The sequence below is a fragment of the Ascidiella aspersa genome, chromosome 9 (genome assembly GCF_963924565.1).
Source record: "Ascidiella aspersa chromosome 9, kaAscAspe10.2, whole genome shotgun sequence".
Classification (NCBI taxonomy): Eukaryota; Metazoa; Chordata; class Ascidiacea; order Phlebobranchia; family Ascidiidae; genus Ascidiella; species Ascidiella aspersa.
The window spans coordinates 4,428,415-4,570,641 of record NC_139455.1 but is presented as its reverse complement, the minus strand read 5'-3'; the positions used below and the strand labels follow the sequence as shown (position 1 = coordinate 4,570,641).

At 36.6% G+C, this 142,227-nt stretch overlaps 7 protein-coding genes and 1 long non-coding RNA gene across 9 annotated transcripts; 6 read left to right on the top strand and 2 right to left on the bottom strand.

Annotated features, from left to right (window-relative positions):
* Positions 1–42,212: 42,212 nt before the first annotated feature.
* LOC146131980 (zinc finger Y-chromosomal protein-like) lies at positions 42,213–60,877 on the bottom strand. Its single transcript, XM_083396750.1, has 15 exons — positions 60,683–60,877; positions 60,031–60,228; positions 59,122–59,173; positions 58,817–58,982; positions 58,078–58,195; positions 57,593–57,672; positions 55,940–56,084; positions 54,671–54,876; positions 53,582–53,693; positions 53,099–53,209; positions 51,980–52,174; positions 45,325–45,470; positions 44,653–44,789; positions 43,189–43,298; positions 42,213–42,447 (listed from the first exon to the last, which is right to left on the bottom strand). Exons 1-15 carry the CDS (start codon positions 60,821–60,823, stop codon positions 42,322–42,324), a joined length of 2,043 nt encoding a protein of 680 aa, XP_083252876.1. The 5' UTR covers positions 60,824–60,877; the 3' UTR covers positions 42,213–42,321.
* On the top strand, positions 46,356–49,048 carry LOC146131981 (zinc finger protein 711-like). The gene has a single exon (XM_083396751.1). The coding sequence runs from the start codon at positions 46,517–46,519 to the stop codon at positions 47,561–47,563; it is 1,047 nt and encodes a 348-aa protein (XP_083252877.1). The 5' UTR covers positions 46,356–46,516; the 3' UTR covers positions 47,564–49,048.
* Positions 60,878–61,185: 308 nt separating the features above from the next.
* On the top strand, positions 61,186–63,373 carry LOC146131979 (leukocyte cysteine proteinase inhibitor 1-like). Its single transcript, XM_083397404.1, has 3 exons — positions 61,186–61,347; positions 62,092–62,199; positions 62,657–63,373. The coding sequence occupies exons 1-3, from the start codon at positions 61,219–61,221 to the stop codon at positions 62,783–62,785; spliced, it is 366 nt and encodes a 121-aa protein (XP_083253530.1). The 5' UTR covers positions 61,186–61,218; the 3' UTR covers positions 62,786–63,373.
* A 7,113-nt stretch (positions 63,374–70,486) lies between these two features.
* Positions 70,487–72,127, top strand: LOC146131978 (uncharacterized). 2 transcript variants are annotated; one of them, XR_014501687.1, is made up of 4 exons: positions 70,487–70,609; positions 70,716–70,783; positions 71,055–71,141; positions 72,071–72,127. It is a non-coding gene; the product is annotated as an uncharacterized LOC146131978 (long non-coding RNA). The 2 variants fall into 2 exon arrangements; XR_014501688.1 differs by having other exon boundaries at positions 70,716–70,791.
* Positions 72,128–78,151: 6,024 nt separating this feature from the next.
* Positions 78,152–114,186, top strand: LOC146131977 (uncharacterized). Its single transcript, XM_083396973.1, has 29 exons — positions 78,152–78,458; positions 81,728–81,842; positions 82,650–82,756; positions 83,419–83,534; positions 84,338–84,394; positions 84,482–84,510; positions 84,953–84,983; positions 85,781–85,864; positions 86,252–86,337; positions 87,359–87,484; positions 88,806–88,908; positions 89,465–89,562; positions 90,330–90,432; positions 90,815–91,002; positions 91,939–92,069; positions 93,198–93,372; positions 93,899–94,164; positions 94,628–94,796; positions 95,309–95,383; positions 96,361–96,555; positions 97,435–97,536; positions 101,569–101,685; positions 102,595–102,697; positions 103,057–103,119; positions 103,589–103,655; positions 104,072–104,298; positions 105,260–105,375; positions 106,221–106,349; positions 112,547–114,186. Exons 1-29 carry the CDS (start codon positions 78,349–78,351, stop codon positions 112,556–112,558), a joined length of 3,300 nt encoding a protein of 1,099 aa, XP_083253099.1. The 5' UTR covers positions 78,152–78,348; the 3' UTR covers positions 112,559–114,186.
* A 4,727-nt stretch (positions 114,187–118,913) lies between these two features.
* On the top strand, positions 118,914–130,700 carry LOC146131976 (uncharacterized). The gene is made up of 7 exons (XM_083396993.1): positions 118,914–119,451; positions 119,874–120,228; positions 123,440–123,595; positions 124,710–124,986; positions 125,614–125,748; positions 127,210–127,372; positions 127,966–130,700. The coding sequence occupies exons 2-7, from the start codon at positions 119,931–119,933 to the stop codon at positions 128,527–128,529; spliced, it is 1,593 nt and encodes a 530-aa protein (XP_083253119.1). The 5' UTR covers positions 118,914–119,451; positions 119,874–119,930; the 3' UTR covers positions 128,530–130,700.
* Positions 130,701–131,025: 325 nt separating this feature from the next.
* On the bottom strand, positions 131,026–133,166 carry LOC146131975 (uncharacterized). Its single transcript, XM_083397483.1, has 4 exons — positions 132,931–133,166; positions 132,609–132,756; positions 132,223–132,407; positions 131,026–131,317 (listed from the first exon to the last, which is right to left on the bottom strand). Exons 1-4 carry the CDS (start codon positions 133,032–133,034, stop codon positions 131,113–131,115), a joined length of 642 nt encoding a protein of 213 aa, XP_083253609.1. The 5' UTR covers positions 133,035–133,166; the 3' UTR covers positions 131,026–131,112.
* Positions 133,167–136,358: 3,192 nt separating this feature from the next.
* On the top strand, positions 136,359–141,840 carry LOC146131974 (lysosomal alpha-glucosidase-like). Its single transcript, XM_083396992.1, has 7 exons — positions 136,359–136,526; positions 136,998–137,151; positions 137,297–137,620; positions 138,353–138,614; positions 139,111–139,301; positions 139,911–140,073; positions 140,275–141,840. The coding sequence occupies exons 1-7, from the start codon at positions 136,426–136,428 to the stop codon at positions 141,717–141,719; spliced, it is 2,640 nt and encodes an 879-aa protein (XP_083253118.1). The 5' UTR covers positions 136,359–136,425; the 3' UTR covers positions 141,720–141,840.
* The last annotated feature ends 387 nt before the right edge of the window (positions 141,841–142,227 follow it).

Genomic DNA, 142,227 nt, shown 5'->3' with positions numbered 1-142,227 from the left:
ACAACGAAGCTGTGTGACGGAAGAAAAAAACAACAACACTAATGGGGCAAGTTGATATACAATGGCAAAAAAGGAGCGTGGCAAAACAAGTCCCTACTGGCGCGCAAACTTTTCCAACCACCAAGCATCACTGAGCTTTTCTTCCTTTGTGTGTCTGTCCTGCTCGAATAATAACTAGACAGGCGCCTATTAGAGCGCAAATCGGGCACCATGCGCTTCAATTGCCTACGCCCCGCTAAGTCTGGCCTGCGGTAGCTTCGAAAACATGCCAAAGCGCGGCGTTTGAATGACGGCGACAATGTAAGTGTCTACCTAATTCCCGCGCAAACACCGCTTTGGCCGGTCAATTGTGCGGTCTCTATTCACGCATTGTAGGCAGCGGCTATACCAGCAGACAAGCCCACAATAGCCTAGCTGGCGAAACTTTCAAAGGCCAGCATATACAAGCTCAAATACAGGTCCCTCCGTCAAATTTTGCCGCTGCTTGGCCGCTACAAGCACACAGGACGCAGCCAGCATTGACTGGCAACGCTTCCAGGACATGTGAAAACGTGACGTTGCGTCGCCAGTTCATTTAGATTTCAAGTAGTTGCTAATATCATGGGTAAGCGTCGCTAAACAAAGTGGGGATTTTCTGTACGTTACTACGTCGTCATAGTAGACTGAAAAAACTGTCTAAATCACGACTAGCAGCAATTCTACCTCCTGGCCTACCGCCTACCGCCCTGCCGAACAGCGAAGATTAATGACTTGACAAATAACCACCGAAAAAGTTTTAACTGCCTATGTTGAAATCGATTTTTCGCAGACGTGTTCTGTTTACAGCAATTTCAAAGAGTAGACAAAGTTCAACTGCGGTTCTAACCTACGCAATAGGGATGTCTAATATTTGTTTTTCCCATAGCGAAACCCAGCCGTGGATGCAAGAGGGGTTCACTTGGCTAAGCCCTCTCTTTAAGCTACGTTTTTGCCTATTGTAAGTCAGTAAATGCAAAAAATCCTTGCAGTACGCTCGAATCTAAAATAGCATTTCTATAAGTATGTCTTGGCCAAGTTCAATAAAATCGTTTTAAACCAAAGACGTCATGCTGTACTCATCGCACTATCGAAAATGAAAGTTTTTGCAAGTTAAATGGTATGAAGGCGTTTTTTTCGCTTTTCGCGAATCTATAACATCTTTGTAATGCAGCTTTTCTATAAAAAGTAACACTTCACGAACCTGAAATTTTAACAAAATAAACAAACTGTGTGGTGCTCTTAAAATTCTTTATTTAATACGTCACGTTTCGTAACTTTGTGACGTCATAACTAAAAGAATTTATCCCCCTTAACCCTAACAAAAATATTGGATCCGCGCCTATATTTACATCAATAAGTACACAGCCGTCCGATCGGATCTCAAAATGGCGGTATGTAACTAAAGGCATGCAGGCAAAAACGTGCAAAATAAACGTTATTGCGTGAAGAGGCATCGTTCTAAACGTAAAAAATCTCCCCTAAATAAAATACAAGTTTTCGGCGAACTTCTTCTGCGTTAAAAGCTTATATGCCCTTTTTGCACGTCACAAACGATGCAAAACGCTTTAGTTTAAGTGATCAGAAAAATGTACAGGGTCCTTACGGAATTTGCTATTTGCTAAGCGTAGGTTTAGCGTAAAAATGCTGCGCCCTTGAAGATACAAGATATACAAAAAAAACTCACCGAAATTTTATGAACGCCGATGAATTTACAAAAATTCGTAAATTTACTTTGCTGTTCTGTAGACAAATTGGTACCTCAGGTGGCGAAAAAAGGGTAAAAAGTTAAGAATAATAATCGAAATATATCTTAATATTGTTGCTATTCCTAACATTGACGAAATATTGGAACGAAATAACGATCGAGTTTTGTAACTGCACTTATCATTTCTATCGTAACCTAACCGATGGTAAACTGTGTGACCGAAAACTATCAGTGTTTCGCGTCAAGTTAGCGGTCACATGACTGTACCTAAAATACGATAGTTAAAGCGATAAAATACTAAATTTTGCGCTTCGAAACACTACACATATGTGTTAACGTAGAACAGCCGGTTTAAATTTGCTATTTTGGTATTGAGCCCTAAAATACTTATAGATTTTGGAAGACATGATTTTTTTTCTAAATAATACGCTTCGACAATTTTACTTTTATCTGTACAGTACTGACTCAAATTTTGCGTCACAAAAATTCGGCCTGGAAACATTAAAAGCGAAAACTCGGACAGCCAAAAATGCGGTAGGCAAGCTAAATATTTGACCTTAAGAGTAAAAGCAAAATTACGTATAACGTTTGGAAATGTTTAAAAAACCCCGTCGCAAAATTACGTCAAAATGGACGTCATAGAGCAAGTGCACTAATATTACTTAGTATCGGACAAAGTGCATGGAATAAAAAAGATCAATCATTTCTCTACATTTACAATTTGCGACTCATTTTGTGACGGAGATTAGCGCGGCATTCGTACAAAACGTACAGCATGATAGCTCGGCAAGCACACCGCTCCAAACATTTTAACCGACTTTTCTCTTTTTTTTTCAAGCCTGCATTTTTGTAGATGGCCGCAAATTTCACCAAACCAAAGCTGTACATGTATATGAACTGACAAAACACAAACTAAAATGTAGTAGGAACATCAAAACCCCTAGAAGTACTATTTTGAACGTTTCAAATATAGCTTTGTTTATTTTTAAAACGTTCAAAATGCTACATACTTCTGTATGGGCTTTGATACATCCATCAACCATCATGCAACAGACTAAAATAACAGTGTTTTTTAGGAATTTTGACGAAATCTATCGATAGTGCGGAAAAATGTCCAGAAGAAGGTGTTGTGCGACAACCCCCGAAAAAATAAAAAATGACAACAGATTACGATTGGTTTTCGGTTATGACAAACAAAAAAAACGACTGCATTTCGACTAACAACAAACGCGGAACAAAATAAACAAAACGTCACTCAAAATACACCCTTAACTGACTAACACGATCATTTAATTTTGAGCACAACGCCAGATAACTATCCCCTCTTAACTGACTGACACGGGTCTATATAGTATCGCCTTTTTCCCTCTGTGGCTTTTTACTTATCGACGGAAGTCTTTTTCACTTAGGCGACCAAAATAAAACAGTCCTTTTAGAAAACAAGGCCATTGATCCGGCAGAAATAACCTCTGCAAGCCGCTCTAAATAGATTCGCCAAAAACCAAATACAGTCCTTAAGGGTAATCACGTTTAGGCGCCGCGCAAGTTAAAATTACATCGCCGCGACAAAATCAGGAGAAGGTATATTCCCGGGTTGTAATCCCGGAGGGACCTCTTGCTGGAACAGCAGATTCGGCCATAACACACGGCCGCTTCGCGTTCGGCCGGCCCGCTTTGTTGGGCCGCGTTTTGGGGCCATTTTTTTTCGCGTAGAAAGTAGCGAAACGAATAGGCTGCGATATCTTTTCTGAAATTAGCACAAGAATTGACAAAGGCATAAAAAAGGGTCAAAAATGTGCAGAAAATTAGAAAAAAAATTCAAAAAAGGCCTAGAAACAGGGCCAAATATTAGCCTAGCCCTGTGGGAGCTTCGTTGACCCTATAGTCTATAAATAAACACACACATCACCGTTATGGATGCGCATAATTTGGGATGAGTTATAAGATTACTGCAAGGGTGCCGCGCGGCAAAAATCGATTGGCCTTATTGGCAATAAGACTGCGAACGGGATATTCTCCTCTGATGTTGATTTTCTTGCCAATGCAATGTGCATTTCACCTTAAATCCTGCGGTTGTTTTTCATTTCGGGCTGGAGAGCAAATTCTACTGATCCTGGGAGGAACTTTCGGAATTGTAGTTCGCTCTAATTATGGGTTAACCTTGTCTTGGACTGTTTGTCAGAATATTCCTGGTATCTCACTGCCAAGTTAAGTGGCTCTTAACCTTTGAAAACTGGCCGAACTCCAAAGTATTATTAAAGATGTCTGACTCAAAAATTTCCAAATGATTTTTCTGACTTAAAAGTAAAAAAAATAAGTTAACATATAATAATAAAAAATATATTTCATTTATTTCTGTTTTAATGCGACTTCTGTCGTTGTTGACTGATCGTGAGGATCAGGGCTTTAAAGATATGAGTCCAAATTAAAAGTATACCAACTAAGAACTCATACAGGGACTTAATTTGCTATTTTTAAAAAGGCTTGGCTGGATTAAGTCATTCCAAAATGACATGTTAACAATACTGCCATTTAGGCAAAAAAGCATATATATTTCGGTAAACTTACGTCATTCTAATTCTAATCTAATTTTAAAAAGCTAAAACGAATATAGTTGTCCAAGTCTGCATTTTGGTTCAGTTACTTGTTTATGGCATAATTCGTGCATTCTTAAATCTTTCCGCTGTGCCTAACTTAACAATTGACATGAACAATAGGGTGTATCTTTATAGAATCGAAAACCATCGGTGGCAGGTTTTAGCCAGTCGATCACTGCTCCGCTGACGCGCATATTAACAAGTAAAACTCATAGTTAAAAACATGAGTAAAAACAGGATCAGACGTTTTTGTTTTAAACAAAAACGAAAAAAAAAAAAAAAAAATGTTTTTACTCATGTTTTTAACTATGAGTTTTACTTGTTAATTGACATGAAAGAACGCATCTTAAACACAACACCATTATTACTTTACGAGTTTTAGCTTTCTCAGTAAAAAGCATAAACTTAAGTGCCAAAAGTCAAATTGCTTTAAACCATGTATTCAAACAGCTGTCAGCTTAAAACCAAAGCATAAAAAATACCACACTTCTAAAGGTCGCGTCTACCCGTACGTTCGTGCTCCGCCTTATTCAAGTGGCTGTTAACCTTTTTGGTGTTCCTGAAAATAATTCAATCGATTTAATTAACCCATTTTAAATTATAAAGTTGCGCACTGCAATTAATTAATAATTAAAAAACGCCGGAATGACCTAGTAATTTGCGCTTGAAACAAATCATACAATTTTTGGCATTTAGCTTTCTGCGTTATAAGTAGCATTATATACCATTGTCAAAATTAAATTCAAATTGTCAAATTATTAAGTTGGGCGTTAGTACACACAGGTTAACAATCAATGGGTTATGCTAAACAGCAGCGGGCGTTTTCTAAAAACAAAAATGACTACTCGAGTACTCGATGATGGGTTAAAACCACATGTGGCCCACAACATCATTACCTGTGTGCTGTGGCCAACGAAATATTTTCTAATTTTCATTATTACTAAAATATATCTATTCATTATTACTAAAATATATCTATTGCTCATTCAATAAAGATTTCGTCAAGTATTTTGTAGCACCTTTATTAAGAAAATCTAGCCTGAATTGCTAGTTTACCTAAGTATTCTGCTGTTAGTGATCAGGAATTAGAAATTACGCTTATCTTGCAAGGGTCAAGGTGATTTTCAATATCGCATATTCAGTGCATCATCTTGAACTTTAAACAACAAAGACAAAATAATCAGCACGAAAGTACATATATCCTACTGTTTGAGCAACCCTCAAAACCCAAATACTTCTTGTGATCTTACTCGCATGTAAGTCCATTTAAAAACGATAACAGATGTAAGACGTAATAAGAATATCAAAGCCCATACAGAAGTAGGTATCATTTTGGACGTTTCGAATAACTCTTTATTCATTTTCAACATGATACCTATACTTCTGTATGGGCTTTGATATTCTTACAACCTCCAACCATTATGCTCCAAAGATAACAGATGTCTTAACCAAAAAATAAATTTGGCTCACCCTTTATGGCAAATGCATTAAGTAAGTTGAAAGAACCCCTCAAAAGCTACGTAAACAACATTCTGGCTCCAAAACAATCTTGGACCACCCCTGGACTAACTACGCTAAGCAGGTCGGTAGCTTTGCAGACGAAACAACAGAGTCGGAGTGCAATGGCCAAACAGCAGCGCGCACCCGGGTGGCAATTACACACTGAACATCTCCGTCCAACATGTCACTTTCGAGAGCTGTCTCTTGGCGCCAATTACGCACGACACCATCCCTCTTGAAGCCTATACTGACAAAGGCCACCTCGGAGAGTGTCGGGCTCGATTTTTTAGCCATGGAGGCCTTTCTTTGGCCCTATTTCGGCCAGTTGAATGGCCACTTTTAAAAGGCCGTTTTTGACCATGCATTTAAATCCATTTCCATTTTTTGCGAAGTTAAAGTCCAGCTAAACTAAAAGATCTTTTTGTTTTGTTTAGTAAAAAAAAAGGCTTCGAAATGCCTTTTTAGTTATGCTTTAGCGTTTTGATTCACTCTTTGGCCAGTTTGCTTGGCAACTCCACAACGTAATAAAAAAATCGACCGCTTTTAGTTCTGTAACTTTTGCTGTTTCTTCCAAAGCTAGTTTATATTTAAACTTCTGTAGCCTATATACAACACTATTTTTTTAAATACAGTATTCGTGTTTTTACCCCAATTTTTGCTTGACTACCTCACAAAGGCCTTAACTTTGTCATCCACATTTTGCGCTTTTTTAACATTCTTGCTAGAATCCAAGTCCGACTGGACTGCAGTCAAACAGTCAAGCTTTTGCGTCCTTTTGGCACCTAGCATGGCCATCTAAAACGCTGCAGACTTTGTCCATTTTTATCCCGTGTCGTTTACGTGCCCTTTTTTGTTCGGCCAAATTAAAGGGCTCGGAAAAAGAGAGCCGGCCTTAGTAGAACGGCCGTGGTACCGGGCCCAAATCCACTTGAACTACGCGATCGAGCACATCCCAGCTCGCATAGTTAAGCTATCACAACAACGCGAGTTCCACGAATCAATCTAAAGAACGCAATGTTGTCTGGATAGTTTTATCAAGCACTATACTACGGGAATTGTATTCCCCATTCTACACCCTAAAAACAGATTTATAAGTGACTCAGGTTACTTACGATAGGCCCTGATAATAATAATAAATTAATTAACATATATAGGGGTAGTACGAATTTTTTCAACCTGAACAAGCAAATCGTATATATTAGCAAGATCTTTATAAAACACGAAGACAAAAAATACCGGCAAAATTTACATGAAAAATTTATAAAAAACATGATATTTGTTTATAATCGCTTAATTATAAAATGGCCTTTTTAATTGTGTGATAAAACTGAAGAATCGCGCTGTTTTAAACACACGCACGCACGCACGCACGCACACACGCACACACGCACACACGCACACACACACACACAAACACGCACACACACGCACACACGCACACACGCACACACGCACACACACACACACACAAACACCCCTATACCCAGGGGTGCTCGCAGAAAATTTTCCAGGGGGGGCAATCAGGGGCGTAACCAGAAAATCAAAAAGGGGGGTCCTGAATTTTCAACTTAGGGAATTCCCCTATTTTTCGTCTGACGTTTATGAATAATGACGTCATAAAACAGTGACAGCATGACGTTTTAGAATGGTGATTGCAAAACGTGATAAAGAAACTAATCAGAAACAGCCAAATACGCCAGTAAAAGCGACCACGTGCGTCGTCGACAATCCTGTCAGGCGCCAGCTGTGAAATCACGGTGTGCAATCGTTAACATTAAGCAAAAAAACAAACCAAGACCGTGAAATATGTGTGATTAATTGTGGTAGATTCACACATAATTCGACTATCAGCAGCTCAGGTTTCAAGTTCCATGAACGGAACGAGCGCTTAATTACAAGCACGTCTTTCACCACCTGCAATACTAAAACTAAGATTGTTTTTTGCGGGTGTTATTATGCCACGATTAGCGCAACATCTGCGCCAAGCTGTGTGCAAAGTCAGCTAAATTACAAGCTGCGGTTGAGGGGAAATAAGTTGTGTCCATTACACACTTAGCACGTGGTCTTAGAGTACAGTATGCTAAAAGAGCATAATTTTGCGTTAAACATCATTACTTAAAAAATGGAGACTTTGAAACGCGCACGACAGTCACCATTATACCTCCTTTTAAGAATCTGCTTCCGAGTTAAATGTCGATGTTACACCAACATCGGATATTAGCGCAGAGAGCGAACAGCGAGGAACTTACTGCCTATAACTCGACGTTTTTTAGCAACAAAAAAGAGAAGAAGGTTTGACTTAGCGTTGTCAATTGTCGAATACACACTTGCTAATTAGTCAACCTAAAGTAACGAAAGAGAAAAACTTCCAGCGTTTACGGTCAAACCAACAAAAGACGAAAAACGGCGTTTTGCACTCGATTTGGTTTCGCATTAGATTAAGATGCGTGACCCAATTACGCCGCTTCGAACAGTTTGTTAAACCATGACAAAAACGAACAAAAAACGATAATATCACTCACAAAAAGGGGGTAAGAACTCCCGCCCACCTGGATACGCCAATGGGGGCAATGGATAATGGATAATATTTTAAACCTTCATAAGTTATACATATTAAACTTATAAATAATATTAATAATCGCATTTTGAAATTCCAGGGGGGCAGGTGCTCCCCCTTGCCCCCCTGCGGGCGCCCATGCCTACACCCATACACACAAACACATTCGAACAACATCAGGCTACTTGCCGCAAAAACACTTGAACCTTGTTTGTCTGCGGTTTATGACCGTTGGTTTTGCTAAAAAATAACACAATTGAAAAAACGTGTTTATCAGCGAATCTATTGATTCCCATTGCCGAGTTCAAATACGCCTTCGGTTGAACTCTAACACTAGACGCACTAAACGAAAAACAACAATTTCTTAACCAAACGTGCAAATACACCAGATGACACCACCGCCATCACTAAGCGGTCTACCTTGAAAGCGAAAACATGCCTTAGCGCCGCAAACGAAAGGAATTCGCACAAACCGTGAATGTTGGATCCAATTAGACCGTCGCTCTTTTTCTTAATGCGGGATCCAATTACTCTTTACTTTAGCAGCTGGGTTCACTTACGAGCTGGCTTTGTATGCAATAAGAAGGTGTGGTTTAGAACAAAAACCGACGCCGAAAACTGGGTTTCAAACGGCTGAAGTTTTCCGCAACCGTCACGCATTGTTTTGGATTTAATTTCATGCGTTGGTAACTCGGTATGAGCCTTCATGTTTCACCAGTTTAAACTCTAAGCTTTGAAACACGATACGGCTAAATCGTATTTACCTGTCCGCTACTAGAACTTGAAACTTTTTCAACTGGAAACCTTTATAAGTGAAAAAAAAACTTTTTACAAAAGTTTATCACTTTCGAGGTTATAATAAACCCAACTTAATCAAATAAATCGAAGTGAACTTTTTGATAATGAATCTCAAAGCCTGAAAGGTCGAGTAAATCGACTTCATCTTAAAAAAGACGTTTCAAAACGTACTTCTATCATCATCAGTTAATGTGACTGAATAACTGATGCTACCCGGTGATGCGAGTGCATATGGAAACGTCTTTATCAAAATGATGTCGATTTACGACCTTTTTGGCTTTAAGACTCATTTATTATCACGCTAAATTTCAGACCCGTGCATAGTACACCAATGAACTGTTTTTAAAAATCAAAATGAAACAAACCGAACTTATCTATGCGTCAATATAAATCGAAACATTTGCTTAACTAAACTGATGCCGGAAAAAAACACACCCGTGCTAAAAAAAAACGTGCACATTTCCTACACGTACAGTTCCGCACTCCCACTATCAAAACAAGATCGTTTCAATCGGGCAACAGTTAAATTTAGCGAACCACATCTTACAAGCCATCTTGTTTTTTTACTAACGCAACGGTATCTCTCGGTCAAAAGAAATTTCCGCATCGCCATGTTGACCAGCTCACATGACCCTTAATGCATTGTTTTAACAAGTCATTTTGAAATGACTTAAGTCCAAGTCAAGTCTTTTTAAAAAATAACAAGTCAAGTCCCAGTCCAAGTCATCATTTGCCCAAGTCAAGCTACAGTCAAGTCATTATGACAGCAAGTCATTATGACAGCAAGTCATTAAGACAGCAAGTCAATTTCAAGTCATTTCATTGACATAAAAATAAATTGTTAAACTATTAAAGTATAGGTAAACTCGTCCGATTATAAGCAACAATTTAACTAAAAAAATCACACAAACGCAAAATACAGGAAATCAAATTGTTTAATGTGCAAAACTTGAGATAAATTTTAACGAAACAAAATTTATTTAATCCCAAGTTATTTGACAAAATGACTTCAGTCCAAGTCAAGTCATTTGTCCAAAAGATTTAAGCAAGTCAATTCATTTAAAAAAAGTGACTTAAGTGCACAAAAGTCAAGTCAATCACTCAAGTTATTATATATATATATATATGTTACCGCCTCAAAACCCGAGCTCCGTTTTACCGTGTTGTCTGGCTACTTCAAAAGATTCGCAGCTGACTGTGCTATCTAAACGGCCGGGGAGGGAAAAAATGACAGTAGCGTGGCTGAAAAGGGAGACTGTAACGTCTTGCTAAAGAGCCTCGCGCTTAAACTAGCAATGTGGTGAAAAACGCCTTTAAAATCACGTCAAAAGGGGAGGGCCACGGGGTTTTTGGAAGTGGTTGCGACAGATTGAAACCGTTATGCACATTTAACGTAAAACAATTGGATTTGATGCTTTTCGAAAAATTATGAAAAGAGCAATGCACATTTTTAGGGTATGTTTCCGCTATTTTGTAGTATACGGTAAATTTTTAACCTGTGATTTACACATATATATATATGTTGTACACGGGCAGCTTTTTCGTTTTATGCATAGAAAAATACTAAGCTATGTAAGTGTGGTGTATCCGCTGTCGCAAGACATTGTATTTTATGCAAAAACAGAATCAAACTAAAATTTGAAGGTGACACTTGGCATGAATAGCTACCATTTCTTTTAAACTCACGTATGTGATTTTCCGCTCAAGAAAGTTTCATCATCACGTTTTTTTTTCGAAGCCAGGCAGTAACGCATTGGCAGTTACAAAACAGCATCCGTCCAAAATCGAACAAAAAAGTTAAAAATAACACCGTAGTAAATGGTCCAGAGAGAACGGCAAGCGACCCTTGCCCAAACAAATGGCGGTCGAGGGAAATGCACCGACGTTTAAAGCCAGCTAGAACAACAAACAGCGCGCGTATAGCGCAGGTCACCGATGCAGGGCACGACTATCGCCTTATTCGACCGCAGACCGCACAGGAAATAACCCTGAGAGGTTTTACAGGGTTGTAAGTCCCTTTGACCGCCGGTACAAAAACATCAGGGGGCTAATTGGACCAGAATGCCCCTTTTGCTTCTAAATATTCCCCCTATTTAGCATAAATATACTTTTTGTAAATTTGTCCATGATTTAATGAAATAAGTAGTTTTAAAAACAAAATACAACAAAATTCCCTGTATTAATGATTATTAATGTCCCTTTATGTGTCATAATGGTATCATCTAAATCAGGGGTGAAAAACCATGAAAACAAAACAACATTTTCTTTAAACGCATGATTTTTTTTAGAGACGACTTCACAAAGTTGCGTCACTACAGGAAATCTAAAAAGTGACCATCGAAAACCTGAGTTTAACGTCCGATATAGTGCACAAACATGAAACTAAATCTTAGTTCAAATACTTTTAAAGAAATAAAGGGATGGCCTTTTGAAAAAGGGCCTTGAAAAACATTTTTACCATAATGTCCTTTCGGTTCGATCTTTCTTTCACCACTGACCTAACGCTGCTTCATTCTTATAAAACACTCGCTCATTAGCATCGACAACCCGTATTTCTGCGTCTGCATATATGCTCTTTATATAGGACAGTGGTTCTTAAACCTTTTTTAAACGCCGACTAACTTAAATTCATTTTCAAAAATTGACATCATAAAAGAAGTAGACTATTAAGACAACCTGCTGTTTTCGTTTTCGGTCGAACAATGAAGTCGCCGAATATTTTTTGTTCAATTAACTAATTTCTTTGAGAAACTCGTTTCATTTTTTAAACTATTTCCTAAGATTTTATTTAGGATTTTATAGACCCTTTAAAAAAAGCCCACGCCAATGAGTCAACGGACCCCAATATAAAAACCACTGCCTTAGGCTATTTCCAGGCTCAATCTATATACCAGAAGTGTCCTTGCCTATATTAAATGGCCCCAGACTTCCTTAAGAACACTGTGTACACGCGGGGCAATTGGCTATAGCCGAGAGCCCAAATCCCATTTTGTCGATAAAATTAGCGCACTAATGCGAGCGCATATCCTGGCAAAACGCAAATGGGTTTTTCCGATGTTTATAAAAGCCGACTGCCTTTCTTTTATAGGCGCGTTAAAACAGAGCGCCGGTGATTTCTGTTAGGACGCGCTCAGGCATCGCTTCGACTTCAGAGGGATTAAATTACAGAAATATCGAGCGGTCCTATGATGCCTGACCGTACAGAGAAGACGAAAGGGCAGTATGCATTACTGGTTTAAATGCAATAGGTTTAATTTTTGTTTAATTTTTTACCCAGTTTTCAAACTGCTTTTGCGCAAAAAAAACAAGCGGTTTGTTCTGTGAAAACTGGAAAAGGCGTTGATTTTATGTAAACCATGTTCCACTATGATAAGCTAATTCGGCGATTACATCATTTTAATTTCTTCTTGATGTTCCATTTCTGACGTCATACCACAACAAAATATATGACGTCACGATTTAGATCAGTTGTTCCTAACTTGCGGCTGCATTTTCCAAAATATCAACAAAAATATGTGGGAGTAGTTTTCCAATGATATAAGATGCTATCTGTCAACGTTAAATAACAAAAAAGCATTGTTAACAACAAGTTAACAACCCTTCTTTTAATTCCAAAAAATGAAGTTCTTTTGAATGGCGTATTTATTTAGTATACGACAGATTTCTATTATAATTTTTTTTATTTGAAATCCATTAAATATAATCTCATGGGCCACGACACTAAAAAGGTTACGCGCCGATAGTGTTTCGAGTCCTGCGAAAGTATTTTCGGCAAAGTACATCGAAACAACTCAAAATTTTCCGTTAAAAAATAGATGTAATTCGAATCACGTTACACGAAGATCGCATATCGTACAACAGGTCGCAAAACATACGTGCGATGATTTCACGGGCTATAACGGGCATAGGTGGCGTGGGCCGAAGTGGTAGGCTTGTGACTATAAAAAACGCTGTACTCCTTCTATATAAGAGATCCGTGGGTGATTGTTTTGTCACAAGGCAGGAACAACGTCACGCCGCTCGCGCCCCCGAATATTGTGACGTCATATTCGGTGGAAATCTGGCCCCAAGGCTAGCGTTGATTTGGTGTAGGCAATAAACAACGCCGTGCGGTGACTTAAGTAGCGTCCTTTTCTTAAACCGATAAAATTTTGCTTTTCGGTAAACCAAAACAAATAAGGCAGCACGAAATTGTGTGTGTGCTATTGTTCTCAACAAAGCGGCTGTGATTTTATAGGCTGGGTAAAAAATAAGTTATCTATAGGCTGGGTGAAATTTATATAGGCTGGGCAAATAATATTTTTGTTCCTAAAAATATTATTATGCAACACAATTTCGTGCTGCCTTATACGTTTTGGTTTACCTTCCTTCAACAGTTAGCCATTTTCTTTTGAATGATTGTATGTCGATCCAAAAATCGTTTTAAAATAATTTCCTTGCTTTTCTAGCCTAAGAAATATCGCAAACCTAGTCTACTACTGCCGGTCAAAAGCTACGGCTAAACCTCTTTTATATGAACCAAATCAGGTCACACGAAATGCAAGTGTACCCCGAAAAAGCTAAAACTCTAAAATTCGGACAGCGTTTGTGCCAAAAGCGGCTTTTCGTAGCAGCAATTTATGCAAACTATCTTAAATATAGCGGCCGCTCGATTTGACAACCACCATGAGACCTGGTCTTAAATCAAATCGACAAGGACGCGATACAAAGGCATAATGCGTTGTTACGTAACAGGCTACGGCTAGAAAAACGCACGAGTTGGTCTGTCTAACTGCGGCACACCGCATTGCCATTAGGGCCGGCATTACGGACGGGATCCTGCGAGCGAAGTCGATGCAAAACAGAAAAAAGCACCTGCAATATCTGGAGAAAATTTCGCTCGTTTGTGAACTGAGCTTCAACAGGTCACCCCGTAGCAAGGGTTCTTGGACGTTTTATAACGCGCCCCCATAAAAAAATTGAATTGGTATAAAGATGTATCTTACGGTCGGCATAAAAATCTTTAAAAATAGCGTCATAAAGTTCGATACTTCCTATTTTATTCTGATATTTCTTTTTTTCTATAAAAACCCTTGATCGACCCAGGTTGGCTTCGTGGTTTCACATATCGGGTCTTCAATAGATCTTGAAAGTACATCGGTCGCGACCAAAAAAATGCCGACCACGGGTATATAAGTAATGCAAGTCAGACCTCTGTATACTTTCAAAAATCGCCGAAAAAACGAAACAAAACTTCAAAGCTTCAGGACCTCTATCAGCGGTTTCTCTTGAAAAAAAAAAAAAAAAAAAAAACTTGAAAAAACTTGAAAAAACAAAAAAATACAAAGCTTAGGGACCTCTGTCAGTGGTTTCTCAATGGTTCGCTAAACTTGAAAAAAAAACGAAAAAAACGTAAAACTTCAGGACCCCTTTCAGCGGTTTCTCGAAGGTTCACTAAACTTAAAAAAACGAAAAAAAATACAAAGCTTAGGGACCTCTGTCAGTGGTTTCTCACAGGTTCGCTAAAATTAAAAAAAAACGTAAAACTTCAGGACCTCTTTCAGCGGTTTCTCGAAGGTTCGCTGTAGCTCTGCAAACACCTACATGCGGCACATACGCTTTCCGCATACTGCACACGGTCGTCTGCCTCGCAAGTCCGGAATTATTTTCCTGCATGCCGCTGTCAGGACGATCGATCGTTGGAAATGAAATTAACCTTTGCGGAGAAATATCGACTTTCGTGTTTGCTTTTTACTCTGACAGCTAATATACAAATATGTAAATATATATCTGGGCGAGGGGATGCGAGTTTAAATGGCTTTTTGAACTCGTTTTGCGTTAAAGACACTTTTAAAGCTGAACACTAGGCTATACAGAGAATTCTATAGGTTTCATAGAAAGATGTGTTTTTTTTTTTGCGATTTGTTTTATTTACTGTGTATCTGATTTATGCCATTATTTTTTTTGGTTTAAAAATACCTTTTCAAATATTGGAATATATGCAAAGTTTGTTGTTGCATTATTTGCCACTTCTTTTACATTAGACGGTCCATGATGTGGCAAATTACAAGGAAATTATGCCGCGGTTTAAATTTGCTAGTTTAACGACCAGAAAGAAATCATATTTTACGACAAAGAACTCATTTCAAAGACCTGCGGTTTTCAGGTTGTAAAACAATCACTTTTGTCTGCCGGCAAATATTGAAACACCGGAAATAAAACGATCCCCAAAATTGCAAATTCCAGCCGTTATTTGCCACACAAAGCAAATTCTAACTTGATAGTTAAATTTATAAGTTAACAACTGCAGCTAACCTAACACTAAAACATATTCGAGACTAACAACCTGAAAAATGAACTTTAGACATTGTGTGTCGTATTTATGTCATTATTTTAGCTGAGAATCCTTTCTGCTTTAAAAATAACTTTACAAATATTCGATTAAATAACCTTTATAAATATGCAAATAAATACAAAGTTTGGTCTTGCATTCTTTGCCACTTGCATTACATTAGACTTTCAATGTGGCAAATTAAAAGGACATTGAGCCACGGTTCAAATTTGCTAGATTAACGACAGAAAAAATAATATTTTAGACGGAAAATTCATTTGAAAGATGTCTGCAGTTCTCAAGTTATAAAAAAATCACTTCGTCTGAAGGCAAATGTTTAAATGCCCGAAACAAAACGATCCCAAACAAATTGCAAAATTCAGCCTTTATTTGCCACACAAAGACGACAAAAAAATTATACTTCACGACACAAGACTCATTTGAAAGATCTTCAGTCTGAAAGTCAAATGCTCAAATACCCGAAATAAATTACGGCCGTCCATAAGAGATGCATAGTAACGAACAACAAGATTTTGTCGTGCAAACCTTCGGTAAAACATGACGGCGAAAATAAAAAAAATCTTTGTCCCCCAAAACAGCCAGATGCCACCTTTCAACTGTATGCCAACCACGGCGCTTTTGTGAGTGGAGAAAAACAACCTAGTTAATAAGGGCACCGGGATAAAAATCCAATAATCCAGGTCGGCACAGTGCTATCACGAAGCAAAAGCAGCGAAAACATTTTCACAAAAGCCAAAATAAATGAGCAAACTTAAATCGACGTGTTCTGACAAGTGACAAGCATTAATGATCCCTAGAACATAGTTTTTTAACAGTCCAAATTAACGCAGTATATGGTATTGCTCGATCTCTTAAAAAAAATAGGAAGTTGAGTTGTGAATTGGTTCTTTGCCAACGTTCAGTTTTGTGTTTGTTTATGTCTTTTTTTTAACCTTTTTTAGTTTAATTTACTTTGGAGCATAATGGTTGGAGGTTGTAGTAACACATAAGAATATCAAAGCCCATACAGAAGTATAGGTATCATACCTACTTCTGTATGGGCTTTGGACTTGGTATTCTTATTAAGTTTCATTTACCTTTACCACAAGGTTTTCGATTCGACCCTAATTAAACTATTAAAATATGCCGCAAAGGCGTGGTATATGTTGTAATTTCAGGGATGTAATTAGTAATTCTTAGCAACGGCGTAAAATAGGGAGTAGCAAAATTTCCCTGAAGTTTAAACGCTTTTCTGTAAAACAAATAAGGTTATTAATCCCTCGCCATACCGTGTAGTGAGATTTGAACAATAAAATCCTGCGGAACAACCTCTTATAAAAAAAACACGTCTCAATAAAAATAGCAAAACAAGTGCGGCTTCGCAACAACAAAAAGAGAGTAAATGGCAAAAAACAGAACTCCCGTCCCAAATCGTTCGGCGAAATTTTGCTGACAAGGGGCCTCAGCCCATTTACCCGTTCGACCAAAAGTGGCGGCATTGTATCCCTATACAGTAGTTACGTAACGCGGTGTCGATATCAAATCTCAAGAGTTTCGTCGTAACAGTGACCTAGTTTATGCTCGGCCGAGTCCCGACTGGCCGTGTACCTAATTTTGGGGTCGCCGGCTAGACGGCTACGCTCTGTTAGCGATCGTTTAAGGAGGCGGAACTAAACGCACACTGAAGGGTTTACGAAGGAAATGACAACACTTATGTATAGAAATGGGTATAGGAATGTCCGATATATCGGTTTAGAGCCGATACCCCAGTGATAGTATCGGTAGTTCTCCGATACTACTGTATTATCGGTAAAAATCCGATACCAATTGATTGAGAAATTCTAGGCATTATTTGCCATTCAAAGCAGCGATTTCTTCCTCAATAGCTGAATTTATCAAAAATAGAAGGTTAACAACTGCAGACTAACGCTAAATCAAATTGTGGACTAGCAACCTGAAAAATATTACCTTTAAACATTCCAAATTATTTATTTTACTCGTTTTTTTGTTGTTATCAATACAAAAACAAGATGTTAGGTTTTAAAAGGCGCCTGCACTAATTTGTTAATAGAAACCTTTGACTTGCTCACGTAACGAAACATAACTTTAAAATAACACTTATTCATAAATCACGGACAGGATATGCGCACATTGGTGAAAATGCTACATGATACTATAAACAACAAGTTATAAAAATGAGTGGTTGAACCACCTTAAACAAATAGCTTCGACATCATTTTTTTGGCAGTATCAACAACACCAGCACAATTTCTTTAAAAAGCTGTACAAATCTTTGTTGCGACGCAATGATGCAATAAGGGTGCAAGTTCGTTTTGTGTGCTGCGTAAAATGCAAGCTCTTGAAAAATATGGCTGTGCACGGCTGCTGGAAATATAGTCACCTTAAACATTTAAAACCGCCGATGCTTCTTAATAAAGTTACTAAAATAAATTTTTATCAAATATCTAAGAAGTATAAAAACGTCGGATTTTTTTTGCAAATGTTTTTTCTATTTCTTACAAAATGATTTTTTTTGTATTTCTGTTGTTGTGATTTTTCTATTTTTTACAGAAAAACAAGTTTCGTAAACAAATCAATAAATAACGCTATATACGGTAACGGAATACCCGCGACGAGTAATTGTAAGCCTTACTCGACTGAGTCCACTCCAGGAACAGATTTTTATCCCTGTTATATATTTCCATCACACGCCGTGCTAAAACTCATTGCTACCACACTGAAATACTATTTAAACACCTCTGACACTACAAGCCGAACTTTCAAACGCTTAACACAGAGTTTCTCATCCCTCAGAAATAATAAATAGATTGCGGCACTCCTACAAGATTTTTTGATATATGTAATTCACTAGAATGTCGCAATAAACGGAACTTGAACCACACACATCAACTCTACTCAACGCAGGAAGTTATAATTGGATTTATTCCACTTTGGTAATTACAAAAAATTTGTAAGAGTAGAGCAAAAATCAGAAAATCAGATTCTCAAAGATCTCTCGACACCCTTGAGCATTAGACATGGCGCCGCGGCACCCCGGTTGAGAACCACTGGCTTTACACAACCAATACTGACAAATAGGCAAGCAGCCTCATCGACCGTGTGTCGTTCGTATGGCCTCGTGTCACTTCGTCATCAACTTTATCGATCAGAAACCCCGTTAATCAATAATAGACAGGGCTCTTTTACTTCAAGTCCAAATATAGGGCGGGAGAAAAGCAGCTAAAAGTTAAAACTTGGCCTTGACAGCGGTCAATAGTTTTGAAGTGTTGGTAGTGAGCTACGCATTTGTGACTAATAGCTTTCCAACAGTTCAACGTTTTTTTTCCTGTCTCCAATTTCGCTTTTTGTCATGTCGTTCGAGTTTGGTTTCATGTTACTGCCACTGTTCAAAATTATAAGTTATACGCTATAGGGTTGGGTATTGTGCACCTTGAGTTTCTAGCTATGATAACGTAATATATAGGGTTTCATTATTTTCACTTTTTGCTTAACTGAAGTCTAACTTAAGTCTATACACTTTAAGAAATGCGAAACTTAACTGAGATAACACCAATTTGCAGGCTTCTAGCTTTTTTAAAACAAAAACAAAACAGACTCTGAATTACTTTACCATCTCAATATCTAACCTGCTTAAATTCGCTAAAACACAAGGTCCTCAAAAAAACTTAAACCACCTTCATCATTTGGCAAAACAATAATAGGCGTACATTAGAAAACGCCTGAAAAACAACATAGTCGCCCTGTAACAAAAAATAAAGTTCTTCCATCATACGAAGCTGTCTTGTACGTTACCAAAACTCCTGACAACAAAAAACAGCCAAGAAACTGACTCAAAAGCGAAAAACAAGCCTACGAATGCATTTTGCAGTCAACAAGTCTGCTCTGAGGTAGCCTTCGAGTCAATAATACACCTTGACTTCGGTCCCCAGCCAAACCGTGGACCTGCACTCTCGCGACTAAATCAGCCGCCTTCTCATTAACACGTCAAGGCCTTTGACCAAACGTATCGATCTTTCGTGCGACCTGACAAGTCTTGGCAAAACATCGCTGCCACAGTCGAAACTAACAACCCAGTCAGGTCGAAAAGACTTCAAGATCGATGCATTGTGACGTAACAAGGTGCTGCCTGCTCGCTCGGTCGACTGCAATTTTCCCGCTCGATCCGACCAAGCGAAAACAGTCAGTCAGTACTCAGTATAGCAACGCAAGGCTGCCGTCGTTTGCTTTACAAATTACGGTAGCAATTTGGTGATTTTCTGTAGTGCGGACGACGCGGCGCGGTATAGGTTACGATTGCCCTTTTTAGCGCTGGTCTAGAATCCTACCAACAATTATTAAATCAAAGCACAATATTTCGGTTAGGATGCAGGTTAGCGTTTAGGTGTGGGTTGGTCAAGTATTATTATTATTTAATATTAATATGCTTGACACACCCAAACACTTACCCGCACCCTAACCCAATTATTTTCCAAATAACGTCCTTTGTGGTAGGATTCTAGACCAGCGTCCACCTTTTTTGCTAGGTAAATCTAAATTGATAAAAGTTTTATGATTTGTTGATATCTGTGTCAGCACTGAAGATGGCACAAGCGCTTGTTCTGATGAATGTCAGCTTCTAAAATTTACCAGGTCGAAATTGACAGGTCTGTCGTGTTCTAATTTGAATTTCAAAGCAGAGAGAACTTTTGTCAAAGTAGTGAAAACTTAATGCTTGAAGGGCTTACCAAATTTGCTCTAAAGAGAAGAAAGGTCGTGAGTAGAATCTAATTTAACCTGCAAATTCCAATATTCTTTTATTACGCATAACATTATGAGATTGTTTTTTTGACGCGAAATGAGGTTTATTGATCCAAAAGAAACGAGGCAATGTTTTGAAAACAATGGCTTGATTGGGTTTTAATGACCAGAGTGTAATTGGACTCAGCTCGGATATAATTTAGATTAAAACCTTGCTTGGTTTTTAAAGAATCTTTTCAAAAAGAAATCTGCTTTATTGTGTGGTATACAGTAGTGTAAAGCTGTTTGCTGCAAAAAATGGGTCAAAAAGAGAAAAAATTAAATTAGAAGAGGCCACGGAAACTAACGTTGAAAAAAAAAACACACGTAGAAACAAAATACATCTTACAAACCTTCCAATATAAACTTTAAAAATTAAAGACACAAGAGATCTGATAAGAATATCAAGGCCCATACAGCTTTGAACATTAAGAGTTATTCGAAACGTTCAAAATTAAGTTTCGAATAACTCTCAACAAAAATAATACCTACTTCTGTATGGGCTTTGATATTTTTATTACGTCTTACCACAAACTCTAACCATTATGCCACAAAGAGACTTACCTTGTTGAAGTGTTTGCTTGAGAAGCTTAAGGGTCGCGGGCGACATCGTGCGGTTATTGGAGTCGTTGAATATTGCGGCAGTATTATTTCCGCCACTTCTGCACAGGCGGTGCTGCTGGCAGTCTGACATTTCAAATTAAACGAACTTATTGGCAACCAGGTTTATAACACTAAAAAGAACACAAGATAATACAAGAAATTATAATTTATGGCTCATATTATTCTAAATCGGTTTGACTTTTTCGAAATATTTTACCGAAGCGATTTTATTAATTTTATTTAAATACAAATTATTTGCTAAACCATTTTTGCAAATATTGCATTCAAAATATTTTACGAAAACGGATAGTAGGTTTGACAGGCCGATCAGTTAATTAAAATCACTCTGTACTGACAAATTTTAACATACTATTGACCCTAATCATTGGGGCAATTTTTGGTTGTGCATTATCACATAACATCAATCTACTTATTTTGTGTAAGAGCATCACTGTCATTGTCATCTGATACTGAAAAAACCTAAATATTCCCATAGTTCAACATAGGTCTACTCGTTTTTAAATGTTGACGTTTCCCGAACGACCAATGCCATCTCTACAAATGTTATTTTTGGTTATCTTTGAACTAAAAAAATAAAGTTTACACCTTTTTGTTGAAATTAGTAAAATTTGCTAGTTTTATGAATAAAAAATTAATTTCTTAGTTTAATCAATGCACTTTGTTTGTACGTGGCAGGTGGCAGTTAACAATTATTCACTAAAACAAAACATACAGCAGTCTACATGGGTGCCACGTAATCCATATTTGACTACTCGTTGTGGCAACATATTCTACCTTTATCAACAAAAATATTTTCAACTGGCGTAAAATATTTTTCTTTTGACTGCCCACAACAACCTGCAAACTAAAGTGGTGATACTTTGCAAATAAACGTTTCTATAGTGCTCTTTTTCGCAGCCTCGTCATCGGTTTATCATTTTGCTCTCCAGTAGTTACTCCCAGGCGCCCCCGCTTCTATAGTCCTAGCAGTTATTGATTCGACAACGCTAAAAACCACGAACCGTCGTCAATGTTAAAATTGTCAAAAAGTTTGTCAGTTTGGCTGGTTATTGCATTGATCGCAGCCATGTTTCCACTTATAAACATCATTTTTCTACGAGCAACAGGCGGGTTATTTTAGTAGAATTAGCGATCGTTAAAGCGTTGGTATTCGACTGAAGTTTGGATTTTAACATTTTCCAATGGAAATGGTTTTTGCAATTACTACCGACATGAAAATGGCGTCGTGCATTCTAAATCTACTTTTAGCCTTAAAGGCCAAAGGTTTATATATTGAAAGAAAACAGATAATGAAAGCATACAAACAGATGACTCGCTAGGCGAAACATCAACATATTAGGTTTAAAAAGACAAATAATACTAAACATATTTTTCTATCAAGCCTTAGTTCACGAGCTTTTTAACTTTTGGGAGCACATTTTTGATTTTTCAACTGAAGATAAAGGGTCATCATTTTTAGAGTGTTGAAACAGTGACAATCACAAAGTGTACCAGTATTCTAACAACCGTGTTTCGCATTAAATCTTATAATGGATTTGATCAAAATGATAAAGCAATTTTCTTATTCCCCTCTTTGATTAAGTTTGGCAGAAAAAGGCAAGTTATTTTGCAATGACCGCCTTGCTGTCAAATCGATAAGAAAATTATTACTTTTAGAACGGCAGATTTAATTGGGAACCTTCTAATAGTGAATATACTGTTGCTGCCGTTGTATCAATTGTAAAATTGTTCTTTCGGCAAATATTTCTTGTTATTAAACGTCCCGGCGTTTCGATAACCTACGCCCAATTGCAATATCATTGCCTTGATGAAGCTTTCCTGTATATAGGTTATCGGAACGTCGGTACATTTAGAAAAAAAAAAATTGCCAGAAGAACAATTTTACAATTAAACATTATGGTTTTAGATAAAATAATAAAAACAATTTGACAGTAAATATAAATACCTATATATCTTATAGTAGCATTAATCATGGAAAAACAAAACGATTCCAATAAATAATCGTTGCAAACAATAAAGATATAAACCCGATATTAGTTTATACGAGGCTTTAGTACAGTCAGATTAAATTGCGTACAAACAAACAAGCTAACACTTCAAAGAATCAACCTGCCAGTTTAATTGAACAGTTGACGACTGCATTAGCTGCATTAGCAGTGCTTCTTAAACTTTTTTAGTTTTGTTCACTCCTAGCATCTATCTCCAGATTTCATTCACCCTTGTCTCATGATATGATAAAACTATCTCGTCTATATATAACAGCGCGAAATGATTTAGGTTGTTATCATCCATTTCTGACGGTTCACCCTTATTCACCCTTTTTGGTTGGTTCACCCTTGCAAAAAATGTATTCACCCAGGAGTGAATCATTCACCTGATTAAGAAACACTGCAATAGCAAACTGCCGCAAATGAGCGCTGCTTTGTAAGTGTACGCTACGGAGCTGCCACGCCTTTGCTGTTGTGATTTCTCTCGAGAACGACTGACTTTCGTCTGGCCGGGAGCCCGACACTTTTCCTGCCAAATTTTGCTTCTTCAAAGCCTTATAACGCCTCGTGGCTTTTCACGATGCTTTATCGCTACTAATAAAGCAAAAAGGGTGTAAAATAACGCTTTTACTTTTAGGCGCTCTACAAGGAAGGCACTTTTCCCTCGGGCAAACATTTACGTAGCCAAAAACAACTCAATACAAGTATACTTGAGGCATATTCTTTTATCGTCCAAGTGCTTTTATAGCAACCGTTATCTAACTGAAACTGGATCCTTTGCTGGTGGTTGCGACTATAGGGAATGACCGATAATATCGGATCGTAGCCTATACCCGATGCCAAGTGGTAATATCGGTACTCGTCCGATACTAGGATGGTATCGGTGCCCATCCTATGCGGTGCCCATCCTAAATTAACTTTAGCCATGGTTTGCAATACAAGCGGTGATTAAAACTTATCGAAATTTATCGAAAATTATAGTAGGTTAACAACTGGGGTCTTTACCCTTAAGCAAAATTTTGGCCTACTAACCTGGAAAAAGGCCTTAAAATGTTTCAATTTCGACTATTTGCTTGTTGAAGCATAACAATGACGTAATTTGTCATCGAATTGGATCGCGATACTTTCTGTCAAAAATATCGGGTATCCGCAGCGGAATAAAATATCAAGTATCGGACATTCCTATTTGCGACCTCTGGGTTTAGAAACACTTCTATCCGCCCCTTGTCGCGTTCTGTATACGTGCAGTATTGCACGATACGCATCGTCATGCATTAAACACAATACTATACCTCAAGGCTGGCCAGCGAGCATAGCACGGGTTTAGACCACCAAGGGAATTACGGGCTTAAGGCCGAAGCAAATGATCAATTAAACGCTGCATACCGACTTCAAAGAGGGCTGGTTTATGCAATTAACCGCCTTTGCCACCCTGACATTTCCTTTGTTCTCGTATAGTAAGTCGCTCCCAACTTAAATTTTGTTGGAATAAAAAGATGTTATTTTGAATAGTATAATACTTTTTTTAAGGACGTTCGACTGCTCAAGTTATTGTAGAGGACTCAATATTGTAGCGGTGGTGTACTTTTCATTTGTTTAATGATTGCGATTAGGGACAGTTTTATTTTTAGGTTTAAGCTACAAGCATCATGAAAAAAGTTGGCAAAGCAAACTGCTCAAATGTGTGGTGGTGAAAAATGCAAAGATTTTCAGTACTAATTTTAGAATGATGTATAAGTGAGCCAAATACAATTTTACTGCGCAAATTGTCTAGTGTGGCTGCGTAATTGCGCACTTTAGAAGAAACGCTGGAGACATGCCACGATTGCCATGGTTTTGTAATGTCCTGGTGTCAATGTATAAAATGGGCTAAATCCAACAAAACATCCATGGGCAGCACTTACTTAAGTCCAATAGGCTTTGTAACTTAACACAATAGACTTTTGTAACTTAACACGGAAAACATGGGTGCTGCAGTGCTGCACCCATCACTGTTATTGCACTGGTTTCAAATAATTAACCATTGGGGCACAATCACAGTTTTACTATTACCATTTTTACGCGCTTAGTCGAAACACATTTTTTTACTTTAAGCAAAAATAAAACAGTGTTCTTTGTTCGCAAAGGCCCTCTGCTTAACTGAATGGCCTTAGCGCAGTGCTTCCCAACCAGTTGGTCGCGAAGCTATTATAAGTAGGTCGCGAAGCGTTTCTAAATGTTATAGATTTCTATTAGATCGGGAAATTATTGCATTATCATTAAGTAACATTTATACAACAATCACAAATAACAGCAAAATAATCTAGCAAAGCTAGCAATTCAGGTCAGACACATTAACCAGATCTTAAAAAGATATATATATATTTCGCCAACTAAGGCATCGTCAGTATATCTTAATTCGAATGAAGCATTCATTATTCACATATTCAGTGCAACAATCACAAATAAGTAATAATTAGATGTGTTCTGTCGCAGTAACTATTTCAGTACGTACGCCAGTAGTAAAGATGCAGGTTTTTTGTAACTTTATTTGTTTGGTCATATTTTATTGTGGGTTGCACAATAAAACTTGCATTAAAAGTGAGTCGCAAACTAATGAAGATTGGGAAGCACTGCCTTAGCGAAAATGTTGATAAATACTAGGTTGCCGCGTGCAAGTTGTAACGTCGCCGCAGGTTAGGGGAAATCCCGCGAGCCGTTCAATTTCGGCGCAGCTAATTGAACTTCGAAACGACGACATTAATTGGATTAGTATAAATTTTCCCTGCGCTGCTACATCGTGGCACGGGTTTCTTGCTGCCCGTGGTAAAAGTAGAAGGTTGTTGAACAACACTAAAGCCTACACAAAATAAGGCAAGTGACATTGTTGGTGACAATTTGAAAAATAAAAACCAAAATGTAAAAGCTATAGTGAAAAATGATAACGTTGCATCATTTATTAATTTTTGGTATATATTTTGCTCAAAAATGTAAATATTTTTTATACTAAATTATAAGGCAGTTGGAACACTATACACGGATCTGTTCATAAGTTTAATGGTGAAAATAACGGCCGAAATAGACGTAAAAAGCGACATGGTTTATTGTTGAAACGTTTACGGCAAACAAGGCAGTTGGTTTTAGCAATATATGAAGGCAAAACCTATATTTTCAAATATAAGTTTTAAATCAACTATTGATTTTTGTAACCTGCAAACTTCAATCATTCAGCCATCAGGAATAAAGTTCAGCAGATAGCCAATTCCTACAGGACTAGATCCAAGCTACGAGCACCCATTTTAGCAAATGAGTCACATAACAGAGTTGCTGACATTTGCCGTGTTCAAATGGTGATTAAAATTCGAGCCTTTTTATATATATAGGTAAAATTAGTTGATTGCAACTTAAAAGTGCTTTTAGGACAGGGTCCGATGCCAATTGGGTTTAAAATGCTCATAACAGTCATAACTAACGATATATATCAGGGGCGGGAACCTATGGCTCGTAAGCGATATATGGATCTTTTTGTGACGCCATATGGCTTTTTTTCGTAAATAATCTTACAGATAAATCTAAGCTATCATTTCTTAGCATGATTTGAGAAAAAATTCACGCGGCCACAGCGCTTTGCTAACTAAATTTTCCTTTTTTAACACACAATATAGAAGCATTGGAGCATAACGGTTGTTAGTTGTAGTAAGACGTAATAAGAATATCAAAGCCCATACAGAAGTAGGTATCATCTTGAACGTTTCGAATAACTCTTTATTTATTTTCAACAATATACATTTCAAACAATATAATATAGAAGCACTTTTATCATCGATTCGTGCGAAACCTATTTTTATTTGTCGGGACTGTTATCCCGTTTGATGGAATCTCTTTATATCCAAAAGGCCTTGCTCTTTCCACGGGGCTCCGCAATGGAAGTTGTGCAAACTTGGCTAATTAATTTTTTAGTGCTTAGTGTGTGCTGTCTTTTAAATGATAACAAAATAAAGGGCTCGGTTCAATTTGCCATTTTCCAACCTAACTATATAAAAAAAGTGTTATATGGCTCTCATTAAAATACAACCAAGAATATTAGGCTTTTATGGCTCTCTTAGCTAACAAGGTTCCCGACCCCTGCTGAATATCAAGTTTTGAATTTAAGTCATAGTAACTAAGCTGGCAAAATGAAAAGAGAGAAGTTCTGTTGATCCACCGTTGGCTTTAGCGTGACAAAAAACAGTTTAAAATGAGCTGTAAAATGATTATTTTTTGCAAAAATAGCTTCCTTTTTAGAAATTGCTGTTGGAACGCAAACCCTAGCTGAATACCGACCTCGTGTATCGATTGTCGGTTCCGATTTAACACAAATCTATTAATTTTGAAGCAAAAGTCGAGCTTTGGAATGACCGAGTGGTAAACTCTACATTCGGAGCTTAAAATAGCTCCTGGAACTCACAAAACAACGCTACATCTAAGAAACTTTGAGAGTAACCTTTTATATCTCTATCCCTCAAACTTCTAACCCGACTAACCGCTTTTTCTAACAATTATTACTATAAAAAATCCTTGAAATGCTCTTTTCAAAATAAGGAAAATTAAAAAGTATGCGGTGCAATGATTACGCTTAACTTTAAATACTATTCAAACACAATAATTCGCATATTTTAAAATGTATTATTGATATTATATTTTAAGTTGTTCTATCTCGAAATATAGGCGACGTTAAGAATCCTTCCCTTAAAAAATATTATTAAAACGCAAAGATATAGGGTGTTCTACAGCTATTATATAACTAGTTAAAGTTTATTAAAAAGAGGTTAACCAGACACCGAAAACTTTCACACGGACCATAGTTTGGGAACGTAGTTATTTCGGTGGTTAAAGTTTATAAGCCGAGAATCTACTTGAAAATAAAATAGGTGAATTTTCGTAAAACAGTATCACAAAAGGCAAATTGCCACGCTGACGTAGGGAACATGTCAAAAGATGTCACGCATGCCGATTAATTTGCTCCAGATGCTTTGTTTACAATCTGCCCCTTATCCTGTAAAACTTCGCTCAGCGTAAAATATTATGCGAAAAAGGACTCTTTCAGCACTGCCTTATATCTACGCGGTCATATCCTCGTCCCACACCCTTAAAAGCCACTATACCGCACCGCATCCAGCATCAGCAGCTAATATGCAGCGAAAACATGACGCCGACGGTTAAGGTTAGCCGCAGGTCGATACCAATATCGTGTAATACGCATGCTCTCTATGCGGGTGGTTGCCCGCTGCTTTACCGCGTCACTATATAGGCCAACTTATTGGAATCGCACCATTGCTAAGCGGGGTTTTGCTCTTTTTTTGTGAAGATGATGGCCAATCAATGGACGGGTTTTTCGTTCAATAATTCAGCGCCGCGAACTGTCTCAGTCTCGGGCGATTGACGTCACTTGTTGGGAAAATTTTCCCGCCCCTTTCCGACGCCTAATTTCCCGGTTTTTGCGACTTTGGGGTGTATAGACCTTAATATTTGGCGACCGAGAGAAATTCTTTTGCCGTTTTTTATGACAAGTTTATAAAAAGGACTCCGATCTTATTTCACAACGTGGAAATCATACGCCTTTTATAAAAATATTTTTTTAAAGGAACAGCACCATTCTCCTTACAAGCGTTGTGCCGCGATTGTTTAATTATTTGATGAAAAGTTGCAGTTACAATTCAATTAATTTTATGGATAAATCTAATGCAAGATGCTGCACTATCTCCAAATGCACATTTAGAATCCTTCGTTTTAAAAAGTTATCACAAAATATAAGTTTGGAACGGTATTTGAAAGTAAACTTTAATGAGGCAATATTGCAGTTTTGATAGAAGCCTAATTTTACGACAGACACAGTTATTAAAACACAAAAACGTCAGTAAATATAAAATTGGAACATTGCTGCTAAAGAATGTTTTTTTTTGTCAAAATGCAATTATCGAATCTGGTAAACAAATAATGCGCATTTCTAACCGTCTAACCATAGAAAGGCTTAAAGAAGAAAGGCGTATATATATTTTTTTTTTTTTCTTTTTTTTTTTCGCCTCGTTTTGCCACCTTGTTTTTTCGTCGTTTTTCTTCACTATATATATACCTCTGCAAGGTTACAAGTTTATATGCCCTGATGAAGATTACCTGGATAGGTTATCGAAACGTCGGTACAGAATAAATAATTGTCGGAAGAACCTTCTTTATAATTAAAGAAGAAAGGTTGGCAAATTTTAAGAATTCGTCTAGTTTTGGACCAAATGTATTAACGTCACATATGAGACTATTTCAACAGAACGGCTTAAACGTCAGTGCTGTAATGACTTAAGTTATTTAGTCAAATAACTTGGGTTGAAATTAATTGATTTCGTTTAAAATTTAATTATAAAAATTGAGCTAATTATCTCAAGTTTTGCACATAAAACAATTAGATTGATACATGTTGTTCCTTTGACATTATTAGTTGAATTATTGCTCATAATCGGGCGAGTTTACCGATTTTAATGGTTTATCGTTTTATCATTATATTAGTTGTTTAACTTGGAGATGACTTGCTCCAATAATGACTTGACTTGAACAACTGATGACATTTACTGGGACCTAAGTCATTTAAAAATGACTTGTTTACAACACTTGTAAACGTTATACTCTCGCCGAGATCAAGACCAAATTTGCCTCCATTTTGCTAAGTTGCAATGCACGTTCAGTCGTTCACGTCTATCAACTTTCGCTATAATATCGATTTTAATCACAGTGTATGCCCAGTCGCATAAACACGAACGCTTAATCGAAGAAATCGCAATACTTTCGTCGATTCTACCTACTTCGATTGGCGTCTAATTTCGTAGCTTAATGCATTCCAAAAATCCAATTTTGCGCCCCTGGTTAATTTCGCTGCGGTTTTCTCAGCATGTTCAGAGCGTTGATTGGCGTTTTTAAAGCAAAGGGCAGTGTTGTAAACAAGTCATTTCAAAATGACTTAAGTTCCAGTCAAGTTATTTGTAAAATAACTTAAGTCCAAGTCAAGTCTTTTCGAATAAATAACAAGTCAAGTCCCAGTCCAAGTCATCAGTTGCGCAAGTCAAGTCCCAGTCAAGTCATAATTAGAGCAAGTCAACTTCAAGTCATGTCCTTGTCATAAAAATAAAACGTTAAACTATTAGAATTTTTAAACTCGCATGATTATGAACAATAACTGAACTAAAAAATAAGGAAAACGGAACATATAGCAAGTAATTTGTTTTTTGTGCAAAAATTTGGACAAATAGCTCAATTTAAAAAAATACTTAAAGAAATGCTTTATTTCAACCCAAGCCATTTGTTCAAAAGACTTAAGTCAAGTCAAGTCATTTAAAAACATTGACTTAAGTGCACTTAAGTCAAGTCATCGACTTAAGTCATTACAACACTGGCAAAGGTTAACATTTTAAGCGCAGATAAGATTAGCGGATATTTCAAGTATCTTTGGGGTAGGCTACACTCAACACTTCTTTGCGCTTACACTTGAGTCAAAAATTAAAGTTAACATTTGTGATTACTTGGGTTGGTCAACACAAAGAGTAAAACAAAAGGTTTAATAACTAGTAAGAATATTAAAACCCATACAGAAGTAGGTATCACTTACAATAAAACTCAAAGTTTAAAAAACAGAGTAAAATCAGGATCAGACATTTTTTTTAAAATAATATATGCGAAATACTTTCTCGACACTTTTTTTACAATTTTGTTTTTGTTAGTTTTATCAAGTCGCGTTAGGATATACGTCTATTACGTCACATTAAAAATGCACTTAAAACTGGAATCCTAAATCTGTCCATGCCTAATACATATCACTAGATAAAGTTGTGTCTCACTGCTATTTATTTATTTATTTATTTATTTTCGTTGTGGCTAAAAAAATGCTTTTTATTATTTCAAATATACGCACAGTTCTGATCCGTGGCCAGTCAAAAACCAAGAGCCACTTTTTTACTTGGTTAACTGCTAAGAACCACAGCATACACATGGTCAGAAATGAATATCACCCTCTTTCTTTCTCACCTAGGCCTACACAATACACACATACCTTTACTCAGCTAGATTAATTGTAGATGTTGAACACTAACAATGTTGCGTGGGCTACGTTTAGACAAATTTTGTTCACACTGCAGGAATTTTCAAATAAATGCCATTACGCTGCTAAAGTTTCTAAAATATGTTGACTTGACTTTACAAAGAGAAATGTTATATTGATCAGGGATGGCCATGGACCCCGTAATTTTGTTTCTGGTCACATGGTAAAAAAATGGCGACATAAAATAAGTCTCTTGCACAAATATTACCGGAAATCAAGCATATTTACATTCAAGGGTACCACGACAAAAGTCTTCCCCCTTTAAATATTAGCAAACTGTCATGAGACGCACGGCATATTAATGGTGACAAGATTTCTCAAAACGCATGATAAAGAGATAAACGAATTTTACGCAAAGCGCGAAAATTTTTGCATTTAGGTTGATAAAATAGGCAAAAAATTACGGGAATTAACACTATGGCATCTTAAAACTTCAAATAAAACCTGGACATAAGAGCCGCGGTTTGGCCACCGCTTGCGCCATTCAGTGCAATACAAAGGTCTTCGATCCATTAGGCCTAATGTAATGATAAACTAGTTTAGTCGCGATAAACTAGTTTAGTTTAAACTTGGTTGCCGACAAATTCAACCCTCCCTGTACTCACGAATCCACCTTCTTTATAAATGTTTGAACTTTACTAAACAGAATTTTCAGTTTCAGTAAAGCGAATAGACGAATGTTTAAAACTTCCATGTGAAGTTGGCTAATCTTGTTGAGCTTCTAATTTGGTTAGAAAGTGCTGAACGACTGCTTTTAACATTTATTTTTGACCATTCGAATTGTAAAGCAAACTAAATAAGGGGGAAAACGACTGTTAATAAGGAGAAAAACTCTGAATAGATTGCTTTGTCGCGTCGACTTCTGCAATATTAAAGAGCGCTGCTCGCATGCAAAACAAAACCACTCTAATGTTCTAAAGGCGGTCATCGCTTTTCTCCCAGTGGTATAAATATATGGAAGTGACTATTTGACCGGATCGCTCTATTACGCTCGCACCAATACGTGGTTATTTATTGATTTGGGTTAAGGTTGGGGTTAGCGTTCTGGTCTGGGTGGTGGTGGTGTTAAAATTAATTTTCCGAGTTTTGCATGATTTTAATGATTATTTCGGAAATCGATTTAAAATCATTTGTTAGCCGAGTAAATAGCCTCAGAAGGTGCCTATGGGAGATTTGAACCGATAGCTGTTTTACGAACGTTAGTAATTAATTATTTGACCATTTAAACTACTTTGGTGTCCAGGTGAATAGCCTCTTCCTAAATGTATGCGCTCTGTGAAAGATCCTACATCAGAAAATAAAATGTCGCGACTTATACTGCATATAACGTGATAGACCAGTTTAGTTTATTGAACATCTTTCGTGATTTAAAATATATGTAACAGGTGTCAACATCAGAGACTCTATGTTTATCATCGATATTGCACATAGTGTAATTCTTATTCTTACCACCAACATTTTCGACCATAGAGTTAAGTTCAAATTTTGTCACTTCTTTCTCAAGTTTCTATAGGTGTCCCGTTCTAAGAAGCGACATACTAAAACATAGTGCTACCTTAAAAAGTGAAACTTAATGATGGCGACAGTTTTTTTTTAAAGAGTGCATCTAAAGTTTTTTATGAAAGGTTAAACGTACTCTCTCGAAAGCCACTACAAAATCAAACTATATTGTAAAACGTGACAAGAACAAAAAACATCAAATGAACGCCTGCGAATTCTCCAATTCTGCCCCTGACATATTCCACTTTTCCAGGAAAAGAACAAACTTCCAGCAACCAACAACAACAGGTCATCATATACGGACCTGTGCAACCTTTTTCCAAACGACTTGCGCGGTTGTCTACAAAGCCAACCTCCTAAGTAATCCGATTAGCGATTATGCAGGAGGCCGCCGAATCGGCCAAGTGCTGTACAGTGGGCGTTGGTACCCTGAGTAGCTGGCTGGCGGTCGAAAGTGTTTGGAAAGCTTTGGTAAGGCTTCGGGCAGCAACGTCGCTAACACGGCTTTGCACTTGCGTCTGTAAAGGCACCAGGCCATTACGCCCGGTCGACGACCATGGCCCGGCGCGAAAATTTCCCCGTTTTTTGAAGCTTTGTGACCTTTTTCTCAAGCCTCTATCGGTTTGCGGGGATGCTTCGACTCCACATATAGGCTCTTTTTTAACCATACGAAAGTACTTTAAATGTCTTTAAACGGTGTTTTTCAACCTATGTGTCGGGACCTCGGGTCTTCGTTTGGTTTGATTGGGTCGCCAACCGTAGTAGTTCACATGGTTAAATTTTTACTCGATTTAACGTGGCCGATTTAAAAGTAATCGGTTTTTTCATAAAAAAACCTTTCTTTTGTAAAATCCCCTATGCGGTACTAATTGTTAAGAGTTGTGTACAGGTTCGGGATTCAACATACTAATTCAGATGTGCACACCAATTAATGGCAAGGGCGTTTTGTGGTTATGAATATTAGGTATCTGGGGTACTCAGTTTCGGGGCTTTTGGAGGAAAAATGGTTGTATTTTTAGTTACCAAATAGCACTTGCTTGATCTCTTTAGGTCGCTAAAGACTTTTAACCGTAACTTATCGAGCGACATTGGAGCAGTTTCAAGATATAAAGCCTTTGTGGATCGCGAGTGGTGAGGCTATCACGACCTAAAGATCGCACTTAAAAAGTACACGAACTATCTTTATACTCACAACCTTGTTTGAACGATCGTTGAGATCCATTGAAACTGGCGCGTTCGCGAACTTCGCCGTTCGAAAGCCGCTCGCCTGACGAAAGCCTCAGTTTCTGTACGTTAAAAAAATTGAAAAACTTTGAGATTTCTTCGAAATGTTCAAAAAACTCCAAAACAAAACTTTAGACCTTTATTTCGTTATTTTAAATTAAAAAACAAGGTATTTCGACCTAACTTTATGACGTAACTTGTGACGTCACTTTGTGATGCCTCCCAAACAAAATCCTGGATCCACCCCTGACGGAGGTTAATGCCTAAGGGGCAGATTGCATTCCCAGGTGTGACAAGTCTAAATTTTTTACGAGCGGCAACAAATCGTAGGCATCATTTCCGCGTATATAAGCCACCGCGTCATACAGTGTTTGTCAATGAATTATGACTTGACTTAAGTGCAATTAGGCCATGTTTTCACCTGACAAGACATGACTTAAATCATTTTGATCTAGGTTATTTACACAATTGATTTGAGGCGTGTTAAGGTGCTTTAAAAACTACTTTTTGGTAATTGTGGGTTATTTCAGCTAATTTTAAAATGCAATAAAGTACAACTTGCTATTTGTTTGTTTTGTTTTGGGTTTGCTGTGCGAATATTTGTCAGAATCGAACGGGTTTACCATTTTTAGAAGTTGACCGACTTGACTTGCTATTTGTTGAGAATGACGTTACTTGGACTTGAGTTGTCTTAAAAATGAATTAACTGAAATCTAAGTCATTTCGCAAAACGACTTGGCTGGGACTTAAGTCATTTTTAAATAACTTGTTTGCAACACTGCGCAATGAACACGCAAAGTATCTCCATCGACAGTTTCAACAACGGCGTTCGTCCTCTAAAGCAGGGGGGACCATCTCAAGGTCATTCGCCGCATGGTAAAATGCGTATAGTCTTCGAGCCCTGTTTGCCTTTCAACCTCAAACAAGCCATTAACGCGACGGGTGTGCGAATTTTCGATTTGTCTCGCCGCATCGCTAAGCAGTTAATTTCACAGCTTTCGTGTTTGTAGCGACCTGGGTCGTAATGACGGGACGGCCGACAAAACGTTCTGCGGTTAGCTGAGCGGGATTTACCTTAGTTTCGCCCACCTGTATGGCAGGGGCTTGAATAACAATTAGAAACCCCAACGCCACTTTACAAGGCCTGTATACAAGTGGTCAGTGTTGTAGACAAGTCATTTTAAAATGACTTAAGTCCCAGTCAAGTTATTTGTAAAATAACTTAAGTCCAAGTCAAGTCTTTTCGAATAAATAACAAGTCAAGTCCCAGTCAAGTCATAATTAGAGCAAGTCAACTTCAAGTCATGTCTTTGTCAAGAAAATAAAACGTTAAACTATTAGAATTTTTAAACTTGCATGATTATTAACAATAACTGAACTAAAAAATAAGAAAAACGGAACATATAGCAGGCAATTTGTTTTTCGTGCAAAAATTGGACGAATAGCTCAATTTTATAAAAAAAACATACTTAAAGAAATGCTTTATTTCAACCCAAGTCATTTGTTCAAAAAACTTAAGTCAAGTCAAGTCATTTGTCCGAAAGACTTAAGTCAAGTCAAGTCATTTTGCCCAAATGACTTAAGTCAAGTCAAGTCATTTAAAAACAGTGACTTAAGTGCACTTAAGTCAAGTCATCGACTTAAGTCATTACAACACTTGAAGTGGCATGATTAAATGGAAAAAGCTTAAAACGTTTGTAGGTTGTTTATATGCTACATCGGTGATTCCTAAACGCTTTTTAGGAATTTACCAAGATAGTTATGATCTTGTGTGCTATGCCCAATCCCAGACATTAAATAATTATCCTACGAAGTGACGCAGTTCATTTGTGCGACGTAAAACATCACTTAACTAAGTGTTCCCATCTTAAACATTGGTTCCCAGCTGGGTGCGTTTTCCAACGCTTAAGGGTGTCGCGAAGTATTTCGAATTCTAATGGATTCCAAGTTTGGCTCTATTCGTAAGATTATTTAAACATTTTTGTGTTGTTTACAGGTCATTTCAAAATAAGTCCAAGGTCTTTATTAGGATAAATCAATTCATACCAGATCATTTAAAAACAACGACTTAAGTGTAATCAAGTCATTGTCATTATAGCACTGGTAAAACGCGTAAAAAACTAACAAAAATAGCAAACATATAGACATATCTCTGGCTAAAGAACATAAGAATTTGATAACCTTAATAAACAGACTTCAAGTGTATCAAAAAACAAAAGGTGCTTTGCAAAGCGGAACTAAAAAACAGTTCGGTCCGACGGTTGTTAACCAAACAATAAACCCGCAAATGACGCAAAAGGCCGTCTGAATGTGAAACGGATCGACGTTTTAATCGCGGGTTATAAATTTAACCGTAACCTTAACCAGCTCAGACCAGCCAAAATACACATTGGCAGAATTAAAACCCTTTATAAGTTGATCCCGGCGTATAAACTTATAAGAAACTTTAAAAGACGCCCATTTTACAGCAATATCTGTCGACAACAAGTTGACGGCTGTCGCCCTGGTTCAACCGAATAGTTTAGCTTTTATTAGGTAGTTGATTTTAGTAAAACGTTTGGCGATTTTTCGACTTCTACTTTAAAATGCGAGAAATTAGTTTAAAAATGACAAATATGTGTAAAATTGTGGTTATATTTCTTTGAAAAGCTTGACTTTAATAACTGTGTATGTTTTTTGTTACTTCAAAACCGCAAAAAGAACAGCATATTGTGAACAACTTTAGTTTCAAAACGTTTCATGTGCCTTGAAGCAATTTAAAAAAAACGGAATGCCCAATTCCATTTCAGGTGCAATTTAAATAAAGAGAATGCGTCACCTATAACTTGCTTGCAAAACAATCGTATTGCAATTAGGATAAATTGAACAGTAATTGAGCACACTGCGTTTCTTTCATTTAAGGCATTATAACACCTACACAGTGCACACACCTGTTGTTTCCTTGCCTTCCTTGTGGCATCTCTGCTGATACCTCCGGCGTTGCCCATGCCTACATACAGTTGTACTTGCACGAGCATGCACTGGCTACAGTGGAATTTTTTTTCACTTGCTTTTTGTTTAGCAGCGATCTGGAATGATACTATTCAACGCCGGATTTTTGACCTGGAAAGATAAGTAGCAAACCCTAGCTGAAACTTTATATGAGGCTTTATATCACCTGGTTACAATTGAATGTAGGTCATATACTATGTTTACACTAGAGCGGAATTAAAGTGTAAGCTCGATTTAACAACGGGTAGCTCCAATATTACAATATCTACCAAAGCGACTAAATCTTGTGGACTGCGCCCCAGTAACAACCCAGCTAAATCAAGGCGTTTACTAATAAGTGTGATTTAGATTTCGGTTCGTTCCTTATATGCTTTAGATATGCATATCCTAATTTCGAATAACGTGTGAAAATTGGTACTGTAAACAACAGACCAATCCAATGTCTAAAGCCCGTGTTCTTGCTCTTCATAAGCAGTCTGCAAGTACAGGTGAAAAACTGGGTAGGCCTACCGTTATCTTTGACAGTCCAACATCTAAAGTGCCCACTGGGATGTACGGTTGGTCTAACTGCTTTGCCAACTGAACGATGCAATGAATAGCTAAACGTTTGCACTTAAATGTAGCGCGGAAGAATTGGACTGGAACAAAATCATTAGCCCTAAAGTCTTATACTCATCCCTAATCTTTAGAAAGCACGTCAATAAACTGCATAACATCATACAACTGTAGCGGCAATACTTTTCTGGCAGGTGTGGCAAACCTTCTAAACCAGACCTAATCAACATCTTTGTACAGTGTATAGCGCAACCAACTTTTTTCTTCGCATACCGGTACCCCACAAATAGAAATGCACAACGGCATGAACAAAATAGAGACGACGTAACAAATTTACGACATAGCGTGACGCCATGTCACCGTCGTGACAAGTACTAATGCTCCCCGTATACCTTTTGTAAGGGTATACACTTGGGTATTCAGGTATACTCGCTTGAACAGCACTGTTCTAGGTTAACGTCATAACGTGACGCCATGCCATAGTTGTGACATGTACTAATACTGACCTAATCTGTATAACCTTCGTATACCTTCGTCAGTTGATTAGCCTAGCTTTGATCTAGTATACACTTGGATATGCAAGAATATCCGGTTAAAGAGCACAAACAAAAACAGTCAAACCAGCCATCGCAAAACCAGGCACGTTCATGACGCGTCCGCTCAGCGCGCGTCCCTAGAAAATCCATCTTCACAGGCGGCAACACGAATTAATCGAATTTGCTCCAAAGCGTCGCTGCGCTGAGCAGTTAGAAAGCGGGGCCCTGGCAACCGGGCCACACGCCAGGGGGGCATTAAAACCCTCGCGTCATTGGCAGCGGGGCAGGACGAGCCTGCCACAACAAAGCAAAACGTCAGTTAATGGGACGTGCCGCCGCCACCTCAGTTTAAACTTGGTTTATACCGCTATGATGTTGCTGCTGGTTGGTTTGTTTGATGTCAGGTGTCAGACGTTTGCCTTGAAAGCGGCCTTTCGTCGCCGGCCAAATTGTCATTAGAGCTTGCGTTTTGAGGCAATCCTTTGGCGTTAAACTAAGTGATGACTTTCACGGTTTGGTTTGCATATTTTTTCCAAAAGGTGAACAGACCCCCTGATAAACACGCAAAGTGCAAAAAATATTGCTTTAATTCACTTTACTAGGAGGTTACATCTTGATGTGTCTTATGATGCTTTTGCTAAAATGCTGTGACCTTAAACAAAATGACCTTACGTCTAGGTTTGTCATTTTCGCACCGCTGATGAGTCCCGTAAGGCAAACATACCATTGGAGAATACAAAAATGGGAAAAAAATCGCTACAAGCCTTGTGATGCTTTCGCTGAACTGCTGTGGCGTTTAACTAAGTGACCTTCACGCGTCGGTTTGCAATTTTAGCACCGCTGAGACTTTCGATGGACCCTAAAGTAAAACGGGGGCCAGAACAATACGAAATGAGCAAAATTAACGCTGCAAATCGCTTTACTAGGATGTCATATCTTGATGAGTCTTCTGATGCGTTTCTCAAATACATTGACGGTAAATAAAGTGGCCTTCACGGGTCGCACCGCTGATGCCTTGTGCGGGGCCCCCTAAAGGTAAATAAACACCCGAGGAAAACGAAAAGCGCAAAACTATTGCTGCCACTCACTTTACTATAGGCTGCCATACCTTAATGGACCTTCTGATGCGTTTCAATAGTGAAAGTTAAAATGTAGTGACCTTCAGCGTTTCGGTTTGCGAGTTAAATATCGTCGAGTTCATTGAAAAGCCCGGAAAGTCAACAGACCTCATATCGGTATTCTAAAGACGCAAAAATATTTCAGAAAATGTTTTCTAGGTGGTTAGTTATCGCAATGAGTCTTCTTATGCGTTTGCTAAAAGCTGTGGCGTTAAATAAAGTGACCTTCACGGGTCAATTTGGAATTTTCGCAACGCGGTGGCCTTTGATGGCCCCCCTATAGGTAAACAGGCCCGAGTGTTGCTCAAAACGCCCGAAAATATAACTAAAAAGGCAAAACTTTCGGTATAAAATAGTGTGTGACGCATTAAGCACATAAATGAGATTGGATTATTGCTCGAAATATTGTAATTTAAAGTTTAATATAACAATAATAGCACTTTATTGATTTTATGAGTTAAAGCGGAGCACAGGTATACAAGGCCCAAAACAGACAGAAACTTAAATAAAATGATAAAAAAATGTATATTTGTTATTTTTTGTGTTTACATAGTAAAAGTTTGCCCCCTGTGGATTTTATTGAGCCATCTCCCCCTGGATTCACCCGTGGATATATATCTCAGGGAGTGTTCTAATGCATGTCGGGGGTAAAATGTGAAATAAAATGACGCCGACAGCTCGGTCTGCTAGTTTAGGGACTCCAAGGTCTTTCGTTCCTCGGAAGTCAAGATTTATCGCTATTTTTACCATGACCAGTTTTGAAGACTTAAAATGAATCTCGCTTTGAATTGAACCTATGGGCCATGGGGGATTAAATATTTCGGCTGCCGCGTTATAATTAAGGTGCGACAAGCCGTTGGAAAATAGCATGGTTTTAAAGTAACTTTTGATTGAGGGCAAAATTTGTTTAGTAAGCCACCAGCAGTATGTGATTTAGCTTAATAACAACATTAAATCGTCTTACAATAATGAAAAATATCAAAAGAAATCTATGAATTCAATCCGCCAAATAAGAAACCCTAGCACTTATATGAAATGCAAAAACGTTCAACGTTTATTCTGTTTGTTGTCAAAATAAAGCATTGTTGCCTCTTCCGCTTTAAAATAGTCGTTCCACCAACGTCAGAAAATCACTAGAAACCGTATTTTTGCGTAGAAGATCGTAAAAGGACAAATATATGATGGAAAGCCCTCTGCAAATGTTAGTCATTTTATGGGAGGATTTAATTAAAACTATATTCTGTCATAAAATGGCATCATCAGATTCCTGTTTAAATAAACCACCTCAGTTTATGACTGCATGGATTTATTGGATTTGAGTTCAGCCTGAAGATGGTACTTACATCTGGATTTTCGGACAACTATGGACTGTAGAATTTTTTCAGTGTTATACACTTTTTTTACTCTTGTCGATCCAGTTTAGGTTAAAAATTTAAAAGGGGGGTTGGTTTGAAAAGCAAAATGTACTTCTGTTGCCGATGTTCACGGGAATTTGTGTGTTAAAGTATGGTAACCCTTGTGCATAGCCATAAAATATCGGAGTTTCGTCGGCCGTTAAACTTTTGTTATTTTGCCAGATCGAGTATAAACTGAATCCCCAAAAGACAAAGCTTGTTTCAAACTTGCGGAAAAGCCGCCCAAATGTCAACTTCACAACAACGAGCGCGTCTCCTAAATAATTCAAATGTAATCGGTTTGGGGCAATGTCTGGATTGTAAAACACCTGTTTGGACAACTTTGAAGTCAGTATCTCAGAAACTGTGAAATGGCTTCTAGACCTGTTTTTACGTGTAGGCTATATGTTGGCCGTTTTATCGGCCTGGTTATGAACAAAGCCATATAAATTACATTATGTTTTTTCTGAGATAACAGTGCTATTGATAATGAATCGTCAAGCCAAAAAGGTATAGACTAAATCAAAATCATCTTGATAAAGACGTTTTGATACGCACTTGTATCATCTTCAGTTTATGGATCTGATGATGATGCAAGCACGTATCGAATACTTCTTTTTACTCGACCGTTTTAGGTTTAAAATCCATTACATTTTAGATTTCTGTATAGTTTACCCAAAGGATGCTAAAATGTTTGAAATTTATCCCAGTATAAGAATAACAATACATATTTAAGAAAGAGACCTTTACATATTTAAGAACGAGACCTATAGGCCTACACATTACATTCAATTTTAAACATTATACTTAAATTAGTCCATAATTAATCACATCCCAATTACACCACGAGTTAAAATCTTTATAATATGATCCAATTTGGTTTACAAAAACCTTTCAGGTTACTTCAAACTCATTATGTTTGTTCTAAGTATTCGGGGCGGCAGCACCATATGGCCAAGCTCTTTATTCCCATTGTCCGTTTTAACGACCGTTTTAAAAGCCGTGGGAAAACGGCCAGGCGCCAAAACAGAGCCGGCCGCTTTCGAGGCCGTTTTTCTCCGGGCATAATATTTGCTCACGTAAATCTGAAGTCTACAGGCCGTAAAAAACGGTACATTGCGAACGCGACTTGCTTCAAGAGAATAACGCTCGACTATAATAGTTTTCTTAGTTCAGGGGTTTCTTAAACTGGGGTTCGTGGACAACCCGAGGTTGGTGGACTAGTTTTAGAGTTTCCATGAATGCCTTATTAAAATCGTAGTGCATTATTAAAAAGAAAAAATCGCTCTAACCATTTCTCCTTGAATGGATTTAAAGACTCTTTAGATTTACATTTGTCAAATGAAAGACACCAGGTTTCGTAGTTTTATGTTCTCAATTTATGACGTCATTTCTGAAAATTTTATGCTGCCCTTGGTCTGCGCAAACCAAAAATATTATGGTTTCGCGTTAAAAAAGTTAAAGAGCCCCTCCCCTGTCTTAGTTAAACGCCCGTATCAAAGTATGTAAGTATGCATAAGCTATTTTTTTATACTGTTGTGGCGGTAATTATTTAAATCAATTAATGTTTCAACTTAGGTTTATATGTTAAATTCGACTTCTTTCCCAAAATGTCTTGCCTTAAGTGCCTGGGTTGGATAAATTTTGGGTGTTTTTTCGCTGAGTTTCAGTTCTAAAGTTTCGACAGATCAGTGTGGTCGTCAAAAACCTGTTTATCAAACCTGAGTTTTTAATATTGATTATAGAGTTTTTTGTTTAAAAGTGGAACTTTGTTAGCGTTTATGTTTTTTTTAAAGCTTTATTTTCATATAGCTCGAACAGTAACATTTCTAGTCTTTCAACATACACAGAATTCAGACTGCACGTTGTTGTGTATTATTGAAGAAACAACAAAAAGTCTGCTACAAATGCCAACACAGCTAAGACCGCCAAAGGGATGACACCCAGAGTCACAGGGGTTACTCCGGGTCGCAGGGGTTACTCCGGGCCGTTGAAGCGAGGTCACCAGGTGTCACGATGCTTGTTGGCGGGAGTGTGATAGCAGCTCAATGACGACTGGTGGATCGGATAGAGAGGAATTCAGAGAATGGGGAATGTTGGCAACCAAAGCTGGATCGGTAACTATTTCCTCGGGACGCTGCGAAAGATTTAGTTGCATTCGTAAAATAAACAAATAAAAAACAGATCCTTTGGTTATTGTAATTCTTTACCAACGTTTCGGCAACCTATGCAAGTCGCCTTCGCCAGGGTGAATAACCTTAAACGCTCGTACAATAAATGGAAAAACACACAAAGGATTTTACTCACCTTGACGAAGGCGACTTGATATTACTAGGCCAGGTAGCAACAGTTTATATATTGGACTCGTAAAGTTGCGTTATAGAAGAAAAATTAACAGGTTAAAAAGCAGACTTGAACAATTCACATCTCAAAATCAGGTGGCACCCTTTAACGACAAAAAGGCAGAAATGCAGCATTTCTACTTTGACCTTATGAACACGGTTGCGCGAAAAACTCGTCAAGACTTTAATACAACTTGTCGTGAAAGAGTGCTACCTGATTTCCAGATTTAGAATTAGACAAATACGGCTATCAACAAAGATTGGACAATCTAGTATCCTAGTTCAAAGAGTTAGAACATTAAGCCGCAAATTAAATTTATAATCTAAATTGAATTGTCTGTATGCCCTTATTCTAACTCTAATTTAATTTTCGTTTTTCTCTAAAGCAAGCCTTATTATTCAGCCATAAAGGTGAAATATTTCGTGAGAAACGCAACTGTGATTTGAAAATAATTCTAATTCAAACGTTAGTTTACATTCTAGTTTCCTGAAGTAGGATTGGGCAACGTAAGAGTGAATAGGCAAATGCATGATACCTGACTGGCGAACTGGGGTTGCTGTTCTTGTGCTTCTTTAAGCATGTTGGAGGCGGCCACTAGAGCTGTGAATGGCGTTTGGTGAATACTTTCGCCCCACGCTTCTGACACTGCACAAAAAACAAAAGCGTTACAAGTTACGCGAAATTGAAAACGGGAACAGCACTTATAGCAATATATAAAGTTTTAGATCTGTTTAAAACTTTCATTTGCCTCACCACAAATAATCCCTCTCTTATAATCCCTAAATAGATTGCGGCACCCGTACAAGAATTTTCCTTTTCCTTAGGTAATTCACTAAAATAACAAAAAAAAATGGAACAATACACATCAATTCTACACAACCCACGAGGTTATAATTGGATTTATACCACTCTTATCTTACACAAAAAGTTAAGAGTTAGCAAATATCAGATTCTTAAATATGCCTCGGCCTTGGCACCCTTAAGCATTAGAAATAGTACCGCCGCGGCAACCCAGTTGAGAACCACTGCTTTAAACCAGGGCTGCGGAGTCGGTTAAAAATAACCCGAGTCCGACTCCCGAGTCCCGAGTCCGACTCCGGTCAAATGTTCAATTTTGTAAGGTCCCGAGTCCAGCCCGGACACTTCAGCCTGTATTTCACCAATTTACGTAACCAAAAAACGTGTATATTCAGCAATCCACTTATAGGGGTGTCGTATAATTCATTCACTCGCAATACATGGTTGGAAAAAATTCCGCCATATAATATTCCACCTTTACAATTTCCATTTGGCGGCCATATTAGTTTTAAAATTCGGTACTGCGCATGCGCATGTCGGACTCGGGACTCGGGTAGTTTTACGCTGCCCGAGTCCGACTCCAGCAAAAACAAACCGACTCCTCGAGTCCTGACTCCGACTCCGCAGCAGTGCTTTAAACCGTTGCAAGTATGCAAATACTTTCGGATGCCCAATGCTTTTTATTCTGATACCCGATATTTGAAGTGAAGGTTATCGCATTTCGACCCCATACCAATGACGTCATTACTTGTCCAAGAAAGCAAAGTTACTAAAACTGTACGGTCAATTTGTCATAGTTTCCTGCTTATTAGGCCAACATTTGCTAACGTTTTTATTTACGTAAATATGCCCAACCATTGTGGTATCCTAGTAGATTAAACGAAGCGTTTTTACATCGTTGAAGATATTTCCCTGCAAAAATGTTACGGGAACATGCAAATTGAATGAATTGTTATCATAAAGCAATTTAGAGCTTCATATTGTGATTTTAATGACCTATACATGCTTTTCATATTTGCTACCTTATTAAATCCCTTTTAACTCGGTAAATTTGAATACTGAAATAGTTGTTATCATATCGGACAGTCTTTCTAAAACTTCTGATAAATGTATATAGATTTTTAGACAATCCTGATAGGTGTTAGCAAGTCAGAGAGACCGCGAAAGTACCCAAACCCTGCAGCAAGCATATCGATCTCACCTACGACAGTTGTTTTCCCGGCTTCAAAGTCCTGCCTTGGATCGGAATGCTTGTTGGCGATGTGGCTGTTGAGTAGTACCAGGGTACGACCGGCGTAAGGGCAGTGGCTGCAGGTAAATGGCTTGCCTTGGCCGGGGCTAAAGAAAAAAAGGGCATTTACAGTTTAGTCTATGACGAATCTCAACCAGGGGGGACCAAGCTACGGCCCGCGGCATAATTATTTCCCTAATGAGGATAAAGTACAGTTAAAATGTTTCCAAATGCAATTTCCAACTAAACTTTGAAGAAACTTATTTAAAAATTACAGAGTTAATGAAGTTCCACACGAAATTCATATCTGGTCCGCGACAAAGTGCAAAAAACTTTAACTTTGCATCTAGTAAAATATTTAACATTTCTTAACACTTTCATCGTTAGTAGTTTAAAAACCAACATTACTTAAAATAAATATATATATATAACCAAATTAACGTTTCTAGTTGTAATCCTGAATTATTTATCAGGTCATTTATATGCTCAACTTTTTGTATTTATTTTTTAAATCAGTTAATTACAAAAACATTTTTCAACAATGAAATAAAATGTATCGGCGGAAGACATCATCAAGTTGGAATTCAAAAAGTATTATAATTCAAGAATAGGCAATTCACAATTAAAAGTTAAATCACTCACGTGTGTTTGGCGATGTGCTGGCGGTGAAACTGTAGCTTCGGAGTTATGTAGGTGCAATGGGGACACATGTGGACAGTTTTGTGCGGATGCGTTTCCGCAAGGTGGCGCTTCATTTCGTCGCGTTCGACCATGGTTTCGTCACAAAACTGCATTTAAAATCACAAATGATGTCATTTTTTTCTTTTTTTAGTTGTCTTACAACAAAATTTTAAACTTTGTTATTGTTTTCTTTTTTCTGTAATCGCATTTTGCAGAATTTGTGCATAATTGCAAAAATTTACATTACCGAATACCATAACAATTGTTTTTGTGTAATTTACGCAAATTCGACAAACAATAAAAAACCTAAGATCAGAAATTATGTTTTTTACACTTGCAATATGCCGTTTGCCATTTTTATATGTTTAACGCCAACCAACGCACCACATTTTAACAAATAGCTAATACCAAAATATTTTTTTTTGTGTGGTATCCAGTTATTTTTTTACCAGTTGATGTTTTTATTTTAGTTTCTGCAAAATGTTTGTTTAGCTTTCCGTAACGTATGTATTTTGCAACGTGAACATTTTATCTAAACCTGATTTGGATAAAGTTTCAAGGTGCAAATAAAAAATACAACACCTTATCCCAAATATTGTTTTTTTGCTTTAATAATTAATTCAGGGAGGGCATAATATTTGGGTTAGTCAGGGTGTCGGTTAGTATTTAGGTGAGGGTGGGTCAAGTATTATTATTTAATAATATTGCTTGACCTACCAAAACGCAAACCCAAATAATGTTCGTTGTTGTAGGATTTTAGACGAGCGCCGAAACAAGAGCATTGCAAGGTGCGCAAAAAAACATAATTGAAGCTCAAAATTTGGTGCTGCACACCCGAGATATCAGCGTAATTTGCCACAAATAGCATTATTTTTAGTACCACAATTCAACCATGCTCCAAACAAAAACTATGAAAATAAAGTAAAAAGCTGCTTAATTTCTGGCCCAGTATTTACCATTGTTTTGTTATAAATCATTGTTTGTAGGAAACAGATTGGCGTAGCTAAGCAGATTCCATACTAACATCAAACTCAATCGCTCATCGAAGCCAACAAGTTAAACCAGAACAGTCTTTAAAACTTCAGTAGGAATTTTAAACTGAAAAATTAAATGTTTAGGAGTGTTGCATTTATGTAACAAAGCCAAACAGGATATGGACCAGTCAACGGGCAACAAAAATGATGAAAATTCGGACGATTCCAGCATCTCTGATGTGGAAGGGTTGACACATGAGGAATGGCTTAAACAGAACAGCAAAACATGTGAGGTTTGCAATGAGAGCTTTTCTACAATGAAAGCACTTAATAAACATTTAGCGTTGCATGCGAGGGCCAAGAAAAAAAACAACGACAATTGTATGCTGCCTTTTTTGTGCCATCTCTGCAAAAGGAAATTCACCAGCCACATGAAACTAGCCAACCACCTCAAGTCTGTCCATGCGAAGCAGCCTGTCTGCGATTATTGCGGCAAAAAGTGCAGGCACAGACACGAACTGGATAAACATGTGAGAACACACACGGGCGAAAAGCCATTCCACTGTCAGTTTTGCCCCAGAAGCTTTTCGACCAAGTGTAACTGCCAACGGCACATGACCACTGTGCACAGCATCGACAAGAAAAATTTGGTAAACCTTCCGGCAAAAGGTCCCCTGTTGAAAACAGAGCAGAGCATTGACAAGAAAAATCTGGTAAACCTTCCGGAAAATAGTCCCCAGTTACAAACAGAGCAAAGCATTGACAAGAAAAATCTGGTAAACCTTCCGGAAAAAGGTCTCCAGGAACAAACAGAGGTTCCGGTCCCGGAGATTCCAAGCAAAAAAAAGAGGGTGATGGTTCCCGACGAGGCACGATGCAATATTTGTGAAAAAGTTTACTCGAATCTGTCAAACCTTAAAAGGCACCACAGAACACATGTTGATAAGACACTGGGAATTGTCGAACAGCCATCTCACTGTTTAATTTGCAATGCTACATTTGAATCGCGGCAAGCCCTTTTAGATCACAATTCAAGGTTACATTTTTCCAAAGTATGTGGAGTTTGCCAAATGCTGTGCGTCACTGAAGATGAACTTAAACTTCATGCAGCAACGCACAACAGCACCAAACCGTACAAGTGTCAATACTGCAACAGGCGATTTATAAGAGTTGGCAACAGAAACCGGCACCAAGATATGATGCACTCCGACAAGCAATTTTACTAGTTGTGCCTCTTGCCCAGTAGAAAATTTAGCAACTTTGAGAGAACTCCAAGGGCATATAAAGCTTCTTAATCCAGACACTGACAAATCATTCAACTTGACACAAGTCGTAAAACCTTTGAAAGTCAGAGTGGAAGACAATATGGCAGAATGCTGGTGATTTGGCGATGTCGGCCGAAAGAAATGAGCCAGAAAACTAAAGAAGTTGGTGCAAAACAAAAGTTCATTAAAAATTCATATAAAATTTGATTCCAGCGTGCTTTGTCATATTAAAACTCTGCCCCCTATGTAAAGCGGTAAGCCACTGTAAAAAAAAAACTTGAAATGCCATTAAGAACGATTCAGTGCTGTAAGCTTATGAGCAGTCCAACTCAATTAAAAAAAACTGACACATCTTTTATAGATTTAATTATGAGACAAAAAGCACAAAATTGTAGCACATTGCTATGGGGTGTCGATGTCTTTTCACCAAGGCATATTCTTCATAGGAGTTGTTCTTCATATGCTTTTAGCCACATCCCACTTTGGAATTGCGCTGTGCCTTTACCATTATTTTAGATATTGAAAAAAAAAATTCAAATTTGCCTCTGTAAGACTGATAAAAATGAACTCTTTGAGGTGACATGGCCTGGTACCTCTATGCACACCATGAGACTGCATTGAAGCATAGGATATCATGAAGGTAAACTTATCAACATAGGAAAAATTATACCAAATATTGCCATTAAAGCTCTCCTAAAAATAGCTTCATGCCCCTGTGGTTAAAAACCATTGCTTTACAGTGAGTGGCGGGAGTCACAAAAAAAATTTTCTGGTGCTGCATAATTTTTCTTTTTAGCAAACTGTTACAATATAAAAGTGTTAAGTGTCAACCTTTGTTACGACTTTGTTGTATTTCTGTATATTACCCTGTTCTGTATATTCCCCTGTTGGCAACCTTGTCCTCACTTAAAAAGTGACCATTTTTTTTATAAATTTTATAATGTATTCCCAAGATTTTGTTTTGTCTTGTTTTTCATGTAAATGTAAACAAGTTGCAAATTTTGTTTTTTATTAAAGTATCATGTTAAATGTATTGTGAATGGTATTGTAGTTGGTTAATTAGCAAAAACGCTTGTAACATATAAATACATTTCTGACTGCAATATGTTTGTAAACAAATCCTTTCTATAAGGCCAAATATTATTTTTTAAACTTCTCAACCCAATTTTTTGCATTACAACTTATTTGTCATGAGGTTGTAGCACATTGCATAGAGATCTGAGATGTTTGCATGTTTGTGTTAATTTTCATAACTTATGGAATTTTCATATGAAGGCGAGCAATTGTACAAAACACATTTGTCACTTGTCATTTATTTCGAAACTACTCGTCAGAATTAATTTGAGAAATAAGCAAACCTGAAGGTTATAAAACATTCATCTGTAGGTTACTTTATTCACTTTTTATTATTCGTTGCCATTTGTTGTGCTTATTGATAAATAAAGACGTATGCTCCATTTTTTGTGAATGTGCCAAAGAACAGAGTAACACAACAGCAAACCATATAAATTTGTGTAACATTGACTTGTATTTTTTATAAGAATAATTTTGGTCAACTTAAATTTGTACCGCCAATGAAACGTACATGGCTAGTATTATTTATTGGCAAAAGTCCGGCCAGTTTTGTAAGAGAAATGTATACTCCTAATTGGAGATAGATCGATAATATCGGCCGATATTTGGCTTCTACCGATATATCAGTATCGAAATGTAGGCCGATATTTTAGTACAAAAATATGATATAATTTTTCCTGTACATTAAACAACTTACCTGTTTTTTGATTAAAAATAATTTGACTTTTAGCATCACGCCAAGTTAATATGCAAAATAATAGTTTAATAATTAGTAAAGGTACATAAAATAAAGTGGTATTTGGATTTTATTTTCAATTAATTCAATATTTTGAACATTTTCCAGGTATATAAAAATCGGTATCGGTGACAAAATTGTAAAAAATCGGGTATCGGTCCAAAAAAGTGACATCGGTCGAAGTCTACTCTTTATGGTGCAAAAATCCTACATAGAAAAATGACGCGACCTGCGTTTAGTAATTTTAAAGTACCGTGGTACAGCAATTAGGTAAAATGTTCAGAGGACATCCTACATTTCAAATGTTAGCCTGCCAAACATTATGCTAAAACGTGTTTTAAACAACTTTTTATTATGTCTTTCACTAATTCATGCCTCGAGACCAATTGAATTTTTTAATTGGATTTGTACAACTGTACTTGGTTTGTTCAAGTTCGGGGTTTATATCAAATACTGCCACATCTGCAAGGTTAGCGATCAGATTATTTTAACTATTTATTTATAACATAACAACTAATTATTTATGGATCAGTAAAATTAAAAAATATGTTGCACTTGCAGACTTCTTACAATCATTTTAATATGTCCAATAATTAAAACCAAAAAGTACTCATATATAGGTTTATTGAAATGGATTTACTGAGGTCACTTGATTCCAACATCTATTTTAGGTTGGGTTTGAAATTAGGCTTTTTATTCGCAGAAAATGATTAAAATACCCCAATTGTTTGGAGGATTCCACTTTAAAAATCGCTACTCCAGTACAATGTTTCTCAAACTTTTCTACCTGACGAAATTATTTTGCTTCCTAAAAATTTAAGGTGGAATACATAACTTTTTAAAACGAGCAAATGAGGAAAACTATGGTTGTACATACAAGCTTTTTCAGTCATTATAATTAAGAGTCAATGGGAAGGTTGTTATTCAGATAAAATACCTTAACAATTCAATAAAACTAGATATTAGTATAAAACTTCCTCACCGACCCTAGTTTGATAACCATAGTCGAATCTAGCCAATATGTGTTTACCTTTATCATTAAGGCTGTCCGTTAATATTGGATTGATCCCAAGTGTAAGTATCATACTATAACTATAGGCACCGATCTGATACTAAATCAATATGGGCATTTCAATCAAGCTTTTCGATCTAACACAGACACAAAAAACTTTTTAGGCTAATATTTTGGAAACAGCTGATTTGATCATTTGTATCGGCTCGGGTGGCCGTTCCGTTTATCAAGTCTCAAACATCCCTACATAAAATAAATAGGCTGGCTTTTGCGTTTTTCTAATCTACCATGTTTATGTTGATGAAATGAATGATACAAACACATGCATGTATTGTACACCGACTGTGATGTTGCCCATCTAAGGTCGATTTTTGATATACGATAACAGCCTACCATAGAACACAGGGAGACTTCGACAGACTAACCAAGTCAGTCGATCGATTCAAGCAAGCTCGGCTAGAAAAACCAGCCTGCGGTGAGGTTCGAATTCGGCCATACCATAATATGGCCGAAACTCTATTTTCTAAGCTACAAAGGATCAGAGAGGAGCAAGTTGAGAAACCATAATGGCCGAGGTTGTGGCTTCAAACTTTACAGCGGACTAGTTTTTCTAGCCTTGCCTTGCTTGAACAAAAAATCGCACTTTTTGTTGACTGATTCGGTTAATCTCGAAGGAGTCCCGGTGAAGTAATAGTATATTTAAAACACCAAAACACAATTTCGGGATAAATACGAGGGGCCATGCAACATTGTTGTAATGAGTTAGGTCATTTAGTTGACTTATGTCACTGTTTTTAAATGCCTTGACGTGACTAAAGTCTCTGAACAAATGACTTTTATAAAAAAGGGCTATTTATTTATTTTTGCACGCAAAACAATTTTCTTCCTAAACTCTCCGTTTTTGTTGTTTTTTAGTTAGGTTAAAGGCCAATTTATACTACAGCTGCACTGTGCTGCGCTGGGCGTGGAATTTTTTCACTACAGCTGCACTCAGCTGCGGTGGGCGTAAAAATCGCTCCAAACGTAACGTTTTTCTATAGCTGCACGGGGCTTGAGTTTAGCAAAGCGTGAAACGCTCGCCACAATAGAATTTAAATGCAAATTACGCCCAGCGCAGCTCAGTGCAGCTGTAGTGTAAACGGGCCTTAATGCTCATTAATCGGACGAGTTTACCAACTTTGAAAGATAACGTTTAGTTTTGTATAAAAAGACTTGACTTGGAATTGACTTGACTTGTTATTTATTCAAAACGACTTGACTTGGACTTGAGGTTAATTTACAAACGACCTAACTTGGACTTAAGTAACTTTACAAACGACTTGATAGGGACTTCAGTCATTTCAAAATGACTTTGACTGGGCCTTGGTTATTTTACAAACGACTTGACCTGGACTTGATTTGTTCTTCAAATGACTTCACTTGGACTTGAGTAATTTTACAATGACTTGAGTTGTTTTAAAAACGACATGACTGGGACTAAAGTCATTTCAAAATGATTGTTGCTACACTTTTCCAACACCCTATTCAAATTAAGTTAGTCTGTGGCCGCACTCACCGCACACTTGAAGTTGCTATCCCTGATCACGTGTGTTAGAAGGTGTTTGAGCAAGCTTTCCTTGAGGTTGCTTTTGTAGGCGCAGTGGGGACAGGGGTAGCGCATCTGGTCGCCAGTCACGTGCTTGGCCAACCGGTGCCGCCGCACGGAGGCGCTGTTTGGCGACGTAAAGTCGCATTCCTTGCATGAGTAGATCTGTGTAAAAACAATATTAAGAATGAGGAGATCTGTGGGTGAATACACAGTGTGCTGTTTTGTAAAGACGATAAACAAAATATAGAGTTGGATTTGGGTGGCATTTTAAGCGTTTCGAACACTTCTTTATTGATTTTCGACATCATGTTGACTTCTGTATGGGCTTTGATATTTATACTATGTTTGACTAGAACTTAAAAGTTGGACTTTTGGACTTATGATAGCATCTAATCCATTTCTCCCTTAGAGCTTAAACACTTTAGGTAATAAGGAATCTCAGAAAAATAAAAAAACATTTTTATTGTGTTACAGACAATAAAATGTAAAAGAAAGATGCTTGTTTTCGTAACGGATGATCTTAAGACTGTTTATAAAACCAGGTAAAACATAAAATCATTTCTTAAATTTAAACAGAAATATAAGTTTCGCCTACAAGGCATCATCAGTTTCTTAATTCGAATGAATCGAATGAAAGTTTTAGATTACTCCCTTAGAGAGTCAAATTAATCACAGGTAAAGAATAACGGATAAAAGGTTTGACATATATAGGTCTCGTGACATGTCAAAAAATATATTCTATAGAAAAAATATTATAGCAAAACACCAATATTACGAAAAAATAGGGAGAAACCTGTGAAAAGAGTATAGATAATAGAAAAATGTCAAATATAAAGGTTAAAAGTGTAAAATCCTGCAACAAAGCGAAAATTAAAGAAATATTTAGCTAAAGGAAATAAGTAACGATCTGTGTAACAGGTATATGTTTTTTTTGAAAAAAATCTAGATTTACTAGAAAAGTATTGACATGAAAGGTACCTTACAAGCAAGCGCAAGATGGTTACTTTTAATATAAAAGACTATTAGTGGCAGAGTGTTGCTAGAAACTACACAGAGGTGACTCCGACGTAAAACAAACGCACAAACCTTCATGTGGTGCATAGCTCTGTGGATGTCCCACTCGTTTTGGCTTGTAGTGACGAATCTGCATTGACGACAAACCAGCTCACCCGGCTTTCGATGCTTAACCACCTTGTGCTGTGGGTGTAAAACAGGGTTGCCACACAATCGTTTTGTTTTTTAGTAGGTTACAAAACTTAGATGAAATACCAGTTACAATTTTACTATTATCCACATTTATTGACCCACATTTTTAGGTTTTAATGCACCTCATATGGTATCCGAACCGGAACTTTATAAACCGGTTTTGAAAATAAATTTAGTCAAACCTGACCTGAACCGGAACTTTTAAATTGATTCGAACTGAAACCTGATTCCGAAAAAATCCTTGAACCCGAACCGGAACTGAAACAGCAAAGTCAAACAGTCCGACTCCATGCTTAACAGACCCTTTTTCACCCTTAATGTTTTCCCGAACTAGCTTTTTCAAGCAATCGTAATGCGTTTTACCTGTTTGAGGTTTCTGTGATCTCGCGTTTCGAAATCACATCCTTCGTGGTTGCACTTGTAAGGTCTCTCGCCCGTATGCATGTACATGTGCTTGGTGAGGTGCTGGCGCTGTCTGAAAGGAAACGATTTTTGCCGGATAGTTTTATAAAAAATTAATAAACATTTACGGCGATGTTTTACAATGTGTATTACGCCGAAAAACAAAGCGAGCGAAAATTTTGGGGTTTTAAACCAAATTTGCTGTATAAATTCTCACATTTTGACTGAGGGCCGTCGTAGGGAATCAATCTTGAACAATTAAATAGAATTCCAGTTCAATTTCTAGTTTAACTTCGGGTTGTTTTTTTAACTGAAATGTCCGAATTTAAATCTAATCTAATTGTAAAAACACAAAATAAATCTATTTGTCGAAGTCTGTCTGGATGCAAATTATTTGCATCGGGTTTTGAACGCCATTTAGTTCTACTTGTACAGATTTCAGATTCAATTTATTTTTGTGCATCTTTGCAAAAACGTTGAAAATTGAATAACATAAAGAATAACACAAGGACAGCTAAAGGACCGTTCGGTCATCGAGTCGTGCCCAGACTTGGACAAGTAGATTTATTTTAGCATTTTAAATTTTATTAGAATTAGAGCACACAAGCAATTCACAAGTTAGATTAGAATTAGAATTAGCCGATAATTCAGCGGTTCTCAACCAGTGGGCCATAACAACATTTAAGGTGGGCCACAGAACAATTTAAAAAAGCTAGATTTAGTTTCATTTGTGTCACTATATTTAATTTTACAGGAATAATGGCTTGGGGAGGAATTAAAAAGGAATGTAAATTTATTGTTCAGCCGCAAGTATCTCACTAATACACGGTTGAATAAATAATCTGTTTTAAAATATGTTCTGCTGTCCTTTGTTCCAAACCTATTTTGTTTTTTCATGTTATAAAACTATTGGGCCACAGAATTTTTTTGCAACGTAAATGGGCCACGAAAGAAAAAAAGGTTGAGAACCACTGCTCTAAATCAATGAATTAGAAAACTAGAATTATCTAGTTGTCCAAGTATGCATAGTACAGCGTCTCTTTAACTTACTTAGCCACGTAGTTGCACTTGTCGCAGAAAAAGCACTTGTCGTTGGGATGCGATTGCTGCATGTGGAGTAACAGTTCGGCCTGGGTGGTGAAATTCGCCGGGGCTTCCCCTCCAGGCCCCTGGGCCCCACCCTTGACCCCCGTTGCGCAACTTTTGCACGCGAAGCCGTTGCCGTGACGTTCGCGGTTGTGGGTGGCCATGTCGATCTTGAAAAAGAACAAGTGTTCAGTTGGCGACCGCTTTAAAGACAGCCAACTACATTTTAACAAACTCTATTTTCTATGGAGCATAATGGTTGGAGGTTGTAGTAAGACGTATAGTAAGAACAGCAACTCCTATTCCGAAGTATGTAGCATATATCTTTATTTTTACTGCTTTAGAACAATTATCCAATAAAACATGAACACACATATGTGTGTTTACAACTGAAATCTAGCCCTTCTGAAGCTGGTTTTTGACCAACGATTACGGCCGGGACCGTCCTTGACCGGAGGTCGTGAGTTCGAACCTCACTGCAGGCCAGTTGTTTTTCTAGCCTGTCCTGCTTGCATTATTGATAGACAGAATCGGTGAAGAGTCTGCAATAGCTTTCGGTATATTTAGAACAATTATGCTGAAAATGAATAAAGAGTTCTTCGAAATATTAGAAACGCTACTTATTTCTGTATGGGCTTAGACATTCTCACTACTATATTTCGGTTAAATATTGTTTTGGAAAATTGTCGCATATTTTGATCGGTGACAATGTTAAAGCAAAATGCCCAAAATTATATTTTTGCACCTCTTTTATTTATCTAATCCAATTCGTCATTTTATAAATTAAACGTTTTTCCAATTTAAACAAAACAAACTCAATTTTTTTCGCGTTAATAGCGGATTTCAGCAGCAAATTTGAGAAACACAGTGTTTCCAAGATTCATTGTTTCATGACGTCACGTAATGACGTAACTTTGAAACGTCAGACCTGAAAAGGTGTCATGCAACTTCAAAATGCGGCCAGCTAAGTAGTATGCTTGTTGCGGCTTTTGTAGCTTTTTTGTTGTGGTGGAGGCATGCTCTTAGGAATTTTCGATATTTTACATTTTAATCCGATATCGATAACCGGGAGAAAAGTATCGCGATCAGATCTGATACCAAATGACGTCATGACTAAGTAATGACTATGAAACATTTGCTTTAACGTTTTTTTTTCAAGCTTTAGGCAAAAATTTGCTTTCACCCAACTTTCGGTCGCGACCCTTAGGTTGAGAAACAAAGGGCCCGGTGTACCTCGTTGTCGCATTTGTGGAGGCAAATCGGGCAGACGACCTGGTTCCTGTGTTCCTTCATCTGGTGCTGGACGAGCCAGTACTGCGAGGGGGCGCTGAAACCACATTCGTCGCACAGATGGACGCCGCCCAAGTGGTTAAAGCGCCTGTCATTTGAACAATTTTATGGTTAGGATTTGATGTGCTCCTGAAACGCACTTACGATACGTTTCAGTAAGTGTTTTTCCTTTTCTGACAGCGTACTATCTGGTGTTGGAAAATATATTTTATTCCCTATTACTAGGGACATTTTTATTTTAACCTAAAAAAAGAATTTTTTAACTTTATTTTTATCAAATTTTAACTTTATTTTAACTTAACAAAATTGCTTGTTTGTAGAGGTCACAGTTCTGCCTTGAATTGATGCCAGTTACCCTTCAAACCCAAACGTAATATTTTCTCGAAAAGTCAAGGTGTTTTTTGGATTTAAAAAATGCTTTGTGTTTTCTGGCGATAGATTTAGCTTGCTTAGGCATTTTTGTATCACAGAATGTCAGTAGGCTATTCCAAAGATCCAAACTCTTGATCTTCGAAAAGACCACGTTTAACAAGAATTATTCAAATACGTAACTACGAATAAATAAAATGAACAAATGGGCATTGTTACATACTTCCTGGTTTGATAGATTAATATCGCTACTTGTGTCGCAGTTCCTGATTAACAATGCTTCCATGACGATTTTTTCAAAAGTTACTCTCAAGAAACACAAAAAACTTTGTCAAAAACCATAATTTGACAAATTTTGACTTTTTAAAAAATTTAACTTTATTGTAAATTTTAACTTTATTTTGACCTATAAACTTCTTAGAAACAGTCCCTTAGGTGCTGAAAACAACTTTATTCTTTGATTCATGGACAGGCGAGCTCCTTAAAAAATTTTAACTTTATTGACTTTTGCGGGCCCTACCTATTACTTATTACTACAGATGTCCGATAATAACGGTTCGAAGCCAATATCCGATGCCCAGTCGCGTTAACGGTATTCGTCCGATACAAGGGTGGTATCAGTAAATGGCCGATACCAAATTAATATAGGACCTTCAGCCATGATTTGCGATCCCAAGCAATGACTTCTGCCTTAAAAATTAAAAAAAAATATTTAATTTAACAACTTAAAATTAAACTTCGTAAAGCTCAAGAAAATGTTTGCCTAATAAACTAAAAAAAAAAGCTGTTGTACACTTCGAATTAATTTATTTTGAATAGTTTCGCATAGTAATGATCGCGATACATTATGTCCAAAATATCGGGTATCTGTATTGAAATAAAATGTCAAATATCGGAGATCGCTACTTATGACCAATACCTTACGATTGTTGGCAAGCAGTATTTTCAGGGTTGTCTGCTCTTTATTTGCAAAAGTAAAGAAACCATAAAAGTTAGGGGAATTTACAAAATCGTGCAGCGTCCTTAACTTTAATAATCATTTTTAAACTTGCCAATAAAAAAGGCAGTAAATGCTAATTTAATATTAATAAAAAAACTACATGAATTACAACACTCCCATACAATTTTAAACTTTCTAACTTAAATATTCGCTAAGAAAACACAAATGCAACAGTTGATGATTCTAATATGCATACAATCTTTCATGTATTTTAGTATTTGACTTACTTGTGATAGTTTAGAGTTGAAGCACCACCGAATGTCATGTCGCATTTATCGCAAGCGTACTTGTCACCATTGTTGTGGGTCTGTAGAAATTATTAATTTTTTACCTATATTGCACTTTAAATAAAACTACGCTATTTGGTATATTGCGCTATTTGGTATATACAAAATTAGATTAGTTACCTCCAGATTTTAACCTAATATTATTTATAAATTTACATTTCAAGGTAAAAATCACTGCTTTGGGTCCCAAACCATACCTGAAAATCCCACATTAATTTGGCATCGGATCGGCAGCAATACCACCCTACTATAGGCTCTGATCCGATAGTATAAGATATTACTAATGGTAACAAACCAATTTTTTCACCTTAGTATCTTCTACAGCACAAAAGTAACATCAAATTGTTGCAACATTAAGGGTTATTATTAAATTTTAGGAACATCAGCAACTTGCATTAAACATCGCAGCGTTTAGAAATTATCACCTCCATATGCTTTTTAATTCTGTGCCAGTGCGGATTTGAGTAGTCGCACATTACACATTTTAGTGTTGACATGTAGTGGCTGTGAATGTGGGTATTCAGTTCTTCTTTAGTAGCACATCTGCAACATATAAGTTTGTAGTTGCAATCTACACTTTTTGGTAAAGTTTATTTTTGAATAAGAACACTACAATTTCTACAACTGGTATTAGCATTAGAATGTTTATTACAAGGCAAATATAAAAAGCATAAGATAGTAAATTTTAAACTAATTTTGGTAACAAACAAAATGGTGGTTTTATTATATTTTCCTTTTTATATTTTGTTTATTTATAAATAAGTCAAACACAATTTCTTCAATTGGTATTAACATTAGACTGTTTATTACTGAGCAAAGATAAAAAGTTTTACAAATAATATTACATACAACCATAACGATTTAAGACATTTCGATAATAGGGTAATGAATTAGTAGGAAATTTATTTACGATCTGCGGTCCACTAAAAAGCATAAGATAGTATTTTTTAATTCCATTTTGAGAACAATTAAAATGGAGGTTTTGCAACAACATTTTTCTTACATTTGAATAATTTTTAAAAGAAAAAAATGTTAGCAAAAGTCTTATCTAGCTTTAAAAAGTAAAAATTTTAATTAAGTATTTTACAACTGTCATACCCATTTGAATACCTCTTATGCTATAAATTTACCTTAGACAAAGAACAAAAAAACATATTTATTTACTTTACTGGGCACTTTGGACACTTTCTCTTCGCTTGTTTGTGAACCTTATTGAAATGTTTTTGCATGTGTTTTTTCAACTTAAAGCTGGCATCACACTTTGTGCATTGCCATGGTTTGATGGTCGCTGATTCAAGTTTTTGTCGTTTTGGTCTTACAAGAGCACAGGCTAAACAAGTAATTAAAAACATAAAACAAGTTAAAATCAGGTATGCGAATCTGAAAAAAGCACCACCAAGAACAGTTGTCCATATGCAAACTAGGAATAAGGTATGCCTACTTTAAAATATATAATGTAAAACCTTTACCAGTAAATGTCTGTTCTTCTGGTTTCACAGTGTTATCCGGCAGGATGTTTCTCTGCGAATAAAAGTAAATGCCAAACTTGTAAATGTGTGGTGATTAGACTTGAACAATTGGATTTACTTTAGCTTTTTAAAGATAAGTTAGAATTAAAAAAGAGCATTTCAATTATTCCAAATTACATTACAATTAGATCATTTTATTTTATTTTAAATTACATTACAATTAGAATTATTAAATTATTGGAAACCTAGAATTTGAACTAGAATTACATTTAATTATTCACAATCAGTTAAGTTTAGATCTCAATATATTCTAGTTAAATCATAAATGGCAAGGCTTCCCGTGCCAATTTTTAAAGATTTTAGCATAGCCTATACTATTAAGACTGTAAAAATAACCTAAAAGTTGTTAAAAAAATCGAAAAAAAATCGAGCTAAGTTAGAATTTTAATTAGCCTAATTCTCTACCAATTTTTGAATAAGAAAACTAGAATTATCCAGTTGCCCAAGTCTAATCATGATCACAAACATGGCATTTATAACAAAAAAAAGCGTGTATGTGCCAATGGATCAGGGGTTCTTAAACTGGGTCCATGGACCCCTTGGGGGTACGTGAACTAGTTTTAAGGGGTCCATAAAGGCCTACTTAAAATATTAGTGTATTTTTAAAAGTAATCATTTTTTTAAATAAAATGGTTTTGCACTGAATGCTATTTAGACTCCATTTCACTTCTACATTTTTGGACCGAAATCAGCAGATTTATGAAGTCTATTTCTACTGTTACGTCAATTTGTGACATCATTTTTGATTTTTTTTTGCGACAGTGGTCCACACGATAGGGGTCCACCGTAAAAAAAGTTTAAGAACCCCTGCAATAGATAGTTAATGTTGAAAAGCAAATTATCACAAACCTTTTCATGAGAGGATTTGCTTCTGGTTGTTATAATGCTAAGCTGATTCTGACTATGTGACTCAGCATTTTGTTCCTGTGACCCAATGTCTTGTTCCTGTGACTCAGCACTCTGTTCATCTGACTCAGCAAATCGGTCCTCCACATTTGTATCTGGCTCTTGCCATACTCCTAACTTTGTTGTAGTTGTTGCTAAAGTCTAAATAAAGAACGACTTATTAATTATCATCAAATCGAGAAATGGCAGTGTTATTAATAGGGAATCGTGTAAAATTAAAGTGGGGTTGATAATTAATTAAAATTAGTACTTGCCAGTCGGGTAGGTATGTGTCCTGAAACTGTATTTATCTATTAATCAGCACTTGCCAAAAACGTGGGAATTTCGAGTTAAGTCCCAAAACATTATACTCTTTTAATTGGTAAAATCATCTGATTATGAGCAATAAATTAACTACAAAAAATAAATATGCAACATATAGCAAGAAATTTGTTTGCAAAAGTAGAAAAATTAGATGAATACCTCAATTTTTAAAAATAATATAAGACGTGAAAGTCAATAAAACAATGTGTATTTCAACCAACTTGGCAATTTAAACTACAAATATGTATTACTTTAGGGGGGTCTTCAAGTTAAAATCTGTATTAACTCTTACCTCGCTTGTTTTGTTTGTATGAGTGGTCGTAATGTGTTCAAGCAATAGCACCTTGTCTGAAAACGCCAGAAGGCACTTTTTACATTTGTAAACAATGTCCATGAAATCTTCCAACAAGCTGTCATTGCAACGATCTTCCATGATGATCAGCAAAAACTAACTGTCAAACATTTAAATAAAATTAGGCACCATCTCACAAATAATAACTTTTTAGTTTGTATTAGCAAAACGGCAGTTTTGTTTTATTTTGTTTTTTAGATCTTCAGCTGCCGTCACGCTTCAATGATCTGCGTCATGGTCAACCGGTTATGAAAACATTTAAGGGGATGTTTGTTTTGTTAAAAATATAATGCAAATAAATATATTAAAAAAACAAGAAATAGCCTACATACAAAAATTTTCAATTTTTTTACCGCAGTTATATTTTATATAGGTAGTTTTCACATTAAACTATAACAGCTTTTCCAAGCGTTTTTCACGGGGATTTCCGGTTTAATCGGCTGGCTGCGTTTCGTCAACACAAACACACAATTTTCATGCAAAAACGATCAGTTTTTCTTTCAATTTGGAAGCAAGTAACAACAACAAAAACGACTATGATGGCTACCGGAGGTCTTGGAAGTCCCAAACCTGTGGACGACAACATTATAAAAATAACCAAGGAGGTCAGCAACCTTTCCGTTAATATCTCTAAAAATTACAAATTTACCTATTATCAACGTATATTGAAAAGGGTTCGCTGTTTAAAAGGTTTTCTAAACACGATAGAATTTAGGGTTAGGGCGTTGGTAACTTGCAGACTTGTGTGCTATTAGGCTTGATATATACCAAAATAACGGCGCTGGTCTAGAATCCTACCACAACGTTGAAATGATTATTAAGCAATGCATAATATGTGGGTTAGGGTGTCGGTTAGTGTTTGGGTGTGGGTAGGTCAAGTAATATTGTTTAACACTATTACTGGACTCACCCAAACCCAAACGCTAACCGGCACCCTAACCAAAATAATGTTCGTTGTGGTAGGATTCTAGACGAGCGCCGTGGTGCTAGTCTAGAATCCTACCACTTTTTCATTGATCAGGGGTTTATATTGCCAACATTGTTTGGGTTAGACTGCGAGTTTCGAGTGGGTCAAGTATTAAACAAAAAGTGGTTGGTTTCTAGACCTGCGCCAAACTAATCTAATCCATTGACAAATGTGTTTTTGTTCCCCATCAAAATGCAGGACATCTTATTTTCCAATCCATAAATCACATTTACCTGTAAGCAATATTTTTAGGCTTTGAACTATTGAATTTGTTGTATATATATACATATGCTAATTTAAAACGATTTAAACTTTTTTGTAGTGTGATAGCTCAATTCAAAAGCATGGCTACTTTATAAATATTTGTTTTATTGGTTTGTAGATGGAAAAAGACGTTGTAAAAAAGCTGGGCAAAACAGCTGAATTCTCTGAATTCAAACCGATTTCATATAGGTCACAACTTGTGGCTGGCACCAATTATTTTATTAAGGTATATTATTATGGGACTTTTTGTATTGATTTGCTGACTAGCATATTTATATACAGTGTTTCCCACTGTTGTCCTTTTTCAAACTACAAAACTTTAACAAGGTTTACTAAATAAATATATTTTTCTGTTACAAGAAAAACCCTTGGCCGACAGTTTATAAATTTAAATACTGTTCTTCCGCTATTTTTTGTTTAAACAACCTTATATATTTGCTGAACACATTTCTATAGTCAATGACTTGACTTGAAGTTGACTTGCCCTAATTACGACTTGACTTGGGCAACTGATGACTTAGGCTGGGACTGGACTTGGTATTTATTTAAAAAAAATGACTTTGTTATTTTACAAATGACTTGATTGGGACTTAAGTTATTGAAAAATTATATGATAACAACAATACTTTAATTCCATACAACCCTATTTCAACTCGTTTTGCTAAATATTTGTTCTAACACAGGTAAAAGTTGGTGAGAACGAATATGTGCACATTAGGGTCTACCAAACTCTACCGCATGCTGGCTGCAAATTGTCACTGACAAGTGCAGTGGAAGGAAAGACTCATGCTGATACCATTGAGTACATGTAAATCCAAAACAACCACTCATATCAACTTCGCATGTTTGCCTGTTTATTTTTACCATAGCATATATATATATATATATATTGTTAAGTGACTATTGTCTCTCCTGTCTGTAGTTTCGCTTGCACTTCGTTCCAAAGAAAACTATGGAAATTTGTTTATTTTAACACTGGCCAAGTTTGGTTATTTCCAGTCTTTTTTATTTGACTGTTTAAAAACATTGCTAACTTGTTAAAATAATAAGGTAATGTGTTCTGTTTAATGTGTAATTATTGTTCAGCCAGTGTTTGTATGCCTGCTGTTTCACAAATATAGTGTTTGAGGTATTTTTTTTAAACCGCATATTATTTTATCTCAAATTATTTTGTCTAAACCCCTTTACTTTATGTTTGGTATAACTATAAACAAGTTCATGTTTTGTCGAATTTGTTTCCAATTTAGGGTACTTGCTTAATTCCTCTTTTTAGTACAGAATATAACACCTAAGCAAACTTTTCAAGTATATATGCAATTAAGCATCTGTTCGTTAAGGTTACTATTTTACTTTAAATAAATCATGTCGCTATAAGTTTTCACTTCGAATAAATCATGTCGCTATAACAGTCTTATTCATTTTAACCGAAGGGGAGGAAACTTACAGTTACCAGGTCGATAGAACTAATCTATTGCAAATGATGTTAGCACTTGTTAATTGTATCAACTACGTTAAAATAATCCCCAACTAGGGATGTCAGATAATATTGGATCGTAGCCGATACCGCCAAATGTTAGTATCGGTACTAGTTCGATACTAGGGTGGTATTTTAACCTTTATTTTCCACCCAATGCAACAATTTCTAACTTTAGGTAAATTCATTAATAAATAGTAGTTTAACAACTGATAGTAATTAAACGTCTTCATGCTAAAGCAGGGGTTCTTAAACTGGGGTCCATGGACCCCTTGGGGGTACGTGAACTAGTTTTAGGGGGTTCATGAAGGCCTAATTGAAATATTGGTGTATATTTAAGAAGTTTCCATTTTTTCAAAGAAAACAGAATAAAACAGATTTGCACTATATGTATTTAGACACCATTTCACTTTCACATTTTTGGACCGAAATCAGCAGATTTATTAAGTTTATTTGTATTGTGACGTCAATTTATGACGTCATTTTTGAATTTTTTTCCCTACCGTGGTCCACGTAAGGCCCCCAAAAAATTTTAGGGGTCCGCGGTAAAAAAAGTTTAAGAACCCCTGCGCTAAAGCCAATTTTGGCCTAATACCTAAGAAAAATTTTTTTTAAACGTTTTAATTTAATCTATTTAGTTTGTTTGATGTTACTAGTGACCTTATTGGTCTCGGTTCACGATACTTTTGGTGTGCAATATCGGGTATTGGATTAAAATGGCAAGTATCGGTCATCCCTATCTGCAACTATGATTTTGTGTAGTGAATGTTCAATTATATCGGAGCCATGCCAAGTGGCAGTTTCGCGACTCTTTTATTTTCGGTTTGTTTTGGACCATTTGGAACCAAATTTATTTAAAAAGTGCTTTTCAGAATATAGCGGATTGGCAGGCTAAAAGCTATTCTTATAGCGTAAAATAACTATCGGTCGGTACCCCTCCCTAGTTTGTAAAGGGATTATAGTGTTCTATACATCCTGTTCGAAAGACGTGGCAAAACATCCTGGTCAGGCAAATTAAGTTCTTGTATCAAAATTATTCAATACTATATACACCAGAATTGAATAAACTTGAGTTCGTTGACACATTTTGAGAACCGTACCTAGATTGCTCGGTGTGTCCTGCTGTTATGGCCATTTTTAGCTACTGCTTAATAGTCCGTTTTGTAAATAAGACAAGAAACAAACACCATGGGAAAGATTCAACTGTAGCCTATTCGAGCTGAAACTTTATGAAGCTTTATAAAAACTTTTTGATAATGTGCTGGTCGAACCGCCAAAAGCCGGAATATTGAAACAATAAAGTCAACTTCGAGGCAATCAGCGTGCCACAAATGCACGCTAATTGGCTTTGTCTCTGTTCGTATAATTAACACAGAAAACGTGACAAGCTTTAGGCTTTCCTCTGTGACCGAACCAGCATTGTATTGCGCGGCTAAACAAATTTGCCGAACAATCGCTACTTAGCCTATTAATTTTTTTTTTATAAAACTATGCAGTTTTACAGTGTTGTAATGACTTGATTTGACTGAAGACGTTCGACTGAAATCACTTGACTTGACCCAATTAAGTCTTTTAAACAAGTTGGTTAAAGTGTTTTCAAATACTGTTTTTTTAAAAATGACTTATCTACTTTTAAACTTAATGCTAGCCTAATAGTTAGGAATTTTTTTTATGTTATGTCCATAATTTAACTTGAAGTTCACTTGCTTTAATAACTTTATATTTGCAACGAACTGACTTAGACTTAAGTTATTTTGCAAATAACTTGACTGGTAGGCCTATTCCTATACTAAAGTAGTTCAAAATGACATATTTACAACAACGCAGTTTTATAATAAAACTTCGGCAGAAACTGCCTAGTCTGGTTGGCATCTATTGGTTTGTCTTGTCCACATAGTTCTACTTTTGTTGTTAAACTCATTAGGGTACCTAGTAAAATGCCCAAGAGGAATTTTCCAGTTCCACGCAGGAATGTCTTCACCACAATCACAAACATGGTTCGACGGTTGGATTTAAAGCCGGTGATTTTGGCAAATAACGATTTTATCTACAAAAGACCACCTCATGCAAAGGGCTGTAGCAGATATGATCTTCGACGCGATGTGCAACCTGGTAATCACCAGGCATTGTGGCTTTCCTCCATCCACATACAGTGCTATTTGATAGGAAAAAGTTATACCACAGCAAGCCACTTTGTTGTTTGTTGGTACAAATTACGACACACACTTCACAGCGGCGATGCGCAACTATATATTTTTAGCAGAAATGAAAACATGGGACATGTATTTTTTAACTTTGAATAATAAGAATTTCGTTTCGTTTTTTATAAGTGAGGTTTGAATAGATTTTAGTCACATTTATCATAATGATGATACAAGAACGTTTCGAAACTTCTTTACATTGACATGATGTCAATTTACATGATTTTTTGTGGTGTAGAGGAGAGCACATTTTGCTCATTTTTCGATGAATCTACTTTGTTGGTGTTAAAAAAATAAACACCTATAAGTCCTAAGATAACCATTTTCAATATATACCGAAAAAGGCTACACTAAAACCTACACAAACCAAAGTTTTTAAAGTCCGCTCCCGACCTTAACTGTGTTTTTACAGGCCTCTGGAGTTTGAAATTGAAAACAGGAAACAAAGGATATCAATTCAGTAATACACAAAAATCTCTGCAAAAATGCCTTGCTATGATAGAGGTCAAATGAGTCAAAGTTTAAACACAATGGAGGCACGTGCCGAATCAGGCCTTGATGTATAGATTGTCACAGTACCGAAGCTCTTTGGTCGCAATTTAGGCGTGAAAAAGGTGAAGACCAGAGCTTAAGGGCAGGATTACCAAAGGTACACTGCTTCGTAGAACTGCATTAACGTACAATGTTTATTAGTCGTACACAAACAGCTAAAATTGTAAGTAGAGGCAGCCTGTTTTGCAGTGCAAGATACAACAGTTTTATATCAGTTATATACTCAAGTACCAGTTATATTGAGTTATGTTTGACTTTCGAAAGTTGCAACGCATTTGATTTTGTGTATTAGGTTTTAGCGTACAGATTTCTAGACCCGACAGAGATACCTATCTACAGTACTTACGCAAATGCAACTACTGTTGTGTGATCATTTTGTAAACAGTCATTTAAGTGACAACGTTTCTCTTATTCAACTCAAAGGTAACCTAGTATTATTAAAGACTATATACAACATGATAACATGATAAGACAAAAGTAGAATCACTCGTTAGCGTATCACATTTTGAACGTTCAAAAAAGTCAAAAAGTGCATTATAGGGTGGTAAAGATTTTTTGGTAATAACTGTAGGCATTCAAACAGTTCTTTGGGACCCTAAGTGGTCAGCAAAATGTGTACCGTGGCCCAAACGTGTCTTTGAACAGGACCGCAAGCTATCAACTATAGTTTGAGTTCACTAAATTCAGCAATTGTTAAATTATTTCGGTTATGGGTAAAAAAATAAGGCAAAACTACTAAAAAAATTCGGTAGGCCTAATGCTTTTAACAGCTCTCGTATAGCCTTCTGTGTGCGACCCGCGAAGAATACGCAAATGAATTTGTGATCCGCGATGCTGGCAGCCTTGGACCACCCAATTGAAAACAAGGACCTAAACTTTTCTTCTATTTATCAACATTTTTTCGCCAATTTAAATCTCAACAAAACCTAAATTGACCCCCTTTTTTAATTTAGCCCTTACTGTTCTAAGCAGAAGCGAAACTGTCAATCCAGTATATTGTTCTGTTTAAAGTTCGCCATAATTTCCACAATTGTTTGAATCTGCTTAATTAAACAGAATATATTACTACCGGGTTGGACACATCCCTTGTTTAATATTATGAACCTAAAGTGTAAAACAACATTTTCCAGAGCGTGCGTCAAAAACAGTCAACCACACTTTTTTTTTCTCAGTCGTTCTCCACAACTGGTTCGTGCTGCGGTTTTTCAGCGGGCCGCACTTTTAAGCCGTGACGCCGCGAATTCGAAGACGAGCGCTTTTCTCTGTTTGCGTAACCCTTTCGGTGTTTGTTGGAAAACGCCTTAAGTAGCATAGCGGAGAAGCCACGTATGTCGTATACGCCTGTTCAATCGGTCGTTTAAAGGTAGACTTGGACAACTAGATAATTCTAGTTTATTAATTCAATGAATTAAAGCAAAATGCGGCTAATTCCGATTCTAATCTAATTGGTGAATTGCTTGTAGGCTCTAATTCTAGTTCTAAGCTATACTTCCGATTTTACCAAAAATTCTACTTTGTCCGGTATTTTCAGTATCTCAGCCGAAACAAAGAATTTAAATTAAAACTTTTTGTTCGGAACGATTTGTAGTTGATTGGTACATTCTGAAAAGCATAGGCTAATTCTTATTTAATTTAAGAAAATTGAAATGATCTAATTCTAATCTAATTTAGAAAAAACTCGAATCCTCCGATTTTAATTCAAATCTAATTTAAAATGAGCTAAAATTTATCTGGTTGTCCAACTCTGGTCGAAAACCAAATATACGCAGACAAGAAGCGAAATGTGCTGAGGTAAAGGCGTTTAGCTTGTCGCGGTACGGAAACGTCAGTTATTTTGCGTCGTTTCAGGGTTCGCGACCGTTGTTTTGTCGCATCAGTGCGTGACAGGCGACAGAACAACACCGTCAGTTTTGCGCGAGGCTGTCCATCGGTATTTTGCCTCTGATTTATGGCGCTTTTTGACTGTCGCCTGATACAATTGACGGTGTGAATCATAGATCATTAGTAACACCCTTAATACGAATGTGACTAATTATATTGTTTTAGTATTGTCAATCGAAAGTGTAGTACTGCTATTCACGTTATGTCTAACTCTGGCTCGCAGCTATTTCTACTTTGCGTAATATGCAGCTTAAAAGCGTCCTGAATGATACAAACCAGAGATTTTAGCAAAAGGCCTAGTTTTAGCTAAGGCCCAGATACAAAAATGTTCCAGTTATTTTTCTATTTTCTTGCCTTAAAAGTTTAGAACGTAAGTTTTGTATATTGTACTTTAAGTCAGCTAGTGGGAAAAATGTTTTTCTTGTTTCTTTGCAAGGTCCTGGAAAACTCTCTATATTATAAACCAAAGTTTGTAATCGCTTTTCAGTACATTGAAAATATATTAAGGCACGGATCATTTTGTAGGTTTAGGAATGTTGGTCCGCCAAATGAGCATCCTTGGTAGGGCTGCGGAGTTGGAGTCGGACTCGGGACTCGAGTATAAGACTGCGTAAAATATCCAAGTCCCGAGTCCGACGTGCGCATGCCCAGTACCAATTTCCAAAACTAATACGGGCTAAAACTGCAAATAGTAAGTTTGAGAATAGCATGTGGTGGAATATTTGCCAACAAAGTATGGTGTGGGATGAACTGTATAAAGAAACGCCTATGAGTGGATTGCTGGATAGCCACCTTGTTTTAAATACGTAAATGGGTTAAATACAGGCTGTAGAGTTGGAGTCAGACTCGGGACGCGACGAATTCGGCATATTTAGCCGGAGTCGGACTCGAGTTGTTTATAACTGACTCCGCAGCCTTGTAATCAAGTAATGGAATAATGTTGTTAGCTTACATATAGTGAGCGTAGTCGGTTCTGTGTGAAAAGCGCTATCGTTCACAATATTAAGTAAGAAAGTTTAAAAATCGGATATGGCAACATTTATTATGGCCACATGATTACGAGTTGCTTAACAACTTTTCTCAATTTAACATTTGACACCCGCCTTTAGTAGAAGCTGCTATCGTGTCTGTTTAAGGGGCGCATGTTTCGCAAACGCCTACACTGTCAGAACGGTGTTTAAATTTAAACACCAAAACGGTCTAAGCACGTTTAAATTCTAAACACTTAAACACCTAATTTAAACACCTTTGTGTTTAATTTGAATTTTGATGTTTAAATTCTAAACATCTGAACGATTTTATGCTAAACACCTGATATTTTGACGTGTTTAACAACGAATATTGGGATATTTTAAGCACAATTAACGATTTTAAACATGTTGACGATTAAACACTTGATATTTCAACACGTTGATTGTTAGACGTGTTTAATTCGATGCATTCTTGCAAAGCAATAGCTTAAGCCATTTATGTTGATGTGATGATATGTTGTTGAGAGAGGTATTGTTATTTTAAAGCACTGAACGGTTGTTTTATGTGCGATTGCGTCTATCGATTTCGTCAAATATTTAACAAGTTAGCATATATGGCCGTGACAGATCACAATAAACAAACTGACTTAAGACATGGTTTCCTAACTTAACATCTGTTCGGCCTATTTGGCATTATTTTATTTTTGTAAATGTGGAAATAATAATATACGGGTTAGTGTGCTCAACGTGTCATTTAATCCAATATTTGATTTCATTAATGTAGCTTGCCTATAGCTTTGTACCAAAGTACAAAGCGAGGCTGTGCGGTCTTGTGCCGCCATGACCTACTTAAATTGCGCCAGCAATAAAAAAACGCGCGATGAAAACAATCTACGGCACGGATTTATTCTAGGGAAAGCTGTATCGCAATGAAGCTTATATATTTTTCAAGATCTGGTTTGACATATGACGAACAGTAAGTATTCTTTATTAAGTGTTTGATTTACGATATATTTTAACTAACTATAGTAATTATGTTTTGTTTTAATACAATTTTATGTGTACATATAAATTTCATTCAATAAATAAAGTCATAGTTAATTTGAAATTGATTCGGTCCGCTGAATAACGCACTGGCCTGTGACGAACGCGGGATATTGAAACCTCAAACAGAGAAAATACTTAGAACTTTTACAAGTTATACATTACTGTTAAAGCCGGTTTTGCGTATATTTGGCTTTCGAGTTACTAACATTTATGTTAAACAAATACTAATGTGTATACTGGTGACATATATACTTTAATATACTTTTGATAAATGTGTAGTAATAATGTTTTATTAGCTGTGCAAGACTGTCAGGTTGAGAATCTGAAATGTATGTTACAAAAGCCTTGTCTTGGAAAATGAAGTGACTGAATTGGGGTTTTTGTTTCAGAATTATAGGTATTTCATTCATATATCCAAAAGCAATGAAAGTTGTAAAATACTATTTCATGATGATTCGTGGCTTTACACTTTGTACACATTAAAGGATTAACTTAGATGAAACATTTAAGGTTTGTATGCTTTTAAATAGAAATTTAATTTTTCTGTTAAACAATCAAGTATGCTTTTAACAATTTATTATTATTAAAGATACTTAATTACACTGCTTTGTTTCAGGGAAATCAATGACAGCAAACAAATTGCTCTTTTCGACTTCAAAAACAACTTCACGGACGATCACTAAGGTTAAAATGTAATTTCATTTTACTTACATGTTTTACATGAAAATAATTTATTCGCATTTGGCTTTTCTTTCATATGTAGCGGCCAGCGAGGAAAACTATTGCCTTTCGCAATTGGCTAATATATAAGTTTTTGCTTAGAACCTTTCATCATAGAATATGTAAAAAAATATGTTAGATATTGTTCCAGCAGTAAAATTTAATCTGTAGTCTTTTGGAATGCTACTGGCCCTTTAATAAATTATATAGTTTACATAATTTTATTTATTTCCAGCAATTTTAACTGCAAAGTGCAAGATGGGAAAATAAAAGTCTGTGACAAAGTGCAAGTGGAAATCAACAAAAGAATATGGATCACAAGGTAAACAAACTCAATTTTTTTTAAATTTGTGGAAAATACATTTAATTTATGTGTGTTGTGTATAGTGTCTGGTCTGAATGTCCCAGTAATGGGCAACTTTTGGGGGTTAGATTGTGTATTACTAGTTTAAGCACAAATTTCAATAGCACATAATGGCCAATACAATAATCTGGCACACATATTAACTTTTTGTGTGAAATAATGATTTAATTTGTTTTCAAAGTAGGGTGAACTTTTTTTAAATTTTAGTCGGTTATGAAGATATCAATTACAATAAAAATGAACTTGTTTCGCAATCATTGCACGGTCATTCAGTTACAGCAGGGGCGGGAGCAACATACGGGATTTTAAGTGGCCCGTAGACAGTTTCCGGCCTTAAATGATCCACATTTCGCAACTAAAATCATTATACTTATGATGATTTTAGTAGCGAAATATTGTTATCTTATAACTTCAAAATCCAAACAAACTGATTTTCATTTACTAAGTTCTGCACTTAGTTTATTCTTCGGGAAGCAATTAATGTGCAATGAAAGTGTGGCCGTGTTTAAAGAGTACAACATTAGCCGCCATTATGCGACAAAACATGCAAGATTTAGCAGTACTTAATCCGGCCCGCCAAGTACTTCATTTTTCCATATCTGACCCGCAAACCGGAGAAGTTGCCCGCCCTTGAGTTACAGTGTAACATAAATAATTATTATACATTTCCTAATGCTACAAATTAGTACATGTCTTAATAATATGTTTTGTGGTGATTAGTGACAGACTAAAACATGTTTTTGTGACATTACATGTAGTGGTTCTGGATGGTAACTTGAAAATTTTACTATGTTAGGCAAATAAAAAAAAAGTTGTTCAGTGACAGTGTATAATTTAATTATTGCAGATTTGCAGTATATTATATTGATCTAAATTTTATTTTCTAGGCAGCCATGCTCAACTCGTCAAGAAAAGCTCTTTAAGGCCTTTATTGGGCAAACCTTACATCACAGCAGCATTTCTGCATTTGTATATTAATGGATGGAATGGCTGTTAAATTAGACTTAGCGGAAGAACAACATTTTTGAACAAATTGTTAAGTTATATTTCATTGATATTCAAGCTCGTTAATATGCACAGGATTTAAGTTATCAATTAACTTTAAGTTGCTCTGTGTTTATATATTTTTAAACCACCTACTTAAGGCCCCACCTTGAAAATTTGCCAAGCATAGCAATTATAAATTTTATAAAAAAGGGTTCAACTTTGTAAAATATATTCTTTATCTGTTTTTTTACTTTTATCACATACGCAATTTTGTTTGCATAAACACCTTCATTGTATAACTCAATATGATTTTAAACAACCCACTAAAGACCCCACCGTGAAAATTTGCCAAGTATAGAAATTATAAATATTAAAAAATATATATCTTTTTTGTTGTTTTTATTTACTTTTTGATTTTTTGTTGCATATATATTTTTGTTTGCATTAACACTTTCATTGTATCCATTTCCAACATGTTATTTTGTGTATTATGTAAGTTTTGCGTTTTCCTACTTCTTTTCCTTTTTAATATAAGCACTTCAATTTTTAGTGTATAGTTTTCTTTTCCAAGTTTTACATTTTTTGAAACTTTCACTGTGTTGAGCTTTTTGTGTTGTTTTTCACCTTTTTCGCGCAATAAAATGGTTTACCCAATGAAATTTTTGTGGAATTGATTTGGAAACACTGCATACTAGCCCTAAACACCTGACCAAATAAACGGCAAAACGTCTAAACACCTGAAATTTAAACATGTTTAATTTTAAACGTGCTGACATTTCGCCCCTTTCAGGTGTTTAATTTTGGTGTTTAATCGAATGACAGTGTATTGTCAATATTTGTACTTTTCCGCCTTATTTCGGGCGTCCATTGTTTGCAAAGTTAACCTATGCGTCATACATATGATTGTATATCTAAATAGGCCCTGTCGTAATAATATGTGCTGCTGTTTTCTATACTTTGTCGGATGATTTACAGCTAACTGCAGACCACAAACCTTTTTTTCGCTGTGTGTGCCAAAATAAATGCTCAGTGTTTAATAGAATACTATTTATGACATTCAGCGCATACAGTAGTTTTACTCCATCAAATATATCTTGAATATTGTTTTCAGGGATATATTCATACATAGAGTTTGAAGGTCTGAATTGGGTATCGCTGTTGTTTGGTATTAGTTCATAATAAAATAACAGTTACGAATTAGTACCTTTTAGTGATATTGAAGCTAGGGAAATTAATAAAAAAGTAGCTTAGAAACATAGCCAAAAAAATTAAACCTCGGCACCGTTGTAGTAAAAAGTATTGACCTTCAAGCGTTTTGATTTAAACCTCAGTAATTTATAATAAAACTTAGGTGTTAGGTCAGTGTTTCTTAAACAGAGTCTGCGGACTCATGTGAGTCCGTGAAAGGTTTTAGATTAGTTCGCGAGCACTTCAACTTTCTATTTTGTTTTGTTCAATGACTATATTTGTGTAAAGAACAAACCAGGGATTTATTCATTTGAAGCTAAAATGAATTTCCAACTGTTTCCATAAAGAAATCGCTTTAAATTCCACTTTTATAGTGTCAAAACAACTAATCAATCTTACTACAAGTCCGTGAACGCTTGTGATAATAGGAAATTAGTCCGTATAGGCTTAAAAAGTTGAGAACCATTGTGTTAGTTTATAAAGCCAATTTTGTGTTTTGGGTTGCACATCATTATCCGGCCTATTCCAACATATTTTCAGATAAACAAAATTTAATTAAACTAGATTATTCCCGTTTGTGCGACAACAATTAACAGACCATTAATGCTAAACCAAGCCAGCTTTGTTGCGTACGTATAAGAAGACGAAATAGTGTGCCTGTCAAAAAGGGCAGTCAATCAAACGAGTTCGGCCATCAGTATGCGCGCTTCGGCCAACGCATGCACGCAACATGCGCCAATCAAAGTTTCGCGTACTGGATTGTCTCTGTCGTTTGATTTGTAATCAGCCCTCGCCCTTGTTTCCTGTTTATTGGGAAAGCGAAGAGAGAGAAAAAGGCTGTCCCTCGTTTGTTTTCTACAGTTGTTTGCGTCCAACTACGCCTCATTTTCGCCCTTTTTCGCTGTACTTTTTCGGGGAAAATTCTGTTTTTTTATGTACTTTGACCTAAAAGCGAAAAGCCGGTTACTTATATGCTTAGAATGTAAGCAGATTTACTTGAGTAGGACTCGAAATTTATTGTTCCAAGTTTAACGAGTTAAATAAAGGTGGTTTAAATTGATATTGACAGATTGCAGATCAAAAGGCATAGAGTGCTGGGAACGCGCCACACTTTCGTCCGGGGTTTACATTACTAACATTATTGTGGTTAGGATGCGGGTGAGCGCTTGGGCTAGGGTAGATCAAGTATTATTACTATTTTTATTCTCTCACATGTACAAATTTCTTGCAATTTTGACAACTCGTTTCGTTACTATAAAAAGAGGTATTATTCTAGAGTTCTAGACCAGGCCGGAAAGCAGAACCCTGATCAAATAGCTTCAGTTTCCATAAATAATACACTTAGGTCACTCTAATCTTATTGATACCAAAACTGTGAACAGTCGAAGTGTAGGTCGGTAACTTTATTAGACAAGTGCCAAACTTTTAGCAACCTTCTTACTTTTGTTTTGTCGCGTTTTATCCAGTGGTTCTAGGTATAAGTCCGGTTGGCCTAGTTGCAATTTGTAAGTGGGCGCATTTTCCAAAGCCCTGTCTCTTTTTTAGGCTCTGTATTACTAGCATACCCAGTTCTGTATTACTAGCATACCCAGTTCTGTATTACTAGCATACCCAGTTCTAAGGTTAACCTTTCTAAAGCTTGGGTTCTCCAAGTAAATTAATTTTCCTTTCAAAACGATGAAAATTTTTTCAAGCGCACGCATGAAAAGATTTAGGGGTGATTTCACAAAGTTATCTCATAAGGCATGCAACCTTAAAAAACAACTGGGCTTAACGTTCGATGTCGTGCACAAATATGTGACTGAAATAGGCAACCGTTATTGGGCCTACTAACATATCCAACTAACATAGTTTCGAGATATGGCCTCGTAAATAAGACATATTTTCACCGGTACGGCATACCGACAATGATAATTATTTTACCGGAACAACGTTAATAGTATTTTGGCTTACTTTCACCACTGCTGAGAACCGTTTGCTTGGCAAAACCTTTAAAATTTGCAACTTTTGTGTGTGACGTAACACAAAACGCCGGCACCAAACCACTGGTGAAATTCTTCAACTGTAAACGTGAAACAAATATTTGTAACTTGCTTTTTACGTGCATTTCGAATGTGCAGGATGCGCGACGAGCAAAGCGAAACAAAACACTTGTGCGAAATTGCTATTTGCCAAACAGGCGTGACGGTTGTGTTTTGGGTGAGGGTAGGTAGGAGGGGAATGAAAATAGAGAAGGTATAGTGCTGGCTATGTACTTGAAACAAAAATTGAAGCGACTTAGAATTAATATTCTCAGCTTATATTCGTTTAGCCCTTGTGTTTCTGCAACATAGAAATCACAAGTCAACAAGACCGTATTGCGACAACAGCAGATTACTGTTATTTTCTTCTACCGGTGCCTGCATTTACGGTTGTGGTTGTGCACTTGGAATGATACGCATATATCAGAATTTCTAAGCGTGAAAAGTTAACGAAAGGTCTTCGCCTATACCAGTCTAAATACCACTGGTTTAAACAGTTTGTAGTTCACAAGAACGAGAAAGAGTCGCATAAGTGCTGTTAGCAAGTGTTTTTGAAATGACTCAAGTCCTGGTCTGTTAAAGACCTCAGTCGAAATCAAGTCTTTTTTAACTCAAGTCACACCATTAGCATCCAAAATGTTAAATTAAAAAAGTGGTAAACAATTTTCATTCTGAACAATATTTCGCATAGCAAACAGTAAGAAGGAAACAATAAAGGATTTTTACGTTTAATAATTTTGACGTAAATTTCCAATTTTTTCTGATATTTATTTAATGCACTCAAGCTTAAAGTCAATTCATTTGAGAAAATGACTTGAGTTAAGTTAAATTGTTTGATAGCAGTTACAGTAACTCAAGTCAAGTCATATACCGAAGTCATTACAACATTGGTCGCAATGTATAGGAAATAATAGCTGGTGAATAAATTAGTCCGTTTGTTTTGAGCTCGTGCCCTTGGTTTGCTATTGGCTGTTCCGTGGTTTGCCAAGCACGTGTTATGTGGGGTCTAATCAGCTGTATTCAAATAAAATAAAGACTTACAGTCAAACATAAGGTCACAAAGGGAAATGTGTTTACTCGTACTGCGTTTTCCAGAATCAGCTATATCTAATTGTTTTGCTGCTTTGCTACACATTATACGACGGATGTCGGAAGATAAAGTTTCAGTTTGTGGCGTTCTTTTACGGTTTCAACTTTAGGCCAGTTTAAACACCGAATTAGGCCAGTTTAAACAGGCAGTTCAAGACTTCAAAGTATTTTATGCGCTTTTTGAATCCAGTGATTTTAGCATGTTTAGTGTCAATAACCCATATATCGTATATCGTTGTCAATGCTCAGGTTTAGAATCTTATTTTAGCCAGTTTTTGTATATTTCCGTTTTAGTAAATTCTTTATCCAACTGCGTTTTTCTGCCGACATTCGCTTCAGCAGTTTGCTAAAATTTGCACTAAAACTGGCTCTGGGAAAAAATAGCCAAACCTAATAAACTATGGCTATTTTCTGGCTTTACATGAAAACACGCATTACAGGCCTTGCGGCAATCACGGATTAGATATGGGCAGGGATGTGAATTTGTTACTTTCCCGCGCACCTTGCAGCTCTATACGTTGTTATTACAGACGCCCGTTGCTCGTTAGAGTGCCACTATTGGCTCGCAAACTGTTTTCCCGATACCAAAAGTTGCAGGCCGAGAATCGTTATTGTAGCAGTCAAGGTTTTTAGTTGTTGCGATTTAGTTAAGTGCTAGCTATGCTGCCTTGCTGCGCCGCATTCCCACAGCTCATTGTTGTGTAATAGACATAGATTGACCTTGCGTAGAACGGTTGCATTGTTTGAGTTTGACGCAGTATTTTGCTTTCCAGAAATGGCAATATATCGTTGTGGCGTTAAAGTAACTTAAAAAAGCCAAGTACATACTTCAGTGATCGCAGACTGCATAACTGTATTCAGAAAATTTCAGATTTTGATGATGATAATCGTTTATTTTGGATAAAAAACAGATAAAGTTTGACTGTTCGATTTATCATTTGGTAAGTAAACCGTTTTGGGGCGCCTACTGTACGTAGAAAGGCGGTTGTAGTGAAAATCCATCAAAAATGAGCAAGTAGCGTCTAAAGAGCTAGAGTTTATTGTTGTAGCAGGACCTTAAATTTTTGCTGAGCCCAACAGTGTAGATCTGTTTGTGTCACTAAAAAAGTGCCAGTAAAGACCAGCTCAGACAGTTCGGGCACAGAAGGTGACGCGACCAAACTTATTTTCACTTGTGGCTAAATTGTCGCTCGATATAACGAGCGTTAAGGAGAAAACAGGTCAGCATTTTTACACGAAAGTTTTGTCGCGTTAAGGATTCTACTGCCATGTTTAATTCGTCACATGACGATAAAACTGTTCGACGTGTAAAACATTGCTTTAGGCAAGTAATTCTTAACCTTTTATGGCTTACGACACCTCAAAAATAATAAATAGATTTTCGGCACCCTGACTGGATTTTCGTTTATTGTTTCATTGAAATGTCAATATAAACGAAATGTCAAAAATGTCATTTGATATAATGGCCTCTAATCGTACACAAATAGTTGTTTTAAGAAGCTTACCAATTGGCCAAATATTAGATTAAAATAAACTGAGTATACGTCGTTTTAAATTAATAAAAAAATTGATGTCGCCATATAAAAAGTGACCCCTTCACAATGCTAAATACTAATCATTGACAAATCGCATGATAAACTAGCCTATTGCTAACGCCAACTTGTTGTTTTCCAATAAGAGCAAAGCCGTTTAGGCAGGGCGAACAGCAGTCGACCAAATTTAATCTGATTGCAAATCTGGTCTCGTGACAATGGATACTCAGCCACGGATCTCAATCTCAACCAAGCAAAAGTAAACTGTAGAAGCAAAATACCCGAAAACAGTTGATCAGTAGCCTCTCTTGGTGCTGCTTGTTCTTGTATGGTCAACGTAACTGCGAAATGGGCCGGAACGTTGACATTGGTTCCTTATCTGAAGAGGAGCAGAAAACTATCCTCGAAGTAATTCAGAGAGACTTTAACCTCCGCAAAAAAGAAAACGAACGAATCGGGTAAGGGCCTTTATACTTTACTGCCTGTGATAGTGACATCGATGTCCGTGAATTCACCTGTTTTTTTAATTTTTTTGGTGAACTGTATCGTGCTTAAGAAAAACGACCTCGTAATATTTTTTATGTAGCTTTTTCTGCCAATTTGGAATAAATTTATGACCTTTAAAGTAGGTATTTATACAATTATTTTGCCCAAGACTTAAGGCAGGCCAGGTAATTTTGCCCGTAAGAGACAAATCATGTAATTTGCTTTAAGTGCAAGCCGAGTTATCGACTTATGTCGTAATCATTGGGCTAAATTATAAATTTTAGGTATTTTGCATTGCATTTTTGTCTATATTTTCAATGTTTATATAAGATATTGGTTTGCTGTTTGTTACTCAAAAGAAAAGGAGTGGCTTTCATACACGTAGACTAGTCTGATGGTTTGCTTAAGTCATTTTAGCACGCTTTATTCTTATTGGGTCCACGGCAATGCGTTTGTGTCAACTATAACTTGGTATTTTAAACTTCGAAACGCAGCAGTTTTCCACGCTGTTTGATATCCCGGATTTTCTACGACCTATATAAAAAGTTAATGGGCAACAAGAGGCCTTCTTTCCGTGCTTTTTTAAACAAATTTTCCAAAGTTAAAAGCTTTTAAAATCCCGTTAATGGACTTGACTCAAACCTGAGCAAACATGTGTGAAATTTTATTACGCTTTTGTCAAAGTGAAGCGATCTTAAATAAGAAACAACATATGTAAGGTTGTACAGCGTGTTCGTTTCATGTTTGAATTTCTATGAATACTTAAAAAAAATGATGCAGGATCCGTTTTTCAGTTAATCTAATGTACTCAACTTGCGCGTTTTTAGGGACAACGATGAAATGCCAGCTGCTAATAAACTAAATGGACTATCGACATGCGACGCAATACAGTTAATTTAAGCCAAACTAAAAAAGCCTGAAAGATTTAATGCGAAAATCTTCGAAATAGTTAAAAAACGATAAACCAACGTCAGACGTTTGAATTTGTTCGTATAAAAAATATTTTTTTTTTACTGACTTGAAAATGTCAAAATCAAATATAGGTCGAGTAAACCTACATCATCTTAAAAAAGACGTTTAGATACGCACTTGCATCATCATCAGTTAATGTGACTGAAATATTTTTAAACCAACTTAACAACAGGTTGAACAAAATTCTTTAATTATCAGCCGAGTTTCCAATCGTTTGGCGAGCATTCATTTTCAAACTAGATTACAGATCAGTGCATGGGCTATATTTTTTGTGATTTCCATTTTACAATGTAGCGTTAATAATGCTGAAAAATACGCTACAATAGTGTACCTAAATTTATTGATTTAAAACAAAAATGCGGGTCAAGTTGTAAGACAATTCTTATTTTAATGATTTGTCTTCACCGTTCAAACCGCTATGCTTCTTCGGGTTTAAATGGCAAGGCCATCAGTACGCCAGATTATTGCACTCAGTCTATTTGCGTAACGGCGTAACTCGACATTATCCAGACCACGGCCCTATATGGATGCTATCGAAAAGAATTCGCGTCCCGAGCTTGGGCAAACAGCCAGCTGTAAGTCACTGGAATTCCTAGGAGTACGATTTCGAGCGGCCCTGCCCAGAAAGTAAACTCTCCACGGAGGCTACGCGTCATCAAACCCATTGTGCTGACGTAGAGGGTTTCAACCCCCTACTTTCACTTTTTTCGAAAGTCTTGCGTGGCTGCGCGGTGATTCACAATGCTGACTGTCAACAATTGATTACAAATGTTGTAATACTTAATAATGAATTTAAAGGCCAAAAAGGTCCGGTAAACCGACATCATCTTGAATAAGACTTTTCGATTCGAGCTTGTACCATCTTCAGTTAATTTGACTGAGGTTAAAATAAAAATATCACTTATAAAACGACGCAATTGTTCTTATCAAAGACTTAAAATTTCAAAGCTCTATACTAAATTGCAGTATTCGAATTTTTTTAACAGAATACACTTTCGCATCGATTGCATCAGCAATTATTTTTGTTCGTCGAATGATAATGTTTTATGCGTTTCATTACAGCAGCGCTTGGCAAAGGGTGTGCCATAGGGCATAGAACGTTGCCAGTTGCGCCGCGGGCAATTAGATAGAACATTTTAAAATATATAGAACATATAATACATTAATGTTTCCTTTTTCCCCTTCGGCAAAGTTCATTTATCCCAATGTTATTTAAAGATAATGCAACTATAAGACCTAAAAAATACAAACTTGCAAGTATTTCAGATTAAAAGAAAACCAGATCTAATCATCGAAATTTGATTTAATTAAAAACATTACAAAACAAATCGTTGGCCGCCAGATTTTCGGAGGTCTACCTACAGATGCGCCGTGAGGTTAAAATGATGTTAAAATACTGGATTACAGTTGTGCTTGCAAAGGAATGTCTTCTTTTGAATGTCAAGCGATCCGCGAGATGAAATAAATGCGATTTTACAAGTTTGCAAATAGCCGGATCGTTCTCTCTGAAGGTGGAAGTTTGTTTGAGTGCGATTTAAGGGGGTTACTGTAAGCTATATGCGGTTTAAACCTCCTTTGAAAGAAAACGTGATTTTGTCCCGCAAAAATACGCTTTATTTCTCATTAAAACGAATCAACTTTCTATGTCGTTGTGGTTTGGCTGACCTAATGTTTACAGATCGTGAAAGTTTCTCGAAATGTTCTTGTCATCTATCATGTCTGGACTTGAATATTTGTCCACAGTTTGTAAAGATTCATTACACTGTCTATAAAATATACTGGACAATGTGACTTGAAAAACATCCTTTTGTGAAACTATGCCAATTTTTCTGGAACATATATATTTTGGGCCCTTTTTCACATACTTTTAATCACCAATAGCAATAGGTATGTCTACTAATTTCGAATCACAGCCGATACCCGATACCAAACAGTATTATCGGTACTCGGCCGATACTATAGTGGTATCGGTGCCAATATGATATACCAAATCACGTTTTGCATTTCAGTTGAGGTTTGCAAAATAATTTAGTGTTTTTTTTTCGACCCCGAAAGGCACTATTTTAGAAAATTCCGAACAAACATTTTAATCACGATTCCCAGTTTTGGCTTATTAACTTGGAAAAACCTTACGTCGTGATGTTATATTTCTATCAATATTGTTCGTTAACCAAAGTTGTACTGCATTTGGTATCCAATCAGACGACCATAGTTTTTACAAAAAAATATCGGGTATCGTTATCCTTAGGTAAAACGTCAATTTTTTTAGGAAATTAAACCAGGAAATCAAAGTGAAGCAGCAAGAAGCGACCGAAAAAGTGAAGGACACGGAAACTTTTTGCGTGACCTGCGGGAACAAGTTTATATGGTTGTTCAACCCAAAGGTAAATATCGTATAACCATGAATGACTTGACACTTATGGCAGCACTGGTGAAAGCAAGCGACGTTGCGGTAATGAATTATTGCAGATACTTCGTACAGGACATGTCCCTTTTTACCAAGCTATCCGGCCATCTTCGTGAATCTGTTGAAATCTGTAAACCAGTGGTTCTCAACCTTTATGCTTCGTGGCCCCCTTTGAAAGGCTCTCGACTCTCGTGCCCCCCTGCTTATAAAAATACCAAGCTTTAAGTCTTTTTACTTGTTTTACTTCTTTTTTGTTTAAAGTTTAAACTAACATTTCTGCTAGATAGCTGTGCACTATATCAAACGAAAGCTTACTTACTTAAATTGGACATCCCGTTATGATGTTTCTATGTGACGTCATGACTGAAAATTTCTATGCGTATTTATTGTCAGGCAATTCGGTTGCACTGTTTTAATAGCGTTGTCTCAGTGTCAGTGTCTAACCTTCGAAATGTTTCTAGAAAAATTTCAGATAAATATAACTAAAGCTATTGATTTTTTTTGAATTCTGCAATAAGAAGGCTTGATTAGGATTTATTAAAGTGTAAAAATACTTTGGGACTCCTTTAACTAATATATTTGGGGAATAATGGTTGGAGGTTGTAGTAAGACGTATACGAATATCAAAGCCTATGTACTGAAGTAACAGATACTGAAAATGAATAAAGAGTTGTTCAATACATTTAAAATGCTACCTACTTCAGTATGGGCTTTAATATTCTTTTGACGTCTTAACCAATATCACTGTAAAATATTTTAAATTTTACTGTGATATATTTTGCAGGTGCAATGCTCAGTGTGCCAAGCCAACTTCTGCAAGTACAAGGATGCTTGCGGCAATTTGGACAAAGCTACCGAGGCCCTGTTCTGCCATTTGTGCATGCAACACAAGTAAGAACCATACAAGCTGTTCAATTATTGTTTTCCGATTGCTTTTGATGATATATAGCGAAAATTCCCCATACTAGTGTATTGATTTACATCTCTGGTTTCACTTGTCGAGGGAGATTGGGGTGCGGTGTTGGATTATTAGGGAAACTCAACCTAAATAAACGACTCAAAAAAGTAAATTTGAATTTTTTTGACGGAATTGCATTTGTTAGTCATATAGGTTGGTTTACAACTTTCAATGTTCACTATAGGGACTGCCTTTGGTTAGTTTTTTCGTAGGTCACATTGCGTAAAACTTGTGGAATTATCGTCAAAATTGGCTTATCCCAGTTACAAATACATTTGTGAAATACAGAAATACATTTGTGTATAAATACGTTGTAAAATGTAAATTGTGCGATTTAGGGCTTTGTGTAAAAGAGTCACTTAAAGTTTAAAACCACCTCTTCTACACAAGAATTATTTGAAGAAAATATAACAACAAAGCTTTTTGCTGAAAGCAAATATTCAGTTATACTTTGTTCCCATTTGTATTTTAATGTTATATACTCACAAGTTTCTATACGCACAAGAAAAACTAAAAGGCAAGATTTTTTTCGGCCTAAAAGTGCTTTGTATTTCTGCGTTGTTCCAATCAACAGGTTAATGCTTTACTTCAACAGGGAAATCCAAGGGAAGAGCCTGGACTGGTTTTACTCGCAGCTAAAGCACAAGTTCAGGAGACACGGAGGTGCCAAGATCGTCCGCGAGTTTTACAAGAGGAAGAAGGGATCAGAAGGTAAGTGATCTATTCTGACAGCTGTTGATTGTAATGTGTATGTTGAGAATTGTCGAGTTTAACAGGATTAGAGGCCCAGTGTTTTTTTATAAGGTGTTTTCAAATTTCTCCAGCGGTTTCCCAAATTTTGGACTTTTTTGTATTTAAATGAAACACTTGCGGTCTCTTAAAACTACTTAGCGGTCACCCAAACCAAACCTTAAAAAAAAACCTGCATTAGAGCTATTATAAAAAACAAAAATCGAATTGCATTTTGCTGCTGTAAATTTGTCCATCAATAATTAGTGCAAATTTATTCAGTTAAATCACTTTTATATGCCATAAAAATCCCGCAGACAAAACAAAAATAAAAAACAATCATGCTTTAAATGAAATTAGGTTTTTCATTAAAAACAAATAATTACAATAAAAAAGATTAAAAAGTAGGAACTGCGTTGTATCCTAAATCATGGATAAAATTTTTGTGTTAAATAGAGATCGGACCGGCACCGATACCACCCTAGTATCGAACAACTACCGATACTACGAATTGGTATCGGGTATCGGCTCCAATCCGATATTATCGGACATCCCTATTTGTTAACCCACCCTTAAAACTAGTATGATTTTGTCTGATTAAGCGTTTTGTTTATATTTGGGACTCAAACGACTTAGTTTGTTATTTCAAATGCACCTTGTTTCGATTTACCAGCGATTTGTAAGTGTGGTATGTGGTATGGCGAATCGCCAAACATTAAATCGTTTTTAACAACATGCTGAAAACGTCTATAAGCATTCAGTTACACCTAACCCGTTTTCTTTAGGAGCCCCGCCTCCAAAACCACCGCGTATAAATATCAACGGAGTGGAACTACAACAAGGTTATTTGTTCATGCATTGTTGTTGTATACGAATGCATGGATAAGATTTTTCTGTTAAGTGTAAATAACGTTGTTTTCTTGTTGTAGAAACTGAATCAGAAACCCTGGGTACTATTGTAAGTATTATAGAGTGTAGATTTTAATTTAAAACCTAGCTGGTAGCCATGTTGGTTTAATTGGAGAAATGAATTAGGTGTTCTTCTTTTAAAACACTTATACTTTAACTTGAAGTACGGTTGTGGGAATGCATGTCCAAATTAGCAGTACACTTATGGATTTTCAATATTGTTTCCTTATTTATCTTTCAATTTGGTTTTCCTGGAATTTGCTGTCAGTAGTGTACGCTGAATATAATCAGGAGGCTAAAAACTCGCAGAAATGTACTGGACAAATATTCCTGCGTGTCATAGTGCTTTATAGAATTTTTAATCTATGTAATCCTATTATTTTTTAATGTGTTTATAAAAATTGAGAACTAAGAAAACATGTCTTACTAGCAAATGTATTTAAAATAAGTATATTGTGTTTCGACTATTTTTTTATTTATTTTGCATTTAGACGGAGGAGGATGACACACCGAACAATACAGGTAAATACTTTTATCTATTTTACAAAACAATTAGTAGAAAAAACGGTTAGAACTTAGAATACTTATTTTCAATTTCGTCGAATTTTGAGTGAACGCTTTCGAGCCGTGGTCGGCAGACTGTGGGCCTTGGAGACATTTTTAGTGGGCTGCGAATATTTCAGTATCATCGTAGAGTCGTATGCCTCGTGATAGTCCTTCTTTAACCTGTTTTTTAAAAATTGGTTTGTCTAATTTTGTTTTGTTAGATTGTTGCAATATAGGGCCACCTTATGCCCCCCCCAAAAAAAAATACACTTTAACCCAATATTTCAGTGTCATTTTAGTGCCTCATGCGTCACGTATCCTTTTAATTGACTTTTGCGAATTTGTTTTTTAAGATTGTTTTATGACGTCATTTTAAAAATGTCCATGACCCCAGAACAAAAATCCTTGATCCGCCCCTGCTGTCGTAATCTTGAAAGAGCATTTTTGGCCGCGATATAAAAATTTGCCAACCACTGCTATGCAACATGCGATAAATAGTTGGAATTTTCCGAACTAAGAATGCTCGATTGTCGTTTTTGCTATTATTTAAATTATCTACAAATTAATTTGTAAACGAACTTTACTTTGCGACTTTTCATAATGTTTTGTAATTTAAGAAAGGCTTGCAAGCGATGTTACCGTATTGTGCCACGAAGGTTCAGGTAGTTTCATTCAACTAAAGCGGGCCGTTATTTAACGATTCGATACTAAATCAAGAATATGTCCATTCGTAACATGCGATCGTTTAATAAGCTTTATTGCGTACGTCGCAGAGACAGAATCAACGAGCCAATCAGAGATGAGGAGGGACATCGAGGACGTCATCGCGTCCACCATCTTGCCAAAGTTTGACGAACGTGAGTTCATCAAGGTTTAAGACGTTAAATTAGCGCGCTTACTGCAGACGACAAACGACATCATCTATTTTAATATCGTTTAACTGATTGTAAAATATATCGTCCAGCTTATTGCACCTCGTAAATACGTGCCTTTATACTAGACTTAAAGAGGCATATAATTCAGCAGCAATACAATTAATAGCAATTTTTTTGTAGGGGAATGCAGTGAACAATGCCAGCAAACGCATTAGGATACTATTTTGGTATTTCTTTAATTACAAGTGTGTGAAGTCTACGTTGTACATCGAATAAACACAAAAAACAAAAAAATACATACTAAATGGCTCATTTGTCAAATATTTACATTAGTAATATTTCGAGTGAAAATTGTTTTTAATTTTTTAGTCAAAAAAACACAATCACGTGATCAGTTGCACGCCGTTGATTCGTCGAAATTAGCCGAGGAGATTATCGACCGACTTCTTAACACGGTAAGTTTCAAAATGCGCTTTTTAGGATATTTTTATGGAATTTACCTCAGCTAGCTCAAAAACAATCTTGTGGGTTTTATTTATAATATCCAAATACGGTATGTGAAAGGGTTGTTCAAGCGTTTAAAGGGTGTGGTGCAGTGACGTTTATAGAATACAGAACTGATTGTATGAGACTCTTTTCGAATTGGGAAAAATACAAATGAGCGTTTCTAAAAAAAAGTTGAAACCTGAAAGTTAGCCATTCTTCACTTTTTCTCAGCGAAGTGATTTTATGATACATCCATTTTTATATTTTTTTGCATTGTTGTGAATCTAAATTTGCACGCTTTTTCCATGACAGCACACGCCACTATCTTGTTCCTACTCATTTGCATATCTTATACTATTGCTTTTACTAATCGGATTGCCGCGGTGGTGTATTACTTTTTTAAGTGCTTTAATTGAAAACCTGACATCTTTTCATACCACTTTTGCTAAGCTTAAAACTGGATTTTGGGGTACTGCAACATTATTGTAGCTCGATAATAAATATCAAAGCCAAAAAGTTTGACTAAATTAACATCATCTACATGAAGACATTTCGATGCACACTCGTGCTATCTTCAGTTAATGTGACGGTGTCAGTTAATGTGACATTATCAGATACAAGTGCGTATCGAAACGTCTTTATCAAGATGATGTCAATTTACATGACCTTTTTGGCTTTGCCGTTCATTTATCAAGCTACATTACAGAACCGTGCATATAATGCACCAAAGCAACATTATCGTGTTTGAAAACTTGCTATCATGACCAAAGATAATAGTAATGATAGCACATTAAAAGCACCTCTCAAAATATTTCGCTTTACTATTTGGGAATCTTTGTTTTTCGAAAAAAAAAAGTTTTGAATATTTTTATCAAAGGGCATTAAAACGCCATTTCTCACTACACCACTGTTTTTGTTTCACCACCTCGCTGTTATCATTTTCCTACCTTGCACGAATCTCGCCTATTTTTTTGCATGGCTCGAAATCAGGCTCCCGGCGACGAAAAAATCGACTTGGAAGACTCGGACGACGACAACGCCCTCATGCGGCGATATTTGCGCGACCACAAGCAAAGTGTTCTGAGGGCGATTTTGAGAAAAATCGGCGGCGAACAGGTTTACAAAACAACTAGTATAGTAACAAGGTGTTTATAAACTGTTTTGTACGAACCAAACTGAAGAACATTTACGTGTATGGCACTAGTAGCTATTGCAGGGGTCTTAACTGGGGGTCGTGGAGTCCTTGGAGTCCATCAAAAGCTGAATAAAATCATAATGTAAATTTAGAATATGCAATCCTATTTTTAAGAAAATAGATTAATTGAAAAAAAACGGCTTCTCCTAAAATGCATTTAGACATTTGTTGAATCGAAAAGAGCAAGGTTTCTCAAGTCTAATTGTTTTATGGCAATTTATAACATAATCTCTAAAAAAAAAATTTTATGCCGACACTAGTCCACGTGAACCAAATTATTTTAAGAAGTCGAGCTTGGTTAGGTTAAAAAGTGTAAAAAAGGGGGAAAACGTTTTCTAGAAATCAGCTCATTTTCAAAAGTTTCTTTCACAGAAATGACAGTGATGTCAAACTGTTTTACTACTTTTAAGCTTCGTTGTGTTATGTTATGTATTTACAACGGTGTTGCATGTCAAAAAGCGAAGTATAACTTGTTTGAATTTTGTTCTCTTACAACACTAGCACAATGAAAATATGGCCTTACTAACGCATGTCTGACCATTACACGCAATTTCAAGTAATCTACGGAATCTTTCACGAGACGTCATCAGTTATGTTTTGTTACGTCATTGTTTGTGCGGTCACCAACACCTGGTTTATTTTATCAGCTTCGTTATTAAGTTGTATATTTTAAGCTTGTCTTTCATTTTCCCGAAACGACGGTATTTACAGCATGTTAGTCTTTAAAGCGTAAAGCGTCCTAAAATTGTGTGTGCATATAGGTATTTTTTTATTTTTTTGCGCGATTATAATGAATTAGGCATCGGAAAGCATACGAAAGTGCGAGAAAAACATAGAAAGCACCTAATGAGAGGCGATAAATATACCTTTAGATAGCCTTTTTAACTCCATATACTGGGTATTTTGCTTTTTTGACTGTTGTTTTTTTCGTGGTCTTAAACATCAATAAGGAAAGCTAAGACTTGGCGTTGTGTACATAGACATTTATTTATTTTTTTTCCTTCAGTTTTTTTTTATTATTACACTTACGCAACAAAATAGAAAGACGGACAAGAATAAAAAAATAGCACCTATCAAGAAGTGACAGGTTGGGCGATTTTCAGAATTTAACGTGTTTTTTAAGAGTGTTTTATCGACTTTATCATAAAAGCAAACATAGAAAGCGTGGGTAATGTATTTGCTTGCTAACAACGGTATATGTACATAGATATTCAGAGGCAAATATTGCAATTTTATAAATAGGAAGCGCCACCCAGCGGTAATTGGCCGACGAATCGCTCGCCGCAAAGAGACGCTGAAACGATGACCGAAGCGTCCGACAGCGAGTTCGACTCAACCATATCGGGTAACGACTTTTTAGTTTGTCTACATTTACGGCAGTACAGCAAAATATTAGAACAAAAATTGACCTATAGAATCATTAACTTTTAACAGGATTCTATAAATATGTAAACTGTTGCTATACCAGGCATAATATTGTTAATCGAAAAATGGCTCCTCTTACGAGTGTGTGATTTAGCATGGAAGGGGCGATTTGTTTAACGTTGGAGAACAAATATATTTCTCTGAGCTATTTTTTGTTTAATGGTAAAAATATATGTATTGTGTGAAACTTGATGTGCGATTAGGGAATGGGCTTGATTGTACTTATACAACCTCAAGCAAGCTGTATTATGTAATTAATCTTGTAAACTAAACAAAGCAAGCCTTATCGAAACACAAATCACGTTATTTTCGAAATGTGATGTAAATTGTGAAGCATTTAAAAATTAAACGTAAAAAAAACGACCTAAAAAAATTAAAACTGCTTCTGCTAACTTCGGCACCTTGTGTGTTACTCCTATACTCCTACCCGTGCTGTTATGCTGAAAAAACTAAATATTAATAATTTTTCTTTGTAGGATCGTTACGCTCCCGATCTAGCATCCGGACTCCGCTTTCTGAGAGAATGAGGAATCTTAGTCCAGACTCCCTAAGGAACATGCTTAACACTAACCAGGTATGAATTTACTGTTGCTGCCAGGCTTTGTTTCAATTGTAAAATTAGGCTATAGTTGCAATTATATTGCCCTAAAGAAGATTGCCCAAATAGGTGGTCCACTCATTTTCGGTTATACTGCAATTTTGTTACACCTTAAGTTCTCGGAAAGCAGAATTGTATGTAATAATTAACACCATCAAGCTTGTTCATTACCTAGAAAGAAGTTGCAACCCAGACTGGAATCAAAACCAGCATTTTTAGAAAAACATATGTCACCAATACAATTCTAAAAAAATGCCGTTATCATTTTTCTTAGAAACTAGAAATTTGCTGCTAAAAATTAAAATTCTTTTGAAAACATTATATCCGGAACCGGTACGTTTTTTCAGAAATCGTTGGTCGCGCGACTTATTAACTGTTTTTTCTCGGGGAAAGTGTTAAATTAAGTTTTGATGGTTAAAAGTTTTTTTAGTTATCCCCCATCACAATGTTGCATTTACTGTGATTTAGATTTTATTAAATTAAACATTTTTAGGGGACGTTTGCTCAGAAATCATCGAACTAAAGTAAAACTAATCAGCCTAGATCAGTTGGAAATTATCAAGGACAACAACAGTTTTCAAAATAGGGGATTTAAAAAAAATACTAAAAAAACATAGTATCTGGTCCGATCCAATATTATCGGACGGGAATAGTCCCGAAATTAACGGACGACTATATTGTATTAGTTTTAAATGTGTTTCCTATACAAAATTCCAAAACAACTTTTGTTTATCGTTTCACAGCTGTCTACGGATGATCAGCGAAGCGTCGTACAGGGGGTAGTGATGCGGAAAGATCAGCTGATCGTTGAAGCGGAACTGGACTCTGTTCTCGGAGAAATAGTCGGTGAGTGGTGCTTTGTTTTATGTTAAAATTATTATACTGTACTTGCAATCGCCGTAAGTTTTTTGCTGAGTGCATCGGTTGAGTATTAAAGCAAAATAAAAATAGGACTAATACCTTGGAAGCTTTAAAATGACCTGTAAAGTACAAGTCGTTAAATGCTTCTAAAAAAAATTACCTTTGATAATTACCAGACAAAATCACAGTCATTGTCGGACTGCGATGCGACTGCTTTTAATTAAAAAAACAAAATAGGATGCTGTGTTTTAAAGAAAAAAAACTAACTTAATACCGATTTTGGCTTAGGCAATAATTTTAAGGCTACATTACACATTCGGCCATAGTCTAACCATAATAATCTATCTTTTTATTAATTTTCTTACAGACAACGGCGAACACGACCAGCCTCAAGAATTCAGCACCGAGATTAAGTTCACAGCGGTTGGTGTCGATCAGGGCAATTTCTTCAACGAGCACTCGGACAGCGGATCGAACCCGAGTGAAGATGGCGACGTGGGACAGGAGAACTGGATTTTGCCCACGGGTCAGCCAAAGGCCAACTCCATGCTGAGGGTAAGAGGGAGTGTTTTGGGGTGTATGGGTGCAAAATAAGCGACCAGCGGTGGCATGGCCAGTGAATTTTTATGATCGGGCTGACGCTATTCAAGATGACTTTAGTAAATTACTCGACTTAAGGGCACTTAATTCACTATTTTTAAATGACTTAACTTGACTAAGGTGTTTGGGAAAAAAATGACGTGACTTGACTTAAGTGTTTGGAACAAATGACTTTGGTTGAAATGAATTTTCATTAAGGATTTATTTTATAAAAATGTTTATTTTATCTTTTTTTGCCCACAAAACATTTTTTTTTATATGTTGCATTTGTCTAGTGGTGTTACTTCTCATATTCGGACGAGTTTATTAATTTTAATGTTAAAAATTAAAAAAATATTTTACTGCGACTTGGCCATGGCAACTGACGACTTGGACTGGGACTTGACTTGTTATTAATTCAAAAAGATTTGACTTGGACTTAAGTCATTTTAAAGTGATTTATTTACAACCCTACTAAGAAGCTTGGGTACTCGTTAACTGCAAGATATTGTAATTTGGCGTGATAGTTCTATACTGCAAGAGTTTTCTCTAATGTCTGTCTCATTAAAAATAGCTCTCGTACGCTTAAGGAATGCATGATCTCATGTCTCCATTAAAAGTGTCTAGCAATGCAATATTGCTTGTGTAGGGTTTTGTTTTACTTCGTAATTATAACTATTGTGTTGCTAGGCCAATTAGACAAGAAATCGGAAACCGTACCTTTAAAATACGTGATCGTACGCAAAACAATCAAGTCGCCATCACCAATTGACAGCAATAACATGTTAACTATTCTGTTTCAATGTAAAACTTGTACCGGATTTGAATTGTAAAAAAGTTACAATTACTACATTTTCTTAGAAGGAAAGGTTTATACTCGTTCCTATTTAGTTCCTTTAACTATGTCTTTAGACTTCCGCCGTGAATTCCTCGCTGCCCCGGTCGGACACGCCCACCGCCTACGACCAATTACGAGACGCCACGTCACAAAGGGACTTCGATGACGAGGTTCAGGAGGAACAGGTTCAGCCTGTCCGTGTCAAGTAAGCTAAATCATTAATGTATAATACTCTTGTTAAACCTAAACGCTTCACAAACCTGACCGGATGTTTCATATTAACGCTTCGAAGCCTAAAACTTGTTTTTGGCGCAAGATACTTGAACTATTAATGGGCTTGGCGTTCCATTTGGATTCTATCTGTAATGTACCCTCCGTTTGTTGAAGAAGCGTTACCTTGGGACTTTTAAAGGCAAAGTTCCACCCGGAAAATGCGTACATTTTCTATGAAAAACAATGCGTACACTTCTACGAAGTTCCATTTTTTAAGCCACACTTTAACCAAACAATTGTTCTTCGAAAACCCAAAATTAACGTAACTTCGGAAACAATGTTCCCGCAATATACCGTTTTGCACAAAAAAATATCTGGTTCAGTTTTGCGTCTTTCTGTTTTAAAGTGAACTCTCAAGGTTTAGAAGGGATCTTTGGTATGACTTGATTTAAGTGCACTTAAGTCTGATTTCTTAAATATTTCGAGCAAAATGGCTTGTTGGATCTTGCAAACGAATGAGTTGGATTTTACTTGACTGGGACTTAAGTTTCCTGGCAGACGACTTGGCTTCAACTTAAGTTATTTTACAAATGTCTTGATTCAGATTAATCAATTTATTGTATATATAAACGACTGAATTTCGGCTTGAGTTACTTTGCAAACGACTCGACTTGGACTTTCAATTTTGGAAATGACCTGGATGAGTCCTGAATTATTTTTCAAATGACTTGACTTGGACCTGCAAATTTTTCCAAAACGACTTAACTTTGACATAAAATATTTGGCAAATGGCTTGACTGGGACTTGGACTTTGTCAAAAATGACTTGTTTACAACACTGTGAATTTGACCCAGCCACAAAGCGACAATATTAAGTTAAACGAGTACTTGCAAATGACTAGGCTTGTAATGCATATTTCGGAAATGACCGTAATGGACCTTTCATTTTTTGGCTAATGGCTTTACTTGGACCTTCGTTGTTTTTCAAAATAAGTTGACTTTGACTTGGATTATTTTACTAATATCTTGACTGGAAATGGATTTTTAAAATGACTTGTTTACAACACTTGTGACTCTACCCAGCCATAAAGCGACTTTATCAACCTATTGTCGCTTTACAGCAAATCCTTCTCCGAGGTGTCGGCTCGCAGCATCAGCTCCGACCAGTGCGAGTTCAGTGAACCGGAACCACCTATGACGTCACAGAGGCGTTCCGTCACCGAGATGGTCGACGACGACATCGTGAACGCGATCAACCGCGACCTCGACAAAGAAGTGACGTCATCATCGAAGCAGGTATTTTCTGATTTTTGTGTTTTAGGAAATTGTGATTTTTGTTTTACTAATGTTAGCAAGGGTCACCAAAATTTTTTCATAAACGGCCTGGCCATCGCGGGTCGGATGACTGTTGGGATTACCATCGAGGGCTGGATAGTAACTATTTTGCTGAACTTTGTTAACTTGATTATCGTTGTACAAAAAATTATAGATAACTATAAAATAAAAACTGGAGAGAGCCCTAATAAACTGTCTTGCAGTGTAAAATTTCGTTAAAATTTGTTTTAATTCGCACTGACAACAACATTCCAACTGTACTTCATCACTATTAAGGAAAAATGCCGCGGGCCGAAACTGTTTTTCTTTCTTTGCATCAATCTGTTCAGCCTTTGAAATTTGGGTTCTTAAATAATGTGCTTCTCCAAGTTGTATAATTCACTTACACCTAAATGCGCATGTTTGACGAAAAAAGCTTTTTTTAAACCTTAACACTTAACACAGCGTTATCATCCTAAACAAGTTTGACCGAAAACTTCATTCACAGAATTCGGAGCGAAACGACGACAAACTAGTCAACGAAGAACCAATCGAACCCAAGCAAAGAGACGTGAGGGGACTTTACCAGTCGGTGGTTCCCCTGGCTTCGGCCGTATCGGCTTTCCAGTTGGGGGGTAAGAGGGTCTCGGAAGACTCCGCCTACCAGTCGGACGCCCCCGCCGGCCAGGGGAAACACCGAAGCGGCGAAGGTTCCGACACGGTTTCCAGCGGTTCGTCACTAGATGGCAGTACGCGCGTTTCTCCCAAGAGAAGGTATTGGGCGTTTTTGTGAAAAGTTTTCAAGTCACAATTTTTTTAAGAAATACGGTGAAGATTGGCCGTAAGAGGGCTTTGTTTGAGTTTAATTTTATTCAGTAAAATATTATACAACCCCCTAACAGCACACACGTTGATGTTACACTTATTGTGTAAACAGAACTGTATTTTTTGCGGCTGTATAAGGCAAGGTTTGACTGCTAAAAGGAAATAGGGACCGCCCGCCTAAGAATGCCCTTCAAATAGTTAAGGTTTTATTTTTATGACAGGAATTTGACTTGAAGTTGATTTGCCCTAATTATGACTTGGCTTGTTAGTTATTCAAAAAGACTTCTACTTAAGTTATATTAGAAATGACTTGACTGGGACTTAAGTCATTTCAAAGTGAATTGTTTACAACAATGCTTTTGCCCACAAGCCCTACATTTTCACTCGCCAACAAGTTTTCTATCTTTCGAAGGCCGCGCCTCATCGATTCTGAGAAGAACACCTTACAGCCCACCCCGCTACCCAGGCAGTCCAACAAAGGCCTCCAATCCGGCGACCAAATATTTCGAGAAGATTCCATCTCAGACCAGCTGATCTTGGACGCAATCGAGCCACAGGCGGAGTTTAAATCGGACGAGCAGGTAAATGGGGTGTTAGTTTCGCTTTTTAGAAAATTGTGGCGATGTGCTTTACGGAAAATACCATTGGCGGTGTAATTGCCTCAGTATATGGTAGTTAAATTCTGCAAAAAAATACTTAAAATTCATGTGTAGTGGTTTACATTTTAACTAGGGCCGCGGAGTGGGTAAAAAACAACCCGAGTCCGACTTCGGCAAAATATGCAATTTTATCGGTTCCGGAGTCCGGCTCATACTTTACAGTTGGTATTTCACTCATTTACGCAACTAAATTAAGGTGTATATTCAGCGATCCACTCATAGGGGTGTCATATAATATATCTGACTCTTGACTTCGCATCCCTGGTTTTATGTAAACAACACAGTTGCTCTCAAATTGTATACAGCAGTTTTAATGCCATTTTACACGTAAAACGACTGTACAAGTGTACAGGCACCACACCATATCTGAGCAGTTGTGATTGCATTTTGTCTGTTTAGTTTACTTAAATTAAAACTAAAGCACTTTATTTTAGACTGTTTTCTCCGAAGACCAAAAGTCAGAAGTCTCTGATCTCACCAACACGAAGGAAACCAATATAGTTATCGAGGTAAGAGACTTGACGTGTTAAGGTGCTTTAAATGAATACTCATCAGTAAAATTGTTTTTTTAAGACAATTATTATAAAATGTAAGAAATGTAAGCTTGTTATTTATTTGCGTGTGTTTGCTTTGCGTAATGTGGTCAGAATGCAACATATGTATAGGTTTAATATTAATTTTGAATGCCAATGCTGTGACATGAAATTGAATTGTGTAACTGATGACTTGGACTGAGACTTGACTTGATATTTGTTAAAAGTGACTCGACTTGAACTTAAGTTATTTTTTCATATGACTTGACTGGGAATTGAGTCATTCAAAAAAGACTTGTTTTCAACTATACACCAAAAGCCATCGCAGACTAACCTATAGACAAACTCAGAGAGGAGCGAGTCGAGAAACAACCATAACGACAATGCTTGCTACATTCTGTTAGTACAAGCAACTTCACATTAGATCACAGTTGTTAAATGTTAACACATATGTGTTTGTATCTTTCATTGTTTTTAACTCTGTAGCCTTTATTAAACTGGGGTAAATTTCCTCGTTTTAGGGGGTAAATGCTATCAATCAACATGTCCACATCAGTTGGCAGGACAGAAAATTTGTGCCGGCTGTAGGTATTGGTGGCCTACTTTCCTAGTTCAGATTAACTGCTAATTCGAAGCTAGCCTAGTAGCCTGTTGGTTCTTTATCGCCTAGTGTCGGTAACGTTATGCTTCGCTAATTGATACATTTTATCTCTTAGTCACTTCATTGTTACGTCATGTATGAGCATCATTTTATATATTAGGGGTAAATTTGATATTCGTATTTGCTAAAATGGTAAAACATACTAAAAAGGTTGAGTACCCCTGCTGTAGTACACCGAAAGCCATTGCAGTTGTTAACACACATATGTGTGCATGTTTCATTGAATATTACCCCTGCTGTAGATCATATTGTATCCCGAAAATAGAATCAGTTTAACTCTTAAAACCTTCAGGATCCAAAGAAGACGGTTAGGTTCGCGTCGGAGAGAGAAGACAGCGACACGGAGCTAGAGTCCGACGTGAACGGATTTGAGGAGGAAGACACGAGTGAAGAGTCGGAGGACGGGATCGACTCCTCCACCACCGAGGAGGATTATGACGTAGACCGCAGTGACGTCATGGGTCAAACGAACCGTGTCGAAACAGATGTGAGGGTTGAATTTACAGTTTGTGGATTAGGAATTGTGTGTAGCAAAATAATGTACTTATAGGTACACTATGCAAGTATTTGTAATGTACTGTAGCTTCTTGATGAATTTTAAATCCGAAAAGGTCGAGTGAGAAATTCAGAATGATAAGAATTGGTGTGTTCCACCGTTTATAAGTGAGGTTTGGATGTGTATCAGTCATATTAACTGATGATTATGCTGGTACGTATCGAAATCTCTTAATCAAGGTGATGTCGATTTGCTCGACCTGTTTTGCTTTAAAATTCATTATTAAAATAATATACGTAATAAAAATATCAACGCACATACAGAAGTAGGTATCGTTTTGAACGTTTCGAATAACTCTTTATTCATTTTCAACATGTGAACATTTTCAACAAATGAATAAAGAGTTATTCGAAACGTCCAAAATGCTTCCTACTTCTGTATGAGCTTTGATATTTTTATTACGTCTTACTACAACCTCCAACCATTATGCTCCAAAATAATATACATTGTTGAAAAAAGGAAAAATACATCAAGTTCTTAGTTTACTACCATGTTAATATCAAGAGTAGCCTTTTCACATTTATTATACGTCTAATAATAATAATAAAAAAATGATAAAGATTATGATAAACGCTTAAACAGAATTATAGAAGCGTAGTGAGTATATCAAAGCCCATATAGAAGTGGCATTTTGAACGTTTCGAATATCACTTATTTCATTTTCAACACATTTTTTTTTATAAAATTACAAACCGTAACAACTTAGAAACCAGGTAAACATTAGCTTTTTTGTAACTTTTTTGCTCGTATTGTGCTATCATGTGACGATTATATCCACTAATCAAGGCTCCTCTTATATGATCTTTACAGGCACCAGCTCCCGTTCCTGCGACTAGTATAACGCAAACTGAAGATTTGGAAGATACCATCATCCACGATTCAGAAGACTCTGGAAGCAACAAAGGAAGCCCGGTGAGTGCACCTCTTTCGACTTTGTGAAATTCCTCCTTTCCTAAGAAAAACTTGTACCTGCGCATATGCCATGTCTGTGTATAAAACTGAATCGCCCCCTGGTCGAATTTTTCAGCAGGTGTTAAAATATGTGTCTAAGACCCTTTGAATTAAACATTTTGCCGCCTTTAAAGTTGGACAGTGATTAACAGAACATTTCTCGTTGTCCTTTTGGCACACATTTGTTGCAGTTATGTGCAACTCTACCCCGGTTTGGAAAGCTTTTACATAAAACACTGCAAGGTGACCATGTGTGGATCGGTTGAGGGGGGTAACTTTGTGACGTCATCTCTAAAAATTGTCATGCCCCTCTCAAAATAAAAATCCGAAATTCGGGCCTTGAAGAGAATCATATACGTAAGACAACACCGGGTTATGTTATTAACCTAAATCTCAAAATACCTATCAGTAACCACCCAGACACCAAATTTGTAATCAAGAATCCATAAACGTCCAACCCATAACACATGCATTTGTTGCGCATTTTGCGGTCGTAACATTTCGCTTTCGTGATCGCACCCAATCGAATACACAGCAAGCGACATATTTTCTGCACTATGCAATCTTGCTTTCCTAAAGCCTAGCATTCCAAACGAGATAAGGCGTTCCACTTGAAGCGAAGTAATCCGCCGATTTACAATTAATATTGCAGCGAGAGTGTTCTTTGCGCCAGCACCACAAACGCATGTTGTGCCTGGAATGCAGCCATCCCATTAAAAATAGATTCCTTGTCCTTTTGAGAAGCACTGATTGCGTGTTACACAAGTACGATATTTGCGTTACACGTTTTGCCTGATAGCACAGCAGTTTTTTCATGTTTGACTTTAAAACTTTAAATGTTCTAGCTTATTGTACAGTGCTTTAATTGCAGTGTGCTGGAATGGCTTAGCAATTGCACTTAAAGACAGGTCGATATATTAAATATGAACGCTATATAGCGTTTGTTATTTCATCTCTGTGTAGCTCCGTTATAGTTATCGTGTTAAGAGTGTTTGCTGAGTTGTCAAATTAGCGCAGTGATACCGTGTCGTGTATTTCTAAGATAACCTTCGGTGTTGAAGGCTCATTCACAAAAATGAGTCGGTACATGTTAGTTAGAGGATTATACCTTAACATGGAGTCAGTAAAACAGTCAAATTTTGGTGGATTTTTTTTGCATTGAAAATTTGTTAAGCTTTTCTATCGCATATTAGTGAAAACAAAATTTACTTAAGGTTAAACTGTAGTGTCGGTATAGTGCTTGTTAAACAAGAAATGCCCTGTTTACACTGGAATGGTGGATTAGAAAAAAAATGCGTATATACTTTTAAAGTAGATTTAGAAAGGTCAAGTGTAGATTACGCTAGATTGATTCTACGATTAAAAACGTTAATATACTAAACGCTTCCATTCACACGAAACATAATGTTTTTTGGTAATCGTAAAATCAGCCTCTATAGTCCAATAGCAGAATGTCAATGTTGTTTTATCTATAGGCTACATTGTTTACAAGGCATTTTTTGTGTATTATATGGTTCTAAAATCAAAGCTTATAACAGTTGTACAATTATATGATATGCTAGATAAAACACAAACTGCACGGTGAATCATTGACTCACTTAATCATCAAATTAGGCAGTCGTTTTTGCTACAATGACATTTCATATTATAATGCGCAGAGACTGTTTTTTAATCTATCGATTTCAGTATGTGAAATTTGCTGATAATAGTTGGAGGTTGTAGTAAAAAGATCAAAGGCCATACCGAGGTAGGTAGCATTTTAAACGTTTTGATCTCTTTATTCTATTTTGAAAATGAATAAAGATATATTCGAAACCTTTAAAATGTTACCCACTTAAATGTTTTTTTATTTTGTAAAGGGAGGCCCGTCTCTATAGTTAAGTAGACCACTGGTTTTGAATAATGTCGTATCGTCGTTCGCTTTATGGCAATTACAAGAAAAAAGTTTGCCACATTGTGCACTGTACTTGTCCACATTCACGTAACCCTGGTGGACAGGTCAGAGTAAAGGCAAGAAAACCGATAAGAATATGGATGGTAAGCTGTCACACGAAAAACATATATGTAATCTGCTTTTTTGGTGTGGCAATACTTTAAATTTGACAAATTGGCATCGAGTAAAAAAAGTTGTAACTTTGTGGTGATCGGTATTTGCGAAGATTTTTTAATGGTTCCTAATTTTTAAGAGCTAATATTTCAGCATGTTACAGTTGTATTAATTGGTGTTAAAAGCAAGTCAGTTTCAACGTCCAAGTCAAGTCATCCAAGTCTAATTACGGAAGTCATTTTTAAACCCCAGCATTGGCATCAAAATTTAAATCAAACTTCTAAAATAGGGTAAACACGTTGCATTCTAAGCCATGTTACGCAAGGCAAACATTAAAACCAAACAAATAGCAGGCTAACATTTATTACACTTTATAGTTGCCCTAAGTAACCCATTTTGTAGGTATTGAATTAACGCACCTTAATAAACGTGAAGTCATTTGTAAAGATGATTTAGGTCTAAGTCAAGTCATTTATCTAAAGGATTGAGGTCAAATCAAATCATTTTACCCGAAAGAAGTCATCGACTTAAGTCATTACCAACACTATGTTAACTAAACGTATTATTACGCTAGTATAAAATAGACTTGTGGTTAAAAACACCGTTAAAATGATAGCAAATCAAATGATTACATTGGAGAGTTTTTTTATAATAAGAATTAGATGCTAACAAAATCTGATCTCTTTTCTTGGTTGATATTCGCTGTGCCGCATGGTTTTGCGCAATTCTGTTCTCGTCATTTTACCAATCACACACAACACAAATGTATTAGCTGGTTAGCATTTTAAATTAGGATTTCGGAGCATAATGGTCGGAGGTTGTAGTAAGAGTAAGAATATCAAAATCCCATACAACACTTCGAAACACATCCTAACCTAGTAAGAATAACAAAGCTCATACAGAACTAGGTTGCATTTTTTTCAAAATAACGTTTCAAATATCTCTATATAAAGAGATATTCAAAACGTTCAACCTCAAAATGCCATCTATACTTTTGTATGGGCTTTGATATTCTTTCTATAGTTTGGGATTTGTTTCGAAGAATTCTAAATCTCGGACACAGCACTTGTTGTATTGCGCAAAGCAGAACTCGCAGTCCGTTATGCCATTTGCTAATACCGTATTGATCTCCAGCGTGATTAAAGCAAATTGATTTTCGAAGCTGGCTTCCGCGGTTCATGCCGGTTTATTCATAGTATGGGTTGAATCACACTATTGTGTAACATTTAGTGCGAAAATTTTACTTCATAAAACATGCTAGTTTGGTGCTTTAGTTTGGTTGTGCCATGTTTACCAATTACACGAGACAAAAAAAACAGTTGGCGTTTATCTAGGAAAATGTATTTGGTCTTATATTTACAAGAAACGTATATGTACAGTTAAGAATTTTTCTATTCATTAAACACTCTAATGATACTGAGAGTTTTTTACTTGGATTAAATGTACTTCGTACACCGAACTAGGAAAAAAAGAAAGAAATTCTACTTTTGCAATCATATGAGAAAATTCGTAATTAGTATTTAAAAAGAAAATTCGTAATTATAAATTAGTTGTGATCATTCAAGAGGTATTTTTTGATCCGTCCAATTTATTAGCGTGGTCACCGAAGGCAAACCTTAAAAATACGTGAGCGCGTGTATTGTATCTCCTATATAACTGTAAAACCATGCAAAAACAAATAAAATGTTTAAAAGAAATCCAAAAAAACAATAAGTCAAAACAAAAGTTTGAAAAAAGTCAAAAGAAGTTATAATTTTTAAATTGCAAAAAATGGCCCAGATATATACGTAGGTTGCAATTAGCTCCACTCTACTCTTAGGGACTACTGCCGTGTAGCATTACACTATCGGCACGACTGAATCGTTTAAATGAATATTTGGAGAAGTTTGAATCTTATGCTTTGTTTTCGCAATTGCGATTTAATCAAGTCCCGGTTTACTTTCCAGGTGAAGTCGATTGACGTCATAATGGCCGACCTTCGTCACGCCGGGTTGTCGGGTGAAAAGTGCGCCATCAAGCGGTCGTCGCTGAACGCCTCCCCCACAGCAGCACACGTCATGAAAGTATGATTATTTCAAACTATTACTTCACCCAAACATTTATACACACGTGTGTACAATTGTGTTCTAGCCTTTATGAAGTTCTATACTGAGCAACGGTAATAGTAAACATATGTTATCAATTGAACACTCTAGAGACTTTGGGGTGTGAAATTACATTTGAAATCATTCAGTCTGTATTGTAAATACATGGCCAGGTCTGCCTAAACCAGCGTGGCGGGATTTGAATTAACAACTTTATACTAGACCAGTGTGTCTAAACTTATGGGTCGCCCCTTAATTTGGCTGGGTCGCCGACTGTAGTAGTTCACATTGTTGAGATTGTTTCTAAGAAAGATTGCTCAACAAATTTGAGACAACTGTGTGAGAAATACGAAGGCATCTATAGTCGTAATGAATAAATTGTAAACTGCTCATGCTATTTGTCCTGTATTTGGTTTCCTTAGAAGAATTTGAGATACCGTAATTGGGGCGCCAAAGCTTTGATACACTGTACGTCTATTATTTGTGTCGCTTCAAGAAAACGGTTCAGAAACACCGTAGTAGACCGTTTGCAAACCGCTCGATTTTAGATGACCTAGCTAATATCTCCTAGTGTATTACAAACATATTCGCCGTTATCGTTAGTTATTTAGTGCAACTTTAGGGAACAGTCCTAAAACACATATCTGCACACATGTGTATACATGTTTCGGTAACATGAAAACCAACTCTGAAAAATATTGATATGAAAGATTTCAAGCACAGTTTTTAACTGTGGATTAGGATTGAACAATAGGACATTTTTGAATGTGGCCTACTGACTATTTTCAATAGACGCGGTAACCTTTGTCGTAAAACACAATAAACGTTATTCATAAAACACTGTTCTAGCTTTGATTCTTACAATAAACGCCAACTGGTTGTTCACAGGAAAGATCGTGGAAATCGCAAAGCACACCTTCGCCACAGCGCTACTCCAGCACCAAGAGTCAGTCGCCAGACTTGGAAAAGTTCGGCTTTACGGTCGATCCAGGTATACACGATCGGTCGGAATAGAGAAATATTAATCATCTGATAAAAAACCCTGTTTTAAAAAACTGGAGCACATATTTATTTGCTTAAAATCAACTTTACGATCAATGTACTGGTCTAAAATTAACTTAACAATTAATATACGGTTAAATTTGCATTTAAAACTCCATGAGTAATAAAATAGATTCGACAACTAATACTGTGTTGGCTTAAATGGAATGACAAGTGATTTGGTCGTTTTACATGGGTTTCTTAATTTGCTGGCCTAAAAAAGCGGAGATTGCGTTTGCGGTAAAAATATTCTACAACGGGTGCGAATGGTCGACATCGTTTTGTTTAACTAAAATTTTAATTTTGCAGCGAATTACAAGAAACCAGTCAAAACGAAGAAGCAGAACTCGTTGCTGGAACTTTTGGAGGCAGGTGAGATATTAGGAGTAACTTCATCAACTTGCAGAATCGTTTTAGAGGCAGTGTTTTTTTACTGTAGGGGTTCTTAAACTTATCTAACGCTGACCCTTAAACAATTGTTTAGGTTTGCGTTGTCTGGCATTATAACTTGACGTCACAAAACAGGTATATCTAAGCAACTAGCTGTTTTTTCGTTCAAAATAATGTAAAATTAAAATAGAGTTTAAGTGTACTCTAGGATAAGGCGCCAATAGGTTATTTTCTATTTAACTATTCTTTTGAAAAATATATTCCATTTTTAATAATACACTAAGATTTCTATTAGGTCTTTTTTGACCCCCTAAAAATAGTCCACGTAACCCCAATGGGACTATCGACCCCAGTTTAAGAATCCCTGCCTTGGTGGCTGTGTATATTTCGATTGGAGGAACCGTTTGTAAAGTAAATATGTAAACCTATTAAGGACGCCATGTGGTTTCAGATAAGAAGTACAGTCAGTTGCAAGTTTTGGAATCGTCCCCATCCGTTGGAGAAACGACACCTGAAAGGTAGATCGGTTGTAGTTTATGGATTCCAAACAAGCCCAATATATTTGCCCTAAAGAGTTTGGCTGTTGCTGCAAAAACTGTCACACACCGTTCGCTATTTTAAAATATAGACCTTGTATCAAAAGGTTACTTTTGTGATTTGATTATAAATTTCGCTCGCAGTACTCTCCATTTAAGCAAGTATAAGCAACAAATAAAAGTAAAATTAAGTATACCTGACAACCAATAGACCATTAATCTCATACTTGTATTTAAACAAGTTTAAAAAATATTGTTGAAAAAATATTTAAAAAAATATTGTGTTATTTTACTTTTATTTACGTTGTAAACCATTTTTTTATACTGACTGGGCACAATTATGAACTTATCTTCCGGTAAACTATAAGAGCAGCAGAACATTTCTCAATTTTTTTCAGGGTAAAGCCGACCACGACACAGAGTGACGTAAAGACGACAAAGCCCATTGATGACGTAGATGTGACGTCATCGATTTCTGTGGTGGAACGCAGATCGAAGTTCGCCGACAAAACCTCCGGATCGCCCATTGTTTCGAAAAGCGTTTCGGATTCCGAAGGTAGTTCGCTGACGTCATCAATAGACCGGGCGACCGGATATGACGCGGATTCGTCGACTATGACGTCAGGTATATGACATGTAGAAATGTAATTCAAGTTTTATCGATTGGGCCCAAGAAATTGAGCACTAAGCTAAATGCCAATAGAGTGCAGAAAGTCGTAGACATAACGTTAAGCTTGTAAAATTGTGTCGCGGAGTTTAAAGCAGGGCTGTGGAGTCGGGCTCGGGATAAGGCCTCGTAAAACTACCACAGTCCCGAGTCCGAAGTGCGCATGCGCAGTTCCAAATTTTAAACCTGATATTGCCGCCAACTAGAAATCGTAAAAATGTAATAGCAAATGGTGGTATTTTCCAACCATGTATTGTAAGTAAATTAATCTTATGACACCCTTATGCGAGGATTGCTGAAAATCCACCTTAATTGAGTGACGTAAATTGGTAAAATAAATGCTGTAAATTCGGAGTTGGACTCGGGATTATTTTATTGGCCGGAGTCGGACTAAAGAGTTGGACTCGGGTTATTTTTAACCGACTCCGCAGCCCTGGTGTAAAGGAATAATAACTTGGTGAGAAATATCTTTGAAATATGAAAGTAGTTTTAAGAAAGGTCTTTATTGCAACCGCTGTGTGTCGTAAAATCTTGCGTAGCTATAGAAACCTTTAAGAGGCCTATACACGTCATTCGTACGACGGAGTTTGTATATCTGGTTGTGCGTTTATTGTACCATACAAAAACACCTTACAAATGTCCCTAAGCACCTTGAAAAAATCCCAACGCGCCTTTAAGGTTATAATACGATTAAATTAAACACATAGCAAGGTATTCGTTTTTGTCTACTTTAAAAACTATATCTTGTTAAATGCAACATTTTTAATTTTGATCTAAAAACTTCATTTTTTTTTTATCATTTTTTAATTTGAAGTGAGCTCAGCAAAAACAAACGGATCACTTTCTTTATAAAGTTTAGGTTTACCAAGCATAACAAAAACAGTACTGCGAACTTTTCAAAGTCAGATTTATTTCGCAGCGCAAGAAATTTCCGATGACGACCACAGGTCAATGACCCCGAAGTCAAACCTTCCAGATGTGGTCAACGTAAAAAACAACGAAGTCGTCAACCCGGTCACGGAAACTCCAATCAAGGCAGGTTTTACTAAATAGCAGTGTTGTAAACAAGTCATTTTTTAATGATTTGGTACCAGTCAAGTCATTTCAAAAGTCCAAGCAAGTGTTTTGCAAAAAATAACAAGTCAAGTCCCAGTCCAAGTCATGTGTTGCCCAAGTCCCAATAAAGTCATTATGAGATCAAGTCAATTTCAAGTCATGTCACTGACACCAAAGTAAACTGTTAAACCATTAAAATTGGAAAACAATTTAACTAAAAAATAACACAAATTTTACAAGATTACGTAGGCCCCAGTCTTAAGTCAAGTCATTCGTGTCAAAAGACTTAAGTCAAGTAAAGTCATTTGAAAACTTAAGTGCACTTAAGTCAAGTCAATGATTTAAGTCGTTGGAACACTGCTAAATAGTGCCTGCTAGTTTTTATAACAGTACTTAGGGCCATAAAAAGTTGCCAGGTGCACCACAGGCAAATAAAAAGACATTAAAAACTATAAAGCGTTTATTTATTACTATTTTGCTACTTTCTCTTTGGGCTTAGATCGAGTACACATTGTTATTTTAAAATAGGGCAACTATGAAGCCCGTGTGTTGTAGAAATTTGCAAGCAATTCAAGAAAAACCGGTGTACCTTAACAAAAATCTTATTTTTTCACACAAAAGCCAATCTATACTGATGACAAATATTGAAAATCAATAAAGAGTTATTCGAAACGTTCAAAATGATGCCTACTTCTCTATTGGCTTTGATATTGTTACCACATCTTAATGCAAAATTCATTTCTACTTACAGCCATGTTACGAGACTACCGTGTTGTCGTAGTCATTTGCATATAAAATTAATTTAAATGACGTTTTCTTCGCAGGCGAGCCCCAACAACCCTAACCTGCAGTCCCTGCAACGTTCCGGCCCTGCCCGGGGTTCCATCACGATGAGGGGGAGACGTATGGTGATGACGTCATCGCCAGACGAAAAAAACAAGGTTACGTTTCAGGTGGGAGGTCGCTACTTGCTGGATTTGTTTTAGTGTAAAAATATTAGGGTTTATAGATTTTAATAAAGGTCAATAAAACTTTGTATGCACGATTGTGCGGCATTCGAGTAAAACGGGATACAAAAAAGTAAAAACAAAAAAAAAATTTGGTTGCGATATAGATAATGTTATACTCCGAAAAACGAAGAAATTTATAATTTATTTTACGGTGATGGTCGCATAAGTTATTGTCACTTGTTCAAAGATGGGCGAAATAGGTTGCTTAATAAAACTAAACAAACTTAAAAGCTTTTAACGCTATGTTTGTTTTTTGCTCATGCTTATTCTTGTTTTACCCAAACACACTTTTGCTTTTCAGCTGTTAGCCTTTAAGTTAAAGCGTAGTCTTTTTGCCTTTTTAAGCACGCACAGTCGCACACGCAACTTTCAATGCCTTACACCAAGTTGTAGAAGTTATTCTTTTAATAACAACACGCTAGAGACCTGTGCAATGTGCAATGTGCATGCAGCATAAACTAACTAAACTTTTTCGACAAGGCTCATTGGACGTGCTCACTGATGCATGCCGTCGCGGTGGTTTCGCATGACTGCCCACACCTCCGGTGCCTGTTGTTTGTACATCACACAAAAACACGCAACGGCCGTGATTTTACTGTTGCTTGGTAAAATCCGGCCCTCGAAAAAATATGGCAGAGTGATTGCAAAGTTGTATGGTAAACTGTGGGGGTTTTTGGCAAATTCGATCTTTGAAGAGCACGGCGAGAATACAACTACAGATCAGGTGTATTTAAGTATAATAAACCAAATAAAAAACAAAGTAGCAGCCATATTCAATCCAAACTCATATTCAATCAAAAACTTTTTTTCGTTAAGTTATTCTCAAAACACCCTCTTGTCCCCCCGTCAAAAATATACTCATCCCTTAAAAAGATCAGCATAAGTTTGTTTACGGTTTGACGTAATAGGCTTACTATGAGCTGTTTTCAAGAATAGTCGAGAGCCCAGAGGAAAACCACAGTTTATTACTAAGGCACTCCCGCTTAGTATGTTTTTAACAACCGAATCTTTCCTTCCAACAGAACACATTACGCCTATGATATTTAGTTCAGTTATTAAGCTTAAGTTGATGACAGCTTAAAACAAAAAATAAGTCACCAGAGTGCAAAAAACTTACAACATAAAATATACACCAGGTGTTTACCATCATCAGTTTTTTCTGTATTAGTCAATGGAGAATAAATAAAATAAATAAACAAATATCAAAGCCTATAAGGCTTTACGGGTTTGCTAATACTCCCAAAAAATACAGAGGTATTAAATTTAAAAGAAAGTATTCTGCGGTGACGTTTGCATTGCAATAATACGTTTGACAATAACTTTGAATCTGTTAATTTGGGTGTTTTACGTGTTCACGCCAATGGCATGTTTTACAACAATTACAAAACATGCAATACCTACACAAACACAAAATGGTGACAAATTAAGGATTTGTTGCCTTTTTCACCAGTAACTGGAAAAAAATCACTTGCATTTATAGAGTTCCTTTTTTCCAGTTCGGACTGCAGGTTCATAATTTCAGGCATGGATAAAAGACAAACAGTAAATAAAAAAATCCTCGCATTTCTTTCAAAAAGCATTCAGTAGGCAAACCGTAATTTGCACGCTCCTGTTCTGAACACTAACACACCAAAAGAAAAAAAGGTATTTACCGACACTTTTGACCAGCCAAAACACCAAGCCAGAGCCTCCGACGTAACAAAGCATCCACGCGACGTAACAAAGAAGAAACCGTTCGTCATCCATCTATGGCAAGTCGAAAAAGTTAAATGTATAATAATAACGAAATATTTGGAGCATAATGGTTGAAGGTTGTAGTAAGACGTAATACGAATATCAAAGCCCAAACAAAAGTATAGGTAACATTTCGAACGTTTCGAATAATTCTTTATTAATTTTCAACATAGCAAACATCACAACAGATTATAAGCCCTGTGCTATGTTGAAAATGAATTAAGAGTTATTCGAAACGTTCAATACGATATCTACTTCTGTATGGGTTTTGATATTTTTATTACGAACAACGAAATACTTTAACCGACTTGGTTTGTATAAATCCGCCAACTGATGCTTTTGGGAATAAAAACTTAAGAATACACATTTAAACTGAAAGTAGTACCTACTCCCAGATCAAGGATTTTTGCTTGGAGAGGCATGAAAAAAATAGTGGTGACGTCATAAAGTTACGTCATGAAACAAGAAACCTTAAGAAATTTGCTGTTCTCTGTTGAACTTCTGCGCAAATGTATAAATAAAGTCGAGTCTAGATTCATTAAAGCTGTTCGCGTGAATCGCGAAATAAATTGTATTTGTTCGGTTTGAACCACAAAACCTTTTTAGAGGAGACACGACGACCAGAATATATCGAGATATTGTATAATTTACAAGTTGGAGCCGTTTAGCCAACAACTTAATGGCTGTCCAAAACCAATTCTACAGAAAAAATAGAGATGTCAATAACCATACAATAGCCAGATCAGAATACCCTTTAAAAATTGCATTGACTATAGAATAGTTTAGTAGAAATTGGACCCAGTTTTGGAAACAAGTCAAACCGCAAACAAGCAAATTAAATTAATTTGGAATCGGATCGGCTCCAATACTACCTTATCGGACTAGTACCTATACTACCACTTAGCAACGGGATGCCATGATCCACTATTATCGGACACCCATATCGGCGTTGGAATGTCATGCTGACGTGTTTATTAGATGCACACTCCGTGTTTTTAAGTCCCTATAGATCTTAATAAATCGATTAAACTATGAACAACGGTTACGTCACAGTAACAAGGGGTGGTTAAGTTTACCGTTCGATTTATTTATATTAGTATTTTTAGTATTAAAGTGTTATGTTGCATACCACCAAGTTTCATGTTGCATACCACTACTAATCATAAAAATGCAGAAAGTAATTTAAAAAAATTCCCTATAGCTTAAGTCGACTCCACGTTCGATAATGCAAGAAGGCAGTTAACTTAAAACAGACGGTATTTTACATCTGTGAAGTTTTTTTTAACTTCGTCGTAAACTAAACACGACCTTCTTCTGAAATAGCGTGATGGAATTATCTCATATGGCCCTTTTGTGTATATGTTGGGTTTTATAACATGCCATAAAACCAGGGGCATATCATAAGTAGGCTAAACACCGAGCATACGTCACTGTTTTTGGGCCCAAAAATTCACTCAAGTGAAACAAATACTACTAAAACAACGTGTCAGTCTGTGAAATGACGATTGGTTTTGATACACAAGTTTAAAAGTATGACATTTCGAACTGAAAATTAAAAAGACAAGTGCGAACGAGTTTAGGCTTTTTGTTTGAGACGTAAATTTTCTACCCACTCGCATTTTTGGAAGCTCGGCACTCTTTTGTTACGCGGGTGTTTCCCGCGTTTATTTTAGTGACAATGTAAACCCCGTGAAAAAAATACCAGTTTGTAGTCTGAAAATCAAACGGCAGATTGTTATAAACTACTGAGGAGCCTTCGCACATCCATTAAAATACACAAAATCAAGGTACTAAGTACATAGAGAAAATATTTATAAAATAGCCGGTTAAATATTTTCAAAGACACACGTTTAAAATACGTAAACCTACACAAAAGCTTGATTTTAAATTAGACAAATACGTAAACAAAGTTATTTTAGGAACATCACGTAAGTAACATCCCAAAATGACATTTTGTAAGAGTCTTTAGCCCCATAGGCCCGGTGCCCACCGCAACCATGCAGTATAGGCTAACCCTACTTTAAAGGGCCAAATCAATCCCAGCAATCACCATCCCTTGGGGTTTTGCAAGCAGCGCGCAGATTTAATTAAGATGGTTCGGGGTCAATAGTTCTCTGACACAGCCCCAAGCTCGTAGTGGAAAAGTTTTCGCCCTTTTCAGTTTTAGCATTACGTAATGGAGGAAGCGAAATTTTACAAGCGGCCTTACGGTAGTTGAACATTACACAACCCTTCAAGCCAGCTTTAAATACGCTAGGCTTTTTACATGTGCCTTTGTTAGCCGGTTTACATGCCGCTCCAAACCTGGTCGACTGGTCGTACACCGTTGTTTGTACTCTGCTTTTGCACAAAGTAGATTGCTGAGAAACGAAACCACAGGGCCTTTGCATTAAACATGCAGAGGTAACCTGAAAAGGCTCAGTCGGTGGTAGCATTAGCCAATTCGCACACAGTTTTGCTTGGCTTCTGCTGCATATTGCGATAAACATGCACATTTTCCTAATGGCGAATTACTTTGGGGTGGACTGATTCTCTATTAAAATCTCAACTTCAGTTTAAAATACGTTCAGTGTGTTTTTTCGGCCCTTTTTACCGGACAGCTTCACATGTATTTTTATACCATACCATTTGTTGCACAAAAATAAGGTGGAACAGAAAAGGCTCTTTAGTGAACATGTGGAAAAATCATGAAAAGGCACAGCCCGTATAAGTATGTAAAAAATAACCCTTAAAAACACCTACAAATTGGCTTCTCTCAAACAAACGCTTTCAAAATTTTAAGCAAATGCTTTAATTTTAAAGTTTTTTACGCCATGTATATTCTGTATAGTAATTTAATAGTGATCAGCAGGGGCAAAAGTAGAATAATTTCTTTACCGAAACGCAGAAAAATTGTAATAGATTGCGCAACAAACTTGTCAAAAGATTGCGCAACAAATTGCCAGAGATTCACGCCATAACAAGACGTTTAACCTTAGTTAACTGGCGGTTATCGATCGACGTAGTGCACATATATGCAACTCAAATCTTTGTTTAATAACATTTAAAGATTGCCTATTAAAAAATGGGATATGACTGATTATGATATTTTGCCGAAACGTTTTGTTGTTAACGTTCTTTTACTAGAACGCCGTTCCGGACCGCTCTGGCTTTATTTACCTCTGGTAACCAGGGTTGCATCATTCGCTCTGCTTGAGGTTATTGTATGCAAATACACCAACGCAAATACAGAAGCAATCAGAGTGGGAGTTTGGGCCAACAAACGTCATCCTCTTGCGCCAAGTTAACGATTGGACGAGTCGGGCATAAGACCCTCGTGATTTTTAACTGCATTACCACACAGTTTGTCGACCTTTGACCCGAAGCTAAACTTAACTTATAAAAATACCCAGGCGGAGATTTTCGGATAAAGAAGGGCTTCTTTACGGTGCGCCATCGAAGGTTGCCAGGTGCGCCGAGGGCAAACGGAACAACTATGTTAATATCTAAAACGTATAATTTTTTTTAATTTTTGTTCGGGTAAGCTCATTGATCCTACAGTTCTTCCAATATATCCATGTATGAAACCGATGTAAGAAAAATTCCAAGCAATTCAAGTGAAATGTGGGTCAAAATGTTTTCGCCACCTCGGCCCTGAAGTAAAAAAGTTAAGAAGCACTGGTTAGAGCAGTGGTTCGCGACCTTCTTGCCAGTTTTCGAAAGCCTACGCAACCCTTTCTTTTTTAATCGGTTGAACTTCCCTTGTAAATTTCCATTGCGTATTTTTTTAGCAAATAAGTAAAGGGCAACTAAGTGTTGAGAGCCCACAGCCCACGAAAGAGGGTCACCATTGGTGAAAAGTTTAGAGCCAAGTCCGATCATAGCTGATGCCCCACACCTGATAATGATGCCAGTATCATCCGATATTACGCTGGCATCGGTGCCGATTTGATTCCTATCTGAAATAGGTATTTTAGCGTTTTAGTATGATGTATGATCCCCCGAGTTTTATTTAATTGTATACCTAGAAGTTAATTACAACTATGCTTCCTAACGCTTTACTATATTTTGCTTTAATCCAATTTTTGCTAATTGCCTAAAAGATTTTAGTTTACAAATTTACATTTTATGGATTTTTCTTATTTTGTCATAGTAATGACGTCATAGGAGTACATGCGTAGGAATTGTTTTTTCACAAAATACCAAATATCGGTGTCGGAAAAGTATCTCCTTATCAGTTTTTTTGGAATCGAAGTGTTTTCAGAGATGAAAAACGTCCGTTTTTTCTGTTCACTTTACGTAGCCGTAACTAAAAAATATTGCACTTAAAACAAAGAGTATTACTGATATATTAATAAACATCTTTGAGAATAGCGGAGACCATGGTTAAACTGACATATTTACCAGCCTCTCATTTTGTATTTCAGAAGATCAACTGAATAAAATGTCCGTGTTAAAAATGTCCCGCTCTATATTCACGATTTGGCAAAGAAAAGACAATGATCACCACTTTGGACAGCAACTATCAGGAGCTCCAAACGATAAATTAAGAATTGTTATTTTCATTTCTAAAACGCTTTAGTATCGCGCTTTGTGCATCACTTCACCCATATTGTTTTAGGAATGCTGGCAAATGACAGTCTCTCGATGCTATGCGTATTTGAATTATTCGTGCTTGGTCTCAGCAAGAAAAACTACTGCCGATTCTTAGTGTTAACCCTGTAAAATACACGGGAATGTCGTAGTAGTGCTTCGGCGTATTGAGCCATTCGTTCATTTTAAACGCCCTTATTTCGAATGAAATGTAATTAGAGCTTCCAACGTGTTTTCCCGCCTATATTTTTGTGAAGAGTTTCGCCTGAATTAAGTCTGTTTAAGTTTCATTTCACCTGTCTGACTGTGCTGGCGAATTTCAACGTAGAACCGCGTGGAATTTTGCCGTTTTTGATGTGGACTGAAAATTTATCTTAATTAAGCTACCCCTTGACTTTAAAAAAGGATCGAAAAAGAAAGAAAACAGTGGCGATATCAAAAAAACACACCAAGGCTGATATAACAACAACTCACATGTTAAAACCGTTTGCGTTTATTTAACAACTATATTTTTATACGAGCTATTCTGTATCATTACTTGTTTCTGTTGTTCGCGAACTATTTTAAAGTTTCAACGTAAATTCTGTCTTTCATTGTTTTAAAACGTTTCAAGTTTCAGACATCTTTGTGGACATCCGAGCAAATATGGGGGGCGTAAAAATCTATTGAAAATATATGTAAACGCAAAGAATAGCGTTACAACGATTGAATAATACAGCAATAAAAAATTGACGAAAGTCGTCAAAATTTCCCAGCGCTGCCGAAATCATTGCAAGACGAGAGGCATTAAGTTGCGAACTGGGATTTTTTTTGGATATTTAAAAAGTATTCTTCTAGTCCAGGGGTGGACCTACCGCCCGCTAACGCAAATCGCGACCTGTTTCAAAAACTATAGGCACTAGGCTATTCCTCATATTTTCATTGGCTATTAAAACTACCTAAAACCAAATTTTCTTTGCACTTTGCGCAAATCTTGTTCCTCTATCGAGTGTAAATTACAAAATGCCCGTTTTTGTCTTAAAAGTTTTATCCCTGATTTCGGCCGGCGGCTAGAAAAATGTTGTGAACTCCTGTCCTGGTCGAAGCTATAGTAACCTAAACTTTCATTCAGCGGGTATAGTCATTGCCATCCGAATTGGTGTTTATAAAGTGGTAAAATTTGCGTGCAATCTTGCGTTCGCTCATGCGTTGTTTTTGTACATTTGTAAAAAGCTCTCCTCGCATAAGCTTTATTGGTTCTTCAAACAGTTTTTCGCCGTTCGTTTGCGTTTTGCACCTTGTTAATTGTACTCTCTTTTCGCACAGCCCGGTATATTGTACTATCGCCATTGTGAGGAAACATGTGTAAAAAAATATAAATATGAAAAAAATGTGCGCCGTGTATTGCACTAGGAGCCAACACCCGAAGGAATCACAGGGTTAAAAGTTTTTTTTTTCTTTTTTTTAAGTTCGATATGTAATGTAAATCTGTAAGCAAGACATAATCCCCAAATGAGTTGCATAATATACGATAAAACTTATGTTTATTACTGCAAAAAATCGCGATAGTTTTTAGTAATTTTAAAGGGGTTCCAGGCTAAAAAATTCCGATACCCGAAATTTAGAGCATTAAGTAGCGCGGTGCTATCTGATCCCAAATGACGTCATTAGTATAACCTTATTAGCAAAATAGTTGACAATACCAAATGACGTCATTAGTTAATTGTTGACGATAAAACGTGCAAAGGTTGTTTTTTTTTTAATTTGGTAAAGGAACGGCAGCGATATCACCCTAATATCGGGCGATTTTCGATACATCGGGTATCGGCTTCGATTCGATGTTATCGTACACTCCTATAGAACTGGCACAACCTATTCAGCACACTGGGTTGTTTGGCAACACATACAACGGTGCAGTGGGTTTAAATCGGCAAATCTTTTTGTTCCGTTTGAGTGGTAAACTTATCCCACTAAACTCGTTTCATCGGACATCGGGTTACGGCCTTTGTGAAATTCGACACCTCGTAATGACGTAAATGAAATCGAGCAAACATTAGCCGGGATTAACAGATATCATTGAAGGGGCTGATGTGACTTTTTGTTCGTCGCACATTTGTGTACTTTTTCAATGGCTTAAAAATCAGGAGTCGCTTCGGTGTTTTTTTTACTTGGATCATTGGTTTTATAGACTTATTTGACTCTGGTCATTTAGTCAATACCTTGACTCAGATAAGTCATTTAGATTAATCAGATTTAGGTAGACAGTTTATATTGAATAATTTTTGACAAGGTTTCTTACAGTTTTATTTCTCAAAACTTTCGTGTAAAACAGTTTCCCAACTTTATGTTTTGTTTTTGTGATTTGCTTTGCAAAGTATTGCCAGGAATACAATAAGTTTATCATTTTACCATGACAGTGGTTTGGGATTTCAGTTGATGTTGGTTAAAAACGGCTTGATTAAGTAGACGACTGTTTTCAGGACACAAAATTTGCACTAGACAACTTAGAAGCCAGCTGTTTTTAAATAAATTCCCAGTTGATTTGGAAATTTTGGTGTACGCACTGTCACAAAAGAATATAGGTAGATGATGTTAAAATAGAGATTTCTTGGCCATGTGAAAACAAAGTAAGGTAGATAACTGGTCTAAAATAAATTCCCAGTTGATTTGAGAACTTTGGTGTAGCACACACTGCTACACAAGCATACATAATGTTTAAATAGAGATTTCTTGGCAACGTTTACCCAAAGTAAGCTACTTTTATATTATGGTGATAGAGTTGGGCTACGGTTTGGGGTTATGTAAAACTTTGTTAACTCCTATTCTAACGGTTTTGGTCTTGTTCCTACTTTTATTTGTCTGTCAACTTTGGTCTTATTTTACGAACTTGTTTTCATTGCGATATTGATGTTATTCCAATTTCAGTCTTGTTGCACGATTACGTTTAAAGCTTCATGTAACAATTCGAAACGTAAGCCGCCGATCATTGTCCTGGTTTGCATTTATCAGGGTAAGATTACGCGCCTAAACCACGAAAGGGATAAACACACCCACGCGTTCGTGGGTCTGTCGCGGGGTCAGAGACCCTAGGCGAAAGCGGAACCCCTGTTTTGTTCGTTTTGTCCCGTGCTGACGTTAGAACTAAATTGAAATCGAACGCCGTACTAAGCTGTACTTATCGGCATTTGTGGCCACAATTTACTTGGGGGTGTTATAGGACGCCAAATCATAATTATTTAAGGCGTTGAACAATTAAAGTGGGAATTGCTATTGTAAGCTATGAGCAAATTCGCTACCTTGTCTATAGCAACCATTGCTTATATTCAACATTGTAACCAATGTTTATATTCAAACCAATTGAAGTAGGTATCTAGATTAGTTTTGCCTGCATATTATTAATAAGAATATTTACACTTTTATTAATGGGTATTGGCACTAAAACGTTAACCAAGTTGTTTGGCTTGTCAGGCTTTCTCCTAAAATAGGGTTTTGCTGTCAAACTTTAAGAAAAACAGTAGCAATTACGATATTACCGTAAATTCTGAGCGCACCCGTCATAACTATAGGAATATTGAAACACCAGACGGTAACTTTGCCAGTTCGCTTTTGTGTAGGAACTCAAGCTACCTCAGCAAATATTCCCGTCTTGTTTGCCAAGTCGTGATACATCGTCCCTTTTTCCTATTCGGATTCGAAGTGTTTACGCAGTAATCCACAAGTGCGCAACATATAGGTAAGACAAAAAGACAAATTTGAACCACTGCAAAGGCAGGAAAAAACAACAGCCAAGAAGAACAATCAGCAAAGCATTCAGACGATATGTTAACATGGTTGGACAGGTCAATAAGCCGATTTTCCTCTTACGAAGCCTTGCACGCAATCAAATGTTGAATGGAAGCGAAATGTAATGACGCCATACAGTTCCTTATTTAACACTATAGTGAGAACCGAAAAAGGCGGTTGTGTTGTCGTAGTTTGACACTTCGCAAAGTGTTTCTTAGGTATTGAAGTTTACCCTTGTGCAATGCTTGGTTGCGCTTTTGCTTAGAAAATAAACTTTGAACCAGGCAGACGACAGGTTGCACGGAAACGAGAGAATCACATTTTCAATGCTTATGTTAAGCGTGAGAAATCAACCTTTTTAAATAGTTGAGATTGATAATTCAGGGAGGGTTAACTAAAGCTTTTACTCTTGTTTTTGTATTCCTAGGAAATGTATTTAAAACAGGCAAGTGTAACCGGCGTTACAGCGACAGTATAAATTATGTAATGGACGTTTCGATTGTTTATTAGGCCGGATTTAATTTTAATTTCGCGCGCGTTAAGGGGTAAATAAGGGAGGTTAACTCTCATACTTAACAAATGTATCTCAACAATGGCAATTTCTGTTTGCGAGTCTTAAATAGTATTTAATTTAATATTTCTTGTAAAACAGCGGATAATTTTTTTCAGATTTACATATTTTGCATTCAGCATAACTTCAGGCTGAATTTAGTAAAAGTGAAAAGGCGAGGGGCGTTCTCTTTGTTTTTCAAGTTTACACAAATTAAGGCTCTTGCCTCGGAAGTTCGACATCAAACAGGTTTGAAGCAGCTAAGCTTGACAGATAAAGCTTGACTCGGCTTACAAAAAAAACTAAAAAAAGAACTTTGTGGTTTCGGGTTGAGAGAAATTTGAAAGCCCTGCGAAGATTGCGCAAACAACTTCTAGTCAAATGATGTTGGGCGATCGGCAAAGCGAGAGACATTTCTTCAGTTTGGTCTGTTGTAATCACTGGGATAAGTGAAGGTTAATTATCGCAATGGCGGTTTACTTAAAAGATAAACAGGAACTTTGGTTGTCAGTTGACACTAACCAGTTTATTCTTGCATTGAGTAGTCAGTATGAGTGTAAGGGACGGTAGTAAGTGTTTTTTCGTTGTAATGTGAACGTTACAGGTAATTGCAGCGTTGTGATCAAATCGTTATTTTTGACAAGCAAACAACAAAAACCTTACATTAAGCGAGTAATCAGTTAAAAGCAGTAATGTTTGTAACACAGGCATTTTTTACCTGAAGTTATTAAATTAAAACATTTGGTCTAAGTCAAGTCATTCATGCGAAAGACTAAATTGCATTTACGTCAAGTCATTACAGCATTGGGTGAAACTAATCAAGCAGGAACTGCGGCGTGCTTTGTCGACGTTCATTAGGATTGATTTACGCTTGATGGTCGGATTAGTTTTATATGAAGATTTTTTAAGGTCTTTGAAGCTCAAATGAAAGTACGAGGAGTGAGTGTGGAGAGTCTGCTTTAAATGCAATGACTAAAAATAGAAAAGTGAGGTTAGTGTTAAGGTGATTACTTGACTTGTATAACCCAAGATTGAGTAAAACGGCACCAAAGAATATGGTATCTTGTTTTTTAGCATTGAAAGTCAAGGGTTGTTTTTGTCGTTTTGAGAAGGGAAGAAGAAAGCAAAACAAGAAAAAGGCACCAGTTAGGAAAAAAGAGAAAGGTTCAATAGGAGGGGGAAATGGGGAAAGAGAAAGAGAGGTGGTAAGAGCTAAACATAGCATTGTGCGAACTGAAGTTCTGTTCTAGCAAAATCATTTGCGCCAAGGGTTTTACGCAAAGCTTACCCTTGTGTTTTGTTTCAGCTAAAGCTATTAATAAAACGAAAAATTGAAAAGTAACCTAATTTTGGACGACATTTTGTTTTGTCTTAGGTTTGCTGCACAAGTTTTAAGAAATCTTAAGCAACATGTAGCACACTTTAGTATTTATTTTGCTAGGGTACTAGACAAAGAATTTCAAGGTACGTTCCGCTATTTAGAGTTAAACGGCGACACTTATCATCAAGTGGGTGTAAGTGGATTAATTTTCTGACCGGATTGTGTGAAAAGTCAAAACGGGACGTATAAAAATGAATCATAGTAAAACTGACGCTATTGTGCAATGTAGTGCACAGATATGCTTACCGGCACGGCGTTCCAATTCATTCCGGCTTACTTTCTCCACTGCTTATCATGTTTAAATGGGACTTGCAGGCCCGAAGAGCCACGAAAAGACCAGCGGCTGCGGCTCACATAAATAACTTCTAAAAAGAGTCGACATTTCATTCGGTTTAATTTAACGAGTTCATTGCATATTCAAAATAAAACGAATGGATACTGGACTTGAGGCAAGACAAAGCGAATGCTAAGCGTACCGCAATACTAGTGGGTATACGTCCGTCCAAATTACCGTAAAAGTTTAGTACACATTTGTGTTAATTTGCCTCTATAATACCATCAGGTCCATTACAGGCAGCGTTACAATATCAAAGGGTCTCATTCAAGCGTGATTTTTTTAAATGCAAGCCTAGTCGTTTTACTTTTGGTGCTGTTTGGCGTGAGGTGGTTACATTCCCTAAATAGGTGGCCGAAAAGTTGGTAAACAAATAAATAGCAGAATAACTTATTTTTAGTATATACTATGCCTGGTGGCAACAGCATATTTAAAGGCAAGCCTTAGATTGCTAAACTATTATATACTAGGATCGTGTTTCTTTTCAAGTGTTTAGTCATTGTGTAAAGATTGCAACTGCGCAACTTAGATTAGTCGATGGTTTGCAATCTTCTTATGCTGACTTCTATTTTGCAACTAAAAACAAATTGAAGGAATAAAGACTGAAAAATACTTGCTGGAATAGACGGATTTCCGTATTTTGCAGCAAACAAGCAAAGCTGGTAAATTGAATCATCAAGACCGACCGCCACACACTTGATTCAGCATTAAGGTTGGTTTTTCGTAAACGATTTAAACTTTAAATCAAATCATATTTTACGCAGAACTTAAATGTATTTCTGGCTTCTCTGGGTAATCGATGTGTGGTTGTTCTTGTCTAATGCCATACAGCATCGTACAGTGTCGCCAGGCTTTTTAATAACAAGTCACTGTTTTCAATGTCTTGAATTGTTCTTTAATGCAAAATTACTTGACTTGACTTAAGTCTTAATATAAAGTCTTTTAGCCAAATGACTTGACTTGACCCAAATCTTTCGGACAAATCACTGGTCTAAATATAAGTCTTTCGAAAACGATTTGACTTGAAAAGATAAAAAATTTGGTTTGTTTTTAACCTTAATTTCTATTTGTTAAAAAGTTTAGGTTAACTTAAACTTGATTGATTTCGCAAACAACATGTTCACAACACTGCAGAATAGCTCCAGCGAAGAAACAAAGATGCCTCCTTCGTGATCCACTCTGTGTCCGGTGATGTCCGACCGCATCCAGCACCGCCTCCAGTTGCCATGCAAACTCGCCTCCGTCATCGTTGTTATTAGCACCCTATCTTTTTCCGTTACCGTGGCAACAACCGGATCAAGAAGATGCAAGGCTCCTCATGGAAACTTGTGTCCTTACATTGACTGCTCCTCCGAGCCGACTCCAAGAACATTCCATAAGAAGTCCTGCTACTTCATCGGAGAAGTCTTCCGTTCTATCCCGGAATTCTGTTTGGAGGACGCGACTCAGCTCGGAGCGAAGAACTGCTGCATACGGAGCCTCGAGAAAGGCGAGTTTAAAACAAGTTATGTTTAAACTCCTGTCAATGACTTTAGATAAGTCATGCTCCGAAATAAACGGTCGGGTCGATTATTTGGTGACCCATGCTCTAGTTCAGTGGTCGGCAAACTTTTTTTTGCGGCCAATAACAACAAGTAATCAATGTATTATTCTTTTACCTATTGAAGCGTCAATAATTTGTTTTTTAGGTGACTTTTAGGTGACGTTTCCCTAATACTTAATTGTCTTTACATGCCATTACGTAATTTAACGCAGAAAAACGTTATAGCAAATGGATGCATAGTATGTAAAACAAATTGATACAGTATGTAAAAATGAAGGCATTATTTTAAAGGTGAAATATTACACGTCGCCTTGTTGCCCAAAACACAGCTATGCCATAATGTAACACAAACTATAAATCTTAAGAATATACGCACGAAGCGCGAAAATTTTGCCCTAACATGTAGTTAAAGTTGACAAAAAATATAGTTAGACAGGCTCTTAGGACCACATTTGGCTCATGGGTCTGCCACGCTTAGACAAAAAAAAATTCTAAGCCAAACGAACTTTTAAAATAAACTTACAGCGATCACGCGTCCCACCACTACATGATAACACTAAGCTATTCAAAAGTAACTCGCGGCCGACTAAAAATGTCTCTGCGGCCCATATTTTGGCCGCGGCCGGCAGTTTGCGCGAAAGTTGCCTAAACTTCTATATTTAAACTTCTCAAAGAATATTTTTCTGAGGCTACAATATGAGCGTTTTTAAAAAGCATGTTTGAAAGAAATACAACAAATGATGTGCGTAATTTGTTTGTTTTGCACAGGACACTAAATAGAAAGTATTCTTCATTTATAACGCATATTAGCTAAAAAAAAATAACAACAACCTTTTGGCAGAGCTTTACAATGTTCATTTATAAAGATGTCAAATAACTTAACCCATTAAAAGCTTGGTAATGTAATTTGATACGCATTTGTAAAACGTAGCCTTTATTCTGTACGATGTACGCAAGTTTGGCATCGAATATAATAACTCTAGATGTTTTTATATAACAACTTTTTTAAAAGTCGAAACTTCTCGTTCAGAAGCCTATTGACTATAAAGTCTAGGGATGAACGATTGTTTCGGATCGCAGTCATCACCCGATACTAAGTGATTGTGATCCAATGTAGAATAGTTTTTGTTCCGAAAGGAAAATAAAATGTATTACATTAACACAATCAAAGATAAATATGTTTCCTCAGGCTAAAGCAAATATCAGTATAATATCCTGAATATCATTTTATCTTTGCACGCGTTCATTTTAAACAATTTTGATTAGTTTAACACCGTAACAAATTCAGTTGATGTCGGATTGGAGCGGTATTTTATATTAAAATATCGGTATCAGCATAGCAATTTAATACCAAGCATCGGACACCTCTGGTAGTAACAAATCGATTAAGTTGCGTGTCTTAAGTGAGTTACAAACAGTGTCAACGTTATTTCAATTGTAAACTGCTTTGTCATTTCAGCGCACTTGTGCTATAGCTAAGTCTCGGGTGCGTGCGGGTCCGAGGGTAAACATTGCCTGTTTGTCCTGTATATTTTTCGCCTAAACCGCACAATGCGCAATGCTTGACTGCCAGCAAAAGAAGAACTTCGCTGTCGCCCGTTGGGGATTTTAGAGTTTGTCTTTAACTGGCGACGAAGCCTATCCGCTTAGCAAGTTGATTGGATGTCAAATAATAGCAAGGTGTTTGGTCGGTGCAAAAATCATGTTAAGTTTATTTGCCAGCTGTACTAACACCGAAATCTCTCGGATGATCCAAGCTGTGGCTTGGCCCTATGTTTCTAAGGTGTTTTACGAAACCTTGTCAAGTATATAGCCGTAAAACTTATCATAGAATAACAACTTATCTATTTAAAGCCGGGCTCATGGAGGTCGGTCCATATATGATTTCAATTGTGGATTAGATAACAAAAAATAGCTTTTTGCCTACAAACAAAATCGAAACAAACAAAAAAAAAAGTTATTTTGGCAAATGCTGGTTTGGTTGCCAATTCCTATATAAGAGAAATAATGAATGTTTTGATTTTACAATCTTCATTGAGTTTTAACAAGCCAAAACCAACAACTAAGTTTCAACAAAGGTGCAAAAAAGTTTATGATACACACAAAAGGTTTATTCCGACCGTGTTCAAAGAAATAAAACCTGGATAAGCAAAACGCGACACTAAACTTGGACAATACACACTATACGTTCAGTTGTTTTGAAGGGAACGAGTTTGAAAAATCCCAAGTAGAACCTTGTCTTTCGGTAGTGGGGTTTAACAGGGAAGTTGACGAACGTTTTGACAGGTAAAAACACCTTGACGAGAAAAAGGGCTCTTGTCTGGGGTTTTACGTGTGTTTCAACAGGCTCTAGGCACACCTACACCGGTGTAATAAATAGCATCTGGAAAGCTCGTCGGTTGTAAAACCGGCATTAAGTTACTGACGCCGCGAAAAGGTAACACAAAACGGTTTACGATTGAATAAAAGTACGTGCCAACTCGATAAGCTCAAAAAATTACAGCTTAACTGAAACCACACGATTACAGAAGTTTAAATCCTGAACCTAATTAAGTCATGCTTTAATTTTTTCAGCTGTAATTTAACGTGTATTTTCCCTACTCAGATAGTTTTACTATCTTGAATCAGATTAAGGACAAAACTGTATTTTCTCCCTATTTTAACAACATAAAGCCAATACTGTTTTTTAATGTTAGGTTTCTGGCATGTCTTAGCTCGCTTTGCTCAAATCGTTTAAACCCAAGAGAGCCTTGTGTCCCATTGCACCCTCTGACATGTAAGCTCGGGCAAACTAAACTATACAAAGGCATTTTTGTGTTTTCCGTTATTTCCAAAATGGAAAATACGTCACCTTTTAAAGGTAGCTTTGTGACGTCGTGTTTTGACGAAACTTTGTGACGTCACGCTAAAGTTTTTTCATGCCAGTTTTTTCCAAACTACACAAAATATTTTTTCGTCTTTCGTCTTTTTAAAATAAAAAATAGAAACGTTTTGACGTAACTTTGTGACGTCATCTCTGAAGTTTTCTATTTCCCTTAGCGAAATTCCTTGATCAGCGAGACCCCCGTTTTGAAAACCGTGGGCTTAACTAAACCGAATAAAGGCTTGGCTGTTATGTATGTTTTTTTCTTAATACTGAAACCGCGACTTTGCGCAGAAAAGCTGGGGAGATACAGGAACCTGACTACGCTTCATCTCCAATGCAACTTCATCAGCACTTTGCCCGATCAAGCGTTCGAAAACAACCCGCTGCTGAAGGAAGTCAACCTTGCTTTGAACCAAATCACCGAGGTCGGCAACGGAACGTTTGAAGGTGAAACAACGCGTGTGGAAAATAACACGCATACAGGCTAATTTTAAGGCCCTTACGAAAGCAGAGTGTTCTCTTTTTTACCGACTGTATAGTAATTTTAACGAACTGCTCTTAAATAGCTATATAAGTTGTTCTCAATCGGGGTGCCGCGGCACTCTATAGGGTGCCATTTTTAACCCCCTTAAATTCTTAAGCATTCCAACGTTTGCTCTATTGGTAAGCTTGATACAATGTTTTGTGTACGATAAAAGTGCCAAAAATTAAAAGGGGTTTTCAACCTTGTTGCACAGTTCAATGTGGTGTTCAATCTCGTTTATTGTAACGTTGGAGCTAGCGTAGGGTTCCGCAAGCCCCAAAAGATTGCGAAACACTGATCTATATAATAAAACAATGTTTTCTGGCAAAAATATTTTTTAAAGTAGTATATTTTTTTAAAGTAGTGCTATCGCTTTTAGTTCGATTACTTGTTTTAGAAAATTAAAGTTTTTTTAATGTTATATTTCGTCAATAATGTTTCCGTCTTTCTTGCATTATCTTTCGCATTGTACTTCAGGTTCGGGTGCCCATTATGCCTTTATTGTACACGCCTTTTATAAACAATTCTTTAGGTTTTTTTTTGTAAGGGGTATTCTTCGTTATTATTTATTCTCATCATACCGAAACAAAACTAAACCCTTTTGAATAATTTATGTTTATTGTAAACCAAAGACGGGGTATTAGGAAGTTAATTTTTTGTTCAAATTTTTACGCCTAATAACCTACACCCTACAACAACGTATGGGGATCTCCCTTCTAAAATTCACTCACACGTGCAACCTGGGACCGTCGGAGAACAATTTTTGCAGCCCAAAATTTCCGAGAAAAAACGAAGCAACATATGTCTCCTGAGTAAACTTGCTTGCGATTTTAGTGTTAAAATACGCGCCGGGGCAGAAAACTTTGAACCTTTAAACAACCCAGCATACATTTTAATAAGAGTAATTCCTCGAAATACAATGCTACCATGCAATGCGTTTTAAGCACTTAGCTGCCACAGAATTACAGAATTTCGTTTATTTTTCGAGCTGCTTCATTTAACACGTTGGGGGGCAATTGCCCACGCACAATTACGCAGGTCTCACCAAACTCAAAAAGCTAAATTTGAGGCACAACTGTCTGGCTACGCTTCCGCCAAGCACGTTTTCAAGCCTCGACAATCTTAACCTTAACCTGGACTTCAACCAGTTCGAGGTGGTGCTGCCGTCGTGGCTACAAAGCGTCCAGTACTTTTCGATCGCATACAACAAGCTAACGGAGTGGCCACAGAACTGCCTCGCGCCTAAGCTGGAAAAGCTGGTTTTGGCACACAACCTGCTAACGACTTGGCGAAGGACCAATCTTATGAAACTCACGTAAGTTTATACGAAAAGTGTGTAATTGCTGTATATTCCTACGCTTTCCCGCTCAAATACATAAACCAATTAGGTTGCACAACACAACAATCCAGCCTACAAGCCTAAACATGCAAATCTACAAGCTTGAAAATGTTTTTAGCTCGTACATTCAGGTCGGTTAAAATAATTTTGGATGTTGTTGTACAAGGATTTAATGAAGCTTCGGTTTTTGTTAAACTTATAATTATGGTTACCTTTGCTTTACCACTTAAAATAAGGACAACTACAAAAAGTTAGTTTTATACCACAACAAACATTTGACATTTTTGATATTATAGAAGAAGTTTGCATTTAAAATTGTTGCTTTGGTAAAAAAGCAAGCAAATTAAGGTCGTAAGTCACATTTCCAAATATAAGAACAATAAAGATGTATTGTAAACCTTCAAAGTAAGGACAAATCTTATAAATATGGATCATATGGTATCCCTGCTTATAAAACTGAATTTCATGTCTTAAGCATTTAACATTTCTAATTTTAACAGTATCATCACTTCTCCACGTTAAAATGCATTTTTCCCCAAAATAAATAATTTTAAACATAAATTATTGCTTTTACTGAAAAGTTAATAAGTGACCACTTACCAGCAATCTGGATCTTCACGACAATCAACTAACGACGGTTGACCGAGATGCTTTTGTCGGCAACCCAGCATTGCTCGACATTGACCTCGCCAACAACAGGCTGACTTCGCTGGACTCATCGACATTCGATCATCTGCAGTAAGAAAATCTTTAAATTGAATCTCGGACAGTGTTGTAAACAGGTCATTTATAAATTACAGGTCATTTATAAATAAGTTCCAAGTCTAATCATGAGTTACCAAAGCCAACTTGGAAGTCCAAGTTACTGTCATAGCCAAATCCAAGTCAATTGATTAGAACCAAAATAAAGGGTATACTATTTAGAGTTGTTATATTCATTCCATTGCAAGCAATCCTAGCATAACAAACACAATAATTTTGTTCTAACGACTTAAATTTAAGTCATTCGTCACACTAATTGTACTGGTACCAACAATGTGCATCTGAAGACTCATTTTGCAGCGTAACTTGCTTTAACGTTTAATTAAACCTATTCGTGATAGAAATAGGCATTCCGTTAGCCAGTGTTTCACAGCCTTTTTTTGGCTTGCGGGACTCTACAGAAATTATATATAGTTTGCGGCACCATTGCTCGTATTTTTGCTGAGTGGTTGACTGTAACGTTACAATAAACTAAATTGAAAGAGCACAGTAACTAAGCACAAGGTTGAAGTTCTTTTTTAATTTTGGCACTTTTATCGTATACAAAAAATTGTATCAGGAAACTCACCAATAGAGCAAAAATTGGAATCCTAAAGAATTTGAAATCGTTCGGCGCCCTTGAGTGTTAAAAATAACACCCTAGAGTTACGAGTCACCCCGGTTGAGAACCGCTACCGTTACCCATAGAAGCATTAAATGCACTATTAACTGACCAAAGACCATACTAATAAATAAGATCATTGTTCTGTCATGTGAATGTGTCCCGCGATTTGTTTCTTACATACGGAAAAGTAATTACACGACTACTGCAAATACGACCTAATAACTGTGAAAATATGCTATGTAAAAGCAAATAGCCTACAAAATTTAGAGTTTAAGCCATGTAGTTGCCACAAGTAAGTAGGCACTGGCTCTAAGGCAAGAGCCAACGGCTGACTAGGTTTCTTACACGTTTCTTGTTGGTATCTGACTCCCAAGGAGCAGACCGCTAAAATACCTGCCCTTAACTTCTTGAACTCTAGACAGGTTCACTTCACTCGGTCGATATTGCTTGTTAAGTATATATTCACAAATCTCACTAAACACGATAAGTAACGCACTGATTCAAGCCGCTGCTATCTAAGCTGTATATTATAGATTAAATAACAAAACGCAAAAAACACTCGGTTCAGTTCTTAGTTACGCCTCAGTGGACACCGGTCACGTGCACAGTGACGTTAAATTAAGCAATGCAGGGTATTATGCTTGAAAAAGACTACAAAGTTAAGCCAATTATGCAATGAAGGGCCTAATAACTGTGAAAATATGCTAATGTAGAGGCACACAGCCCACAAAGGTATCAAGCCCATTATGCCTCCCACTTACGTTTTCTTCGCCTTGCCAGCAAATCGGTCTGCGCCTTCACGAGTTTTAAAAGCGTTCCGTACGTGCATATAGCCATCTGGAAACGCTGCACCTGGACGGTAACCAGCTTCACACTGCCCACAAGGAATGGTTCTTGCACGTGATAAGCAACGCCTTGGTAAGCAGCAAAGAAACCGACGTGATTATGACCTCACGTAACCCCTGGAGCTGCGGCTGCGAAAACGCGCGCATTCAGGTGAGGCTGCTTCGGGGCTAATTTAGGCTGGCGCGAGGTTAATATTACTTAACTGAATTGTTAAGTTGACAAATTACAGGAATATTCTGCTGATTCTAATTGTGTTCTGTGAATTGCCTGTGTTATTTTCCAATCTTTGACGATTTTGGCTGGTATATTCTATTATGCATTTTACGTTGCAAAATAATGTATTTTACCTTGCAAATAGGCTGTATACGCTCGATTTCATAAATAAAGTTAGTTTAAACCAGGCTTTTCTAACCAGGGGTGCGAAAAATGTTCTAAGGGGGTACGGGGATGCTGAATTAGACACAGAAAATGTATAACTGTTATAGTTCTTATTTTTTAATTTTCTTATTAGTTAAATGTAAAACTCCCATTTTGTTAAAACTATGTTATCAGTTTATTGTATGAAAATAAAATTACAATGGTTTTGTTATTTAAGCAATTCTAGAAGGGGGTGCGAGGATTGGTTGGCAATTTAAAAGGGTTGCAACAAGTAAAAAGGCTAAGAATCACTGGTTTAAGCTATACAATGTTTCTTTATGTATGATACCCAATACCGCTGTTTATTTGCACGTTTTTCCTTTCAGCACTATCTAAAGGCAATCGCAACATGCAGTCGTCCAATGCACAAGGTCCTCAACATTACATGCCGAGAGTCAGGCAACTTAGAAGAGAACAATCTGGTCGATGTGGCTTTACAACACTGCCAGGAGATGCCATCGAAAAACATCACTTGCAAAGGGGTCTCACAGGTGGCTATAGGGAGCCAACCAAGGAAGATGCACCGAACCCCTATCCTTTCGTACACGATGGGCGCCATTTCGGTAATGATAGCCTTATGCGTAATCCTGTATGTTTACCGGCGCTGCCGAAAATCAAAATCGGACAAAAATGGGGGTTCAAGGCCAAGTAGCTTTGCGACAGTTAGCAGCGACGGCCACAGTGAAAACCATTTAGAGACCGGAGATCACCATTTAGTTGAGCTTGCGGTTGACGAAAACGGTTATCTGGAACCGAATGGCGTCTGTGTGGTCCAGGAACCAGTGACGGGGTACGCTGACATGATGTCGTTGCAGGAAGAAAGCAGACGCCCCGTTTTCCCGTTAAATGAAGACAGCAGTCTGTCGACGAGATACTTCAATGTCCGGTGACAGAGTCGTTTATAGGGTTTGGTAAGAGCTGTGGTGAAAGCGAGCGTTTTGGTAACATACTTTTTGCAGTTACGCCGTAAGTTTTTTATTTACAACAACTGGTCATCCCGCCGTATCCTTTAATGCAGGGGTTTCCAACCTTTTTACGATAACGTACCACTTGGACACTCGAGTATTACCACGCGTACCACTTCTTGCAGAACAACTAATTTCATCGAATCAAATTTTATCTTTTTTTAGCCTCCAACTTGAATTATTCAACGCTATTTGTAGATTATGCTATAAAACAATTGATGATATCTATCAAGAGCAGTCATTTGGCATAATTAACGCCCACTGCAGTTGCACGGCGTTGTACGGCTATTTAAAGCAACTATGCTTCTTGTTGACAATCCGGGTTTTTATGCAAAAACGAAAGCTACTCGCGTACCACCTGAAAGACCTTCACGTACCACTAGTGGTACGCGTACCACAGGTTGGGAACCCCTGCTTTAATGTATTTAAACCAGTGTTTCTAATCCGTTTTTTGCCGCGACCTATATAACACTCAGCGAAAGTACAACATGAAGTTTTGGCGACCCAATTCTCTTCACTGAACTTTTTGTAATGTTAAGTGAACAAATCAAAAATACAAATATCATAAATAATTCGAATTTGATTACTATGAGCCATGTCTTCGTGTAACTTACACAAATTTTTCAAATTTAAATAAATCCTAGACCCAATCTCAATAAATCTAACGAAATAAAACTGCTGCAGCGGGCGAATAAACCAAATCAAACGATAACCGCAGATTTCCCAACGTTACTTGTTTTAGATTGCTCCTTTATTATTTAACTTTATAATGTTATCTTTATAGAATTTTATGCGCTTCAGTAAGCAAATTTTTCATCGTTCCGGTATGGTAATTATCCTACTTCAACCACTGGGTAATATCTGTACTAAACCAAATGATAGCTGCCATAGTTCCTTATTTAAAGGGGATTTTTTTCTTTCCCGAAGAAAAACGAATGTTTCTCCGACTACACTAAAAACTAACCTAATTTCTTCATTTTGCGTTTTCGGTTTTCTTGCTTATCTTGAGAGTTATAATTCACGTGACGTTTCGGTCTAAGTTAAGTAAAATTCTTTTTAGAGAGTTCCATCACTTATATTTTCATTATTTTCCATTAAAAAATTAAAGGAGAACAAAAACTATTTCAGTTGTGAATATATTTTAAATTTGACCCATTTTTGTACTTTTTCCTAATACATTTGCTGAAAATGCGTGTAACTATCAAAAAAGGTGACAAATTCTTCGGAAACCGATATTTGAATTGTAGGCTACATTTTGTCCTATTTTGCGGCGATTAAAATACGGTAGGCCTGCTTAACTAGTTCCGTAGTTTACTATTTGCGCCTGTATAAAACATTCGTACTAAAGCTGTGTATATTGCTTTACCGCATGTGTTGAACTGTCGTATTCATTTCCGATCTTCATTTGAATATGCACGCCTCTTCAATCTGAATACGCTACGTTGCACTGTCATTATTATCCTCTCCTTGTTCTGTTTTTGTTAATTTGGGGAGTTTGTACCCTTTTTTAAAATAAACTGTAAGATGTAAGCGGTAAGATTATTTATTTTTAAGTTCGTTTTCTTTGCAAAATAGGTTTTCGCGTTGCATTTAAAAGTTTTTTTATTTAGCTATGGCATAAGCCTATACCTTTCGTGTATATTTTTTGTATTTAGTTGTCCTATACTTTTTGATATTTCAATGCCCATTTGTAACAAATGGTGTTGCCCTTTGCTATTTGTTTATAAAAATTCGATACCGACGAAATATTACGCTAAAGTTCAATCCTTTATTTTGAAATCGTTTTTTCCTTTCGTTTTTAAAAGCGTTTTGAAAGCGATCTATAAGACGTGCGCTTACGCTTAGCTAAAAGCAATTTATCCACTATTTAATATTACTCCTTTATGAACTTGTTTTATATTTTTGGCGAAATGTTATAAACAGATGTTTAATCCCTATTTAGCCATGATTAATGTGTATTTTCTCGATTTTTGTGCCAAAAACGCATGTTATTTTTTGTGGTCGCTGTATACTGTTTGCTATTGCACATTAATATACAGCATTGGTTCTTGTAAAGGTGTGTTTTTTGCTGTGCAAATTGAATAAAGCTTCGAGGTTTAAAAGCAGGTTATCATATTTTAATAGTTTAACGTTTCATTTTTATATCAATGAATTTACTTGGAGTTGACTTGCTCCAGTATTGACTTGACTTGTTATTTTCTAAAAAGACATAACATTGACTTAGACTTAAGTTATTTTACAAAGACTTTAATGGAACTGTCCCCTTCTTACTTAAAAAAACACACACCACGGTAAGACACAATGGAGGTTTCTGAAGCCCTATTAATAAACATTTGGGTTAATGAAAAAAAAAAGATATATGCTGTGGTCCATGAAGAATACTACATGAGCCTCAAGTAGGGTCGGTATAGGTTTTCACACAAACTGCCTCGCCATACGAATACTTTAATTTGTTTGTTTGATATATATATTTTCATTTCGAAGGAAGGCAAACCCAGACCAATCTCTCTAGTGATCGTAGCCCTTATTTTCGCCGAGCTTGAAGTTTTTAAAGCTGACCATCGTCTGATCAGACCCCACCCCGCCTTCATCAGGAGGTCTGCAAGCCATTAAGCCCACCGTCACCTTGCCAGCAGTCGGCATATGAGCGATACGCACGAACTTGTAGTTCTGTCCGTCGTCGCTCGCCTCGATAACGTAGCTCATGCCTTGTCTGAAATTAAAAATAATAAAAAAATAATTAAACAAAATTTAAAAAAAATCTAAAAAAAATGTCAGAGATAATCTTGCAAAGTTCCGTCAAGAAGTGACGTACTTTTTGCATTAAAAAGAGGAAAATACTCGTATGCAGCGTTAAAATTCCTTGTATAGGGTAGGTTGGTCAAACTGTTTTATCGAAGCGCGAAAAAAGCGCAAAAATATTTTTACGTTTACGTAGTAAAAAAAAAATGCCACGTGTACCCCTGGATACGACTCTGATGCTGGTCGAAATCATTGCTTACAGAAAATCAGGCGAATTTTAATTAAGGTTGGACTGTTATGGCAAAGCTTCTTGAAATTGTCGCAATTCTAAAATGTGGTGCTTCGTATTTCATATTTTTTACCAATACCGATATTTTGGGCAGAAAGAATGGCCGTCCGTTTTAAAACCATTGCGCCATTACTGTGACCAATCGACAAATAGACGAAAATCAAATACGTACAAAATAATGGTTTTAGGTGGTTCAGCCAACATTTGGCTAGCTTTACAAATGTAATTTAACTGTTCATTCACTAGTTTTTCGGCTTCTTCTTTGCAATGTATAAATGTTACATTAGATCACAAACCATGGCCTAAATGCACAAATATATTTGTTTGAAGTAAATTGTTAACGGATTTGAGTAGTCTAAACAGTTTTTTTCCCATTTTATATATGATTTCACTTCAGTCAGTGTACTTAAAGTATATTTAGGTAAGGTTTTGGGTTTATAAAATGGCAGCCCTGGTAAAAATACTGTTTGAAAACTTTGATTTTTAGTTTGTATTCAAGAGGCCATTGTAAGTGGGTCCATTTTAAAATGTTTTTCCATTTTTACAGAAATACAACTAGGCAAATTTTATTGTGTAAAATACTTTACCTGTAAACTTTCAGATAGACGTCAGCTCCGGCTTTCCATGGTATCGATGATTTTGACCAATCGGAATAATCCTCTCTGGTCACGACCACACTTTGCCATGTGGCATCATCAACAAATTCAACACCAGCTTTCAACCAAGTTTTTCCATCTTGGCCGATAAAAATCCCAGCTTGGTCATACTTAACCTGAAATGTTTTTTTAGTGATTTTTAAGATTTAAAAAATAAGTATGAATCCTAAGCAGATTATTAAAATATTATTTTAAACTTGAAAGAAATTACAAAGAAAATTAAGTTATTCTCCAATTAAAAATAAAGTTCAAATGTTAAACAACAGTGTGTGATTTTTGTAATAAATGAGTTATTTGACTTCTTTCAAATTTCATACTTTCGGATTAAAGGAAAACTGGGTTTCAGCAACAAACATTTGTTCAGCGGTTTCCAAACCAAGGACATGTCCATTGTAGTTGTATAACACAGGGTCATAGTAAGTATTCTTCCAAAAGTCAGTACCAAAGTCAGCCCTTACTTCAAGTCTAAAAATAAAAAAGATTTCTGCATTAAACTATCTGCAATAACGATTCTGCATTAAACTATCTGCAATATATTTATATATTTTACATTAACATTAACATGTCTAAAATTAAAAAAAAAAACTAATAATACATATTGCCAATGCCTTAAAAAATTAGTATGACCAAATGTCTCACCCTTGCTCAGATAAGACAACTTTACCAGGCTCTACGCCAATTTTCCATTCAAGTGATTTGGGTATTTCGCTAACTGAACCGAATGAAACATCCATAAAATCCATACCTAGTTTTTTTAATACTTGACAATTGCAGCCTGCACTGTATTCAAGTAATACATGACGGATTATCTGCAGTCGTTTTATATATCGACAAACAATAAAAAGCAAATTTGTTTTTGGGTTACACCTATTCTTGTTACACCTCAATACACAGAACTTATGACGTTAGTTCTCTTAAAGTGTGGTTAAGGTTGGTACTCTATTGTTATACAATTTATCATACATGTAGACCGAACATTAAATGTATATTTGTTCATATGTATACAGTGTTCAATCAAATATGAAGCTTTTCCTTTTCTTGTTACACCCTCTATGCTACACATAACCTTTAAGATTTATTGTCTCAAAGCTTGGTTAAGGTTGGGACCCTATTATCAAATAATTATCCTCCAGTCAGACTGTTGTTGTATGAATTGAAAAGCTACATACTCTTGAGACTTGATTAATGTTTAACTATAAATACACTTTTAGACAAATAGCGCCTCAGGTTATGTATACAAATAGAGGGTGTACCCAGCATAAGTAAATCGCCTAATATTTTTTTTTATTGTACCGTTAGTTGTAAAACATATGTAGATAAAATATCTTATGTACAAACTGGCGGTTAAATTGTTTCGAAAACATTATTTAGCCTTTAAGCATGAACAAATGATGGTAAATCCCCTATTTACATAATCCAAATATTTCTGTGTGAATCAATGTGAAGTTTAATTGTGACGTGCCAATTTGTGTGCACACCTGAACTGGTATATTGCGCACTTCAACTTAGAAAAACAAAAAGGAAATTGTGGAAGGATTTTCAACCTAAGGTGTGCAAAACAACATGATTGCACATCTCACAATTTTGTTCAGCACACCCGAGATCTCGTCGTGAAGTGCCTTGAAATACAGACTGTTTCAGTGGCGGTACACCAGAATTTAGCGCCGGTCTAGAATCCTATTACAAAGCACATTATTTGGATGAAGGTTGGTTCAACACTAGACGCGTCTAGCGTTAACGTTCAACGTTTAAAAAAAACGCTTTCGGTTGCAAAAAGTTAAAATAATTTAACTTTGACGCTTTCGGCTAGAAGCGTTGGAATTTGCTGTTAACGGTGGCAACGCGTTATGTGTGAACTGGACGACGCTAGTGTTGGACGCCAGACGCTAACGCAAGACGTTAACGCGTCTAGTGTGAACCAGCCTTTAGGGTGCTAGTTAGCGTTTGGGTTCGGTGGGTCAAGCACTTCTCATTAAATTTATTTTTTTTAATGTTTGTTAAATTCTTTTTTATGTTGAGAAATCAGCATAAGGAAAATAGTACCAACTTTTGTAATATTATCATAAAAAATTCTATTAAATAAAGACATTTAACTAACATTGACTGTTGTTAAATTTCTAGGCCTTAGTGCTACCCGAAGATCTTTGGTGCTCAGCGCATTTCAGATAGAGTCAATGCGATTTGGAAAGAAAGATTAATATTTGACCCAAACACTATGCCGAACCCTAATCCAAATATTGTTCGTTAGTTTAATAATGTTTTAAACCCTGTGGTAGGATTTAAGACCAGCGCAGATTTTTTTTAAAGTGCTCAATTTGTTTGCACACATCCTAATAACCAAATTTTACATCTAAATTAAAAAAAAAATGACTTGGACCGTGGTGGGAATTTAAAACCAAGTAGACATAGTGATGGGATGATTGTACACCTGGAAAATTGGCGCAGCACATTTGAGATCAAGGCACCTCTTGGTATTCAGACTTTCCTCTGATGGCATCATTAGCTTATTGAAAAAACGATCGGTACAATCATGTTATGTTCGTCACCCACTGTTGAACACGACAATTACCAAACTGAATTTTTAATGAGATCTCGAACTTTAATTTAAGAAGCACTAAAGAAAAAAAAATCAGTATTATTACAAGGGGCTCGAACCGTTCAGGCTGTTTCACATTGGACGCGTTTTGCTTTGAATGTCCACCTGGCGCTGAAGTTTGACAATTCACATCATATGACGTTGACAATTCACATCAGCTAACGTCCACGCAACGAAAAATTTCCACGCTCCCAACAGAAAAGGTCAAAGCAAACATTTTAAACGTTCCGCGACGTAGAGCGTTTTTCTATACCTTTTTATATACCCACATTTTTCCGTTGTTTTATTTACTCAAGTTTTCCGTTTTTTTGCTGACAAAACAAGTAATTTATTGAATATAGCGAGCACCAACACGTACCCTTTCCTGGCACAAATGTCCGACTGCCTGTCGCTACTGGAAAAACACTCATATTTTTTTACAATAATTTTGGACGTGTTGTAGGCCTACTGCACTGTTAACCGTATTCGTAATTTTGCTGAACTTTTCGATTGTAAAATAAATATCTCGCTGTCGGACAATATGCACTTTAAAATGTCGTGGTCGTTGCTTTAGTTCAAATTGATGGACACAGAATAGTACGGCGGTCAGTTTTCCCCTTGTTCAGATATATAACTAAGATTCTAGTCGGGGTGGGTTGCTTAATGAGGAACAATTCTTACAAATTAAGCCCAGTTGTTCGCATATTTCGAAATACCGGCAGGTCAATGAGTCAGTAACCAGTTTTAAGATTGTTGATGTTATAAATAGTTTAATATTCACATCCCAGTTTGTTAGGGAAAAACAGAATTTACCACAATTCGTGGTTCAATGTAAAGTAGCTACTGTCCTTGCGATGTGAGAACAACAAGGCACATGGTTGCCCTTGAAATACTGTCCTAGACCCCCTAAACATTCTTGTAAGGTATGCCGTTCAAACTGGTATGTTCATGGGCAAACTGTGATAAATGGTAAGCCTAATATGCACAAATATTTGGGGATCACAATAAGACCTACAAGGCAACAATATCTAAAGCAGAATAATCTATAGGCTAATATCATAGCATTAAGACCAGCGACATAATAAAGCCAAGTAGTGGTAGGGGTTAGAAATTGGCTTAGGGTTAAAATTATTAGATGAGTTAGTGCTGCTGTACTTAGGGATGTGGTTTGGGGTTTGGTAAAAAGTTGCATAGGCCTGATTTCGATCATTTAGGTGCTATTCTGATGGATTTAGGACTCATTTCGATTTAGACGTTATTATGACTAATGGGTATTAGTCCAATTTTGGTCTTATTCCGAACTGTGTTTTATTCCGATGTTGATGTTGTTCCTGTTTTGATCTTATGGCTGAAGTCCAATATTTGATACGTTTTAAATTGAATTGAGCTTTTGTTAAGTATTCTATTATATGAAAATGGATCTGCTTCGCTGGGTAACGTTTCGCTCAAATGCAGATGATAATGAACTTGGCACTGGTATCAAAACAAGGAAACTACCAAGGGCAGCCTTGTTAGCAATAAACAGTGTTGCTATTGTTTATTTTTACAAGTTGGGCGAAATGGCAGCTCGTAGCCATTATGGTTTGTTGTTCTTTGCTGTTTTATTCTCACTCAACGTTTGCTGCAACTGCGATTCTTGCTGGATTGATCCGAGTTTTAGGTTAAGTTAAAATTATATTTATGTTTTAGCGCTAATCTAGAATCCTACCATTTTTTACAGTAACGAAATAGTTTGTCAAAAATGAAATTGCAGGGAAGACATAAATATAGGAGAATAAATATAATAATAATACTTGACCCATCCAAACTCAAACGCTAGTCGCTAATTACTCTAACTCAAATATTGTTCAATATAAACCCCGGACAAAAATGTGGCAGGATTCTAGGACAGACCATTGCATAAAAGTTTAAGCTGTGGTGGGATTTTGTACCTTGGGTGAGGGGTGTGCACATAAAAAATTAGGGCAAACATTTGGCGCAAGGTAACATAAAATTCAGAATGGCAACTGGCTCTTTATGGGTTTATACCTGCCAACATTTATATACATATTTAAGATTCTTTTGGTAATGCCATAAAACAACCTTTTTACCTGACAACTGATTTTCTAATTTTGCTTATATTTGTTTGCAGAGTTGATTGTTACCCAGAAACTGTTCCTCAAGCAGAAGAAGAATGTTTCAACCGTGGTTGCTGTTTTAACCCATTCTTTGGAGTGGGATATGACAATGTGCCCTGGTGTTATTATCCAACTGGTTACCAATCCTATCAACTAAAAAATTACAAGGTATGAAATCCATTTGGCATTTCGTTTAGAATTGATAATATTTTGATCATACTTACACCAGTTAAATTTTTTTTTCACTTTTAATTGTAATCATATATTGTACTTTAATTTAACAGCTTTGTTTTAAAAAGTATTTTTTTTAAAGCAAACCAGTTATGGTTTTAATGGAATGCTGATTTTACCAAGTACAGCCCACACAAGAATTGAAAAACAAATCTCCACATTGGTGTTTGATGCTTTTATTGAAACTCCGGAAAGGATTAGATTCCGAATTCGAGATGCAAGTACGGAAAGATATGAAGTTCCAATTGAAACTCCAAAAATCATAAATGCAACGTCGGACCCACTACTGTATAGCTTTACTGTCAAGTCAAATCCTTTCAACCTAGTTATCAAAAGAAAGTCAAAGGAAAGTGTGATTTTTGACACTTCAATTGGCCCGCTTATCTTTGCGGATCAGTTTTTGCAGGTAAAGCAGTGCACATTCTTTATGTAACAACACACCACTCACTTTTGCTTGTAATCTTAATTGTTATTCTCCTAATATGGTCAACAAAATGTACAAAAAAATATTACCTAAATCTGCTTATTATAATTACTATTTGTTTGATATTGTACTTATAACTAGATGAAATACCAGGTGTTGCCTTGGTTAAATAAGGTATTTACTAGTTTAGAACTATGTTGTCTCAAACTTGGCATGATAAAAAGTTAACTTGGACAACTAGTTTAGTCCTGGTGATAAAATGTAATTGCTTTTGCAATCAATATTTTAGTGAAGTGTAACATCTTGGTTAGACAGCTAAATCACATGGAAATATTTTAACTGGGTAAATATATTTGTCTGCCCTAAATATATGCTTAGACTTTGGCGTTGCAAAAAATAAAGAAAATATTTATAACAGTCTCTTGTAACTCTTTAAGCCTACAGGCCAGATTTCTTACATTTTGGTCTTACATTAACTAGACAAAATTAAGTTAGATGTCTCAAATTATCACTCTCGTGACAAGTGTAAATGCTTCTTTTATCATGCTAAGTTAAGGATGGCATAGTATCAAACTAGTTAATATCCCCTTTTAACCTATACATGCAACGTCGCATATTTTGTCTAGTATAATTAATTTACATAAATAAGGCAAAACATATTGCTATATAGGAGTAATAGTCGCATGTAATAGCTCCTAAAAATACTGAGTTCAGCTTTCTAGCATTCTACCTTCAAAATACCTATATGGTCTTGGTGAGAGGCATGAAAGTCCATTAGTTGAAACCAATTGGAAAAGGCTTCTTTTTTGGACAAAAGATCAACTTCCTCAAGTTAACACAAACCTTTATGGTGCACACCCGTTTTATATGGGCATTGAGGATGACGGGAATGCATTTGGGGTTTTCTTGCTAAACAGTAATGCTATGGAAGCAGAGGTGCAACCTGCCCCTGCTATCACCTGGAGAACTATTGGAGGTACGAAAAGTTTTTAAAGGTTATCAAATACGCAAACTTTTATCTGAGTCTGATAACTTATTTGAAAGTATACTCTTATAAAATGACTCTTTGTATTATCTGACACACTTTTGCAATGGTGCTGACATAAAATAAATGTTTGTTAAACTGGTCTACCTTTATATTCTTTAGTGCCTATGTTAAATAAAAAATAGTTTTGAATTTTTTAGACACAATAAAATTAATTATTCCCATGGTAGTATGAATTCTTCGTACATATTCATACTCTTAAAAATTTTAGATGTGTGAAGACAACCATAATGTTTTTTTTACCTGGTTTCAAATAACTAAGGTATACAATCGATATTTAAAAAAAAAGTAAGTCTATAATTTTTTCAATATCTTTGGTTTTCTGGCTGATTGTTCGGCTGACGTAATCGCCAAGTCGCCAGCATTCTTCCATACTGGTATTTAACAGTTGTATTTCAAACACCTCATATTTTATTTGGTCACTCAGGCATCTTGGATTTCTATATTTTATTGGGTCCAAGTCCTGAGGCAGTGATCCAGCAATACACGCAGGTTGTTGGCCGACCCTTCATGCCACCATATTGGAGTTTGGGCTTTCACCTTTGTAGACATGGCTACAACAGCTCTCAGGCAACGCAGGATATTGTCGATAGAATGAGAACAGCTGAGATGCCACAGGTTTGGATCATTACAAATACTTTGTCTATTTTAGTAGCACTTTTTGGCCACCTAGTTAATTTCATGTTGTTTAAGGCATATTGTAAATACATGAAACCTCTTTGATTTTAAGCCAAACACAAATTTATTTAATACTGGGCAGGGCTGCGGAGTCGGACTCGGTACTCGAGTAAGACCACATAAAACTACCTCATTACACAAGTCCCGAGTCCGACATGCGCCATTGCGCATGCGCTGTACCAATATTTTAAACTGATATGGCTGCCAACTGGAAATTGTAAGCTGGAATAGCATATGTTGGAATATTTTCAACCATGTATTGTGAGTGAATGAATTATATGACACTTCTTTTAGTGGATTGCTGAATATCCACGTTATTTTAGTTATGTAAATTGGCGGAATACAGCCTGTAGAGTCAGGGCCAGGCTCGTCAGGACTCGATAAAATCGCACATTTGACCGGAATCGGACCCGGGACTTGTGAGTCGGACTCGGGTTTATTTTTTGGGCCGGAGTCGGACTCTAATTATTTTTAACCGACTCTGCAGCCCTGATACTGGGCTTTTCAAACGATCACAATCTTTTATTCATAAAGATACATGGTTTTCAGGATGTTCAATGGAATGACATAGACTCCATGGACAACAATCGGGATTTCACTTATGATAAAACAAACTACAGCACACTAATCCAAGTAGTAAAAAACATTCATGACAATGGTCAGCGGTATATAATGATAATAGATCCTGGTATTTCAAATCAGCAACAGCCAGGTCAGTTGAATCTTTTACATCCCGTGTTAAATCAGTCTGATTCAAGATTTACAGCACTTTCTGGACTAACAATAATTTTTCACTTTTTTTGGAGAAAAAGTGTAAGAAAAACACTATTTCGAAAAGGCAGATTAACTTTTATTTAATATGGCAGAAATGTAGAAATTTTCCACGCAACTTACGAACCATGTAATTTTACAGGTTCCTATCCTCCTTATGACGACGGTGTAGCAATGGACATTTTCATTAAAGACCCAAATGGATCTTCGCCAATCGAGGGAAAGGTGTGGCCCGGAAAAACTGTGTTTCCCGACTTCACACATCGTGACGTAAGCGCCTACTGGCAAAAACAGCTTCAATCGTACCACGATGAGGTTCCCTTTGACGGAGTATGGATCGACATGAACGAGCCTTCGAATTATGTTGATGGTTCAACAAGCGGATGCCCAGCCAACAGCAGCCTCGAGGAACCGCCTTACGTGCCACATGTGCAAGGAAACAAGCTGATAAGCAGAACGCTGTGCATGTCAGCGGTTCAAAGTTTCAGCACGCACTATAACTTGCACAATCTATTTGGTACGCTCGAAATGAAGGCGACAAGCGAGGCTTTGGTGAACATCAGGGGACAGCGACCCTTCGTCATTTCAAGGTCCACGTTCCCAAGTGCGGGCAAGTACGGTGGGCACTGGAGCGGCGATATTACAAGCACTTGGGATGCACTTAAACAGTCCATCAGCAGCGTGATCAACTTTAACCTGTTTGGTATCCCAATGGTCGGCGCCGACATTTGCGGTTTTGGCAAGCCAACGACCGAACAGTTGTGCATTCGGTGGATGCAGCTTGGTGCATTTTACCCCTTCAGTCGTAATCACAACAGCATTAATATACCCGCCCAGGCGCCGGTTGACTTTTCGACAATGGCCCAGAACTACATGAGAGATGCTTTAAATATGCGCTATATGCTTTTGCCATACCTTTATACGCTCTTCTATGCAGCCAATGTAGATGGCACCACTGTGGCAAGAGGTCTGTTTTCCGAGTTTCCAACTGATAAAAATACTTTGTTAATCGACGAACAATTTATGTGGGGAAGGGGTCTTCTAATATCTCCCGTGGTTCAAGAAAACAAAGACGTAGTTAACGCATATTTTCCCAATGGCATTTGGTATGAATTGATGAACCTAGGTGACATAGTTGAGGTAAATGGGAAATGGGTTGAGATCGAAGCACCACTGAATAAAATTTTGGTCCACTTCCGCGGCGGAAGCATTATTCCAGGACAGTATCCAGCACTAAACACTGATGCCAGCCGAAGTAATCCCTTTATTTTGTTTGTTGCCCCAGACAGAACCGGCTTTGCGTCGGGCAGTTTATATTGGGATGATGGCGTAAGTCTTCAACCTGTGAGCAACTTTTTCCAGGCAGATTTTCGCTATACTCATAACACTCTTGTATCTAATGTCAATCACTCGTATATGGAGCCCCTAAAACTAGGAACCATTTATTTTTTTAATGTTAATATTATACCCAGCTCTGTAACTCTGAATGGAGTAAGCTTGCCGTTTGAAAGTATGCCTAATTATGTTTTAAAAGTTGATTTATCTGTTGACTTAAACAAGTCATTTCAGTTGAACATTACGCCATGAAAGCCTGTAGCACATTTCATAAATTGATTGCCAAACTAAGATTTTTGTTATTTAATTGCACTGTGTCTGTGTTAAAATTATGCAAACCTTCATTTCTTGAAAATTTATCTGTTTTCATAAATAAATTTCTCATTGAAAATGCACCACATCATGTTATTGCACTATAAAAGCAAAAGCACTGATTTTTTGCTAAAAAAAGCATTTTTGTTGATGTATAACAGTATAGGGCGCATTTACTAGGCCCTTTTCGTCATATTTTTAATAGTATTTATATTGAGGTACATTATATACCTGTAGTCATAACTTAGCTGTCAGTTAAAAAAGTCCTCAAATTGTGTTTGACAAGACAGTATGAAGTACATTTGGAAAGTGTTCATGATGTTCAGCCCGCGAAATAGCGTTTACCATAATAAAGAGTTGAAGGCTTGCGATTTGATGGGAGAGTTTAGGTCATAAAATCGATTCGTAAAGTGCTGAAATAATACACAAACTGTTGGGACTAGGAATT

What these genes read in the sequence shown, in the direction of transcription:
- LOC146131981 (XM_083396751.1), top strand. Translation starts at nt 46,517, where the DNA reads ATGGACCAGTCAACGGGCAACAAAAATGATGAAAATTCGGACGATTCC.
- LOC146131980 (XM_083396750.1), bottom strand. Translation starts at nt 60,823, where the DNA reads ATGGAAGATCGTTGCAATGACAGCTTGTTGGAAGATTTCATGGACATT. An exon ending in CAGCACATCGCCAAACACAC is followed by an intron (nt 44,790 to 45,324) that starts GTGAGTGATTTA and finishes TTTTTTCTTTAG; the next exon opens with CCCCGGCCAAGGCAAGCCAT. An exon ending in CGGGAAAACAACTGTCGTAG is followed by an intron (nt 43,299 to 44,652) that starts GTGAGATCGATA and finishes TTTTTTGTGCAG; the next exon opens with TGTCAGAAGCGTGGGGCGAA.
- LOC146131979 (XM_083397404.1), top strand. Translation starts at nt 61,219, where the DNA reads ATGCAAAAACGATCAGTTTTTCTTTCAATTTGGAAGCAAGTAACAACA. An exon ending in TTATAAAAATAACCAAGGAG is followed by an intron (nt 61,348 to 62,091) that starts GTCAGCAACCTT and finishes ATTGGTTTGTAG; the next exon opens with ATGGAAAAAGACGTTGTAAA. An exon ending in GCACCAATTATTTTATTAAG is followed by an intron (nt 62,200 to 62,656) that starts GTATATTATTAT and finishes GTTCTAACACAG; the next exon opens with GTAAAAGTTGGTGAGAACGA.
- LOC146131977 (XM_083396973.1), top strand. Translation starts at nt 78,349, where the DNA reads ATGGGCCGGAACGTTGACATTGGTTCCTTATCTGAAGAGGAGCAGAAA. An exon ending in AAAGAAAACGAACGAATCGG is followed by an intron (nt 78,459 to 81,727) that starts GTAAGGGCCTTT and finishes CAATTTTTTTAG; the next exon opens with GAAATTAAACCAGGAAATCA. An exon ending in GAAAAATCGGCGGCGAACAG is followed by an intron (nt 87,485 to 88,805) that starts GTTTACAAAACA and finishes TTTTATAAATAG; the next exon opens with GAAGCGCCACCCAGCGGTAA.
- LOC146131976 (XM_083396993.1), top strand. Translation starts at nt 119,931, where the DNA reads ATGTCCGACCGCATCCAGCACCGCCTCCAGTTGCCATGCAAACTCGCC. An exon ending in CGGCAACGGAACGTTTGAAG is followed by an intron (nt 123,596 to 124,709) that starts GTGAAACAACGC and finishes ACAATTACGCAG; the next exon opens with GTCTCACCAAACTCAAAAAG. An exon ending in TCGACATTCGATCATCTGCA is followed by an intron (nt 125,749 to 127,209) that starts GTAAGAAAATCT and finishes ACGTGCATATAG; the next exon opens with CCATCTGGAAACGCTGCACC.
- LOC146131975 (XM_083397483.1), bottom strand. Translation starts at nt 133,034, where the DNA reads ATGGATTTTATGGATGTTTCATTCGGTTCAGTTAGCGAAATACCCAAA. An exon ending in AGTTTTCCTTTAATCCGAAA is followed by an intron (nt 132,408 to 132,608) that starts GTATGAAATTTG and finishes AAAACATTTCAG; the next exon opens with GTTAAGTATGACCAAGCTGG. An exon ending in GTCTATCTGAAAGTTTACAG is followed by an intron (nt 131,318 to 132,222) that starts GTAAAGTATTTT and finishes TTTTAATTTCAG; the next exon opens with ACAAGGCATGAGCTACGTTA.
- LOC146131974 (XM_083396992.1), top strand. Translation starts at nt 136,426, where the DNA reads ATGGCAGCTCGTAGCCATTATGGTTTGTTGTTCTTTGCTGTTTTATTC. An exon ending in TGGATTGATCCGAGTTTTAG is followed by an intron (nt 136,527 to 136,997) that starts GTTAAGTTAAAA and finishes ATTTGTTTGCAG; the next exon opens with AGTTGATTGTTACCCAGAAA. An exon ending in GAACAGCTGAGATGCCACAG is followed by an intron (nt 139,302 to 139,910) that starts GTTTGGATCATT and finishes CATGGTTTTCAG; the next exon opens with GATGTTCAATGGAATGACAT.